This window comes from Pagrus pagrus, assembly GCF_965226575.1.
Source record: "Pagrus pagrus genome assembly, chromosome: 5".
Taxonomy (NCBI): Eukaryota; Metazoa; Chordata; class Actinopteri; order Spariformes; family Sparidae; genus Pagrus; species Pagrus pagrus.
The window spans coordinates 20,136,267-20,279,956 of record NC_140189.1 but is presented as its reverse complement, the minus strand read 5'-3'; the positions used below and the strand labels follow the sequence as shown (position 1 = coordinate 20,279,956).

Below are 143,690 nucleotides of genomic sequence, written 5' to 3'. Positions count from 1 at the left end.
TAAAGCACATTTTAATGACTGCAAACACAACAGAGATGTAGAGAGATGACACATGGAGCTCATATTCAGAGCCTTGAGGGCACGACTGGAACAATGAGATATGAAGGAAACAAATATTAGCACAGCAACTCCATTAGCATTCTGCTCTGAGTAAGAGATCTACATGAACCGTGGCCCACAACTCATTCTTTAGCATCGCAACGGTGACATGAATGATGCACATTTGCCATGTTTTTTTTAGTCATGTCTCCCGTTTATGCAAAACCCAGCTTCTCCAGACGGTGAGTAATGCAAGTGTGACTCACAGACAGCGTGCAGATAGCGAAGAGGAGATCCTGTTACAGTTTGACTAAACCTGAATGGGCATGGCTCACGATTCGACTTTGAACACAGTGTGATCGCTGGCGATAGATGTGCCAGCATCTGCAGAGACGGCTGTCCTCATGGGAGATTTGTGCACCACAGATTCAGGGTCGAGAGTTAATAGACAATGAATGCTGCAATATATACAAAACACATACGGCCTGACACCAAAAAAGCCTCAAAGAGAGAGGTCAGGTGAGAATCATGAGGGTCGTTTGAGCTCAAAAAACAGCTTGTCCTGCTTTCTGCTGCTTCATGCTGAATGTAAAGCATGTGCACATGAGCAGTACTTGTGATTAAAATCTATTGTTCTGCAGGTGGATCTCTTCACGGCCTCAGTCTGTCTTTGTCACACATTTTAAAATAAGGTCCCACGTCACAAAGCACGCTGTCTCTCCAATTTCACGAATGTTGCAGTCGATTAAAGAAAAAGTCAATTTTGAGACCCTCCAGCACCGTAACATATCGTCAGTGTTGTTTTCATTTTCTTTAAACCTGCCTCAGTCATACCCCAGGTCATGATTTCCTACATTTCTCTCATTTCCATCCCCAAAAAAACAGTGAAAGCTGTGCTCAGGGAGGCTTTGAGGATGTTGAACCTCTTGCTCAAAACACAACATATCTTGCGGCTGCATTACATTATTGATCGTTTGGGCTCTGTGGAGAAGTTGGTATCTCCTTCTCTACAACGATCATTTCTCCCAGGAGTACTGAATTCTCGGTCCTTTGGCGCTGAAGGAACAGACAATAAAACCCGCTGGTTAAACATCGCCGTCTCATTAAAGGCTATCGAGGCTGCGCATTGAGCTCACCTACATTTGACACTTATTCTCTACTTAAAAATTAAAAAACACTGGTAACACTTGTAAGTCCATCCACAGTCAACACACTGATGCAGTTCTAAGTAGATTAGATTAGATTTACTAAGTGAGTAACTAGTAGATAATTGACTGATAATGTTAGAATGTGTGTTTTATATTTGATTAATTTGTATTTAATGGCATGAAACATTTATTAGCACTCTTAACAGGCACACAACTGTTTCACCGTTAAAAATAATCCCTAAATGTGCTTTTAAAGTTCTTAATTTAAGGTCCACTGACTAGATGTCCTCGAGAGCTTTCACCCACGTCTGAGTTTGCTCAGCTGTTATTAAGAGTTATAAGGGATTTTTCAAGTGAAGGTGTTAGCTATGCACTCAGGGCTGCAAATTAAATTGCCCTTAGCTGTTCCAACATAAAAAAAAGGGAGCAATACTCTTCTCTGCTCTCTGGCAGCGAGTTTGATGACAAGACTGATACTATTCTCATATCTGCACATTGAATATAAAGCTACTGTCAGCAGCTGGTTAGCTTAGCACAAAGACTACAAACAGGGCAAACAGCTGTCAGAGGGTAATAAAATCTGCCCTCTAACGCTCGCTAATTCAACGTTATATCTTGTTTGTTTTAAGGTCTCACAATGTAGAAAGTTAATTATAAAGCAGTTCTAGGTGCTGCAGTTTATTTACACTGGAAGCATCAACACTCACACACGCAGCCCGTATTCAGAAACTGTGCCTTCAAACGAGCCGAGGTAACATTGTGATGTCACAGTTATGCATTTCATATAATAGTTACATAATTAAATAACATTATACTTTCATATACATTCCACTGCCTCCAGCCATAGTTGCAAAAACCCTGGCAGAGCTGATGCGGAAACATGGTGGACGGTGCCTGTTCAGGCCTGTGAGAGCTGAACACCAGAGCATTCAGACCAAGGGTAAATAGAGGTGCTGCAACCAGAGATGTATGAGAAAACTAATGTTTTCTTTTGAACGCTGAAGCATGGGAAATTTTTTAGTAGACGCTTTAAATAAGATATAAGCCTGATGTGCTTATTATGGGACCTTTAATCCTCACAAAACCAAAACTGGAAATGATACGCTGATGGTTTCACAGGGGGTTAAGAGGGGGATCATTTTTTTGTCAAACAACTTCCAGTTTTTGCACATATTCAACAGGACCAGGCTCGCTGTTTGCCTGAAGAAGACGGACACTTTTCCCAAAACGTTTGCGGTGGACTCTGCATTAAGTCTACCCCGATGGTGCCAAGATCGTAACCAAATAAAGAACCTCTGGGATGAGATGAAGGATGTTCAAAACATAGTTGGAGAAAATCTGCAGTTACTGTATGACAGCCGCAAGTCAGCATGGACCAACATCCCTGTGGAGCGCTTCCTGCGTCTCGCTGAATAAATGCTTTGATGACTTTCTCCCCTCTTGAAGTAAAATGAAGTCTTGCGTGTCAACAAAAGTGCATATGAGTGAATGTAAGTGATTTATGGCAGCTTTGATTGTTCTTCTATGTACTTTTACTAAACATGTGGAGGACAGAGGACCATACTTAAAGGTCTTGCAGAGTCGGATGAAAAAGAAATAGAGAAAGTAGCAGGGGTTGAAGTCCTGCAGAGCTTCATTAATACGCCCCATTAGAACCGACAAGTAGCTCAGTGTGACTTCACATCTGGACGTTGCGCCTCTTCCTTATAGCTCAGGGGAGCGGGCTTTTTTTACGGTAATAGATTCAGCATACGGCTGGCTGAAACAGTATTCCCTTTGAAACAGAATTCATGTTGACCCAAATATATTGCACAGCTCAGAAGTGGAGTAGCCATCAGTCATCAGCTGCCACCATGCAGCAAGTTGTTTTATTTCTCACAAAAGGAAATTGCTTTGGTAACTGTTTGTTTGGGTCACCGGTCTTCAGCTCAGGCTTTTACAGTCTAATGTGCAGTCCAAACATCATAACAGTTTTTCTATGATGTTATAATTGCTCCCCACAATAACAAAATGGAAATATGAGTCAGCTGTGGTCCATCCCTCCAGAAACCACTGATTGGCTTTTGATGAAAGTTCAAGTGTATGTTGTTGCTCAACTGCAGCCTTTTCTAAATCACACTGTTTGTCCTACAGGGGGGCTCTGTGTAATGGATTTTTACTAAACTGTGGGGAATGATAACGCTCTCACATTTTCATAAATAAACAAATCAGCACATAGCGAGGTCACTACATAGTTTGTTGACTCACCCGTGAGTCAAATGCAATAATATCTGCGACTGATCTGGGCCATGTTTCCCAAAAGCGTCTTGAAGCTTAGACGACTGTCACACATAGACTTACAATCGTACTGAGATGATCTTAGCCCTGAAGGAGAAGTTTGACATTTTGGAAGATAAGCTTATTTGCTTTCATGTTGCGAGATGAAGCCATTTTAAATGGATAGTGATTTGCGGGGCCAGTAATTCATAATATTTAAAAACGTATCATTGAGAGTTACAGCTCATGCACAAGCAGACTTTTGCTCTCATGAAATGCCGCATTTGTGTTATTCACTCCAAGGTCGATTCTCTGCTGCTTTCGCCTTCGGTTAGATCGCCAATCGCGTTAAAGTGATGTAACACATAGCAACGATGTAGCCTTGCACCATTGCACTCTTGGAAAAAGTCCAGAGAATAAAAATAATTATAATAACAGGCTATATATAAGAGGGTGTTTCAGTGAGAGGGTTGAGACCACTCTCATGGAGCCAACAGGCGGTTAGCCTAGCCTAGCCTAGCCTAAAGACCGACACCGAGAGGAAGCAGCTAGATTGGCTACCTCCAAAGTCAAATACGAACATGTTGAATGTTTGTTTGAGGACATGCTAGGGATTTAATATTTTGGAGAGTCTCAACATTTTAGCCTGGGGGCAATCAGTTAATGTTTTGTGGCTCCGGGTGTGGCCAGCAGGTATCCAGAAAACCGATATCTGGCCTTGACTTTTACCCCTCTCATGCTCCAGTCATTGTTTACAGTCTGAGCGTAACAATCTAGCAGCTGTTACCTTTTTTTGAGGGAATTTAGTCATTTTAATGCAAGGGTTCACCTCCCTTTTAATTGTTAGACCCATGTCGCCTCCCCACATGCAAACCGAAGTCTCCCCCAACACCATTCTGCAGGGGCACGCTCGCTGCATCCAAGGTTAAGTGCCGTCCAAGATGATTGTGATTGTTTCAAAGACATGCAAGCAAGCAGTCTTTTTTTTTTCTTACACCAGAATGAGAATTGGTGCAGCCAGACCTCTGACACAACTTGGGCTATAAATGCAAACCAGAAGACACTTAATGCCAAAATTTAGTCTCCTTGCCTGCAGATATCTGTTTATAGAGATTAGGTTAGCTTTTTCCCCTGTTTCCACTATTTATGCTAAGCTAAATTAGCTCCATATTTAGCGTGAGAGTGGTATGAAGCTTCTTATCAAAGCTTTTTGGCAAATTCGGGGGGAAAAAAAACGTCCATGCTGCTCCCGCATGTTTCACCTTGAACCTTTTCAAAATTACACGAGTAACCCAAGGCAGAAATTACAATTACTCCTGTTTACTGTAACAGTTTGCTTTTGAAATTAGATTACATTTAATAAAATGACACTTTAAGCAATCACTTCAAGTTGTATAATTTACAGTGTCCTTCTTGAGCCCTCTTTTTGAAATTTTCCAATACGGTCCCCGCAGGAGAAAGTATTGATATAGTAATTTAATGAGTTAGTAAGAACTCATTAAATAAACATTAACGTGACAGGAGATCAAAGCACATTTTCACACACTTAGACTCCTCTCTTAGTATTCAAGTTGTTGCCAGTCCATTAGAAGCTCAGTGTATCAGAAGCAAAAGGCTCTGTCAGCACCCATCATCGTTGCAAAACACCAGGCTTTTACTACAACTCCTGCAACAAAGTCGAACAAGCTACAGGCCCAGACATTGCCTGAATAACAAGAATGAGAATTCATTCATTCACATCAGAAGTGAAGTGTGTTTCTGTGAGCGAGCGTGAGAGGAAGAGGATAAGAGTCTCCTGTTATTTGATGTTTCTATTCATAAATGACAGCAGTTACAAGATAATGGCGGCGCTTTTCAAATTTGACAAGCTTCCGAGCAAATAAATAAGTTGTACCGTCTGAAGGTGTGATTGTAAAAAAACAAAACCTGCTTGAGTCAAATGGAAAAGGACGTGCCCATCTCATTACTGCTGGGGGGAAAAAAAGCGTGTGTGTAGAGTAGATGAGCAGCGTAGCCCGCGTCTTTGAACAGGAAGTGATGTTCCTGTCACAGTCGCTCCTCTAGAACCTAATTAGAGCTTTAAAGGCGGAGCGGCTCTTTCTTGTCGTCCAGGTATGTAGTGTGGGTGTACCTCCAAACACCTCCGAGCAATCATCAAAAGTTCAGTCAAAGCTGCAATTTGAATTGCATTTCGACACTCCCTTTAATGACGCACTCTAGGTTACAGTGGATGACATGTGAAGTGCAAATGGCATGCGTGTTTTGCATACAAAGGAGCCGCTTATGAATCTCATGCACAAGCACACACGGAAGAAATGAAAGAATTTCTACATGTTTTTAAAATGTGCTACCTTATTCAAATAAACTGGCACTGCAAGGATGTCACTGATCTTTTAATGAGATATTTTAGCCTCTGCATGAATGTTGATGTTGCCTTATGCAAAAATGCCTTTGCTTTTGAATGAAGAATTAATGAGGTGCTGTTTTATGCTCACATTTTAGTAAGTCAAGTGGCTTTTAACCCAAAATAGAAGCTTTACAGTGTGATTCCTCAAAAGAGGCATAAAGTCAGGTCAGGGTAACACCATTCATGCCAGAAAATGTGCATGAGTTGATTTTCTTTCAGCCTCTGAATTGGTTGAGTTTGTACAGGAACGTGGTGTTTTTGCTCTATAAAATGTTTACATCCAAATATTTATGTGTTCCCACGTTGTGCCGCGGAGTGACTGGAATAAACAAAACAAAAAAAAAAAGTCCAGCCCTGTTTGAAAAACACAGCCTGTCGTGTGGTCTCAGGCACACATTGTATCCATTGCCCTGGACAATATAATTTCACATCATCTCCAAGGTGAAATCCCTTCCAACATCACGGGAAACCCTGCGAAGGAGGCGGGAGGGTGGGGAGGGCTGAGTCGGGGCTGTGATAGAAACACTGCCTCTTTTAAATTCAGTGGAATTGCTGTTTCAAGTGGAGTCATCAGCATATTTTCAAATTCACTGTCATTTCCTTCATTGACCATAGCGGCAAAAACACTTCATCTGCTCCGCCGCTTGACGGCCGCTATTCAACGGGGACCGGCTGAATAGAAGCGCCGAGCCTGCAGGAAGGCTTCGACCAATCAGAGGACGCGGACAGGCGTACCCAGCCTGAGAGAGAGCCGGAGAGACATTCTTGTTCAGAAATTGCATTACAGGAATACGTGATATAACAATAGGAACGGGGTCTGGCTAATGTATTCTCCCTAAATGTCAGAGAGGCATTCTTGGTTACCTCATGCAAAGTTGAGAGCGTAAAGAGTTTTGAAGAAATGAGGATTCGGCTGCTTCATGGGGTAAACTGCCTGCACATTAAAAATGCATCCAGCTACAGTAACCTTACATTCTGTGGACCGAACTGCACTCAGAAGGTGATGATGACGAGAGAGGAAAACCTCAAAGAAAGAATCCTTTAGGACAAACGTTTTACGGTGCCCAATTTATAGGCTTTTTCAATTGTCTGCGCATAACACCCATGTCTTATGTGGAAGGCTATATTTGAGCCATCTCCCTCAGCAATAGCTCAATTTAATAGAACAGTAACGGGATACTAGCCTCCAACACTGTTCAATTTGATTACGCAGTTCATGGGGACTGCGGACTTTGATAAAGGATTGATTTATTTTGCAGGGAGCTTGAAATAATAATCCTCTGCTAAACCTTCATGGCCTCCAGGCTCAAACTTTTAATAACGTTATGAGAGAGATGAGAATAGTGCATCACTCCAGGCCCGGCGCGGCTCCGCTCAGCCGTTCTGTACAATAGGCCCTTCCCGTAGCTGTTGGTGCCTCTGCATGATGGGTTGTTTGTTTTTGTTTGTTGGTAGGCTTCTAAGCCGTCCAGGAATTTGCCCTTGGGTTTATCTTAAAAGTCATATGTGCACTTATATAACCTGTGCCATGAATCAGAGCGGTGTGGTGTGTTTACAGAGACAGTAGTTCTTTGTTAGGGCTACAGAACCCTTATAATGGTGCTGGTGCTTGTTATTAAAAAGCAGGGGGAGAACAAAGAGGTTATAAGCTGCGCGGGCTGCAACCAAATGCAAAATTAAGAAAGGCTGGGATGAGGGCACATAAGGGAGATTGTGAAATAAACAGGCTGAAACTGCCTTGAACTGCCACTGGGGGCTCATAAAAACTGAATGGAGACTGTGCTTTGTGTGAATTATTTAAATCTGGAGGGCAAAGACCACAGACGGTGCATCCTCAATGAGTATGTGTGGAACATCACTGCTGACATGACAAGCACATTACAGACGTGATCAGCAGAAACCAAGTCAGGTGTGGGTGATTTGAAGGTAAAAAGATGTTTAGATATATAAGTTAAACTAATGTGGTAGTGTATTTTCAGACATTTTACGTATTTAAGGTATGTTCACCAGGTTCTGTGTCGTATGCTCATAGTTTGGTTTGGTTTAGACATTAAAACTACTCGATTAGGTTTAGGAAAACACATTAAAATCACTACATTACTTCCTTAACTTTTCGTTACCTATTTTGTTATGTTATGTCGGTGACGTCGTTATGTTAGTAAGCTAAAGGAGCTCACCGTTGACACAAAAAGCAGTCTCCTGAATGAAAGTCCTATGCATGCTAACCCGACGTCCATCCCAGCCCTTCTCCCTTTACAGACTTTTTACTCTTATACTACTTTTCTTCACTTCCTCTAGCCGCTAGACGTCGCCACGTAACAACAAATGTAAATATGGGTCGTAATAAGCTGCTTTCATTTACATTTCCAAACATGGTTGTCTTTCTGATTTGGACAGGCTCGTTTTCAGGCCTTATTACAAAATATGGCAGCCTGCTGTAGCCAAAAAAACAACTGTGGCCTATGAGAAGTGAACCAAGACAGTAAAGTTCTGTGTAAAACAATTATTTTCATTCTGATGTCATTTTGTTATTCTAAAAATAGCCACTTTTAACCTGCATTAACAGATTGTTGTCCTCTTGTGCCGGCAGAAACAAGCTGTGAACACAACACTGGCATATTAACACGCTAACGACAAGTTAATATGGCGAATGTGTTAGGGAACGTGTTAGCAAACAGTTGCTTATATTCACATCGAGGTCAATAACAGAATAGCAAAATGTCTCCTTTTTTGCTCTGTTTTGGTCCCTTAAACTGTTAAACGCTCCACAACAGAGTTAGCGACCAGCTAGTCGCTGCTGTTCATTTTCAGTGACTATTTAGAGCTTTTTTGCTGAAAGTTACCTGCAGCTTCTGTAAGTGACACTCATGAAAGCAGTGTACCAAAACAATTGTGAGTTGTAACACCAACACAATGAGCTGAGAGATGCTAATGTTTGGATGAGCTGAGGGGAACTGCAGAGTAGGGTGATAATTCTCTGAGGCTCTGTCAGTATGAGCGATCCCTCTCATTACACAGAGCCATTTGATCCGTTGTTAATATAAAAATATTTGTGATTGAATTAACTTCCGCAAGAGAGACTGTCAAATGTAATATGATAACCACAATACAAGAGGCATCGGTGCGCTGATGTTTCCATCTGACCAGTACTGAGCTATGAGATATCACATGTACATACTCCCTCCCACATGTCATCATCATATCATTACATCGGGATGAGATAGGTGTCTGGCCTTAGCCGCTATCATCAGACCAAGATGTTATTATTTCACCAGCCGGCGCCCGTCTCCCACAGCCACAAAAGCTCATTACGATTGATAACTGATAGCATCGCTTAATCATGACTGGACAAAGGCCATGGCCATCCAAACAAGTCCCCCGATTGAATTAATGGTATTCATTAGGCCCCAATGAGAGCCTTTACAGATGCCGCGACCTTATCCTGCCACTTCATCTTCCTGGGGATTGACTGGGGTAAAATACAAGCTCAGGGTGGGAAAGAAAGAGAGAGGAGATTGAGATTATGGGAAGATGAGAGAATGAGCCCCTGGAGGAGAGGAGTGTAAAGTATGAGAGGTGTTCATTTCACTGCAGGTAGATTGACACATTCCCACTCAGGGGAATGGTGCCAGTGCAGATGGTCCCACAGCAGATTACCATCAGCTTTGCAGTGACTTGGAGCATGCCTGGACTAATGGCCCTCCAATGCCACATTTCATCAAAAGTCTCCTGAAACATATGTGAACGACATTACAGAGAAGGGGGAAATCACCTCTTCCTCGTTAATAGGACTAACCTGGGGCGTAATATCTGCTCTGGGACCCAAGACTTTGAGTTAGAGGACATCGTTCAGCCGCTACTTTAAAATCACCACAAGCATGAACGTGCCTGCCTGTACAATATGAATCATTTACAGCCGTGCTCTAACGGCTTGCTAACACGCTGCTGTGCTCTCGGACTCCCCCAAGCAATCCTGAACTACTAGCTCAGGAATACACAATGATTTTGACCCCAGAGGTCCATGCAGAGAAGCGATGTTATGTAGTTAAGGCAGCATTGCACACAGTTCGCCCCACTGGGAGGGCTTAGTGTTAGGTCGGGGCTGACTGCACTCTTCTTCTCTCCCGATGGTGCTCTGGACCTGGTTTAGGCTCAGCAGGATAGGACAGACACACGGCAAGTTCTTCAGTGGTCTTGTCACACATGTGCTTTGTGATCCCGGGAAATGGACTGAGACCTTCTGGGAGCTCAAGGTAAAAGGAAAGACGTGTTAGTCTGTTGGACAATTCACTCCCAGAAACATGAAATCTAAATAGTTCTACAAAGTCTAATATTTGCATCATAGCGGATTTTCACATTTCACCACTTCTCATATGTATCTCTCAGTTCCGTTACGTATACGTAAACTGCATTTTCCACATCATTCAGATGTAGGTGACACTTACATAAATGTTCCTTACCATGACAACGTTGCTGCGTAATGAGCCGCGGTACTCGTGCAATATGTATGTGTAGGCCTGACTTTGTTTACTGCAACATGGCACATGAGACAAACCCGGTAGTAAATAAGTAATCATGCAAGAAATGTACATAAAACAAGACTAATGTATTAAAATGAAGGTTGAAACAAATGACGGATCGGAATCAAAGCTGAGCATGGACGTGTGGTTTAAGGTTTGCAAATCAAAAGGACTGTAATGTCAAGGTGGATGTCAGCTGAAGAAAGGGAGAGAGTGAGCAAACCAAAGTTCAGCTTCATAGCCCATAACACCCAGGTGAACTGAATCAGCTGACGACTGGTCACCATAATGGTACGTGTCCACAGGGGGCGTCGTTTGACTACTCTACTTAATATGTCCGACCTAATATGATCGTTGTCAACACTTCGTGGCGGTGACATGTGGCAGACGTGTTAAACTATGAATTACTGTTTCTGAAGTGCGATTTAGTGCTTTGGCCTTTGAAAAAAAAGTGTAATGATCCACCCCCACAAAAAAAAAATAATTAAAAAATGAAATGATTCGATTTTAGTCGGACGAGGTTCTGAACAAAGAGAAGGCTTTTGGATCTGACAGGAATGAAGAGGATTGGATTTAAAACATTGATGCCTCTTTATGATCACAGCTAGCAGTAAAACAAGTGAGGCAGCCGGGTGAGTAATCATTTATGACCAGCTTCATTAAAAGTCCTGTGGCTCTACACGTAGTGATACAAGCTAGGACCTCCTTAAATGAGTGCAGTGTGTCAGGTTAAAACAGCCCTGCTTACCAAAACAACCTACAAACACCCACGCACACTTGCTACCATCGCCGGCCACTGCAGAGAGACACATGTCTCGTGAGTGAGGGTTAAATTGAATACATCTGCTCTTGCATTGTCGCACGTTGTCCCCATGCACTAAACTGGGTTCATCGCACACATTTGAGGACCTGTCGTATATCTTTTATGTCTTGTCTGTCACCCTCTGTTAAAACAGTGTCACTCCGCTGCTGGCTTTGTTTAAATAATAATTCTTTGAAGTGAATACATTTCTTTTTTATTAAGCACTCGATGTTCAGAGCGTCACATATGAGAGCAGACAGGGAGCATGTGTGACAAACAAGTGCAAGTCTATTGAGTTTGTAAGTGCTCTGTAAAGAGTGTATATACTTACGAGTTAGGCTGACACTTTAATTTCAAGATTTAATACTTTTTGGGGACAAATTGCCCAACTGTTGTACACTGCAGTCATTCATCATTGTCAGCATTCAGGTCTGTGCAGACAGCCCAGTTGCCAGAATAAAATATTGGTAGTTTACGTGTCTGCAAACCACAGATACGTTAAATTTGTAAGTGTCATACATACTATATTGACATTTCTAGTCATCGTGTCAGCTTGTTCTCACTCGTAACGCCTCAAATACGGAAGTATTGTTTAAGTTTGACGCTGTAGATGCAACATCTTGGAGTGCCCCTATAATGTAGTAGTATAAAGAGTGAGAAAGTTTAAATAAGGGGATGGTCGGGTTTGTCATTCACAGGGCTTTCCCTCCATTGACCAGTGTTTGTGTCCCTTTTGTGACCAAGATCGTAAAGTATGTAAATAACGTTACTTAAGTTTACAAGACTGAATGTAGTTATTTTAACCCAAAGAATGATCTTTTCCTAAACCTACCCAAGACGCTTTTGAGCCTAAACCTAATCCACGACCATTTCACAACATTAATAACATTTCAAAAGACATATTCTGTCATAATATGTGAACCTAACTGTTTGTCAGCAAACTGCTTTTGAAAGTCTAACCTTGTATAACTTTGTATATTATGTATTATTACTAACTTGACCATGGAGCCTTTATTTTGAAAGTCCAGCTGGTTCAGAGCCCTTCACATGTAAAACTGACCCTGGAGGGGAATGAAGAGCGTCACTGATTGAAGCTTAAAGCCCCCCTCCAGTGTATTTTGGCATTTTTATGATATTTCAGAGTCCTTTGCTGATCAAGTTTATGGCCCACACTGTTCGGCAAATATTTTTTGACAAATACCACTGAGCAGCTTCCATAGGAATGAACGGGGCTCCACCTCCAGTAATAAAACGTCCTTCGATAGTAGCATCCCAAATTTCTTCCTTCTTTACTCGCCACCATCATCATTTTCACCATCATCGAATTTAGCTTTTTCACCCGGGTTTTAGTTTTAGATCAAAGCTGAGCTGAGCTGAGGTGATAAAAAACCTGTGTCTACCGCAGAGTCAATTGACCCGGGTGTAAATTCCAAGTTAACACATTCCCATTGCACATAAAAGCCTAATCTTAGCGGGTTTAAGTGGGATTTTTGACCAGTGGAAAAGGGGTATTAGACAGGAAGCTATAAGCTAAACATATAGATTAACATATCTGCGGTTTGTAGAAACATACATTGCCAATATTCATTCTGGCGACTGGGTCGGTGCACAGTACTCCCCCCTTTTAATACATATAGTTGACTAATGCATGTGTGGTAAACACACCATTTCCTTCATTTTAATCACAGCTCAGTGTGTAATTACACAGAGGGATGGCTATCAGACTAGCACTCATTGTGTAAAGCTTTAGTGGGTCATCTGCAGTGAGACAGAGAAGGAGAGAAAGTCCTGTATAAACCTTTCAGGGTATCACATTTGTAGGCAGCAGCAGGGAGTACGGAGGGGGAAATGAAAAAGTGTGCGAGCGCTGTGGAAGAGGTGCTAAATGTGTTTGTAATTATCCACCGAGTTGACAAAATGCTGTCATTAATAAATAAACATGCTCAGAAAAATTGCAGCCACCTGTGAGTGCCGTATTCTGGCATTTTATAGCTTACGTCTTTTTTCTCGCGCCCGTGAAAGTTAATGAGTGAACCTGAAGAGCTCTGAAGTTCACCGGTCAAGCTACTTTTTTTTGCCCTCTCCTTTCTTCTCTCTCCCTTTTCCACCGTCCACCGCTGCGACTGGCTGAGACAGCCGCGAATCATCCGTGAGCCTATTAATTAGTCCAATCACTGGCAAACAGGCCTGCGTTATCACTGCTGCACGACAGTCTTTCAGAGCTGAAATTAAACCATGCACACTACTGTTTCGGTGCCAAGGGGAGTAGAGATTTAGCTCCACTGGCTCCGTGCATGGATAAATCACCCGCACTAAGCAGCCTGTAGCACTGCCGTAGCAAAAAGAGAAAGAAAGGAGAGGGCAAATAAAATGTGCTGCTGTTTATGACAAAAAGACCATTATATATGAAGACAAACTAGTGATGAGCACTTTGGTTCAAAGAGAAACCGCTCGGCAGCTTCAAAAAGAGGGAACGTCTGTCAGAATAGGAGGTGAAAGACAAAAGAAAAGGTGCCAAAAAGAGCTTCAGCAAACCAAGGTCTCCTTTTATTGAAGGAGAAAGATGAATGGCGAAAGATGTGAGATTTAAATGACAGAGAGAATGAAGGACAGCGAACGGGGAAAAGGCGGTGATTGGAAGTGTGTGCATCCGTGTGTGCGTGTAAAAGGCATGTAAGTGTACGTGCACAGCTGTGTGCGTGCCCCAATGTTTCTGGCACCGACTTTGGATTGTGGGAGTTTCATGAAACTGTGTTTCCCAGCTTAGGCCCTGTTTACTCCCCTTAAAATGCAGATGTTGGTAATAAATCCTGCGTTTGCTCATTTATTTGGGGGGACTGCACCTTGCTTTATTAAACCCATCTATCACTCACGGCTCCTGAATCAATGGGATGCAGTGGAAAGCAGTGTCAGCACAGAGGCACGCAGGGAGAATACCAGCAGCCTGCACGAGTCGGAGGAGAGAGGAGCACTGAAGCAGGAGCAGATCAAAGCATCTGTCACACATTGCGGATGCGTGGTGACAGAGGTCAGGTTTCTTGAGTGCATTAATATAAAAAAACATACTCATAAGCTACTTTGTGGGATGCGTGTGCCATCCACTTCAGTGTAGATGAGAAATGTAGTTCAAGCACTGTACACTAAAGAAGAAGTATCAGGTGCACTATGTAAATACAGACCTAAATGCAGTCAGGTAATTAATTACACTCAATCTGCACTTAGTATTCAGATATGCGGTGTTATCCCGTATGGAGCTCATCTAGGGGAACCAGGGGTGAACTGCTTCAAACCGAGCCCATCTGGAGACTCCCTCCCTGGGATTCACTCTCCTGTGGTAGAGAGGGCCACATCAACCCCTTTTCCACAGCTGCCACATCCACCGCCCAGCCTGCCAGGCCTTGTTAAATAAGTCTGTATCAGCCTGCGGACTCGAGCAAAAGGAATATGGAAGAGATCTGGCTCAGCAGAGGGAGATGAGAGAGTGAGGAGAGAAGAAAGTTGGAGAGCAAAGTGAGAGTGGGAGGGGATGAATGGGCGGGAGGGAAGATACCAGTCTGCAGCGAGAGGCGAGAGAAAGAGAGTTGCTATGCAAACGGACATCAAAGGCTCAAGATTGGTTCGTACTTTTTAAGTGTTGCTGCTAAACTGCTAACGGAGTGATGCAGCCTCCGCTTCGACTGGAGGGAAACGCTACCTGAGAGGCAGAATTTTCTCAAAGCTGTCGAGAAAGCCACGTCGCATCATTCATCCTGAGCTGGGACGAGCTGTCAATCGCTTCAGTCTATGTTCAGTAATCTGTCAGTGACTTATGTGTCTGTCTAAATGAGTCTGTTTGTTTATTTATCCACAGCGCGTGGACAGAGAGAATGAAGTGTATGCTTTTTCCAGGAAATGAGCACCAATTCCAGCAGACACAGAGCACTGTAAACATTCATTCGGATCATGTTTTTGGTCAACTGAAGAGTGTAAGTCCAATATTTACTTATTATTACTTTATTATCGCTTATTTATATTTATATTATTAGCTTATTTATAGCTCCTGTCTCTTTAAGCCCCCCCCCTCCTGAATATCCAGTCTGCTCTGATTGGTCAGCTCACACACGCCTGAGCCAGCACAGCTAACAACAACAGAGCAGCTGTGCTAATTCGATTCTTCCATGCAAACTTAGCTGCCAGGCATAAATTATGCAAATGTGTGACATGGTGATGTAGTGTGATGTCACAAAGTCACAGAATTAAAAAGCGGGACTACTGACGAGGCGTTTCAGGAGCAGTGTTTTCTGTGGGAGAGAGGAGCTACTGTTAGTGCAGGCTTTTTTAACTTTCTTTTCCACGTGCAGAAGAACTTGAATTTAAATTGAGATTATATTTAATTGAAAGAAGAGCAAAGAGCAGCACTGCCGGCTTTTCTTTGGCTTCTCTCTTAACTGGCTTCGGTAAGAGTTTGATTTACCAAACGGCTCCACGGCGCTCACCTACTGTTGTTCTGATCTGATATGGTTCAAGTTAGCCCATGTTAGACTGTGACAGACAGATGGTTCATCACATCACCTGCCAAGTATTTTTTGGAAGCTCCTGCCCTTTTCCAAACGGTCTCTAAGTGCAACTTCCCAAATGGTTCTGTACAGAAAACCATCTGGGGCGTCAAGGGACCAGCATGTAGCGATTAAGCCCACGGTTGATATGAAAATATTGACTGGTGCAGCTTTAAGTCACAAACCTTGAGTCCTTGGCTAACTTTACTAACTGAAGAATTGCTTCCATCAGATCTTGACTTAATTTGTGTCATTTATAAAAATCAATACAAATAAACAAGTTGGTGAAAGCAGGCTGTGCACAACTTGCTTGGCCAATTGCTTTGAAAGGACTTGGTCTCAGTTATGTAAAAACACTACTAACACAGCTGTAGGAACATGTTCAAATGCCATGTCAAGTCATTTAGTGGTTGGCATTCAGACCTGAACGATCTGAGTCATGACTGGCGATTTGCCTATGAAGACACAAGACTTCAGCTCCGGCTCTCAAACATCCAGTGGTTTAAAAGTGCATACGCTGAAGTAGTGTGCTCAAGAGCAATTTTGAGGTACTTGCAGTTTACTTCACTACTTTCATTTTATGCTACTTCATACTTCTACTCTACCACATTTCAGAGGGAAATATTACATTTGATCCACTACAATTCTTACAGCAATTCAGCACTTGAGCATTTTGTCATTGGGATATAACTACTTTAAAGTACCCCTCCAGCCCCACTGTGTAGAATGATGTATGTGCAGAGTTTGACACTAGAAGGCCAGACACACATAGACTTTACTTGAGTGTGGCACCCATGTATATTACGGTCTCTGAAGTACATTATTATTATTATTATTATTATTATTATTATTATTATCATTATTATTTATTTGCATATTGATATATTCTGGAATTTGTGGTAGTAGGTGTCATTTTAAAGGTGCAATATGTCAGAAATATTGCCACCTCTTCAATTCATGCTCCAAAAAATAGGGAGCAGTGTATCACCAAAGTAACTGCTAACTGTAGCCGCCATTAGCTAGTTAACTCAGTTAGCCGTACGGTAAGCGGTCTGGAATCGGAGCTCGGAGTGGTTTTACAGGGAAGGACAGGCTGCGGCCGGTTAGCATGATAACTTCAGCTGATATCTCTGCAATACAATAAAAAGAAGTCTTGGACTTAGCGTCAACACTCTTATTTCTTCACATTCTGATCATTTTAGTACATTTTTACTACATATTGCAAATAATAAAGCTTTTAATATCATGCAAAAACCATGTCAGATACACATTGTTGACAATTTTATAAATGTGATCATTTGTATCAGATATTCTGTCAATGCAACTTGTAAACTGTGATTTTGTTGTTCTTTTCTGCACATGTGACATCTATTGCATGTCTGTCTGTCTGTCCTGGCAGAGGGATCCCTCCTCTGTGGCTCTGAGGTTTCTTTTTTTTCCACAACATTGCAAGTTTTTCCTCACTCGAATCGAGGGTATAAGGACAGAGGATGTCGTTCACTGTACAGATTGTAAAGCCCATTGACGCAATGTGATTGTGATTTTGGGCTATATAAATAAAATTGATTTGATTTGATTTAAGGGGGGGATCTTTAAAGTGAAGGTCTGAATAGCTCATACAAGACTGCTCACATCAGAGTCAGGTGCACCTGACCTTTGTTAGCGAGAGGCAGAAAGTGTGGAGAAAACTTGGGAGGGGGAGTAAACAGACGAGTGCATCATCATCTATCAGAGCTAACAGGAAAACTCTAGGGCACGTCGCAGCAGCCTCACACACTCGGTCTGTCTGGGAGGCCTTGTCTGTGTTTATCGAAGGGTCAACACCCTCATGAGATGAGCTCACTGGAAGGTCAATGCACGCATCACTCCTGTGACTCATATAATCATCAATCACCATCCTCATTCAGGTCTATTGCTGTATAGTCAGGCAATTATGACAGCCTAATTGCAGGTAATGTCAGTGAAAGCCCAAAGTCAAACAGAGACATGCAACAAACTGAATACTGAATGTAGTCTGAACTCAACATGACAGCTTACAACGTGTTTCCTAATGGCTTTGTACAAGCATTTGGTAAATATTCAAACAAACAAGCCACTGTTATCTTATACTTCCACGTTAAACACTTATTCAGTTGCGTTCCGATACATTCAATAATGACGCTGTGAGTGATGTCGTCGAGTGCCTAAACAAACATTTTGAGAAAAGCGACAAAAGCCCTAATTTCTGGATTTCAAGCACTTCTATTGGGTGCGCCGGTCTTAAGGTGCCATGACGCTCATGCATAAATCATGCAATCATCATCAATGCATATTCAGAGAGGCTGTATCGCTCTGCTTCTCTATGGGAGATTAGAGGGAGCCCGGACGGTGACAAAACCCAGCTGATTGTAATGAGCTTTTTTTTAGGCTTCCTGCGCTGACAAAACAAGCCTAAATTAATCATGATACCACCCTCCTACTGCGGCAAGGAAGCTTTAAGCTTCCATCGCCACTCCCTTTCGTAAATTGGACCCTGAGACAGAAATTTCTATGATGCAGAGTGAATTAGGCTCGAAAAACGCTTTAATTTAAGTCATTCATAGCAAATGGGTGAAAGAATATGTTTTCAATAATTGGCTTGCCTTTATGAAACATGACTCAAATGCTTACAGTCTGTTTGTTGCACCATCTGCAGTGAAAGACGTTAGATAAGCGAGAGGGACGAGGGATATACACAGAAGCAGAAATACACACTGAAACCTACAGCTGGCGTCACAGGAAGCAAAATGTGAGTGTGTGTGAGAGTCGGTGCGTGCGTGCCCTGAAATGTGCAGAAAGAGATGTTATTTTTAGATTTTTTTGCACATCTTTATTAGCCTGCATTGATTTTCCATCTCCCTCTGACAACTTAAGCTACTTCCATTACTTCAGCATAAATGTTGGATTCTCTGCAGATAATTGGAAATCGCACCAGAGTAAACCTCACTTCTCAGGTAGAACTTGTCATCGTTTGAAAACTTGTTTGGCACATAATATTTTGTGTATTAAAATGAATGCAGTTACTGTTTGTTATCTCCGTCCTCCTCAGTTACGGCTGCGAGGCTAATTTCTGCTCTCACATGCAGTTCACAGTGACAGACTACCACTTGAAAGTCTTAGCAATTTTTGAAACAGTTCACAAAGAGGTAGGTGAAAGCAGGTTTTTACATGTCTAACAATGGGTCATCGATTTTGACAGCTGAAGTTGTGCCGGCAGATTTTACTGGCTGCAGCTAATAAGCTACTCAAGTTAATGTTAGCTGTACATGATGGTTGAGAACTTTCTCTTGTTGGATTGTTTTTAACACCTGTTTATAGGGTCTTAAATTCCCCATGGTCACATATATGATATCCTGCTAAAACACTGAAGCTAAAGCTCCATGCCCCAGACAGTAACCAGCATCCTCGCTATTTGATGATCCATGTAGAAGACGCAGAAATAACAAAAAAAAAAGATTGTCAGTGTATTGTAGTTTTGAGCTAATTAGTTAGTATCAAAAGTAGTAGTGTGTTGGCTATTCAGCACAGATTATCTGGAAAAGTGTAGTGTTTAATCATCCAGTCAAAGGCTAGCTAGTATACTACTGTTGCCAGATACTTAAAATCTCACCTCCAGTTCTTGCTGAAGAACACAAAACCCGTGTTGAGCATGTCTCCCCACTCATCCAATCAACCTTCTGCTTTTGTTTCTTTTAGACTGCAACACATTGCTACAGCGAGTTGTAGCGCTTAGGCCCCATCCCCGCTGCTGTGCAGAGGGGTGTTTGCTGTTTATTCAAAATGTAGTCACTTTGAACGTGTCCAAATTTCACAAAATTCGACACTGCACTTCCTTGGGTCCTCAGCAACAAACCTGCCAAGTTTGAAGTAGATCAGACGAACAGTTCTCGAGATATGTGAATTACAGACAGACAGACAGAGATTCCTTGCTTTGTAGTTAGATGGAGTAAGAAAATGTAGGGTCACACTCTTGATTCATTCTAAAATGACTCTATTTAGAGGGTATTTTCAAGCATTGTTTCACTTTTAACTTTACTGGAATAAAGGCTTTTAAGATAAGAATGAACCAGTGTATTTGCAAACATAAGGCTAAGGAATATAGTTGGCAACACAGTCGATGTGCCAGTTTGTTTTTTTTACTTAAATATAATCGGCAACCCTACACAATGTTAAAAATGCTCTTGCTTTTAAAAGTAGCACAGGGTTAGGCCACTGCACTAAGCTATTTAGCTGCACATGCTTTAGTTGGATGATAATCCATTGCTTAGCATACATGTTTGCTCATGTTTCTGGTGTCGGTTTAGCTAAGACAAACAAAAAGTCACCACCCTCTAAGTTCTTTAGATGCCCAGTAGACTATCTCTTTTAGTACAAGTCCCATTCACGCTGCTTCAGCATGGAGAAATCCAACGACTGACAAACCTGCCCGATGGTTGCTGAGCTATGACACGACAATCACTGTTCAGGGAAGTGGTCAATTCACCACCATTTGATTTGACGCCAGTTTTGCCCATCTGTGCAACAGCAGGATCTCATCCCAAATAAGCACTGGCTGCCTTTTAGGCTGCCAATAACAGAATTCAAATGCAAACACAACTGAAAACCCTTGACAGTATTTTAATTGCACTATTAAATCCATCCTAATTGTACTACAGGCAGACAGTGAGAACTGATAGTTCTACATTTAAAAAGCTGCCAGCTGCTTTAAATTTGTAAAGAGTGTCTCTCCGAACATTATCATACAGGTAATGACATTACCTTATCAGCTCATCCACCAGCTGAGGGTGTCCTCCTGGTCAGGGATGATGACACTGTGGGGGTTATGATTTGACAGGAGGCCGAGGACACGTCTCATCAGACTCTTTAGTCACGCTGAGAAGAGACGCTCACATCCTCTATGTCTAACTGATACTTGCCTCATGATTCCATTACCTGGAGTGCCAGAGGGCCCGTGGGACTGGAGCCATCCACACAGGAAGCCAAGAAGCAAGTGAAGGCAGGGATGAGGTGAAGGCAGGTGCTCAGTGGACGAGTTCAACACGAATATATCAAAAAGGCTTGAATGTCTCCCTCCCTGGCAAACAGATTGCCTGGGCTGGGTAGATTTCATTCCAGCCATATGCCTCGAGGATATACTGGGTCTTCTCATTTTAAGGCTCATCTTCCCATTTTTGCATGTTCAACATTTTGTGATAATGGAGAAACTGGGTCAAACTCGCTCTCACATTCCAGTCACATAACTTCAATGGAGGAGAACTTTTGAGCATTTGCATTGTACTCGGGCTGCTGGAAAGAAGAGAGCGAGTTTTTTTTTTAATTCAGCCAGTGAACTTTAGTGACTTGTGTTTTCCAGCGGGATGTGGAAGGAGTTAGTGTCTGCCCGCTTACACAACAGCAGTGTGGGAATAGAAGACAGGGAAAACAGTTGAAAGAATTACTTCTGCCCCAAGACTCATTGCCTCAAGGACAGGTTATCGAAGCTGAAATCTCACAGTTGCAACAAAACTTATAGTGCTGTGCTCATCATAGAACAAAAATATAAGAAATTTACACATCCTGCAGGTTTAATATGAGAACTGGGATGCCCCAAAGTAATTTACCCAGAATGACCCGCCCTCACATGAATAATTTACAAGGGCTATAAAATGGCAAAAAATAATTTTACCTCGCCTTGTACAAACTATCCCAAGAGATGTGACATTACAAAAAAAAAATCTTTGGAAACTGCAGCTACCAAAGCAATATAAGCCATAATAAACTTGCTGACCACAGTAAATATGACTCCCATCTCGGCGTACAGTTTAACTGGTTCTGAAAGAGACTGAGCTGAAGACTATACAGGCTGGAGCGACTTTGTCAAGGTTTATCAATGCAGAATCTTATATCATTCTTTAAAGAAGGCTTAACAAAGATTTCAGCCGGCGTCGGGGAAATGAGTGCATGTGAGAAAGAGGGAGTAAGAGTGTGAATGGGGGGTGGGGGGTGGTGGAAACATGGGCACTGGGACTGAGCCATTCTATGAGTGAAGACTATAGGCAGCTATTTGGACGCCGTCCAGACACCTGGAGCTGTTATCAGGTTGCGGTGAGTGGGGCTTTCAGAGGGCTGTGAATGGGAAGCTGGAGCTCAGCACTAACAGGCATTTCAAGGCTCTTTTTCCTCTGATGATGGTGGCGTTGTAAAGCAGGTCAAGCTGACAGGGCAGCAGCCGGGACCCCTGCGCCCCGCTCCGCTGCGAGGAAGTCTGACAGAAGGAGGGAACGACTGGACAGTATAACCGCCAGATCAGCTCCTGGAGCCACATTACACACACGCCAGGGAACAGAACAGCATGTTCAGCCAGTGATACATCTGCACATGTGCATATGATGTATACACTGTACAGAGATGTAAACACCTACAGTAAATAGCTGCACGGACGAACATAGAAATTCTCTCTCACGTGTCTTTTTGGTGTATAAGGGATAAGTACATGAAACCGGTTGATATGGCAACGTAAATTATTGCCATAGAAGAAAATGAAAACAGCATTTTCAAACACAAGCCTTTCAGGAACAAAGATTTACGTTGTATGATTGGGAATGGTGGAAAAAAAGTACTTGGATCTGTCATGCAAGTCATTTTTCAGTTAATATGAATTCGATGGCAGCTCCAAAACCAAAGGGGCACCATAAACACTTACTGCTGCTCAAGATAGGCCTTTTCTTTGCTGTGGCTATCATTGGCTGTCGCAACTAGCTGCTGTTAGCAAGTAGCTCAGTTGTGTGTGGCCTTATTAGCTGATGGAGTCACTGCGGGCAACGGGGCTCCCAGGAATCAAGGCTGGACACCAGACTGGGATTGACACAACCTCGGAGACCGACAGGTGCCAGTTTGAAGGCAGGGAATACAATACAGAGGTGAGTTACAGCAACTTTGACCGAGACTATGATTGGACAGGTGGGCACAAGAGAGGCATGTAGATTTTCACATCTTATAGTCTGAGTTTTATTTAGTTTATGTCAAGTTTGTAAGTATGACAATGAGTTGACAAAGAGAAACTTGATTTCAGACATGGTACAGCTGTATTTTTCTGTTGCGTAAGGAAAAAAGTGTAAAAATAGATCCTTTCTTGACATTTTCCGAGTGTGTTTTATTTACTTATCTGAAACTACGGGGGTATTATGAGACAGGATGAGCCAGGGCTAGCTGTTTAGCATGCTAACTTCAGTAGACATCTCTGCAACATTGTATGTTCACGTCTTTGATATAATGTCAACACTGTTTCTTCACACTCTATTGATAATCTTGATTCTTGTTTTCTTTTTTTTTAAAAATGTTTTAAACAAACAAATCTGGGCATATCTTACACATTTCCCTTTTAACAAGGAGGAAGTATTTTAATGTTTGAAATGGGTGAGGTGGAGCTCATGTTAACAGTTAACAACTTCTTGTCAGCTAAATGTAAAGAGTACAGTATTTTCCCCTGAAATGTACCTCCAATTATACTAAGTACAGCGCTGGAGTATTCGTACTTTTTACCTGATAATTGGTCACGACCTTTTCATGCCCACTGAGGACACAAAAATCAAGAAAAACATAATTTCTTTTATAACAACATTGATGATGAAAGTGTGGAAATATGAAGTCTCTGCACCAGCAGGCACAATGAAAGCCCGACAGCCATTCATCCTGAGCTGGAGTTCTGGCTGAGTGGAGCGGGAAGGAAAAGCAAAATGAGGAAGAGAAGAAGGAGGAGGTTTTTTTTTTTTCTCCACTGAACATTAGTCCTAGGCTCTGTCAGTCAGTGCTGAACCAGCCTTTTTGTTTCCTAGCTGATTCCTCTACTATTCCCTCTGAAATGCTAATATGGCAACTTAGTGCGCCAGCGTCAGCCTTTCCCAGCTATCGCCTTGCATGTTTATATCTCCTCTATGAGATCTCTCTGTCTTTCTGTCCCTGTCTCCTCTTCTAGTCTTGCACAAAAGCAGAGCTTTGTTCCTTATTTAAAATATCTACAAAAACTTAGGAGAAGGTCAGCGGTCATGTATATTTTGCATCCTCCAAGACGAGACGAAAAAAAAAAAAACATGCCACATACTATTAAACACTACCCCTCGCCACAATTCGCCAACGCAGTGACCTTTCTTTGTACTGCTCTGAAAAGAACCAATTTCAGGCACCTTTATCCGCTTTGTGTGTGCATGAAAGCTATAATTTCTCAAAACTTCCTTTGACAGTTCCTTCAGTGTACCTGAATCCCCAGGGTGCTCGGCAGAATACAAGAGAGAGCAGCATTTTCAGTCTAAACACACGGTGCCAAATTCTTCCCGATGCAGATGCACGCAGGCTTTTACATCCCCCGTGACAGACCAGACGTACTGCTCATTCATCCAGGCAAAATGAATGTGATGACAATTAAAAAGGCTCTTCTGTGCATCAGTCAAAGCCGATGCGTGAGGAGTTCAAACGTGGGTGTAATCAAAGAATCGGCTGAATCTAAACCTCAGATCTGTCTTGCAGAGGAACTCTCAAAATTACACTTCACGTTATGATTACAGTGTGCCACGTCTGCACTCTATCGGATCTGCTCTCTGGTTGGCTGAGTCCTTTCCCAGTATCTATTCTAATAAGCGGCAGAGTTAATCGAGAGCATAGACCAACACAGCTTCCCCCTGGGAGCAGCCAGGCAGTGCTGCTGACTGTGGCGCTGACAGCCAGAGAGCATTAAGCACAGGGGTACTGCCGCCCAGTGCAGGCGCTCAGTGAACCATGACGGTGTCATTTCTTTTAATAGGGCTTCTTTCTTTCTCTTTCTCTCATAGTCTGTTTCCTCGTCTCCCTCCTTTTCCCTCTGCCTCAGTTTCTTTCTCCTCTCTTGTATACTGCCAACCGTGAACCCTTCCCAGCCTCCACCTAAACATCCTCATTCCTAGCTCTCACTTCCTTTCTGTCTTTAATCCCAGCCCTCGCCTGCCTATTTAAAATGCAAGACGTGGGGATGCGGTTGTTGCCGAGAACCCCAACGGCGTGTGGGGAACTCTAATTGGTTTGCTTAACCTTCAGAGCACAATGAGCAGGCTGTAATGAAGGCTCATGATTCATGGCCAGGTAATAAAGCTGAAGAGGGCCGTTTACCCAACACCACACACACACACACACACACACACACACACACACACACACATACCTTGAGACGCTCTGAATAACACGCAGCTGCATATGGGATTTAACACAACATCAGGACTGTGTTGTCAGACAGGCGTATGGTCCCTAATAAAGCCCTAAGCTGTTCTACTGAGAGACTATTGAAAGGCATTCCTTCTTGGCAAGTAATTTTCATCAAAAACATGCAACCAACATGGCAACCAGGTGCAGGTAATTTCAACGCTGGGTGCCAGAAGAGAAAATTATCGAAGTATGTGACAGTTGATGACATAATGTAAATGTTTTCATGTCAGCAGCTCGACCAAAGCTGCGCAGGTTGCTCACAGGTTGTGGGCTCTCTCCAAACGTCTATTAAATTTGTTCACACAAAGTCTTTTCAGAGGGGACAGCGTCTACATCTTGCAGCCTGATAAGGCCAAATATGAGAGCTAAAAGAAACTTGTTAGCACCACAGGGCAACGCTTCTCAGAAAGCTGAATTAGCTGCAGTGTGTATTTCGGCGTGAGCGTGTGTGTCTCCGTGTGTTTGTGTTGTGCATGTTTGATGAGGATTTTTAATGAAGCGGCGGACTCCTGGTGGATATTGCTGTGTCAGGGTATAGTCTGCCTTTTAAGGGCTTCTGAATAAGTTATGATATTTGGAGAGATAATGAGATGGAGGGAAGAAGATAGAGGGCGTGAAGGAGCTGAGATCATCAGCAGAAAAGTCTTAACGCAAACTGACAGTTGGGGCTTTGAGGCACTTTTTCAAGGTCAAACTGAGATAGTCAGAGCAGAAACTTGCACTCTTTCAATGCCCTTTCCGCATTTTGAACAAATATATAAACTGACTTAAGGGTGAAAGTAAAATTTCAAGATTTACCTTCATGTAAAAATACACATAAGGTTTTAGGGGATGCTGATTGGGAGATTTATTTTACTTTGTCCTTCTTATGTGAACATCAAACCTGTCTGTTAACAGTAAAAATGCCTCAAAAAAGTAACTTAGAAGAAAGTGTGTTGAGGTTATGTCAATGACGTCTGTGTATTGTGTTGCAGAGATCGCTCCTGAAGTAAGCATGCTAACCAGCGACCCCCCGCCCATCCTGTCTCGTAATACCACTTTGGACCTCAAGATAGTCCAGCTGCTATCTGCGTGTTACTGTTTCCAAATCCCTGTAGCTACGTGAAACAACAACAACTTCCATACTGTATCCCCTGTCTTCAAACTGGTTTCCATTGGTCTGTGTCTGGTTCCAGTCTGGTTTACAGTCATGTTCACTGGGTGGCTGCTGGGCCCCGTTAAGTTGAGCACCATTACTCGCGGTGAACCCCCCCTGATCCAGGGTCGCAGTCCCGGCAGACTCCAGTCAGCTAATAGGGTCACTAGCTCCACAGGTAATTGAGCTAACTAGTTAAGGGCAGCCAGTAGCTACAGCCAAAGAGTATAGCGGGCAGCAGTTGGCGGTTACTGTATGACCTGCTACCTCCATTTGTTTCAAGCAACCTTTGAAAGGTGGCCAATCTTTACACTTTGCCCCTTTAAAGCATGTGAGCGTATAACTAGAAGAACAAGTCAGTCAGTAAGATATTGTTAGACCAAACAAATGGGGATGGACAAAGTGCAAGGCCTGCATGACATAATTTTTACTGATGCCCACTTGTATGAGCTAATGACAGTGCAACACCAGCTGACTCCTGTGCTTCCAGCTGAGCATCGAGGCCACATTTCAAATTTACTTTCCTTTCAGTCTGTGTTGCCAAAGACACACTGCAAATCAAAGGAGCACTGATGCTCAGATGCACAGATGCACTGTGTCATTTAGGTGCAATGAATTATGGTCATTGTGGTTTACTAACAGGCTTTCTCGGGGCTTGGCAGCATTAAATCTTAGTATAGTTTGAAGACGACATCATTGAGAACCTCAGGCTTTATGCGTCATGGCACCTGCAATAAATCCGAAACAAAGGTTTACTTCTTTTTTCCAATTTTACTGGATTGTTAATTTATCTGGAAATACATCCTGTGATGTCGTCTATAAATAACCACTGCCTTTGCTTAGTCAGATTTAACAGAATACCAGTTTCCACTTATCAATGCCAGCAAAGAAAAATGTAGAAGTTGCTTTACCTACAGAGTGTGTGATGGTAGTCGTTTAAATTCATGTTGATTTAAGCCATTAAAATTTAATCTACATTTTAAACCAAAACCTTCAAAAATCTAATTCAATCTGTCTCAAACATGAAGACAAAGATAACCAGATCTGAAACAACCAGTAAAGCCTATCTCCTGAAGCCTTTTTTCTCCTGTCAAACCAAAATATATTGTCTGAAAATTGCTCCAGTAAAGCATAATCTTTACGCACTGCACTCGAAAGCGTGCTTGGACCCAAAGGTGAGTTTTATGCCTTATTTGAAATGTCCTTGAACATTACTTTATCATTAAGTGGCTGAGAGAAAAGACCTCAAGGATGCAGAGTAAGTGGTTAGTTTAGAAAATGTACATCCTGTTCTGGACCTGCGATAAAGAGCCAAACACAGATGCGTGCGGGCCTTTTTATGGGAAACATCCAGGAATGTCACCCACGCAGTAGCTGAGGGTTGAGGTTAGGGTTTGACAGCCCCTAGCAATGCTAAATGGCTCTGTTCTTGCTATTGTGAACTTCAACTACAAAAGTCAAAGGGAGATGTAGCTGGCCTGTTCTTACAGCCTGGTCAATGCGAGGATTGGAGAGAAAAACAGGCACCTGCAGAGGTGACTGTTGATCTGTCTGTCCTCTCTCTCCACAAAGTACCAGAGGGGATCCTTTAATACTAAAGTCAAAGATTATTTTACAACCTTTCTGCACTCTTAATAGCGTAATAACATAAATCATGACAGTAGGGCGTTATATCCAAGTGTTGATCACAGAGGAGGTATTTTATTGATTGGAGATGATGAGATGACTTCAAACTGATGACCTGTTGAAAAAGGTTAATTTCCCATTAGCAACTTTATTTCTGGGCCTTTAACCTACCATGTCATACCGAAAGCATGCACCTTGCTTCTTCACAGGATGTATTACTCACTCTAAATCATCTGCTCGTTGGCTGAGTTGAATTTGTTGAGCCCCAGACTCCATTCATTGACACCACATTTCTTCCCAGACGCTGCAATTTTGAGTTTCTTAGTCATTCATATAAACAACACAGGAGGATTGTGGAGATGGCACTTTGATGAGGTTGTGAGGCCAGTGGTTTTGAATTTTTAACTTGATGCTTCTGGAATAACTTGGGATTTTTCCAAGAAAAGTAATATTCTATTTTTAGCCGGTTTCAGCAGTGTGGTGTAGTCAGTCCACCGCCGTCATCCAGCCTGAACGATATCAAAGACTGTTTGATGGATTCTAGACAGACAGTCATGGTCCCCAGAAGATGAATCATACTGACATTCATGATCTCTAGCAAAACCAGCAGGCAACATTTGTGGTTTTGAGTTAAATGTCTTGACAACTTTTGGATGGATTACCATGACATTTGATACAGACATTCACGCAGGCCCCCAGTAACAACGCCAGGCTTTGAAGCAAATTTGACATGGTGGCCAAACCCTGTAATTACAACCTCACGTGACGCACACTGGGCTCAAAAAGACATTTCCACACAAGCTTACATTGTTAAAGAAGCAAAGGGTGGACACATTTTTTAGCATCACAACCCACAGAAAATGACTCATTTTACTATCAGAATTTGAACCATACGGTTGGATAACATTTGGAAAGTCCAGACAATTTGTAAATCATTTTTATCCCCATTCAAGACAGGGGAGGGCTTAACCAGAAGATAGTTGGGTCTCTGGTGTGGCCACTGAAGCCACAAGAGCATGCCCAGTATGCATTTTATCCAGGAAATTTCTTTACAGCTGGAAGTGGCTTTTTTGGCTTCATGCACCGCTGAGCAATGACCGTCCCCCCGCCACTGACAATCCAGATTCTCCTTAATACATCGAGGCATTCATGTCCCCCTTTAGGATACTAACTTTTGTTATCCTTTGACTTTTAATCTAGAAGTAGCTGTTCATGGTGAGATAGCAGAACTGTATCAGACACCTTCATGTGGCCCACATACCGCATGGAATGACGGCACTTGGGCAGTCCACTCCTGTTTGCCAGATCTGAGCCACAAGCAGGCCATATCAGCCAAGAGATAACCAAATAAACCAGAACCAACCCAAATCTGGGCCACAGTTTATTATATTGTGAAGGGCTGGATCTGTTCCAGACTTGGGCCAGTTCTGGTTTACTGGCAAACAGGAGTGGACCACCCAGGTGCCGTCATTCCACGCAGTATGTGCGCCACATGACCGTATGTGGTGTGGGCCAGATCTGAGCAGATTTTAAACCCACCATATCTCTTATATGATTGCATTTGCCGTTATAAAGCCTAAAGTTATAAATGTCTGGATGAGTCATCTCCTCTTCTTATCTCACTATCTAGTTGATATGATAACTGAGAGAAATAAAGTTACAATATGAACTATAAAAATAAGACCTGAGTTATAAAAACAAAATGAAAAAGTTATTTTATGTGAATCTGATTCACAACCACTGCTTTATTTTTTAACACAGCATGTAAAACAGAGTATAGGATAATATAAGCCCTAGACGGAGAGAGTTTTACATAGAAAATATTATTTTATCACTAACTGAGAGCCTCTAAAATTAATATGTGGGTGTAGGCCTCAAAACAAGTGACAAAAAACTTGAAGGTGAAACACGGGCCCTCTACAAGAGCTTTGACCAGGAAAAGCCGGTGTTCCCCGCCTTGGCGCTCTGGTAGCCTTTGGTATTTCATCACAGGTAAGCCAGGTTTGTAGACGTGAGAGCGCTGTGTGTAGTTCACTGACACAACATTGCATGATGTCTGGGTATCAGTCGCCTCGTGCTGCCTTTTGAAGCCACCAATGTGTGACGGCGCCTGGAGCAGCAGCATTAATACTTGTCTTTGTGTTGAGGGCGTTTGTTGGAAATAGACTCAAAGTAGTGGAGAATTCATGCTTTAAAATGAATTAGTTCATTTCGGGTGATGGAGGTTGTGTCACTCCTGCATGGGCAATTTGATATGTTGGTCTCACGGTGTGCTGCAAACAACTTCTTTGTAAGTTGTTTTCTCTCTCTCTGGTGAACACAACAGCAATTACTTTCGGTGCTTGGCCTTTTCACACCTCCCATTGACATTTTTTTGCGCCTGTCCATTCAGCTGTTTAGAGGACGGGGAGATTGTATTGTTTAACTACAGCCATTTCCCAGTGAGATTGCTCGAGTCATTCATCTTGTGGCATACAGGTGAATTCACCCCATAAGGAAGAAAAATATGAACACTGACCCGGGCAAATGGATATTTTTCTTCCCAAGAATGGCTGTGCTGGGGAGCGAGGGCTCTAAGTTGAGAGTAAGAGAGAGATTTAGGTAGACAGGAAAAAAGGATTTGTGACAAAGTGCATGGTCGGCAATATATGGAGTGGACTAAGGTCATTGGGTCCTGACTAGAAAACACTGGCACATGAGAGTGATGGATTATCATGACACGATATCTTTAAGAATCAAGGAGGTGACACTGCAAAATATTGTCCCCCTTAAAACCAGGAGGAAATAAAAGCAAGTAAAACACAGAAGACAGAGAGAAATGAACGAAGAGCGTCACAGAGAGAGGGAGGCTGAAGGGTAGATTACCTCTGGGTTCACCTCAGGTGTGCCTCTTGATCACGCTGTTGGTCTGGCTTAGAGGTTGTGATATGGGGAGTGACTGTTTATTGAAGCTGGCAGAGGTTGTGCTCTCGGAGGTGGCAGCTTCACATGAGCCTCAGATACAAGCAGCGTGGAAAACTTCCAGGGAACGGAGAGGCCATAAACCATCATCCTGGCACATATAAAGGCTCATATAAACGTGCATCTCGCTCATATTTCACCTCTTTATTGGACTAAGCTCCGTGGCACATCCAAGATATACAAGTGTCTACAAGAAGATAGTCTAAATTATCTCTCTATCAGTGTACCTGCTCCGGGTTACTGAGCAATTTGATGCCTAAAACCCCAAAGTGTAAACATTCCTCCGATGATGGAGTTGGCAGCAAAGCATGAAAAGTCTGAGTGGGATAAGGGCTCAAAGTATTCTGATTCGTATCTTATGAATTCTCTCCGGTGACATAGTTTTCACTGTCATACTCTAAAGTTAAACATGACAGGAAGAGCCGGAGAAACTCTCTCAATATATAAGGTTTTAATGAAGCTGAAGATTTGTATTATCTCGGCGGCTACATTGTTGTTTATCATGATTTAACTAACGTTAGCTATTTAATAAACTTTTTAATAAGCTTATATGCTGATTAATTTTTAAAGTGACTTTAATCAATGTTTTTATATAAACCGTGGATCACATGTCCATGTATCAGGGTTATTCAGCTGTAGAAAGCGTTTTAGCTTCTTTCAGCTCAGTGTCTGGGTTTTGGTTCACTCTCACAGCTCTCATATACTGTTTTTTACACCAAAATTAGCACATACATGCAGGTTTTTCAACACGGGTAAACCCGCTAAACATTGACAATTGCAATTGACTCCTTTTTCATTAACAGTAGACAAGTTTTCCTTTGCTTTTTTTATGGTGTGTCGTGTTCCACGTCATGAACAAGACGGAGGCCAGTGACACTGTTATGGTGGTTAATTTTTCTTCATCTTTAAAAGTTTGATCTGTTGTCATGTTTCCATCATAAATAAATGCCGCTCGGAGCTGGAGCCGATATATACCCATGACAAGTGCAGAGTCATTTAACCTGGAAATAAATGTTTTGTGGCCAGGCTCGTTTCTGCTGCCCCCAACCTTTAAAGAAGCAATTATTGATTTTTGGCAACTTGGGGGCAGCAGAAACATCCTGTAAACACAACACTGACAAACTATCTCCTCTATCATGCTTCATCAGCTTGTCTGTTTATTGCTAGACAGGTAGCACATTGCAAAAGATGTAGAAAGGATTCAGGGGGAACTGAATGACAATTGTCAATGAAGTTGACACACTATGAGAGAGCTGTCAAATGATCACAAAATATTAATTAGCACAGCTACAGTCTTACAGTACACCATTTTATTAGTATAGGATTAGTGACCTGTTGTTATATAAATAAGTCTAATGCTGATGATATTATTTATTCTTTGAGCCCCTTTGTAACCCTGCTCTGTAATAAATAACTACATTGGCTGAGCATGAATAATGCATTTCAATACTAACATTTAAAACATGTGAATACTAATTAATTAATGCTTAATCATTGTTTTAGCATTAATAAGTGAACACTCATGTGTTGCTCAGGATTCTGTTGATATCCATTATGTATCGTTGGCACGGTTGTATCCCTCTGGGGTTTCCTCAGTTCTTTACTGTGTCATGTGAGTGTGATGTACGTCTCTGAGGTCGTCTGCGTTTCATTAATAAACACAATTACAGAGTCATGTCTCTGCTGATGGTGCTGCAGTGTAGCCAACAAGGTTACTCACAGAGGAGTACTGCTGAGCTTGAGGCGAGGCAGAAAAATTACAGCTCTTACAGCAAAACATCACTGTTTAATAAACTGCCTGAAAGTGTGAAAACTTGGCACAGGAAAAAAATGCTTTTAGGGACAGGAACTTTTATGAAAGTGAGCAAAAACTTCTGGTACTAAAAGAAAGTTCAAATGTCAAACGTATGCCATTTCACTTTAAACTAGCAGTGTTAGGTACTATCTTGAGATGCAGAAATCCTTACCAATCAAGAGAGGAAGCTAGTTTTCTTGCACAGTTCTTAAAGCTAAAAATGGGTCAAATGACTGCATAATGTGAGATGAAAATACACAGAAAATTATCACCAGAATCTGCAGTTCCCCTCAACTCTTTAACACATATTTAATGTTTCGAGCAGGCAGCTGTATTCAATAAATAAAAGCCACAGAAACCGACAGTACACCACCTGCCCAGCACCGAACAGCAGCCGGTGAATGTAGTGGAGCGTTTAGCAGATATTTCCATCAGGAGTTGGTGGAGACCAAAATAGAACTAAAAGGCAAATAGATATTAGATTTACTTTCATCAGGTGACAAAATGATTTTAACTAAATGCTGTCTGCTCACATATTAGTGTCCAAAGACATAAACAAATACCCCTTTAAGTACAATTTTGAGGTACTTGTCGTATTTGGTTTGTTTGTCAGCAGGATTACAAAAAACTACTGAATGGATTTCCACGAAACTTGGATGGAGGATGGGTCTAGGCCCAGAAAAGACACCATTAACTTTTGGTGTGGATGTTAATAACAGGGCCAGATCCAGGAAGAAGGCTTTTTTTTCCATTAATTTCTCTGGGAATAATGCATGGATCTTGATGTCACAAAACAGGTGTATTTAGTTGGCTGGTATCTATAAGTGAGTACAGTTTGATGCAGATCCAAATGAAAATCTGGATCTAGCTGATTTGAAAATGTTTTGAGGGCAGTCTTTTTTTTTTCTAGTTGCTATACGGTAACAAATAGGATATTACCAGATTACGCTTAAACTCAGTTTAATTAATATTTTAACTACTGACCTTTTTTACATGTGAGTATTTCTTAAACTGTAGTATTATTACTTGTCCTTCCACAGTTACTGAATGACTGTGGTTAAGATGGATACCATATAACCACAACATTACAGGTTAAGCTCTTCTTTCCAGGTTAGGTTGTTCTTAGGGTCTTTCCCTCTCTCACCCGAGGTTTCCTGCCTGTATTTATACTGTCCCCATTCAAAAAATACAAAATACCCCCCAAAATAATATGCGAACAAAAACAGTAAATGAAGAAGTGCAACTCTTAAAAGGTATTGTCATCGATTCCCCTGAACATGGCTGCCTTGAGAGAACACACAAAAAACCCTTTGCATGCTAAAAAGGCCACTTAACTGCACCAATTCTGTGTGGAATCAAAAAATCAATTAAGTTTACCCAAAGAGGTCCATACAGCCATCAGCAAATAGATGGAAGCAGAGAGAGAGAGAGAGTGAGGCCGGGGCACAGTGCAGACGGAAAAGCAGAGAGAGAGGGAGAGCTCTCCCGTCCTGATAAGGACTCTTAAGACAGACACCCTCAATGAGAGTGAATTAATCATTGTTCGGGGAAATGGGAGACGTGGTCCAATTTACAGGAGATTTATAGGTGGGAAATCAAATGCCACAGTATATCAATTAGCCAAGGTTACACCTCCGCAATTCCACGTGCAGAAACAATGACTCCTGAGAAGGTATTGTATGGAGTGAAGAGGTCTGAAACCATATGCTGCAATATGTATTGCTGTTTTTTCTAGCAGCTATGAATCACTTTAGCTCAAATGATTCCTTATGATGGCAAATGAAAGTCGATTTTAATCAATGGGTGGGTGAGATTTACAGGCGGCACCTTGAGATCCTCATCTTCCACCAGCTTGTTGACTCTCACCCCTCCGTGGTTAAATATAAGGCTGCCTATTCCTCCTGCAAAACTCCATCATCTGGCAGGGAAAGCCTCTAAATCTTGTTATAAGCTCAGAGAGGATTGAGTGGCACACCATTTATGAACGCTGCATTGATGCCCGGGGGATGTTATAAGAATTATTCCTCCTCTTTTTGGTGCCAAAAAAACAATCACGGCAAAAACTGGTTTTAATTGTCACAGGCTTTAAAGCTGTGTTGTCTGAAACAAGACAACAGCGGTGACTCAGACAGTGGCCTTCACCTCGAGACCTTCTCTTTCTGCAAAGACAAACAAATCACTTAGGAGAAAAAAAAGATCAAATAAATAGCTCAAAGCAGCAACTCATATATAAACTATCCTAAAAGACTGTTTAAAAAAATGGGTTGAAATCTTAAGAGATGCATGTGCCTAACTATTCCAGTCCTGAATTATCTGCTTCTCAAAGTCATTGTGCCTGCTGCTCGGATGAAAAGCGTGGCAAACATGCTTAGGCTTAGCCCTCAGTCACAGGCCCTATGAGAGATACTTTGAATGTCTTTCCCTCTTCGATTTCACTATGTTATATTCGAACAATGGAGAAACGATTTCCCCTCGAGAGAAAGAGGGAGAAGGAGGATGCTTCATATGTGATCAATAGTCCACAGAGAAGCTGTGTAAAGATATGCATACAGAATATTTAAATTTCATTACTCACCCAATATGTTTTAAGTTCAAGTTCATCAGGACGCTGACACGCAGTGTTATTGATTTATGGCTTGGCAATGCTGCCCTTCAGTGGCAGCTGACTAGAATCACTTTTTTTTTTCCTGCAGATGAGCAGGAGGACTGAAACAGATGGCGGTGAGGAGAAATCCACCCCGAGAAAAAATAGCAATTCTCATGAGTTCTCTTATAGTAATCAACTTCATGCTGAAAACATTTCATAGTGATGAAACACCCGTATTCTGATCTCCAAAAGTCATTCTTCTCCATTACTTTTCCTCCACAATGCCAAGCGAAAACCAGCGATTACTCAGTGTCTGTCGGTGTGGGCTCATATTATGAAGGAGTGCGCCCCTCTGTAGGTCAAGTGCGTTCAAATGTCAGGTTTTGTCCCAAAGAAATCAAGACAGATGTTTTGTGGCACTTGCCTGAAAACTAATCTAAGCTGGTGATCCATCAAGATCCCCAAGTTTCAGCCCCGCTCAGTGCACTGGTTTCATCATCTCGAGGCTCAAGGACAGGGCGATCCACAGGCTACCTCTGGTTCCTTTCTTCGGAGATCAAAGTGTCTACATCTGAAAGAGAACAAAAGTAAGGTCTGCTTTGGATGTTGGGAGTGGAGAAAACCGCAGTGCCACATTCAATCTCGTTACAGCGTTGTCCTCAGCTGGCTTTTTGGTAACATAAATGTCAAACTATTCCCCGAGTCCGGCTGAGTGACACGTGTTTAGAGTATTTGATGGTGTTGTACACAGAGTGGTGCTGACCTCACTGTGACATTGACTCTCCTCCAGGCCCGCTATCGTACCGTTCAGCCTGACAGGGTCCAGACGCAATTAAACATAATTGTATAATGTGTATTCTGTTTAAGGATATAATTTGCAATACTTTTCCACTCTTTGATGATATGATGAAATCATCAACCGCTTGTCCTGTTTCAATAACAACACTGGGCAATATTTACCAGGGCCTCGAATCAATTCTTCACACAGGACCACCACTCCATGTGCCACCCACAAAACAAAACAAAGTGCCAAACAAAGTACACCAATGAAAAATAGCTTGTAACACAAGCATAAACAATGTGCATTGCCTCAGTGACCGACCCTTCCCATTCACACTCGCGCAGAACTGGAAATAAATCACAGAGGAAGGTTAGAAAGGTGTTTTCCTGCCTCAGAGTGCTGAGTAACAATCACACAACAAAACATATAGATTCAGATAAAGAGGGGGAACAATCTCACATCTTCTCATCCCATCGAGAGGAGCTGCAGCTGCTCGGTTCGTCCTGTAGGTGTCGCTCCACTACTGCACCTGGCGCATCCAGCCGTCCAACCTCTGGCCCGGATTGTCTGGGTTCGTAATTGTCAGCGACCAATCACAGCCGAGGTGGGCGGGTCTCCATTGTTACTACAGATAGTGGAAGGAGTTTGCACCGACCTGCCGCTGCTGCACCTATGAGTCTCCACGTTAATGAGTAGCCGCGGCCCGCGCCAGACAAACGAGACCGATTATGCGGAGATAAAGAGCGTCTGTCCGATAATGGCATGCGGTGGTTCCCCCGCGGAGGACTTCCCGGACAAAGTGATGCCCAGAGCTGCTCCCTGCACGTGCAGCAAGAAGTGCAGGGGTCGGAGCGGCAGTGTCGTCTTCCTGGGATTATTCCTGCTGTCGCTGTGTCTCCACGCTGTCACCCTCGTCTGCTATTTGGACCTGCGCTCCGAAGTCAAAAGGGAAATTATCCACCAGAAGCGGGACTCCATGTTGACACTAGCGGGGAGTGACCTGGCTGACCCGGCGGCGGTGCTCTCGCCCGGACACCCGCGACTGGACCCCGGCAGCAGCAGCCGCGGCGGAGAGGGTCATGAGGTAAAAATAGAGAGGAGAAGAAAAAAAAAAAAAAGAAGATGAAGGAGAGGAAAAAAAAAAAAAAAGCATTGTTTTCATTCCTCACACGGAGGCTGTTCGTGTTCATTCACCTCCGTGCAGTCCTCCTGTTCCCGTATCACGGTGTCAGGTTTTGTGTCTGTGCTCTGTTAAGGCATGTTTCTGGGCAACTTCTTCCACAGTAGCCTGTCACGAAGTTTTGCCAGCTCATTTTCCAGACAAATATGTTTTGAATTAGCGCTCCCGTGTGTGCGTGATTCAGACTCCTCTCGGAGAGGGATGCACTAAAGGTATAAGCTTCATGTCTGTCACCTGGCCAAAGTCTGCCTGCTCAGGTAAACACATCCAGTGGGAGGGCAGGCATACCAGAGGTAGCTATGGTGCAGATGTGTGCCTAAAGAAAACAAGAAACAGCTTATGAAAATTAACCTCAGTTTTTTTTTTTATATTTAATATATTTTCCACAGTCAAACCACATTTAACCCAATTTGTCTTCCTCCCTAAACAGACTAGAGGTGGATGCTCAAAACTTTAGGCAGCCTGCCCAGCTGGAGTCACAGAGGCTGGGGTCAGTCAGTGTGCTGGAGCAGGTGGACGGAAAATTAACTGGATCATCAGCAGGTGCAAAGCCCAAGGGCTGATGTAAATTCATCAGGACTTAGATGGGGCAGTTGGTACTTGGAGCTGAGCCAGCCTCGTCTCACATGTGTTTTCTTTTCTGGCAGCGGGCTGATTGAATGTTCATTGTGTTGTCTGTGGCTTTGGCAACAGCCAACCCTCCCTTCCCCTCCTCCACCACCAGCACCACCACCAAATCACCTCCACACACTCCCTGATTTCATCAGTACAAAGGGGCCGAGTATAGCTCTCTCTGCTGGCTCAATTAGCTCACGTGTCACCAGTTGTGTAACCTTTTATTTCAGAGAAAATGATCCTCTCTGTGTGGGGCATTGGCTGGACACAGGGCCGTCAACTTGATAGCGACACGGAGGAATTCATGTTATTCAGGATGGAGGCATTTATTCCTCTGTAGCAAAGATTATCGAGATCAGTGGCTGCTGTTGGCGTTTGATCTGCAACATGGGGGAAGCTCAGCCTATTCATTTAGTCCTCTGCTAAGCTTATTTTAGTTTGGTTTCCCTGGTTAGAGCCGAGCGAGATGGGCCTGGTATTCAGCCCAGATGGTGACGCTTCATGAGGTGAAAGACTGTGGCCCAGCTGTAAATATTTAACAGCGCTGTGATGCTGTCCTTGCCAGATGTCTGCATTAAACAACTCTGATTACACATCCCACAGTTTACATAGTTGGAGAAACAGGAGCATGTGGCATTTGGACGCCGCGGCCGCACTTGTTTCCTTTGAAGAGTCTTTTTTTTTTTGTAGAGCTAAAAATTGTTTATTGCATTTTTCGCAGAAGTCCTCATCAAAGGCACTTCAGCAGCATCAGTTAATCTGATGTGATCGGCAGGTTTACAGACAAGTGTAACATAACATGGAAAGTCCTCGTAGAAAGCAGTCACGTATAGGACCGACCATACGGACCTACATCAGGCCTGAAGAACAGAGGTGTCTTCATCGTGTAGTATCAGTGTTTAACCTCTGTTCAGGTGAACGTAGTGAGCTTTGCAGCTGAGATGTGTTCTGATAAAGTGTTGTGGCTTCTCGTGCGTGTCAGTTTTCAACCAGGCTGATCGGTGTCGGAACAACCTTGGTAAAACGTGCGCACAATAGAAAATCCAGACACTTTTTTGGCACAATTACAATGGAAAAGAACTTTTCTTCATTTGATATCTTGGTGTTAAGAAAAAAAAAATTCTGAAAAAAGTGGAAAACAATGTCGACATGAGTTTTAAGTGGAAAATATCTATTTTAAAGTCAGTACTCGTGGAAAAAACGCGCATCTTTTCTTTGCACAAGGCTCAAATTGTAAGTGTTAAAATGCTTAAATGTTCAACCTGGCAGCAAATTCTCTTAATCCAGTAAAATTAAATGTATTTTTTTCACCCAGTTTTAAGTTTGGTCACATTTTCCCATTTCTGTCTTGCTCTACTTTAGCCACCACTTGTTTTACAGCCTTTCACTGGGGGGAAAAACTCAAGTCTGAAGTCTGAAATTGGCAGAATCTATAGACGTATAGATGTCTATAAACACCTGATCTGAAAATTGTGTAAGCTGTAACGCTACTAGTCTCTGATCAGTTTTCAGACTGTCTGTGAACAGAGGAGTGACTGCTTGTAACTGGGGTGTTGGGGTGATAAGAAGCAAGATAGACAGAGAATTTGATCAAGCTAAAGGTTTTACAATGTAACACAATTTGAACCTGTCAGAATGTCTATAAAAATGAGATTTTAAGTCTTTCCCCAGACGTCTGCGCAGGAATAGAGACAATAACGTTTTGTAGTTTAAACTGACACTTGAAAGGTTTATAGATCTTCGGAGATTTTCCAAGTAATAAATCTCACCGCATTAGGAGAGCATACAATAAAATCATCGGGAAAAGCAGAAACATTTCTGGCACGCACTCAAAAGGTGACATACCACTCAACATCTCACACTTTTTCCAGGTCCGTCAGGTTGCTTCTTAACGAGAGCCGGTGATCTGCTCATTATTGAAGTGAACAAACAGTCTTCCTCTTAACAGTCACAGTTGGTATGCCCTTGAGCAAGGCAGTAAATCCCAGCTGTCCAGCAGATCTGTGCAGTTCCCGACAGTAAAAAAGCCCCTCCCAGGTGTGTGTGTACCAAGAGTGTGATGCTGGGCATTACTGAGGAGCAAGTGTCGCCCACACTCAGCCCGACCCTCGTTCACCTGACCTCCGTGTGCAAAATGTAATAAAAAGTCAATTCGTGGAAGAGTTAATTGTGTTAGCTCAGATAGCGTTTTATTCTTGAAAACATTTTTCTTGTAACCATTATATGAAATAATTTTCTCCTCTGATGTATGCCTTCAAAGTCTCACAGAGAACAGATGCTGAAACATCTGGAGCCTAGTTAACGGCTATTAAAAAAGTCAGTTTGATGGGACACAAAGTCCTCGGCAGCATACAAGCTTTGGGCGCTCCAGAGCTCGAGACCAGAGCATGATTAGTGAAAAACAGCAGGATCAACTGCACAGATAGCCTTCATATCAAGAACTGATCAGGGTGGACACAAGTGTCTCAAAAGCACAAGGCGGAGGAGGTCGAAACATCAGAGATGTGAGGCTGCAACCTTTTCCATACTAGACTGAATTGTCTTGACAGACGGATGGCGTGGACGCCCAGTAAAGATTAAGTCCAGAGTCACAAACGTCTACCAAAATAATAAATTCTTGAGATATTCACACAGTGTTCAGATCGAAGTCTCTTTGCCAGCAGTGTTGCAACAATCTGAAGTGTGATTGGCTGCTGACAGGCAACATTTCCCTTAGGTTGAGCTCCACGGCTTTCTTAAATGACAACCTATGGATGCCTTTATTAAATTACCCAAGTTATGGTTTGAAACACATGTCCTTCCAGAGAGCGTTTTGGCTGAGGTTAGGACACTCCTTTCTGTGTGATATTCAAGACGAGAACACGCTGTCATTGTTCTATCCAGAAGTGTGAATCACTGGAGTATTATGAAGCCTCAAATCTCAGCGGCATGCCTGCTGTTAAAGTTAGTTACCGCCTGCATTAACAGTGATGGGCACCCAGTCTGCATCTGGCAACCACGGCCACCAGACCTGAGTTTCACCTCCTCAACCTCACATTCTCAACCGCAATTTAGTGACTAATTGTCAGTGCTCATCCAAGATTTAGAGGCTTTATTGAAGCCAGAATGTCTGTAAATGGTGAACACGCCAGCTGTAGAGTCTTTATCTTCATCAGAAGTTCTGAATGTCAGGGAATTTCGGTAGTTTGAGTTCAGAAATGGGTAAAAATACAAGCTGTTGTTATAGCAAGTGTTTATAGGGCAAAAAGAAGTCTTGTGATCACGAAATTACACGTCCCCGGGGTGACTGAATTTTAGTCATATCCTCGCGGAGCAACAGGGTATCGCGTACTCTGCGCTCAACAACACCCCCCCCACGCTTTGAAGATTTGAAAGCCCTCTAATTAATAGCATTTTTTCCCTTGTGCTGAAAAAGAATGGTTTACTCAATAGTTGGCACTTGGCATACATACCAACACGTTGTCATCCTGATTTACTGTAACTCTGCGTGCCTTTGAAGGGTATGAAGGCTGTAAATGTTGTAATGAAGTGAAATGAAGCAAACAAGGGCGCAAAACTATTTCTCATAGTCGTATAACGGTATATCTTTTTTTTTTTTATTACTTTGTTGCCTGCATCTTGAACAACACCAGCCGCATCAGTCTGGTAGTAGCCTAGCAGATCGCTTGTTTGTTTTTTGTCATTCTGCCGGGGCTTAATCTCAGGCCAGAAATTGGCTGTTGACTCATGTTTGGCTGTCAGAACAGACGAAAGTGTAATGCCATATGCCCGAACATACACCCAGAATCCTTTGAGAAGTAAAAGCCCCCTATATGCCAACAGCTGGAGAGGAGATGTGGAGACACCTGCACACCAAATGAACAGCAAACGTCGCTGCTCGCGGGAACATCTGGAGTTGTGTGTGTGTCGATAAACCATTCCAACACATACTCCTCCTCCGTCAGGCTGGAATTCCCGTGCTTATAAGGTCAGACATGGCTGGCAGCTGGTCAGGGAAGTAGACTTTAACTACTTTGAGCTTGCCCAACACAGCCGGCTGAGGGTGTTTGACATGATACAGCTCATCCCTCACCGCAGGGGGTGGGTTCCCACATCTGAGACGAGGTATAGAAGAAACTCAAAACATAACTTTTTCTTGTCTGTCTCCTTATGGTCTTTTCAGTGGCTCTGCTCGAGAAACCACACAAAGAGGCACCGAGAGTTCACACTGCTTTCAAGAGAAGGAGATTTCTCGCCTTCGGGGGGGTTTAACAACTATGTTTACTTGAGCGTCATGGATAGAGACGTGGAGTACCCAACTGGGATAGGCCCCCACATGGAAAAGAAAGAGGTCAAAGTGTCTGTCAGTAAGCTTGTCTGATCCATTCCCAGCAGTGCGAAGAAATGATACATCATTATTTATTATCTTTTGATCCATTGCTAAGGTGCTGCACGTGTCACTGCTTTGGAGATGTCAGTTATCCAAACTCCAAGCAGATGTCCAGCGCAAGCACAAGTTGGCTGGTCGTCTGTCCTCAGCCATCGAGAGCCTTTATCTCGCACTCTTACCATTATTTATGCTGACACTCCAAAGTGGGACCCAAAGCGCTCTCGTGTATAGGCAAAAAAGAAGGCTTTGGGTGGTCTTGTTGTGTTTCCAGTGCCAGAGTTTCTTTGTCTATCGAATCCTGGGAACCCTCCAAAGATGTGATCACGAGCTGGCTGCTCTAACTGAAGACGACTTTGAACAATTTTAAACCCCGAATCTTTAGCACGAAACATTTTTCTTGTTGTTATTGTCAGAGCCGGTCACGTCTCGAAGGTGTTACGGTCGGGTCAGCATGTCCTACAGAGTTCATGTGAATGTAGGTCGGCAAAACCCATAAGACAGACATGCGGTTTGTCCCGACACTCACTCGCCCATGGGAACACCCCAACGCGGCAGCATAGCGTTTCCTGTTTTGGGGGGATGAGCTCAGAGCAGCTACATCAGATCCTTTTCTTTGGCTCCGGTTTTTTTTTTTGGCTTATTCATGCTACCTCTGAATAGGGCTGGGACCAGGTGCCATATGAATGGGTATTGCTCTCAGATTAACCGCAATTCATGTCCTCCTTTTGTATAAAAAGGTGAATTTTAGAGCAGTCTGTCCAGGTGACTGTCTCAAACGGCAGAGACACAGACAAAAGTGAATTGGGTTACAGGATGGGTTACAGCCCCAATGGGACAGACAATGACTTGGCCGCAAATGAATGCGCTGGCTGACAGTGTCTCACATCTTTTCAAATGCCCCAAGTTGCCTCTGTGCAAACATTATACCCCCAAGAATAGAAAGGCCACTTGTAACATGGGTTTCGCTCTTGTATCGCTCACCTCTTTTGTTTGCCTCACGGAAATCATATGAGGTGATCTCAGCTGGTTTCAATATACTGACTCTTGGCTTTTCTGCTATATTAACTCATTAATGTTTTCTTTTGTTTTTCACCAGGAGAAGTTACTGCACAGAAATGGCGACTTCCACGCCACAGAGGACAGCAGGGGCATAACTCAGCGAGCGAAAAGGAGTCCCGGCAAGCAGCCAGAAACAGGCATGTTCTCATCTTTTACTACTGCTGTGTCTTCTGTCTTAACACCTCGACACAGAAGCTGACACTTTAGCTTTATTGTGTGTATTTTTCAGGCTCAAACTCCAGATTCAGTCCATTTTTTGACAGGAAAAACTCAACAAACCATTGCTCTGCAGTGCACCTGCATCAGTCTATTCTCTGGATATATACTTGGCAGCGGCCCGGTGGACTGTTGAGCAATGGTTTCTGTAACTCATGTTTGTTTGGAGGGGATTCAGTACAGTGTAAATAACAGGCTTTTGGTGGGCTTAAGGCTCTTAAATTTTGAAAACAGTTTGTTAATGGTTTCTCACTTTTTTTTGTGGAATTGATTTTTTACTGCTCTGCGCTCACTTAACAAAGCGGCTCCACCACATCATGTTGCCGAGTTTATAGAGCGAGAGATTAAACGGAATGGGATTGATTATTACTTGGACAGCAAACAAGGACAACAAGGAGTTTGGGAGGGTTTCACCAATTTGAAACAGACAGCAACAGACCGCGTTGATTTCCCCCGTCTCGAAATAATAACAGGTCCCCCGAAATATCTTTTGCATCAGATCTGGACATTAGAAGCCAGCTGTGGTCCAACGGTCAGGTCCGAACTGAACTCAGAAAATAAGATTAAAAAAAATTGTAGAACATGCATTCGTTTTGAGGAATCAAGGGCCAATTTCTGAGAGAGACTTTGATGGCTTTCATTAAGTCCGCCAAATTGATTTATCGTAATCAATAGCTCCGCAGACGGCCACATGGCTGATATGTCTGAATTTGCTTTTGTAGTTTTTGTTTAGAATGTGAGCTATGCAAATAAAAAAAGCGAAGCCTTTGAAGTTTCATGTCTGAGAGCAACAAGTGCAGCATGATCACAAGGCATTCCAACGTCTGTGGCGTGACACTGAATACTTGGGGGGAAGTTTAGTGATTGTGTTTAAATTAGAAGAAAAAACTCACCTTTGAGACTTTCTACATAAATCAGTAAAGTCCCGAGCCTCTAAACACTAATCATTCCCAGGTCTCTCCCCTGCTCTCAGCGCACACAGACAAAGGCTTTTGTAATCTCAGCCTTAGATGTGTGTTTTTGCGTGTGTGCGTGCTGTGTTTGCACGTGTGCGTGTGTGTGTGCGTTCTGGGCACTCCTAACGGGCACCAGATTCCAGATAGGGCTGCTCGTTAAGAGAAATCTCCGCGGATGCATCCAGTCATTTAGCCAGAGGAGAAACACTGGCCATATGTTTGAGGGGGACTCAAACTGTGAGGTTTTAAGGTTAAATGGCCTTTGTAGTTGTAATGACATGGTAAACACAAGAGCAGCGAGACGGCTTTTTGAAAAGGATTCTTCAGCACACACACGCAGATGCACACTAAGTGCATTTTGTCTTTCAAGCGCTGACATCGATGCCCCACCAACATGCATGCACGCACACACACACACATGGTTATAAAGGGGAGACACACTCACACAAACACATGCACACACACATAGACACACTTTAATCTGCATTCTCCATCTGGGCTTAATTCAAAGAAAAGGATTTTGGCAGGATAAAGTATCTCTCTAATGATCTTCTCCAGTTCCACTGCCTGTGAATGCTTAAGGCACTTGTTCATACAGAGGAGGTGAAACCACACTTACAAATTACTACACTAGAAGATACCACAGACTGACATACCTCCACTCCAGTGTTCAGTGCCGAACATCTGAATCTGTTATTTTAGCCCGTTCAGGATACCTTCGCGGAATGAGCGGGATACTCGAGATGTTATCCGAGATGATAATTGTTCGGGAGACCATTTCAAGCTTAATCACACTGTTTTTGTTTCTTACAGAATCGACTGGAAGGGAAAGAGGAAGGAAAGATAAGAAAAAAGGTAATGCATAATTCAGCCTCAAATTCAGTTATCCAGGTCATTGATTAAACTCATGCCTACTTTCTGGAAGTATCCTCGAGAGGTCGTCCAGAGTCCAATAACAGTGTTGGCTTAAAGTGAATGACAAACTCTCAATGCTTGATTCTGTCCATCAGGGATGTTACTCCTGCCTCTTGGCCTTACAGCTGGCACAGATGCTGTGCATACTATAAAAAGCTTGGAGATAAATTTGTGATTTCAAGCTATATAAATAAAATTGAACCGACTGTCAGAAGATTAACTGCTCAGTTTTTTAGTTTGTATGCCAACCATTTTGCTTTCTCTCTTCCCAGGGGGGAAAAAACGTTCTGTGCCAGGCCCCCCCGGGCCCCCTGGGCCCCCGGGTCCACAGGGGCCACCGGGTATCCCTGGAATCCCTGGTATTCCAGGAAGCAATGCTGTGGGGCCTGCAGGACCCCCTGGACCCCCTGGGCCACAGGGACCTCCAGGCAGTCAAGGTCCAGCAGGTATAAAACCTAAAATAGTAATGACACGATAACACGCTGAGACAGCCAAGACTCAGGCCGGAGTACTTGGAAACACCACCCGAGTTGAGAGATTTCTTCTTAGATTACAGTATTTTCCTGCATGTAGAGCCGTTCCCACACTCGAAGGGGGCTCAAGTTGACAAAAATCGATGAACTCATTGCCTTCGCAGTGAGAGTTTCTGATGCAGGATGTCAAACATAGTGTGGGATCGCAATGATATATCTTTAAACTATGTCTGTGTTTGTTTTCCTTGAATCATCGACTCTTCTCTGTTCCTCAGCGGAGTTGAAGGCCATTTGATCATGTCTCTCTCTTATTGTTGCAGGGGTTCCAGATAAGACAAAAACAAAGGAATTCCAGGTAGAGTGTGTCACCTATTGGAAATTAAATTTTGTCCCACACAAATTCCCTGATGAAGCAGCTGTTCTGTTGTTTTACTGCATATCCAGATTGCTCACCACAGATCTTTTTTTGTTTTACAGCCTGCAGTGGTTCATTTGCAAGGGCAGGAGACAACCATCCAAGTGAGAGAAGGTGAGTCTTCTGTCTGCTCTTACTCGTAGTCGCACCACTGTGTTTGACACAAAACGATAAACACGCTTAATCCCTGTGTATGTCCTTCATCAGAGACATGAATCTGCAACTTTTCTACTAAACACATCCCTGCCAAGCCGGCGGTTTGCACCAGAATAAATAGAAATACTGTAAACTATCAACATTCGGTTGATTCAAAAACGTTTCAACATGCCACATTTAGCCACTTTATTCGGTCACCTTACGGAAAGGTAACACAATCACCTTCAAAAATCAGATTTTGGGGTTTTGAGGGCTAAATGTTGCTACCAATATTTACTATACGATTATAGTAACCCTAACGTAATCCCAAAGTTATTATAGGATTAGTTTAAAGGCTTATGTTACAAGTCAAACCGTGTCAACTCAGGTCAGGAGCAGAAGCCTCACGTGCTAGCAGATGCAAGTTATCCTGCATCAATTTGTCAGGATAAATCGAGTGTAAGCATCATTAGCAGGTTTATATTTTCTGTCTGTCCCGAGCTCTGGTTGTAGTTAAACAAAGCTGATGGATGTTTATGTTGACTGTTTGCCTCTTGTTTGTTTGTTGTGACATGTTTAGATCTGTCTGAAGGCATCCTTAGGAACTGGAAGATGGTGTCCATCCATCACCGCGTGTTTAAAATGCACTCTCGCTCTGGAGAGCTGGAGGTGCTGCTGGACGGTGTCTACTTCATATATAGTCAGGTAGAAGTGAGTACGGTCCTTGACGTAACTCTTATGATTTACAGTTCAAAGCCAAAGTACTGGCAGCGCTGTAGTTAAGCTTAAAAGCCTGCTTGCTCTGCTTGTCCATAAATGTTTGATTTATGTTATGAGACATATTTCTTTTACCTCTCGCTGTGGCTACAATTGAAAATCTGTAATTTCCATGTTGACTACTTTGATACTCCAGTGTGGGTTTCAGCTTTAAAATAAAACTTGAAATATCACGTGGAATTTTTTTGACTACCCCTCTCAGTCTTCTGTGAATTTTCTCTCCCCTTCCCCACCAGGTGTACTACCTCAACTTCACCGACATTGCCAGCTATGAGGTGATGGTGGACTCCAACCCGTTCCTCCGCTGCACCTGCAGCATCGAGACGGGCCAGCGCAAGTTCAACACCTGCTACACGGCTGGGGTGAGCCTGCTGCGCGCCGGCCAGAGGATCTCCATACGTATAGTATATGAGGACACACTCATAAGCATGACCAACCACACCACCTTCCTGGGAAGTGTCAGACTTGGAGAGGCTCCATCTGCTGGACAGAACTGATAACTGCACAACACGGCAGCCCCTCTGCAGAAAGGAGAAGTCGGATCAGTAGCAACCAACTTGTAGCCCCAGTCTTGCCCCTGTTTAAAGGAAACCCTCTGGATTATTAAAGTTGAGGGAGCCCCCTAGTGACTTTGGTTCACTTTCACAGCTCTGTATTAAAAAGGACAATGTGGACTGTTAATGCTTCCCCCTCACATTGATTGTGTGCAACGAGATCAGCCTTGATGAGCCTCATCGAACAAAAGTTTCTATTTATAGTCACCATTTTGTGTCAACACAGACGGCATCTCTCTTTATAACAAGGAAGGACACTGCGCTGACATATACTTAATAGTTACATATTTTGAAGTGCTGTTGAATGATAATCTTGTATCTCCAAAAACTCCAGCCATTCACAATGTTTCCTTTGCAGCTGTTGGCCTTTTTTAATTAATTTAATTATATTAACAGTTATTAGTAAGTGGTTTAAAGCTCCTTATGCCCCTGGGTCATAAAAGATCATATAAATGTTCAAAGCAAGTATAAAGTTATCTATGCAAAGCAAAATCCACTAAAACTGGAGTTATAAGGTATTCACAGAGCGACAGCACTATATATTTTGCGCACATTTGCACTACAGCATCCCTGCAGAATACCAGTGATATGTTTTGTTACAGTGCTATTGTTTAGTTACCGTATGAATGAATCCATGTGGAAAAATGATAGTTGTTTATACGTCTATGTACATATTGTATATAAAATGGGATATACTTTTGTAAATGGAGTTGATTGATGGATTAAAATGTTTCATTTTCTGTCTAAACCCATTTGTCTGTCCTTTGTGTTTGTGGTGCGGGTGGTATTGATTTAAAAGGTTAAAACTTTCTCTTTCAGATTTGGACTCTGCTGGCACAAGTACTGACAAGAAACAAATGATGTTCTCTGAGCGAAGCCTTTTGTCTTTATTAAAACGTGGCTTTTTGCTTTGACTGCGAGTTTCACAAGACGCTGCAAATTTGGCTGTAATCTTCATGCAATCTAAATGAGTTCCATCTTGAGAAGGCAGAGAGGAGATAGTTCCTCATTTAGAAAGTCATTTTGTAACTCAACATGTAGGTTTCCGGGGGTTAACTCATGTGTGACCTCACCCATTTGAGTAACTTGAGGACATACGGTCCGTGTCACTCGTCTCACAATGCTTTACAATGCTTTATTATCACTAACGGCGTTTATGTTTTGTCTTAGTCTTTTCCTGGTGCACAGAGCCAGCGTTTTAGAGAAAGATTTTCGCAAACTCCAAGGGAACATAATTCTACAATTAAATCAGCCACGTTCTGAGGGAGTCAATGGGAAAATGGCCAAGATGTCTAAAACAAGGGAGGTATGTCACTGATTATGTAGGATGGAGTCATCTTGGACAATGTACTACTGAGATTTATGCCATTAGTGAGTGTTCAGATAGCGCTGCAATAATAAATTTTCTCCTAATGCTTTGTTTTCTCTTAGGACATAAAGCCAAGTGCTTTGCAAAACGCTCACAGTTCTGTGAACATCTCTTCTAGGAGAGTAAAACGGGAACAGAGCAGCTGCAGAGGTGGGTTTGAGCCGAGAACTGAGAATGTGTCCATTAGTTACGCTTTAATCTGGTAGTGAGACCATAAACAGTACATGCTAAGTTAATAAAATTAAGTATTATGTTTATTTCTCGCTCTTGCCAGGTCCAACATCATTCCTGCAGTTAACGGCTAACACTAACAAACAGCCAGACATAAGAGGTAAAACTAAATTCGAGTCTTTGGCTAAAGCAGCGCACTCTATGTCATTATTTTGAATAAGTGTTTCTTGCCTTCTCCCATAGGAAATATAGCAGTGATCCCTTGGACTGTTTCTGCGCAACAAGGAAATACAATTTCTCAAAAGGAAAACAGAATTGTTGTCCAAGAAGATGGTTATTACTTGGTGTTTGGACAAGTATTGTGTCACTGTAACTCAAGCATGACTAAGTTGCTATTACATCAGATTTGTTCCAACTATTCAGCTAATGTTCTGCTTAATTCACAGGTTTGGTTCGAAAGCCCAGGCAAGGTTATGGGTCATGTCATTCGAAGCTGGGGTTCTGCGGAAACAGCAACGACACCAACAGAGCACTTGCGTTGCCTGCAAGAGATGCCTGATGATACTCGACATCATGCGAATACATGCTACACTGCAGGTCAGTGAGGCTGCACAAGAAATGCTTTGACACATTTTGAGAAACAGGCTTGTTCGCTTTCACGTCCAAACACCGAGTAATAACCGTGTTCTTGGACAACAATTCTGTTTTCCTTTTGAGGACTTGTAGTTCCTGGTTGCGCAGAAACAGTCCAAGGGATCACTGCTATATTTCCTATGGGAGAAGGCAAGAAACACTTACTCAAAATAATGGCTTTAGCCAAAGACTTGAATTTAGTTTTACCTCTTATGTCTGGCTGTTTGTTAGTGTTAGCTGTTAACTGCAGGAATGATGTTGGAGCTGGCAAGAGCGAGAAATAAACATAAAGCTTTAATTTTATTATTAATTTAGCATGTACTGCTTATGGCCTCTCTACCAGATTAAACCCTGACTAATGGACACATTTTAAGTTCTCAGCAATGAGACGCTTCAAAGTCAACCCCACCCAAGTAGTCTGGCACATAACCAACTGTACAACCGCAATTTTTCCTTTTTGTATGAATGAAACAAACATGGGATGTGCTTGTAGGCAAATTTTTGTTTATGCTTTGGATCCAGGTTAGTTAGTCTGTGCGCTAAGCCAAGCGAATCATCTGTTGGCTATAGCCATGTTTACAGTGCAAACATGAGAGAGGTATCAATCTTCTTATGACGTCTCATCGTCATTTTGAAGTTTTCCGCGCTGCTTCGGGCAAGACTAGCTGTTTCCTCTCTTTGTGATAAATCAAGATAACCGTGCCATACCAATAATCCACTGGCCCATAATTCATATTCAATGTTATTTGATTTCCCACCTGTAATTCTCGAAAACCTGCCACTACTCTGCCTCTGATTTACATCTTGTTTCTAACTCTAACCATCTAACCGACTGTCTAATCCTAACCCTGACCAAGCAACTATCAGAGGGGACAATGGGCGGGTACTTTTGGACAATTGAGCTTTTGAGATAATAGACTGCTGGAACAACTGGGGAGTCCCAAAGATATCAAGATGATAATGTTTACTGGCATCGATCTCCTCATCTAACTCCAGGCAAGAAAGTGTATTTCTGCACAGTTCCTGAAATGTAAAGCTGTACCTTTAATTTTAGCTGCCTCTCCACCAATTTCTCAAAACGCCAAATGAGGAAATCTTTTGTGAGAATGGTTCATCCCTGGAGTACAGCTCCAGAAACTATAACGTATATAGAGAGCGCTCAATTTGCTTATGGTGGCCTAATTACAGGGTGTCAGACCTGCTCTTTACACTGGTTGTTCTGGTGCGCCAAACTATTTCATTTAGGTGCACCCAATAGGAGCCGACATTTTAATTTGATCTCTAAAGACATTATGTAAATGATTGCAAACAGGAATAAAGGTGCAGGCGATGTTTTAAATGCTTGACCAACGCAAATAAATACATCAAACTCAGATAACACTTATTGGGTTCACTGGTGCACCTAAATCTAATCCAAGTAGTTTTAGGTACTTGGGTGCCCCACCGCATACAACTGGTGCCCTTTTTATTTGTTTCGCCTCTGCCCCTAAAAACATCATCAGTCCACCACTGATTGGCTTATAGAAACCATTAATTGACTGATAAAAAGTGTAAACTTAGTGATAATACTGTGTTTTCCCCCGTCTTACTGATATACTGGCTACACGTGCAGAACTTGTGGAATTTTTGTGGATTTGCTTTTATTTTTTGCTGTTTTGCGACTAATGAAAATGTTGAGTCGTACATGATCGATTTTTGGGCGCCTGTGCGAGCAAAACAGTCACCGCCTGGAGCTCTGTATTAGGACAATTACAGTGACACTATCATTTTACCACCTTGTATCTCCTCTGATGCCTTCTTCTTGTATGTGTCCTCCGTCACAGGCATAGTGCAGCTGCATCAGGACGATGAGCTAGAGTTGGTGATACCAGACAGGACCCTCATGGACACAGTCCTCATCTCCATGGATGCGGACTCAACCTTTTTTGGTGTCATACAGCTGAACTGAAACAAGACAGTATGAAGATGATAACGTTGTTGCAGGATGTAGGCAACTGGCACTGAACTGTGTGGGGGGATGCTGATAAAGGGATGTGTCACAGCAGCAGGAAAACTGTCAGTACACATCATTAATCTCGTGAAAATACATCCATGAACTTTTCGCCTCATCTCATCTGTCAGCTCTTTGAGGACAGCTACTTTTAAAATCCTGTAGCTATAAAGCATCAAAGTGTATCTTTCAGGTAGTCCACCTGGGCCTGTCCTGTTGCATTGTTTATGTGTGCTGCCACCTCCTTTCATCAGTCTATTTTAGCATGTCTCTTTATACCTTGCTGGGGGCTTCCCTCCAGCTCCAGCCTCCACGCTGTCTGTTTATTTGTTCCTCTCGTCTATTTTAGAATGGCTTCCGTTTTCCTGAGACTATGTCAGGAACAAACAAAGGTATAAATTTATATCGCTCGGTAAGTGATTTCCTGGTTGACACGAACTCCTCAACACTGTAAATACTTTCATGTGTCATGATAAGATAAAAGCTCTTGCAAATGGTATTGTAAAAATGAATTCTCAATTGTGCATGTCTGTTCATAACTGATTTTTGAATGTATGCTTCTGTATAATTACTTAAGTTAAACTCAGAAATAGGACCATCTTTGTCTTAAAAAAACATTTTCTCCAAATTAAGCCTTCCTTACTCTGATGGTTTTTTTTTAATTAAAAGTGATAAATCATCGACCAAGCCTTTATTGTCTAAATATAGTATCCACAATGCCTATCTGGTGTCTGCAGCTGTTTTCTGTCTCCCCTTTTTTTTTTTATGAAGCATGGCTATAAGAGGGTGTGTGTGAGTGTGTATATGAGCTCTGACAACAGTTAGTGGTACAGCAGCAGGAGCAGCAGCAGAGGGAGGATGGTCGGACATATGTTCTCTCATCTCCTACTGCTCTGGTCACTCAGCCATGACCTCTTTATAACTGGGCTGACACATCATGAGCCAAAGGTAGGCTAACAAATCATTTAAATGCTAATTCTTTGTTCTTAAAGTTGCACATTTTACTGGTATGAGATCTTCAGACTGCTCGTGTTGTTTGACTTCGGTTTCCATGATTCACTCTTTGATTATGATTAATGTTCCTTTCATTTCAAGGAGCAGTCCTGGAACAACCAGAATCTCTCCTCTGTCCCTCTGGATTTGGATGCAAGGCTCAAAAGACTAGACCTGTCCAATAACTTCATCAGACAGTTGCACACACTTGCTTTGCCATACTTGAAGCAGCTGGACCTGAGCTCCAACCAGCTGGATCTCATCTCCGAAGGGGCTTTTGAAAACCTGGCTCAACTTGAGGAGTTGAATTTGTCCAGAAATGTGCTGAACAACAACCTTGGCAGTAACAGCAAAGCCCTCCAATCCATCAGTGGACTGAAGATTTTGGATTTATCAATGAACGGTTTGAGGGATGAGGCAGCGGGACGCTACCTTCAGAACAAACTTTTTCTTGATCAACTTAAGATGACTGGTAATGCATTAACAAGACTTTCGTACAGAATGTTTAAGGAGAGTAAACGTTTGAGGTCCATTACTATTGAAGACAATCAGATATCAGTGATAGAACAGGGGACATTTGAACTATTGAGACACTTAGAGATGCTAAACCTGGCCAGAAATAACCTGGCACATATCTGTGATTTTAAATTACCTCAAGTCAAATATTTGAATCTCAGCTGGAATTCAGTTGAGTTCTTTGTTACGCAAGAAGACAATCTGTATTACAGGCTTGAAATTCTTGACCTCAGTCACAACAAACTCCTTTATTTCCCAATTGTTCCGAAAATGAACCGTTTGAAGTATCTTCACTTGCAGAATAATATGGTTGGTGCCTTAAATTCAGAGGCTGAAATGGTATCAGAGGCCAATGCTCTTTACAGTGAGATTATAAAGGAAAGGATACCTAGAAAAAACAACCTTCACTCAAACTGGAGGCTGATGCCACTGATTAATATCGACCTGAGCTATAACCACTTCAAGGCTTTCCCACTGGAGACTTTGAGCCTTCTCTCATCTTTAGAAACTCTGAATTTCAGTCACAACTGTCTGCAAAACATCATCTGGAAAGTTAGAAAAGTTAATGCATCAGGATACCATCGGCAGCTTCTCTTTCCTTCCTTAAAGCACCTCGACATGCAAAGCAACGGACTTGTATATATTTCGCCGCTCTTTCTCAAAGCGCTCACGCAAATAGAAACGTTAAATCTACAAGACAATTCTGTGCAACCTTGTGCATCTATGGATCATTTGCAAAGCCCTCAATCGACACAGCGGATGAATCCCAACACATCCTGTGTTATATTCGGGCAGTTAAGCACTCTTAAACACCTCAATCTTAAAGAAAACAACATAGAAGTGCTTCACCCAAACACATTTCAAAAGAACTCTTTGATTTCTCTGAACCTTGCAAGAAATCCACACATGGTGATGCAAATGGGTGCTTTCGAAGGTGTGCCGAAGACTCTTCAATCTTTGATTATCAGTGAAATAAACATGACCAGCTCAAATATTTCTTTACCCTGCATGCCGATGTTAACTCAGCTGAACATATCTAACAACCGTCTAGATATGATCCCCAGCAGTTTCAGCTGCTCTCCTCTGAGAGAAATTGACATAAGAAATAATCGTTTTGTGTCTCTAAACCATTCTCTGATCCTTGCTTTATCTGAACACCTCAATCTCATATATGTTAGTGGAAATTATTTCAACTGCTGTGACAGTAAATGGCTGACAGCCCTGAATGAGTTGGAGATAGAGCTGCCTGATATCAATGACACTGTATGCTTCACAAGCAACGAAAACGTTGCGATGACGGGATTTCTGAATAAAACTTCAGTGGATTGTTTGTTTCATCCAAAAGCACAGGAAATTCACTTTGGACAAATGATCATAATTGTTTTATTTGTAGCTGTGATATTAACAGTGCTGATCATATTCACCAGGAAGGTGTGTTGCACACAGATATCATTGATAGTGTAATGTCTAAGATCTGTTGCCAGTCTTTTTACACATGGTTCTATTTATGCAAACAAAATGCACCGGGGAGCAAAGTGTAGTAACTGAAGCATGATTCCTGTTAGATTCAGTACGCATGACCTATTTTACTATAAACAGAAGTGGGGCTTCATGGCCGCTTAGAAACTAACAGACTTAAATAAATAAAATGCAATAAAATCTTCATCATCTGACACAGTGATTCTTTTCTCATCTTCATTCAGGCTCTCTCTTATGACTCCCCTGCAAATTACTTGTCTGCAGGACTGTGTGACACATGCAGCCAAAATGTTGTAACTGAAATTGGCTTTATCGACTTCCAAGCTGTTATGGTTAAAGTGCGAGCCAAATTAACTAATCAGGCGGAGAATTTTTGCCCATCCTTCATTGTGAAATGTTTGTTCTTGACAAAAGGTTTAACCTTGGCTCAAATTTTTATGACGTCTGCGAGGCCTTGCACAACATTCCTAGAATTTGGACCGGCCAACGGCAATGGGAGACCCAGCACGAGCTTTTGTACAAACCTATGTATACTTAATGAAATGAGCTTATTTGACAGTGTGTGTATACAAATCCATTTTAATATATGTCTCTATCTCCATCTGCTTGTGTTATAACTTATGCGGCTCTGACCCTGGGAGACTGTTAACAATACAGTGGTAAATGTGGCAACAGTACGTAATAAACATGCTGTACTAATAACCAGAACATGTTTGCGGTCTTCATTTAACAATATGAAGGGAAGAATTTCAGTTCCTGTGAATTTCTGTTTTTCGGTTGAGCAACTTGAATTCCACCGAGTCATAATATGTTGACATGGGGAGCTACTTTCACTCAGAGGTGGCGAAAGTAAACACATTCTTTACTCAACTAGAAGTACAGAAACTAAACATAGAAGTACTGATTCAACTTCTTTATTCAAGTAAAAGAAAATACAGGATCTGATACTCGAGGTATCAAAGTGACAAGTATCCCTCTGAAGGACGTTTCTTATGGCAATTTCTGTGCAAAGTTAACTGAACTTCACAACATATTAATATACTTTAAAAGACTTCTGAACTTAAAAGTGCAATATGTAAGAATTTTAGTATAAAACATTTAAAAATGAACTAAAATTATTAACAGAATGTGAAGAAAAAACAGTTCTGACGTTTTATATTAAAGACACCGAGTAGTCTTGCTAGCTGCATGGCTAATTGAGCTAACAAGCTAACAGTAGCTAAAGTCATGGATGGATAAAGGGAATACAGTTTGCAGCAATTAGCAGTTACTCTGGTAATATGCTGCCCCAATGTGTTGGCAGTATAAATTCAAGGTGACCAATTCTTACGTATTGCAACTTTAAAGGTCAAATCTGTAGGATTTGTTGAGTCTCATTCCCAGGACATCAAATGCCAACATTTTGGGCTGGTAAAGCACTTGAAGGTTAAAAACCAGTCTTGTGATGTTGGGAAGGCGGTCTCAAATACATTCAAATTAAAGTAATGAACCTGTTTTTAAAATGTAAGGAGTAAAAACTACAGATAAGTGTGAGAGTAAAAGTAAAAAGTTTTCAGATAAATAAATACTCATGTAAAGGACAGATACCTGAAAATCTACTAGTAGGCCTACACCCATCTCTGCTATTACTGTATTCAATGTGAGGAACATTCTCACTTGAATCTACTATTCTTAAGAAAATAAGGACATAATCATTAAAATTAACAAAACATAAAAATAACAAAACATGAACAAACTTTGAATCTTTTTTACCACACTGCTGATCCACAGTTGATGTTGTATAAAATGCATCCGAAATGAAAAGATATCAAAGATTTTATTACAATGTCAACAAGTAGCTGAGAATACACTGACAAGAATCTCCTGTTGCAGGAGGATATCCTGTTGAGCATTCCTCTCATTGTCTTCTTATTGACACATCCTTCTCCTTTATACTGATGCAAAGTGTCTTTTTGCAATTCTTATGCCCATTAGAAATTTGTCCGCTGCGAAGAGCCAGGGCTGATGCCAGCAATAGCACCAAAAGAGCCAGGAGGACGCCTATCAATCTTGCTCTTGAGCAATATAACTGTAGGAAATGTTGCCCCACCCACAAGATTTAGGTACTAGATCAAGTAGCAGCTTGACAAGTTCAAGCAAAGAGCACTCAAAGAAAAGAACACTGTGTGGGGAGTATTAGGTGTAAAACCATAGGAATGCAAGGAGCAAATTGTACTCATTCTTCTGCTTGGTGATTAATGTTTGATGGCATTTAGACATTAGCAGCAGCTTGTTTGTAAGCACAATAGAGCGAGTAATGGAAGGTTGTATCATTGTCAGGATCTCCCTCTAGGCTAACTGTATTTCCAGTAAAGCCCATGTTTACAAGTACAAGATTAAACTGTGGAAATCTCTCTTAATGAGGATAATTTTATCTTACATCAGTGATATCCGCTTCCTCAAATCAAGCACAAGTTACTGACGCTGCCATTAAAGTTTCACATATCTTGTTTAAAATTCCGGTAAAATCTGTTTTATCAGTTCTCTCTTGTAAAAACTTGCTATCTCAGCATGCAGCCAAGTTGTCTGTTCTGCTCTCGTTTTCTATTCTCTCTCCTCTGTGTTCTATTTAGAAATATGCTGACCTGGAGTTGTAGTTTTCGAAAACGAATGCATCCTGCTCCTTCTCTCAATAGCACTAAAGAAAATACAAAAATTCACCTTGTGATATAATTTACAGTGTCTTGCCAATACATATTTTCTTCTAATTCTCTTAAGTGGACACAAGACATTCAGGACAGGACACATCAGGATCTGACATAACAAAAGCTGTATTATGTAAGAGCAAAATATGAAAATTAATATCAGATTGTTCTCCGTATGGGCAGATACTCAATGTCCAAAAAAATCAAGAGCGCAAAGTATGATCAGAACAGTCTCTGAGCTCTTTCAGTCTTCTGGTTTAGGGGCCCCTTGTCCATATGGGCCCCTGTGCCTGTAACCAGTGGGCCAGTTCAGCTGTCCCTTCATGACCACGTGGGTGCCTCAGAACGGAGCTCTCCATAATCTATCGCTGTAGAAAGTGGTCTTAATTACAGCCCATTACCAGATTGAATAATCTGTGGTGATTCTGGATTGTTTGCTTTGAGTAAGTACGTATTTAGGGAGGCACTGACACTGATAACTGATGATTAGTTGCTACTCACGGCCATTACTGATAAGATAACCGATCGTTTAAGTTGTAGTTTATGCACACCTGGGGGCTAAGAAAGGCAAAAATGTAGTGAGTAAAAATGGTGGATTTAACATTAGTTGTCTCTGCCATTGGTGGCCTGCAAACAAGCTTTAAAGCTGCATACAGCCACCTACTGTAATGGAGTTTGTAAAAGTCATTATAGCCTACTACATACATACATACATTATACTACTGGTATAAAATAGCTGATAATATACATTTCCCAATATAATTTATGATGATTATGATCATTTATCAGTCATACATCCATTATTTATTCCATCCCAGCAGTGATGATCTGTATCCAGGGGATATCTAGGTTGTTTCCTTGTGGTCCATAGTCAAAGTCTCCTGGCACACGGTTGTGACAGTCCAGGAACCCACTTCATCGGGAAGAGGTCACCTGTTAAGAGCCTTGTCAAGGTAACTGCTGGATTATCTAATCTACGGAAGCCCTAAAGGGCCATGCATTCATACGTTTCATTTCCTCCTTTTTCCCGTGATAACAAGTTAATTTCATTTGTTTTCTCGAGATCTCGAATTATTATCTCGAAATAACAACTGCTGTTTTCCCGCGATAACAGGATAATTTTCTCGAGATAACAAAACTTTGTTTTCCCGAGATAATGATATAATTAATTCAAGATCTTGAGAAAACAAAACGGAGCCTCTCCGTACTCTCCGGGCGCATGAAATATTTTTTAAATGTCCGTCACTCCGTTGAGGGGAAACGGAGATGGCAAGGGCTGTGATTGGTCCTCTAAAAACATAATTTCCGGAATTACTTTCGCAAGAGTTTGACCGGTTCGCAATCAAGACGAGAATGAATCCGATCGAAGAACGCCTAGACGAAGAAATTAGAAAATATGAGAACCTTTATGTAACCTCCTTAAAGACATACAAGGACGCTTGTATCGGGAGGGAAATTGCATCGCGTATCCGGCAGCACGACAGAGAACTGCAAAGGCTCAAGGGGTCTCCGTGGTTACGGAGTCGGATTACGTAGGAGTAGTAGGAGTAGTAGTATATTCGACCCTTAAGTGAGCCTGATGTCGTATTTAACTACATATGGCATCTCCATAATCTCAGGCCTATCATATCACAGTCATTATCTCCAGATCTCGAATTAATTTTCTCGTTATCTCGGGAAAACAAAGTTTCGTTATCTCGAGATCTCAAGAAAATTATCCCGTTATCTCGAGAAAACGGCAGTTGTTATTTCGAGATAATAGCTCGAGATCACGGGAAAACGGAGGAAATAAAATGCATGAATGCATGGCCCTTAAGGGCTTCCGTACGAATCCACACATGAGAAATCTTTTTTTAAAGTCAGCTATGGTGACAGAGAAGCTGAAGAAAGAGCAGGACACCCACAAACACTGAGGTTACACCACACATTTTCTTCAAATGAGTCAACTATATCGACTGCAAACACAAAAACGACGTTTTCACCATGGCGTACACTGACTTCTCGTTGTCAACACTGGAGGAAGACATCAGCAGCTCCAAGAAGGAGACGAAAGTAAGAATTTCGCACTTTGGTATGCCCCGGGACCAGAAAACTACGGCTGTGGACAAAGAGTGCCATCAAAACTGGTAATAGCCAACAACTTTAACGTTTTATTGAGTTTCTATGAATCGTTCTAGTTAGCTAGCTAAGCCAAACCAACGAAGAAGAAGTTAGCTAGCAAAGCCAAACCAACGAAGAAGAAGCTAGCGAGCTAACGTTAGCCACTCGGCGCGCCGGCAGAGCCCGGGGCTTCAGCAGCGGCAGCACAGACACAGTCCCGCCCCACAGGACGACCATGACTCCCCCTCAGCAGACTATCCACCGCCAGCCGCTCCCAGACACAATCATCCAGAAAGTGCAGTTAACTTACAAACTGTTTCTGCTGGAAAGTGTCCGAAATACACTTGAACAAGAGCTTCTCAACTTCACCAACAAGGTAATGGTAACGCCAGTTCAAAATCCACACATCTTTGCATTGTTGCTGCTGTCATTAGCTGTAAATTAATGTAGCTAGAGCAAAGTTCAGCTGAGCAAAGCAAATTGCATGAAATTGTTATCAGAGCTGCAATGAATGCATCTTTTTTTCTTTCTTTTTTTGTTTGTTTTATCGTTGCTGAATATTTTCTAACTGTGTGGTCTGTAATATGGCAGAAAGTAGTGAATTCCCTCCTTTTTTGAGCTAGGTTAACCAGCACTAAACCCCAAAGATATTCATTGTGCAACTATTTAAAAAAACAAACACCACTATCTCTTGTGTTGTTTTCCTTAATTGTTTTATTTGAAAGATTTGAAAGTAGAATGGTGTACTTGTACATTCACTAATAACTTCTGTCAATGATTTGTCTACCAAAATATCACATTTTAGGAGCATTAAAATAGTGGATGTTGAGCAAATGATCTGATTAATTATTAAATCACTAGTATAGTTGTGGATTAGTTTTCTAAAAAGCACATTACAAGCCGTTACTTGTATTTTTGTATAACTGAAAAAAAATCCTTCCTTCTTTCAATGTGACTTTCAGGCCTATGAAGAGGTTCAAGGTTTCTTCCATTCATCTTCTCCCACCAGTGTGTTCAGTGACCTTACAAAAGCTTTGGACTCAAAATGTCAAGCAGTTGAAAAGCTCTCTGCTTTATTAAAGGACCTCACGGTCGGTAAGTCAAGAAGTAATCATCCGATTTTAGCTTCTGACGTGATATTGCAGATATTCATGTGTCACTGTTTGATCTTAGCTCCCACCAGCATTACACAGGTATGGTCTAATGTGTGACGTCGGAAAGATGTTCCTCTCTCTCTCTTTCTGCTTTTCTCATCTTCACAGAGCCTCACATTTACATTGAATATGGAATGAGAACAAACCAACTTCAGCCACTTGGAAACAAAGGGAACCAAATAACAGATGTTCTCAAGTTTGGGCCCATGTTGCAGAACTCGCTGATGGCGAGCTCCATAGCCAAAGCAGTCCAGGTGCTTGGAGCCACACTGCCCCTTCAACAGTTGAAACATTTCCTCATCTCCCAGCCCGCAGCCGTCCAGCAGGATGACATGATATGCAGCAGCGCGTCCAGCTGCAACAGCGCCTCTGTGAGTACTAGCTCATCTTCTCACTCAAAGGCTGAAGAACAAGAACATGCTGTTGTTTTTGAAGAGGAACGCCCACCAGATGCTGTGATTCTTCCACCTGTCATTATTCAGAGTCCTGAGATTAGCGCAGAGAGGCCACCAGTGCTGCTACCTCCCATACAGGCTATATTCCCAGAGATCAGTAACCCTAAACCAATGAAAATAACACCACTAATTAGCTGGGGATGTGAGGATGATGTCCACATGCAATACCAAAAACAAACATCCTCACAGCTGCTTCACTTCCTCAGAGTACAAGCTAAAAACATGGGGGCACTAGAGGTCGCCGTCATGGAGTGGAGCAATAGTACATACACTCCAAGTTCACCACAGTCGATGTCGCCTACCACCAAAACCCAAAGCTGCCAATTCAGACAAGTTGTGACGGATGATCAGATCAACACACGTACTCCAAAAACATTGAGCGCAGACATTGAAAACCAAGCCGCACTGTTCAGAGTAAAAAGAGTGGAATCAAGTGGCTCTCTAACCTACACTTGTGTGATTGCAACAAAGACTGAATTGTGGGATATTGGAGACATCTTTACAGAGGCTGGACCAGGGGCTTCTGAAACTAACCCCTTGGAAAATGAAGAAAAAAGCTGCAATATAGCAGCTCAGGTGGAGAACTCCTGTGTAAACATGCAGTGCACAGAACCGGAACATGCGGGCAATTCTGCTAGTACAAAATCGCAAGGAATCAACAGTATCACCATTCCCGAGTTCCAGATTAAGAGGTTTGATGAGACTGAAGTTGTGGTGTCACATATTGTCAGCCCAGGCAACTTCTACATCCAACAGGCCGGCTCCATCATGAAGCTGCAGGCCCTTGTCACAGAGTAAGTCATTCAGCATGGATTCTAATCTCTTGTCTGCTTTTTCTCAGCTTTTCTAAACCCTCCCTGATCACATTAACAGAACTTAAAGAGCCACTTATCCTTTTTGTTCAATACTGCTTTCTTTGTAGATTTCCCCCCCCACCCACCCTCTTTTTAATAATCCACATGTTTCTGGTTGTCATTATTTTTTCTCATTTGCAGCAGCTGGAAAGCTACGACATCATACGCGGAGCAGAACTGCATTCCAGACATTGGAACCAAAGTAATGGGTTGGTTCCCTAAGCAAGAACAATGGTGCAGGGCTCAGGTGACAAAGATATGTGGAATAAGTGGAGGTGGGTTCAGTTTTGTGTATTGGGATGGTTTTGCAGATGCATACCTCTAGATGGTAGCAGTGTCACTTTGCTTGCATGTAGCCTCTTGGGAATTCCTTACTGATTTTTTTCTTTTTGCCATGCTCGCTGTTTTTTGGATGTCAGATGATAATGCCACTGATGATGCTGGGAGTGGGACATCCATCAAAGTGGAGGTGAAGAGGCTGGACTACGGTGACACTGCCTGCCTGTCACTGTTAAAAATCAAGGAGCTGACCCCGGAAATGGCTGCCCTACCGCTTCAGGCTGTACAGGTCTCACTGGCAAATGTGAGTGGTTCCCTGCCGATAGTGATTTTACCACTTAAAGCGTCTACTCATGTACACGTTAAGATTTCCAGCAAAAGGCGTGCAGATTATCCCTTTGAGGATTTGCATACATGGAAATGGTTAATATACTGTGCTCTGCTGTGAGTGTAGACTCAGTTACAGTATTGGCGTTTTTCCACGTGATTAGTCACAGCCTTATCACTGCTCAGTGATAAAGGAAATGAATTATCTCAGTTCATGGTATTTTGTCTGTTTCCTCCTCCCCCCAAGGTGACGCCTGTGAATGGGAGTGATTGGTCTAAGCAGGCCGTGGGCTGGTTCCAAACTATGGTGCACAACAGGACTCTCTATGCCAGACTTTACCCACAGGGGCCTAACGTAACAGTTGAGCTGTTCTTGGAAAAGGGAAAGCTTGGAGCGATGAGGTACTTCAGAATTAAAAACAGGCAGTAATATCCAGTTGTTATGTGGAATTAACAGATATGTAAGAATTCATGACACACTTAAGGTTGTTTCTGCCAGCAAGTGCCCTTTTGATTTATTTTACCAGCTGTCATCATACAAAGTAAATTTGCCTGTATGTTTGTTTGTTTTTTATCCAATTGGCAAAAAAACGTAATTAAATAAGAAGTTATCCACTGGCTTTGATGCACTCGCCTCTCTGTGTGTAGTCATTATTCTGTCGCGTGTCCACAACACTGATTAGTTACATGTGACAAGTAATAGTCTATAAAAACTTAATAATCTGAATCTGCAAAGCAACTGGTAACTAAAGTAAACAAATAAATGTGGCGTAACAAGTACAATATTTCCTGCCAAACTTTCATGGAGTGGACGTATAACGTTGCAGAAAATTAGATATTCAAGTACCTTTTAAATTTTTACTCACGTACAGCACAAAGTAAAGTACAGTAAATTGTAATTCGTCACATTCCATCGCTTGTTATTCTAGATTTTGACACAAAGATTTACATTTTTACTGCAGATGTATATCAGTTCCAAATATCAGTTTTTGGCCCACGTGATTAGTAATAATTGGTATTAGCCCTGGCAAAAGATATAGGTAGATAAATATAGTGTAGTATTAGTAGTATAGTGGCTGAATATATGCTTATAATGTGTAGGGCTGCAATGATAATTTCAGTCATTTTTCAAGCAAGAATGTTTTTTTATTGGCTCCAGCTTCATAAATAGAAGTTGCTGCTTTTCTTTGTCATTTGTGATCTTAAGTGAAGTGTGTCTGGGTTTTGGACTGTTTGTTGGACAATTTGAAGACGTAATTTTGGGCTGTCGGAAATTGTGATGAGCATCTTTCACAATGTTTTGACATTTTATGGACTTAACAATCAATCGTAAAAATATTCGTCAGATAACTTGACAATGAAAAAGTCATAAGTTGCATCCCTAATAATGAGTTTATATACTGTATGGCTTTAAATCCAGTCACTGCCCAATATCACGACTGTACAATGCTATTCTCTTTATTTCAGGAGGGGAGCGTCCCTGTCTGTGAGACTGACCCAGAACGGACACGCAAAACACAGCAAACTGAGGAATTCTGGTGTCAAAAAAATAAGTAAGTAAAGCTTCAGTTTGGAAAATTGTTTACCCCAAATTGTGCATCTACAGTAGGTGGCAGTGCAGCCTGTTTGTTACCAGAGCAGCAGCCATCTGCATTCAAAATCTTCCTACAGTGCTACCACTCTCATTCTTACTCCAATTGTGTTGTGTTTTTTTTTTGCCTTTTAGGCGCCGTTCAAGTTAAAATGAGACAACAGGACTCTGAGTGGGAAAAATACCTCATCTCCTGCTATATTCAGAGCAAGAAGTAGTTCAGAAAGCAGGGAGTGTGAGTAGTTTTGTTGGTGTCATTTTTTTGTCTGCCTTGTCTGACATTCAACCAGAGATTCACTGAGATTAAACGTTTAATGATTCTTAAATGTTAGATAAGTCATCCAGTTTTGATTGAGCGTCTATGTAGATGTGAACATACAGGGGACTGACACATTGACAAACTGCTGTGATTGGCACTTTGCAGTACAAGGATAAATCAAAGATATTTAAATAAGGAAATAAATGTCAAAGTTTTGAAGTAAAACTGAAGGCATTGACTGGATTAGCACCATTAAGTGAATCAGCTTTCTTGTGTATTTTTATTTTTATATTGCAGTCAAAGCTATGTCTAGTGAATGAGTGTAACGCTCATGTTTTCTTAAACACAATTGGAACTTTTGTGTCTGTGTTGTATTGTACTGATGGAAAAGTGTGAAACGAGAGAATATTTTTATGACTTTATATGTATGTATGTATGATGTAGGGGACATGAATACCAAATTATGGAGCATGTTGTTTTGTTTTGAAAATATTTCATAGACATGTATGTCTGCGTTCTGTACATTATACTTTTGTGCACAATTGTTGTGTTTATTCCAGCGATTAGACTGTGCCAGTTCAGTTACATTACCTGCCCATTATCAAGTACTACTTGATTTGTCTGTATGCCATGTTGCCTGAGTTAATATTGAGTTCTTGTACAATGGCAGATCTATTATTTTGAATTTTTTAGCACATATATCTCTGCTTTAGTAATAAAACTGCATTATCTACAGTTGTATGTCCCATGTATCTGTATTGTAGACTATTGTATCTTCCATAGAGAGAATATTAATGAGGTGAAGTTCATTCAAAGAATTACCCGGCCACCCAAACCCTCCCACTACATCTGTCGTAAGTGACGCAGATATGCGTATGCCACAGTGAACTGCTGTAGGTCATCTGATAGCACATGACAAACGACCACATTGTGTTTTCACTTGTGTTCAGTTTGTTGCTACTGTAAATTATTGTTTCTACTGTTACAGGGAGGAGTTTGACCAGAACAAACTGTGAAATCTCAGTTCATAATGACGCAGTGTTCCCCCGGTCCTTGAAATCCTTTAAAGTTTGTGAATCAATGTCTTGATGTCGGACATGAACCATTGAAAGTACATACATTTATACATTTTCCGCAAGAATATAAATTACAGTTCTTTTGACATTTCAAAAAAAAGATTGTTGTCTTTGAGCTTCTGTAAAGCCTGCTAGTTCTCATTATAAAATTTCTGATCCGTATCGCAAACCATTAAGTCTTTTTAGGGAATTGGGCCTGGAAGTCATTAAATTTGATCTTTTAATAAGGTGTGAGAAGCATGATAAAATAAATTATAAAGACACATAATCCTCTGATTTGAAATGACAATTGTGTGGATCGAGTTTTATCTCTCATTATTTAATAGTTTGTCCTAAGCACACTGTGCTTTATAGCAGAGACATAACTGTGAAGTAAGCGTTAACACAAATGACAATTTAAATGCTGTATGATTAACTATGTCATGCGCTCACAAACAGATGTCAAAACAATGAATGGATGAACCAAATTTTATAGAAAAGTAGTTTTGTGGATAATTAGTTCCCTGGTAAAAACATTAGCAGGAGCAGCATCTGGCACACAGCAGTTTAATTGAATTTCACGTTCGTGACTACAATATATTTGCCCAATTTACGGTATTAAAGCATTTAAATTTGTGGCATGGTTGCAATACAAAAATCAGCATGAACAAATGAGAGGACTGGTCTTAATTAAATCTTGTGTATAAAGTTAAAACTGGCTCTGATTTTCCACTACTTATGTGTTTACATTAGTTGACCAGCTCAAGTATTTGCTGGATGAATCTGCAAACCCAGTTCGTGACTCTGTGCTCTTCAATGACAGTGGCTCAGGTCAAAAGCTGCCTTCACTCGCCTGCCCTGCCAAGCACAATAAATAATGTGGCAGGCTGAGGCCTTTTGTGTCCACACAGATTCCTTCTTTTGCCCGGGGTAGGCGGAAATCGAGGCGTTTGATCTGAATTCTAAAGAGTCTTGTTGCAGCCCAATAAAGGCCGCCATTGTATGTAAATAGTTTATATAAGAGCATATGACTGCTACGGTGCAGGGCAGTGGCTAGTGGCGGAGGAATGATTAGCATTTTCCAAACGCATGGTGTTCTCAATCCAGCCTTTTGGCTTGCTAAAAAACACAATATTTTAATTCATTTCTTCCCGATTTGTACACATTTTTGTGTACCACCACAGCTGAAGGTAAAATACATGTTCTATTGTTTAATTCTGTTGTATACTAACACTCAGTGTGCAGTGAGGTCAGACTTTATGTGACTGATGACTGACATGCCCCATTGCCTCGACTTGACAAATATACGATGTTGTTGAAATACTCATGACCCTTTTTATGGTAGAAATATTTGGATGAATCAGCTTTTGTGTAATAGTGTAATAATTTTTCTCAGGCTAATCTGGTCTGGTGCCTTTCGTACAAACAATAGAGGGCTCTCAGTCGTCTTAAAAAAAAATCTCATAATGAGATGGATGTCTTGCTGGTTACTTGGAGAAATGCGTTGGCAGTCTGTCAGTCTGTCACTCTGTCTGCAACTGGGCTGTAGGTCAGTTTGGGAGTACAGTATTAATACGGGGTGAGCCAATCACGTGGCTCGGCGAATGTTTCGCAATTGGTCTCGTCCCGTTGCGTCTTGTGACGGTGCACGACGGTAGGCCATCACCCCTGCTTTTATACGGCCAACGGGCTACTTGGCAATTCTTTTCTGTTGTTCCTTGCTCTGCCAAATCCAGCTTGATGCTCAGGCCACACCTCAAGATGGTCATCTTTGGACCCGGCGCTGCTTACGCCGCTTGCACCGCTGGCTGAGCCTGGTAAACCTCTAAAAACTACTGATACAGCAGTTAGACTTTTACTAAATTACAAAATCTTGTGGACGACAGTAACGATAAGCTTTTTAAACTGATAATCCATTGTTACAAATGTGACTTTTTTTCAGTACAAAAAACTGAATATTTATTATTTTTTTAAGAAATTTGGTTATTTTATTTTTCCTGAGAGGCATTTTAATGAATTTTTATATGATTTCCTAACTTTGTATTGTTAAACGTTAATAATATGGTTGATCTCAAGCTAGAGATGTAGCTTCGCCTACAGCCTACAACCTTAACTTGACTATACTCTTTATTTTTGCAGACCTGGAGTCGAAAATGAACTGGGGGTCCTTTTATGCCGTGATCAGCGGCGTAAACAGGCACTCTACTGGCATCGGACGCGTTTGGCTGTCTGTCATCTTCATCTTCCGTATCCTGGTCTTGGTGGTTGCTGCTGAGAGTGTTTGGGGAGATGAGAAGTCCGGCTTCACCTGCAACACCCAACAGCCAGGATGCAACAGCGTCTGCTACGACCAGTTCTTCCCCATCTCACACATTCGCCTGTGGGCTCTCCAGCTCATCCTGGTGTCCACCCCCGCCCTGCTGGTGGCCATGCATGTGGCCCACCGGCGCCACATCGACAAGAAGATCCTGAAGAGGGCGGGCCGCAGCAGCCCCAAGGAACTGGAACACATCAAGAACCAGAAGTTTCAGATCACTGGAGCTCTGTGGTGGACTTACATGATCAGCATCATCTTCAGAATCATCTTCGAGGTGGCTTTTCTCTACATCTTCTACATGATCTATCCTGACTTTAAGATGGTGCGTTTGGTAAAGTGTGACTCGTACCCATGCCCCAACACGGTGGACTGTTTTGTGTCCAGACCGACTGAAAAGACCATATTCACTGTGTTCATGCTGGCAGTGTCTGGGGTATGTGTGCTGCTTAACTTGGCCGAGGTGGTATACCTCGTAGGCAGGGCCTGCAAACGGTGCTTGCGAGGCTCTGACGAAGAGTCCAAAGCAGCTTGGATCAGTCAAAGATTGTCTTCTTACAGGCAAAATGAAATCAATCAGCTGATAGCAGACCATTCGCTCAAGTCTAAGTTCACTGTGACCAAAAAGAGCCCGACTGAGAAGGGTGAAAGGTGTTCTGCTTTCTGAGACTGCCCCGCTCCCTTTATACTAATCAACAGTAATCACACTTGATGGAGCATGTTGCTCTTTATTGTCACACGATAAACTGTATGCTTGATCATTGTCGGCATACACATTTAGACCGTTTATTTATGTTTCATTTAGTCAATTGCTTATTGAGTCATCTTTTATTTTCTTTACCAGTTTTACTGACACAAGTAGATGCTGCTGTTGCAACTTTTCTAAACTATTCGGAGCCAGTCGTGAAGGTTAAAGGACCATAGCAATGTTTTTGCATGTTTGTGCATAAGATTTACATGTAGAAATTTATAAATCCTGAAGGAAATTCTTGTGCCAGAGATCCAAAAGGATTATAGTATTGAGCATTACTCAAAGGTTGTTGACGCTGACTTTGGTGTCAACAGTTTGCCGAAGCTGATTGATTTGTTAGATTTAAGCGGTTTAATTTGAATGTGTGAGAAGCAACTTGCCAACTTCCAAAGTTTAATGAGCTGTAGAAACCATCCCTGTGTGCATCAGCCTTCATTCCTTTTTGTCAAACTTTTGCCATTGTCGCCTGATAATACAGATCAAATGATCTTGTATCCTACAACCCCGATTTCTAAAAAAAAGCTGCAAAGCTGTGTAAAACACAAGTTAAACATAATGTAATAATTATAATGCTAATCCTTTGACAAAAAACTCAATTGAAAACTAAAAATAGACAATATATTTAATGTTTTACCTCATCACCTTCCTAGATATTTGTAAATATATGCTTATTGTGAATTTATTTTATTTTGAAATCAGGGTTGTGTGTTTGAGGTGTGGCAGGTTGGTGTGCCAGTTAGAAACCATCAAAACTTGATGATAAATGAAAATCATGCCTAACGAGCAAATTTGAAAATAACGAGCTGATTTGAAAAAGATCACATTAACATTTACGATTTCACATTATAGAGGTTTCTGTGTGGAAATGAATCAAATGCACCAACAAGCAGATGATAGCCACATTTGAGCTGCTTTATCAGGCAACAATAATGTAGCTTTGACACAAAAAGGGATGGTTCAGGGCGCCCTGGTAGCTCAGATGGTAGAGTTTGTACAGAGGCTGTGTCGTCGCCACAGCGGCCCAGGGTTTCGAATCCAACCTGTGGCCCTTTGCTGCATGTCATCCCCCTCTCTCATATCTTTTCCTGTCAGCTCTTTAAACTGTCCTGTTGAATAAAGCCATAAAAGCCGAATAAAAAAAAAAAGGACGGTTCACCTATTGAAGAGTGCTCCATGAATTCTTAACAAGTAGATTTATATAATACCAAATAAGGGAAACAGGCAGCTGTTCGGATCGCACAAAAACATTAAAAAAAATAAATTTGGAAGCCTCATAGCATGCTCAAGAGCGCTATAAAATACATATATAATTTCTTGTAAATCTGCCGAATGTGCTAAAGCACTGGTATGGCCCTTTAGATATACAAAGATTGCCGTAAAGATTAAAATGCTGGATAGAAAGTGAACTTTCTATTTACATCAAAAGTATTGTTCATATGTACCATATTTAATTCCAGTATGAGTCATAGCCAGGTAATGGAGGAGAAGCTAATTTATGTGAGTAAAAGCCATTAAATGTCAGTAACAGCCCTTTAAGCCAATAATGGTATGCTTAGATTTTATTAGACACTTGTAGTTATTTGATTTTGTTAAACTTTGTGCAGACAGCTGTAACGATTACGTGACTTGGCAAACTGCTCTGGAAATACAGTTGGTGCTAGAAAACCAAAGAAAGTTTAAAAAACACTGTCCAGATAAGGTTAACGTGATTGAAAAATAAAATGTCATAGCATTTTTTCACAGACGTGTCTTCACTACCACTATTAATAACATTTGTTATCTTGACACAGTAGTCGGAGCAACTGTGTGACATTTCAGTAAACCTTTGGAAACCTCCGAACACGGACGAACTGGTGCAGATACCACACGATACTCAACGGGTGATTTTGGCAAAATTACAATAATTCATTTTTACTTGTGTGTCACTTGTCTGCTGGGTCACTTTTAGAGTATTGCAAATCCCAGTACTGTACATATGTCTTTGGATTTGTATATTTTTGATTTCAATTGTGAACACCGCCTACTGACTTCAGTGTAGCTTCTGTTTGAGGTGCTGTTTTCTTTTCCTTTCGGAAAAATGTTTGAGGTTGACCTACTTTTTAACAGAGACCCATCACTGTCTGACTTTTACACTTGCTTTCCTTAATATTACCCTTCGTGGCATATTATTCAGTATCTCTGTGGTCCTGAAATACGCTGGTATCTGTTTATACAACTGTTTTATCATACTGTAGTGCATACAAAAACCCTGATGTTGACCTTTATGCCTAAATGTACATATTTATCAATTGACATCCGGGTAAACAATCCAGTTAATACTGTATATAATATGGGTTGAAACTATATGTGTACATTCTGTAATATAAAATAAACTGCCTGATAATTTGAAATCTTTGAATTTATTTAGCAAAACTTTGATTCTTTTCAGAAAGTTGCACGAAATGGGTAAAATAATTAAACCTTTCTCACAGACTTTCCTCCTTCATGTCGCTGTGATTTGTAACTTGAGGATGCAAATGGCCACTCATCTCCAAATCATGCTCCCCCATGATAGGAGAGCTATATTTAGGCCCCAGAAGCACTTGTGGCCAGACAGACTTAGCGGACAACATCATTGGCCAGCTGCCGTGTCACTCACTGTAACAAGAGAGTAGAGGGGCTTTAATAGTTTACATTAGAGAGTGTACCCTGTGCCAAATTTAACCTCACGGGGGGAGGGTGGGTTTGTGGGGAGGGCAGGCTGGACATGGTTGAGTGTGTGTCCAGCAGCAGGTTACGTGTGTGTGTGTGTGTGTGTGTGTGTGTGTTGTGGTGGTCAGTGGAAGACCCCGGGGCCTGGATCTTGAGCAGTATTTGAAAACAGAAAAGAGTTGGTGGGTTTGTCGGTGTGGAACAGAGGTTGTGGCGAGCAGGAGTCCACTTTTCCTGTCCATTCAAGGGCATTGCTGGGGGCCCGAAGATCAGCTCTGGACTGAGGCCTGTCAGCGAAGCAGGCGGCCTCATGGACCCGCGGAGACGTGCAGGGCTTCAACACAGGGGATGTATAAGCTGACAAGGTAGGTTTATCGAGGAAATGTGACTTTTTCGTGATCATTTGTGTATTCAAGTACTTTTAGGAGTTATTCAGCCATAAATCTTAGAGAGGTTACATTCACGTTGTGGTCAAAGGCTGTTGTATGTTTACAGGAGATGCAGGTGTGCACACTCTTAAGAAAACGGATTTATTTTTCTATTAAATTCATCATATTATCTTATGTGCTAGGAGCATACGTAGTCTGAGGGTCAGATATTGAGATCCTGCACTTGTTTGAAGTTGCAATCCAGTCTGCAGTTGTAAAACCACCCGAGAAATGTGTTCCTGGTGACTCCCTAAACATCGTTTCAGCAGTTATCTCCCTCACAGTGGCATGCCGTGAACTTGCTGCCCTGCTACTGTACAGCCCATCCATCACAAGCGGAATATATTTATAACATAATGTGTTACAGGAACTGACAGTGCCCATGTTACTCAACTGTTTGTAATTCGCACTTCCACCACGTCTACCCGGTGTTTGATTTCACCTCGTGTAGATCATGTTGCTGTGACTCGGGGGGCCATGAAGGCCAGGAGCCGCAGAACCATGACTGGAACCTGCCTTCCCTCCTGTCCGCACTTGCCAAATATATACCCTCCTAAAGTAAATATAATCCTGTCTGCGTCCACGTGGAAACAGCCACTACCTGCTCAGCAGCAGAGTAGCCCAGTTGTGCACTCGGTTAGCAGCTCGGCTCCCAAGAGACTCATTTGGTCTGAGCTGTGCTGAACTTGGTAAGATGTCCTCAGAGAATGTGTTGTCTCTAGATTTGTTTTTATGAGTCTTTTCAGATATTTGCTTTGTCTCTACATCAAATTGAGAACCTGTTTTTGACTGTTTTCAGTCCCAGATCTGCGCTCACACAGCCATGGGGGACTGGAACCTGCTGGGAAAGCTTCTAGAAAAAGCCCAGGAGCACTCCACCGTGGTGGGCAAGGTGTGGCTCACTGTCCTCTTTATCTTCCGCATCCTGATCCTGAGCGCCGCCACAGAGAAGGTGTGGGGCGACGAGCTGTCGGGCTTCACCTGCGACACCAAGCAGCCCGGTTGCGAGAACGTCTGCTACGACATCACATTCCCCATCTCCCACGTCCGCTTCTGGGTGCTGCAGATCATCTTTGTGTCCACGCCCACGTTGATCTACCTGGGACACATCCTCCATCTGGTGCGGATGGAGGATAAGCATAGGGAGAAGGAGAAGGAACATGCACAACATCCAGACAAGCATGTCCTTATTGGGGATCATAAGCACAAAAAGGCTCTAGTGAGGGACGAGAAGGGACGAGTGCGCCTGCGGGGGGAGCTCTTGCGCACATATGTCTTTAATGTGATCTTTAAGACCCTGTTTGAGGTGGGCTTTATTGTGGCTCAATACCTTTTGTACGGCTTTGAGCTGAAGCCCATGTACACATGTGACAGACCACCCTGCCCCAACGTGGTGAACTGCTACATATCCCGTCCCACAGAGAAAACCATTTTCATCATCTTCATGCTGGGAGTTGCCAGCGTGTCTCTGTTCCTAAACCTTGTAGAGATCTACCACCTGGGCTTCACCAAGTGCAGCCAGGGCCTCACCTTCAGGAGACGTCTACATGGCTCTGGGGTTATCCCCAAGGAGCCAAGTGAGGCCTCGGTGCCGTTTGCACCAAGCTACGACGACTACTTCCACCAAGTCCAGCCGACCTACCCGCCTGTCCCCGGCTACAACCTCTCCCCTCTGTCTGACGGCACAGACTCGTCCTTCCACCCGTACCACAGCAAGGCGGCCTACAAACAGAATAAAGACAACTTGGCGGTGGAAAGGAGCAGCAGCAAGCCAGAGGAATGTGACCTGAAAGGAAAGACGGGAGCAGGATCAGCCCCTGGGTCACCTACGCAGGCCAGGCCCGGCCGCAGTGCCAAACACAGCAACAACAAGACTAGAATAGACGATCTGAAGATATGAGGAGGTTTATGTTTCTGTGAGGGGTTTTAAATTGCTGTGAGGGGATCGGATGTTGTTTGGAAGCATTCACACATGCTGAACTGACCCCCCCCTCTTTGAGATGGCACAGATTTGACTCATTCCAGCTTCGAAGGGAGTGACATTATTAGGGCACACAGAAAAGCTGCAGTTGTACAGTAATGTGAGAAGACTGATGTGGTTCAGTAATGAACGTAGAGCTCTTCAAGGTGTCCCACAGCTGGGTAGTTGTTCTTCTTTTGAAAAACTTAATTGGGTTTCACATTAGACTGTAGCATTAATGGTTCACCATGTTTTCAGTCAATGTTGATTTGTATCGGTTTGTTTTTTTAATTGATTCGTGTTTCCACTATTCACTTTTGTCACTGAGATTCACAAACAAAAAGTACTGTCTGCTCAGGTTTTACTTTTCCCCTTTTTTTTTTTTTTTTTCAATGTGTGTCGAATGTGAATGAACTCAAAACAATGCAACTCCGTGTACAAAGTTGCCTGAACTTTGGGAACAGAATCCAGGGCAGAAACTTTGTTCAGCAGCGGCCTGATCTCATTGGAGGGAAGTCAGATAGGGCGAATAGTTAAATTTAACTTCCTTTAACTGTTTTGAGGTCACCATCTAGCATAGTTCACTTGCTTCGACTTGAAGAGTTATGCAATGCCTGACAACACGTTGGACTCTGGAAATTCTGTACGTAATTCCAGGACGCGCCTCAAAAAGAAATTGCACTGGTCTCAGGAGCTCTCACATTTGTGCTCTCTGTTTTTATCATGACAGCAAGAAAGTACATAATTATAAGCACATTGATTTGTTTATCCGTGTTTGTATCTCTGTTTGTGTCGTTTGTTTTCTGTAAAGCACTTGGTGACAACCATATTTGTAAAACCGCTTGAAATAAATCTGTCTTAAATTTGCAACGCTAGCGGTGCGTTTGTGATCGAGGTCTTTATCGGGAAAAAGGGGAACTATTTCAATGGAGAATCATGTTGCAACTCATTTTTATATTTCTGCAATGGATAAATCAAGATCATCTGAGGATTAGAAATGATGACATTCATGATATTCCGTTTCCGTGCGCCGAGCCTATTCAATTAAATCCGGCCCAGCAACCATAAATCTGATACAGGCAGTGTTGTTGAATCACCCAAAAGTCATACTTGAGTAAAAGTAAAGATATCACGTTAAAATATTACTTTAATAAAAGTGGAAGTCACCTATACAAAAAGTACTTGAGTAAAAGTTTTAAAGTATCTGATGAACTTAAGAATCAAAAGTAATTTTCTGACAAAAAGTGAACTGAAGTATCAAATGCAAAAGTAAATTATACGTGTATTAATATGTATGCATATACTGTATACTATGGATTAATTGATTATCAGCCTGGCCAATCATCTGATCCGATATTCAGCATTTTTCTGATTATTAGAAACAATGTTGTTGTTTTTTATCTGATTGCCCTCTATCCATCACTGGATATATATGACGATGTAAACAACATATATAGTACATATTTCTACGCATGTCTCACACACACCTATAGATGTGATATACATATAAATCACCATATAACATCATTGCTTTTTTTTTTACTGCATTCATTTGCATTTGTTTAAAATGTGTCATGTCTTAAACAGGCTGCTGAAAAGGTTTGACCCGTCCACGTTCCCTGATGGTAAAAGGTTCTCCTGAAAAGTTTTACATGGAGTTAGGTCAAGTACAAGAACATTTCAAAACAACAACAGATAATAGGGAGAAGAAATGAGCTGGTTGATCAAGATCATTACATCTGTCCATGTCCTGAAACACAAAACAAATAAGAAAACAAATAATGGAGAAAAGGAAAAGAAAAAAGCAATTGTACTAAAGGCTGCATTATTGATACTGACGCTTGGTAAAATCTTACACAACAGCTCTAACATGGGTCGGTGTAACTCTGCAGCCAACAGATACACTTTGAAACGCCGTATCTCTGAAATTAGAATCGGGTGTAATTTGAGTCATTAGTATCTCCACAGAAACATTTCAACAGTTAAAAACCGACGGGCTCGAGCGGGAATAAACATGTCATGTGTAAAGCCTTTGCTGTCTGCATGTCCCACACATGCACATCTTACTCTTGTCCGTGCCAGGAAAGCACAGCACACACATGCAGCCCTGGTATGGAAACCTTGAAATTAATGACATAGCGCGCTCATGACGAGGAAACGCTCTCATACCTTTGGACTGATGTGATTTTCTGTCAGTGCTGGATGCGTCAAGGGAAGAACAAATAGACTTTTAACTTAAAAGTATTAAAAACAAAGGAGTCAAGTTTCTGAAACTTAAGTTTCTGTAAGTGTGAAGAAATGATTGAGTATAGTCTTGGCATACTGTTCTTTCCTCTGGAGTGTTGCAATGCCAGAAACAATAGTCTATGTTTCAGATCTCCCAGACGAAACAGTCAGGAGTATTATTGGTAACGTATAGCTCCATAAATCAGTAAGTGAACCAGAACAGTCTCATTCTAAAAAATGTCACATCTATTTTTCCAAATGAAAATAAAACATGAAGGTTACTCAAAGAGGCGTACATCATCTTAAAATATAATAAAGTGATCATCTGTGAGACGAGGCTTATATGTGTTTTTGAGACGCTGACGGATGAATCGATGTGAGTTATGGGTGTAGATGGACATCCAGCACTTTGAAATGAAATCCTTTTAGTGTTAAGGCCAACACTTCAAATTGTAGTCGCATCAGAGAGTCAGCTCATTAAAGAAGACAAACAGCGTAGCGCATTTTTGAAGTTATAGAGCATGTTACAATAAATTATATGTAGCTACAAAAGTTAATATCAGACTGCCACACCATGCAGAACGTTGTATTTTTAAGGCTTGGAGCTTAATCTGAATCACACGATAAAACTGTGATTTGTTAACATCAGACGACATGAAGCAGTTTTCTTTTTTTTGCCTCATCTTTGATCAGTGCTAGCTTTTGTATTTTGTAGCTCTGTGAAGTGAAGAGTGCTGATTTCATTGCAGTTTATTTGAGGGGGAGGGAGAGGGTCTGAACATTGTGTTTCACTTTTTAAAAGGCCCTCTCCAGTGCTATCAGTGTTTTCTTTGGATCCTCTCCGTAACTATGAGGGAAATTGCAACACTCTCCACGCAAGATAGAAAAGTAATATAACTGAATTTGTAAAATTAAATTAGCCTTTAAAAACTAAACATGCACATTACAAAGAATTTTAGATGCTGATATGATTGTTATGCTCCCCCCTTCACCTTGTTCTCAGTAATGCGTACTGCATGCAAAATATGCTTTGGCAAATAACATGATTATTCCAGTCATATTTTTTTTATTGCTAATGACAATATCAGCTTAACAATTTGAGTGAAAAGTTGAATCTTTAATAATGTCCGGGGGTTTCAGAATATCTTAGTATTGCGCATTTCCCTTTGTTTTAATGGCCAGTAATCGAGCTGGCAAGGACTCCACAAGTTTGCGATCCCAGCATGATCTGACTGTGTTCCAAAGAGCTTCTTGTGATGTCATAAAATACTTGGCTTACTCAGTCTGCGAGTGCCCCCCATAAATGTTCAGTGTTGTAAAATCATGCTGGGATAACATGATTCATCAGGTTTAACACGAACTTGTGGAGTCCGTCAAGTGCATGCTGCCATTAAAGCAAAAGGGGGACATACTTATAATAACTTACAAGTTATTATGACATTGAGGGACATTTTTAAAAGCTTCAACTTTTCCCCTTCAATTGTTAAGCTGATATTCATTTGTACTTTTAAAAAAAAGTGTTACATTTGAAACAAATGCACAATAAAAGCATCTTAACTACTAGTTTTGACCCAACTATATAACCACCACTCTTTCCTTCTTCTGACTGTACAAGAATTGTTGTACAGTCCCTAAAAACTTGAGTTTTAGTGCCTCTTAAACATTGTCTAGTGGGTTCTTATGTTGATTAACTTAATCATTAGTGATGAGGAGCCAATTTTTGAATTCTCAGATACAAAAAGAAGCTAGGAGCGGATGTAAAAAATGCTCTGAAGGGGCCAATAGTCGTCCGATTACTTTCAGTTGAATCAAAACTCTGATGGCGTAATCCAACATCTATATTTATAAAAACACGATCTACACTTGAATGCAGCAAAACACCCCCGCAAACAAAACACAGTGAAATGTAATAAATGTCAGCAATGCGTTTGGAGTCTATGAGGGTTAACTAAAGACATATTTGATTATGTCATAGAGTATTTTTAATTGTAGGGCACGGCCAAACAAGAGTGTCAAGACTGAGGATATTTCTACAGATCTTCATAAAATCTGTATTTACATAACCTTTATTTACTGGGTTTTATGTTTGGGATGAATGAATAATAAATAAGATAAAACAATAATCCCCCAGTGTTCGTGTTTTAGACCTGTAATTATCTTCTCAGAAGCACCTGAGCAGAGTTTCTTGGGAAATAACAGCACAGACCAACACAATAAAGCGCTGCCTTGGTTATGCTTAATGGTGGATATAATTTTATGTGTCCAGATGAGTTATTCTATCACTTTATTCTTTTTGTACCCTGTGGTGTGTTCACATAATTTTCCACCAGCTGCAGCACGGTACTCTACTGCCCTCTCCCTTCACTTTTACTCAAACACTGTGGAGCTGCTCTCTGAGCGTTGTGTCTGCTCGGCATGCCATCTGCTGGGCAAAGGAAATTCAAGTCACAGAGACGCAGTCACTTTTAATTTCCATCTTGCTGGTAGATAACTGAGTAGTTATTATGATGTATATTCATATATCTGTCTAATTTGTTAAATTCTGTCATATGTACCCAAGACTGTGTATTTTGGGACAGGCAGGACGAATAATAAAGTCGTCAAGGAGTGTTGTTGTGGTGTTTATTTAATCCCTGACCCAGTGCAGTGTTCTGTGCTCTCCGGCCTGTTGTTTTGTTTTTTTCATCACACTGACACTATGCACCCAACCTGCTAATGCGCGATAAATGACAAAGAGCCAGAAGCAAAGCCTGCCCTTGCATCAACTTTGTGTCACCGCGAGTGTAAGCTTATGAAATATCAGCCAGATGAAGGCGAGGCTTGTGATGTTTGCTGACTGAATCAGTCTGATTGCTTGCAGGCCTGTCACCTCATCATCACCAAACACCAGCCTCGTTAAACTAAATACAGACTTGCACAGCTCCAGCACCCAAACTCTGCAGAATACAGTGTGCGAGCTACACTGAGAGAGAGAGAGGGGGGCACACGGCACAGAGGAAAATGAACAGAACTCAGCTGCTGACATGGTTTCTGAGGCAGAAAACGTCATTATGGCTTGGCATCTGTCAGTTCTTGTCTTGGCTTCCATGTTGTGTTGTTTGTGGGAAGTGGCTGACTGTTTGCTGCCACCAAGTGACAGCTGAGACACTCTGCAGAAGTCAATAAGGTAGCTCATGAGCTGTTGTCTCAGCAGACTGGAGAGAAAGCTTGAGTTGCTGTGGCCACATGATTGATCCTTTTCACTATAATCTCTACCAGGCCCGGACCAATCAGGGTAATCAATTTAGAAACGTGATCTTTTTCCCGTGCACATCTCAGTAAAATGTCTTTAGGTGCATTCAGCTTTGAAAGTGAATGATTCAGGGAATCAATTTTAACAGTTCTCACTACAGAAATGTGTTTTTTGCATCTCAGGCTTGTCTAATTTGTCACTGTCTACCTGCCTCATCCAGGTGCATTTATTAATTTATTTAATCATTTATATTGGATTTATTTTGCTCATTTCAGTGTATAATTTCCAAAAAAAACAGTAGAGGACACATTATACACTTTTACCAACTATACATAGAGACATCCCGTGGATAAAACAGGAGCAGGAGGAAGAGAAACCTATAATAGCTGCCCATTTCTTAGTCCGGCTTTTAATTCCGTGACTTTGTGACATCACACTACATCACCATGTTAAACATTTGCCTATTTTATACCTAGCTGTTAATTTGGCATGTACGAATTGAATTAGCGCAGCTGCTTTGTTGTTGTTAGCTGTGCTGGGTCAGGCGTGTGTGAGCTGACCAATCAGAGCAGACTGGGTATTCAGGAGGGGGCGGGCCTTAAAGAGACAGGAGCTACAGTAAAACAGAGCGCTCCAGACAGATGGCTGCAGCACTGGACAGTATGAGGAAACTGATTAGTTTTATGAGCACTAAAGCATGTAAGCCTGTTCTAGTAGTAACCCAAAATAAAATTATGAACCTGAAAATGAGCAGAATATGTCTCCTTTAATGCAAACAAGCTCATGCCAGGCAGGTTTTCACACATAGAATTTGCCCTGGTATATCGGTTATACATGTGAAAAAATATAACATGAAGATAAAAGCAAGTAGTGCCAGTGAAGAAGCATATACTGGCAATCAAATATGAGAAAAATATTATAAAAACAATGAAAACACGTAGCGTAAGCTAGAGTTCAAGAGATGTGCGTTAATATTTATATTGTTTTTATCTTACTTCTCTTGCTGCTGGTCTCCAAGAGTCACAAAACATAATGTCGTTGCATGCCTGCCTACAAAAACAACTAAACTGTCTGTTCTGTTGTGACAGTTGAATTTGCCTCTGGGACAAATACTATAACAAATCTGTCTATGACAAAGACAGAAACACAGTGCCTCCACTCACTTCCACATCCATTTGTTTTCAGCTGATTTTGACTTTGCACGAATAAAACTAAGCTGACATCCTTCGGAAAGAAAGTCTCTAGGTAAATAAATGCATGCACACACACGTTCATCTCGGTGCGCACGTTCTGCTTTGGTGTGGCTCACACAGCAGATGGTAGGGAAAGTCAAAGCCTCTTGTGTGATACAGCCTGTTAATCACACGCAGACCTCATTTTAAAAGGTTTATCCTAGATTTTATCGCATCTTAAAGTTAGAAATCTAATTTTATTAAGACACTGATGCATTTTATGTGTTGGAAAGCTGAAGCTACACATTTTCGACCCCAAACTTTTTCAACGTAAGACGGCTTATTTTACTGGTATTATAAATTTACAAAGATAGCATATACAGTAGGACGCCTGAAGAGAATGACATCAACCTGTTTTTGTCCGTATCATGGACAATATAGTCCACAATCTTAGAAAAAATAAATACCACTGCATTTTCATTAAATAACAAAGATAAAGCCTCTGAAAAGATTTTAGACAACTATAAAGTTTGAATTTTCAAGTTTATTAAAGTAACTCAACATTCTCGTCTGCATCACACCAACTTCACATACATCTGTATCCTCAAACCCACCAAACATCTTCAATACAAAACACTCCTTTAAATACAATTTAATCTTGCAACAATTTCACTAATTTAAAGATCAAAAAGTATCACTGAGCTACACTTCACAAACTCTTAAAAACAGAAAGAAAAACACTTGTTTACGAGGACAAACGGATGAATCTGATTATTTTAGGGACATCACAATGATTTTGATCTGAAATACAGCATGAAAGGCAAGCACACTACGGGGTTATAATGAAGTTAAGAGTCATCTTTAAATTGTATGCAGATAAGAACTGAAATTTGAGGACAGATTAATTTATTCACGAGCATGAACTCTCACAGAATGGATGGAGAACGAATCAAATCCTTCGTACCCACAAAATTCAGCGTGTGTGTGTGTGAGCACCCAAGATGTTTTCCTACATGACAAACTCTTCACTGTGACGGGACTTATAGCCTTTAGCCAAATGGCAGCTTATAACAAAGCCTCTTAAAAATAGGGGCCGTCCTATGTCAACAAAAGTAACATTTTCAGAGAACAAAAAAGTCGAAATAGCGGGCCTGCTGAGGCTGGTGAAAAAACACACCCAGCAGCCTCCACTCCCCCATGCCAGGGAATAATAAAACAGTTTCCCGCTTTAACCTCGGGTTAAAGCCTAAGAGCAAACCAGATCCCCTAACAGTCTGGTTGGTAGATGGTGCTGAGTTTAGTGCTGGAGCCCATGGTGGGGGGGCTGTGGATCCATGCCCGCGTCTGTCCATCTCCCGCGGTCTTATGAGCCGATAAGGACATGCCTTAATCGTCTTTGCCCTTCCCTTTAGGCGTGCCCTCGTTCCAGGCCACGTAAACAAACAAAGCCAAAACCACATGCACGGCGAGCACTGCGACAATGGCTGCATAGAAGTAGCTGTCAGAGCTCGACATCTTCATCGAACCTGCAAGAGGAGGTGGAGAGGAGTTAACCGTGATCAGAAAATGCATTACACTGCAAAAAAAACACACACAAACAAACAGGAGTGTCTGTCATTTTTCATGTGAAGCTTAAACATCTGCATCTTTCATTCACTTCAATTTAACACTTCGGTAGTTTCGGGCAACATGATGATTATCATGAGATGATTAATTCGATATATGCATTAGGCCATTGAGGGCAATTTAATAAACCAATTAGCAGGACAGCTTCATGACAAAATCAGATTTACAGACCAGTAAATGTAATAAAGTACCCACAATTATTTTTATGTATATGTGAGTCTTTGCAAAAGAATTCACCACCCACTAGGGCTTCTCCACATTATGTCCTAACTTTACAAATGGCAAATTAAAATGTTTCACTGTGGTTGTTTGTGATGGATCAAGATGAAATCATTAATAATAATTGTGAGTTATTAAGTTTTGAGTGCACACGTATTCACTGCCTTTGCTTTGAAACCCTGAACTAAAATCAAGTGCAACTATTTGCCTTCAGAAGTCACAGAATTAGATAAAAAAAACAATAATTAGTCAACATGTGTGCAGTTTAATTTCACTATAAATACACCAGTTCTGAAGGCCCCAGTCTGTTAAGGAACATTACCAAACAAACAGAATCATGACGACCAAGGAGCTCATCAAACAGGACAGGCAGGGATGTTATTGTGGTGAAGTACAAAGTGGGGTTGGGTTGTGCAAAAGGAATAACCCAAGCTTTGAATATCTCAGAGAGCGCTGTTAAATCCATCAGTAGAGGATGGAAAGAATACGGCACAACAGCAAAACTACCAAGAGAAAGTCTGCCTGAAGTAAGTGGATATTTATCAAAGAAGCAACCGAGAGGCTGATGGAAACATCACTTAGCCTAAAAATTCCTATCAGGGAGTCCCAGCCTGAAGAGTGACTCAGGAAACCTCTTAGAGCAACTGAGTGAGGACGAGACAGAAACTTTTATCTCTTTGAGGAGGCGTGGTTGACCCAGTTGCTATGTGAGACACATTCTTTTAAAAGCTGTGATTGGCTGATCAACAACAAAATCCCTGCACGACCTAAACTGAAGCGTTTCATTAACTAATTCTCATTCAGCATTTGGAGAATATTTCTCCTTTTTGTCTTGTCACTATTTTCTCCTCTGCGTAAGAAACTCCTAAGGCTCTTAAAAGGCCTCCTCCCTACTTCTGACCGATGTTCACCTTACAAGCTCTTTTAAGAGCTAAGATGCTTTGTGAATAGCTTTTTTATTTTACCGGGATCTAGTTTTTATTTTAAGGAAAACTTCTTACAAAACATTATAATTCTCAGAGCTTTCTTAGAGTTTTGTCACTAGGATCAACTCTTAGTACAAGAAAGCTTTATGAATGTGGCCCCTGGCCTTTACGCAAGTGTGTGGAGAAGAAAGCGGTTATTTAAAAAATAAAAAAACAACACGAGAAGATCCTTTTGGAGTTTGTCACAAGCCATGAGGGAGACACAGCAGACATGTTAAAAAGGAGGCCTGGTCAGATGAGACCAGACTTGAACTTTTTGGCCTTGGTGCAGAGAACTATGTTTTAGCAGAAACCCAACCGTGCACATCATCCTGAGCACACCAACCCCACAGTGAAACATGGTGGTGGCAGCATCATGCTGTGGAGATGATTTCATCAGCAGTTCCTGGGAAACTGGTCAAGATGGAGGACAAGATAGATGAAGCTGAAGTGGGGCTGTGCAATATAAAGATAGATTGACGATAGACAAAATAAATTGTTGATTTATTGTTGATTCTGTTGTTCTGCTTCTCTGGGAAGGAGAACTGAAGCGGGCAGATTTAAGTAGTTTGTGAATAAACCTCCCTTGTCCCTGCCACAGTAACATCACTTGACTCTTTTAACAGTGTTTTCTATTAACCTTTTTATATTTTGCACATTGATATTTCATATTTTGTACACAGGTTGTAAATACGAGGAACAAAATACTCAAAGCAAGAGTTTATTTGTTGAGATATGAGAAATCATCTTTTTTCATGTTGTGATTTTATTTAAATTATTAATTGAATCTACAGAACATGTGTGTGGGAGAAATTTAGGATCATATGGGACTGTTTGAGTCTGTGTCTCATAAACATGTTTGTGTGTTAATATGGTTACACACTGTACTTCACACGTGGCATACTTATGTAACCTGGAAGTACAGATGAGACGTGCCTGGAAGAGATTGCTCAGCTTTATACACACTGTATAAAGCTGAGCAAATGTTGTGGTGTTGCTGTGTCTATGTATACAAAGATCTTCTCTGTCGACAGATGTCCATTTGTATGAAACTCATATCGAGTTCACTCTTTTCTTCATCAAGTGAAGACCGACCTGAACTGCCAATATTCCACATCACTGTGCTCTATCATAATGATCATATTGCACAGCCATGGTGCAAAATCGCCACGGCCAAATGTCTAGTGAATGCTCGAATGTCCCCAGCCCCTCAATAGATTACCTTTGTTTTAGTGCCTGATGAGTGAAGCAAATCTAGGAGCCAATTGCATATTTTACCAGTATTTGGCTGGTGCTGCTGATATGGAGCCCTGGACAAAGCCCTTAGCCAAATACATGGCAATTCTGGAAGAAAACCTGTTTTGAGACTGGAGCGAAGTTTAACCTTCCAGCAGGACAGTGACACTAAGCATACGGCCAGAGTTACACTGGAATGGTTTGAGGCACACAATGTTAAAGTCTTACGATGGCTGAGTCAAACAGCACATCACGCATCAATCAAACTGAGAATCAGTGGCAAGCCTCGGCTGTTCACAGACCGTCTCCATCAAGTCTAACCGAGTTTGGGCTAATTTGCCGAGAAAAATGGGCAAATATTTTAGTGTACAGATGCGCAAAGCTGGTACAGACATACCACTAGAGACTTGCTGCTGTAATTGCAGCTAAATTATTGACTTAAAGGGGTGAATACTTCATCCAGCAGATGTTTTTGTCTTAATTATTGTTGGTGTGCTATGCATGTTGTTTTAATCAAATGGCAAAAAGCCCCCCAAAAAATCAATTTGAATTTCAGGTTGTAACACTGCAAATTGTGTAAAAGTCCAAGGGGGCTCAATACTTATGTCAATCCCTGTAATCCCCCTTAGAAGAATCTAAGCATGAAATTACATCTAAATAAAGGCTTTCAAACCTTTATTTGCCAGATGAGTGCCTTGGATTTTTCTCTTCCTCACCAAGGAGCACCTTCATCACATTTTGATTGAACTTCCTGAGCGTTTTAGACTTTATCTATCTACTATATCTTTTTGAACTAACAATGTATACCATGAAAGGATTATTTTCCTCTATCACCTACATAACCTCTATATAATCAATGCCATCATCAGAAATAAAGTTAGGAATGAAAGCCACTTTTTGAGCCATTGGGGGATACATTTCTGTGTATAAATGTATTGATTCTTGAATATTACAAAGACTATTACAAAGCGAGAGGTAAGACTTGTACTTTGCGATTGATAAGTCATAACCTAAAATTACATGGCACACTGCTTTGCAAAAATTAAAAATTCATAAATAGGCTTAGCACCTGCACAGTTCAACTCAGGGTCTTTATTCGGGTTGGGAATCACAGACTAACTCACAATACAATATGATTCACGATACAATGCCTGTGATATCTATAGTATCACAATATGAGCGATTCTGTGATAATGGATACAATGCAAGACAATCATCTAATGATATATGACGATATCTGTCTCAATGAAGAATACTAAATACCACTAAAAAGGAAAGGTGCAGGAAATATGTATTTATTCGCTGTATTGTGGTGTCGGCTTCAAAGAAGACACTAAGAGATGAAGCACTGACAAAAAGTACACCGAGTCTTAGCTTAGTGCCTCTTTATCACAAACACTGACTGCAACTTGTCCATGGTCCATGTTTATCAACATTCATGTGCCACATATTTTATTAAAAATAAAGATATTTGGCGCCAGTGCATCGATAATCGCATCTGAAGAGGAAGTATTGTGATATATTGCTGTATTGATATTTTGTCCGACCGCCACCCCTAGTCTTCATCAGGGCCTGACAAGCCCATTTATTTAATGGTGACTTGTTATTTTATGACTTAATGATCACAAAGCAAGTATAAGTATAACCTCTCTCTTTTTTTGGCTTCATGATATGTCCTTGGATCCAAAGAGAACCTATTTATTGATACCTGCATCTGTGAAGTAACATTTGCTGTTTTTTTAATGAAATTGGGAAACTGTGATGAGCATGTTTCACTTTTTTCCCCATTTTATATACCAAGCGATTCACTGATTAAAGAGGAAAATAATCTGCAGATTAATCAATAAGCATAACAATCATTAGTTGCAGCCCTGTGTTTATTTATTGATCATACTTGTACCTTCTACTGGTTTGAACAGCAGCTTCTTCACATCTCTTTCCCAAGGGATAAATAAAGTGCAATCTTATCTATCTCTAGATGCAAAGGGCAGTTGGAGCTCAACATCCCTCTTTCATCCAAGTTTCTGTCATCAGGCTGCGAAGTGCAAACACAAACAAGGTAGTGTTGTGTACCGTACCCTCAAAGACGTACGCCTTCGTGGCGAAGTAGAGGCCAATGGGCAGCGTGACCATGAGGACGGTGAAGAACAGCAGTGTCTTGAGGGCTGAAACCAGGGATCCTTCGTTCCTGCAGGAGCACAGAAGTCAGTGAGTCAGCAGAGTCGAGACAGCGACCTTACTGTTGAGGAGCAACACGACTGTTAACATGCAGACGCCTGATGTGCGGATATCCCTTGGCGGTGATTAATGTTGTGTTCACGCATTACGCCGCACTCAATAAACGCTTTTTATAAACTCTGGCACATGGTAAGCATCAAGGAGCACAGGGAGGACGGGGGTGTCTGAGGCCATGCATCTCTCCTCAGACACAAGCTAGTGCGTCAAGCTTGCTAGCAAGCTAGCTAGCTAAGGTTAGCCGTTGGTTTAAAGTAGCTGATTTATGTCTCACCCTCTGTAATAAGGCGGCGGTCCGGCTGCGGCGTCTGAAGCTGCTCTGACAGATCCGTCCATTGCTGGGCTGATGGGAGGCGAGATAAAGATATAAAGGGTAAATTGAATCGGTTTAGGTCAGCGCTTCCCCGTCTGTGTTATGTTGTCGCTGCTGAAATCCCCTCTTCCGCGTTGGGTCATGGGGTCGTCACATGACAACGTTCGACGCCAATTAGTCTCGCGAGGCTACACTTTAAGGCGAGAGTGGGAGCCTGGTTCATGTCCTGCAGAGATAAAATGTATTTTTAAGATGATGTTGTTGATTTATGTAGAATTATCAACACTCAAGCAATGTGTGTCCTTTGTTTTTAGAGTTTCCTGGCAGGGTCAGTGATAGAGGAAGTGTTCAGATCCCCTGCTCAAGTAAAAGAACAATCAAAATACCCCATTACAAGTAAAGGTGCCGCATTCAATGTCTTACCTGAGTGCAAGTACATAAGTATTATTATGATCATCATTAATGTATGTATTCAAAAGTACAAACATACACATCACATGTTGTAGAAGCCTATATATTGTTAGATTAGTGTTAACAACCAACAATAGGCTATGTGAGAAGTATTTCATTATTGTAAGGAAGGGTACAGCTTAATAAACTTTTGATAATTTTTATTTTATAACAATAGGTTTTGGATGCAAAATCTTAGAGACCTCTAAGTTTTGTGTTGCATAGCATGTTTAGCATGCTAACCTGCTAGTTAAAACTCCTGCACTAGCAGTGTAAACACCAACATTTTCCCTGTGCTGTAAGCTAACTAGCTAGCAGCAGCTTTAGTTAGCAGCTATAGTTAGCAGCAGTTAGCGGTTGCTCTGCTGCTGCCCCTATTTTTTGAGTATGAATTCAATTGTGCCCAATTCTTACATATCGCATCGTATGTTAATTTAATTCTAACTTCTTCTTATGAAATGGCAAAGAAAAAGAAAAAAAGCTGACATTTTAACACATTATCATAATAAAAGTGTTTATAGCAAGGATCTTAAACATTTTTATTCAACTTGGGGCTGCGGCTTCATAAAGTAACGCTTAACGTTCTTTTATACAACTCGATTGTATTAACCAATCTCCATATTTAAGGCTTTTAATTCAATATAAAATATTATTTAAGTAAACACTTGTGAAATGTTATAATAATATGCCAATAACATACGGTCATCAAATACAGAAATTAAACTCTTGTCATCTGAAATGAATACAAATGTCGCCTTTGTTTTTTAAATAGGCCAAATTAAAAAAAAAAGAAAAACATGTGCCAATTAAAATATGTTAGTTGAGCAAACTCTGTACACGCCTACAAGTCCCAAGTGAACATGACTGTGGGTAAAGCAAATGTGTGCAGTGCCTTCAGCCTGTTTTCTTTTTGTCCTGCAGATTTTCCATAGATGTAGGAAGATTGCATTACAATATAACCTCTTTTGTCCAAGGTGACCCACAGTACAATCGAAGTGTCTAAATCAGCATGATAAAATGTCTTCTTTGTCCTTGACAGATACAATTTGAATCCTCTTTGGGCTATTTATTTAGAATATTTGCTCTCAGGAGCACTTTAGGCTTTTTTATGGATTGATCACTGCCTTTCTTTTTTCACTAAATAAACAATGTAATGGGTAAAAATAGCCACAAAAACAAGCCTGTCATGTTCGGGAAAGCAGATTTTTCAATAAGTTTGAGTCAGCTCGGCCTCTTTCTTTGGTGCAGAAGCACTCTGATATACCAGGGAATGGTCAAATTGGCCCCACATAATATTTTAATAGTTTAGTTAACTTTGTCAAGTTTTCAGAAAAGCAACCTGAACTCCACAATTTAATATATTAAAATGTGGAGTCCCACTGCATATGTGAAAACAGTAGTTTAAGCCATTTTTTTTGCTCCAGAGAAAAGCTGCATGTAATCTGCTAAATTGCCTTCAGTGATGTCACTCAGTGGCTACGTTGCATTGTGGGTAATATAGGCAGCAATTAAAAGGGGGATATTTCTGGTTCTGCTGCATCAATTCTGATCATTTGTTTCTAAACTGTAATGAGTCCAGCAGTGTAATAGGAGTGCAATGAAGACTAGTGGACTGCTTTTTGATACCAAGCCTACATTACCCACAATGCAACACACCCACTGAGTGACATCACTGGAGACAATTTATCATATTAGATGCAGCTTCCTCTGGAGCCACAAAACTTTAAATTACTTTCTCATATATGAAGTAGCACTCCCCTTAAATGTTTAAAATTGGGGGAATTACCCTTTAATGATAAGAAGTAAATGGCTTTTACAAATTAAATCAGGAGCTGTGTAATGTACGGGTGCATGTATAATCATTACCCTTGAACTCAAACACACCATAGAAAGCTTTTTCAACAGTTAATATATAATCCTCCCATTGTCTAAAAAATGTCTCGCTCATCAGTCTCCATTATTTTACGCTCCCATATCTAGGCTGTAAAATGATGGATTTAAACATGTGAGTTCATTATTCAAGGGTCATTTATTGCAGTTTTAAGTTACATCTTTGGTGATATAACATGACATGACATGACCTCAGTGTCCCTAGCGGCTGTACTCGCACAAATAACATGTGCAGTGTGTGCTCGAACACCCAACCTTCCTGAATAATGTAACACTGTAGACTATTTCATATTAAACTGCAGATGTAACAGAGAGCCATTTCGTCCATTTCGTGCCAACTATATACATTTAGTGTCGTGCTCTGACTGTGTTTTCTGGTTGAAGTCTCCCCGGCTGAGTGTCAAGGAGTGGCACTTTCTGCTCCAGTTGGCTTTGTTCTCACCGGTTCCACGCTCAGCAGGTTCCCCCCAAAAAACACATTTCATTTGAAAGGACTCTCAGAAGGGACCAGCCAGATCCAGTAAGAACAATTCAGTGATGTGTGTTCAAAATAATCATTTTTGCTTTCTGTGGCAATTTCACTCCCGAGTAGTTACTCCTACAAAAAGCCCCATACGTCAGCTGCTCTGCAGAGGCAGAGGATCGTCACGCTGAATCATTTTAATCTTAAATATGTTGCTGGATGATCCGCCAAGAACAATTGTAAAAAAAACATGTTTTTGCCTTTTTTGTTTTGTTGGACGTTGCACACTGGAGACAGACAGGAAGCACGGGAGAGAGGTTTCTGCACCTTGCTTCACTTACACACAAATAATGTGTTCACGTCTTTTCTTTCAACAGAACCACATGTAGACATCGTGAGTACAGATGTTAACAAAACATCTGTCAATATCAAAAATTTGCAGAGGCATGGTTTATACACAGTATTAGGAATGTTGTTATTATTAACAGGCTTTGGTGCCAAAGCCTTGAACATAACGGTACCTAAAAACAATATATTCAGATTATGTAATAGGCCACTCATTTTATTTATTTATTTTGTGGTCAAAGCATCCAATTCGATGCTGATTTGAAGGGACTGCATGTGAATTTTACACTGTTTTATGAATGATAAAATGCACTTCACCTCCAAATATTTTTCCTCTTACCTGAAGTGCTTTTTATCCATCCAGCTTATTTTGGTGTGAGTTGATGAGTTCTTAAAGTAGCGACCTCAGAGATGTCTGCCGTCTCCAAAATATAATGGTGCTTAAAGTGCCCAAAAATACAGCAACGTCTCTAGAAAGCGTGACCCGGTGACTCGAGATAATCTACGGACCTTGTTGTGAGCAGTTTCGCGCCGTTGATGTTTACTGTCACATGTTACAAAAGAGGAACCAGATGCAGAAGTCAGAGAGGCAAGCAGGTCGAAAAACAAAAAGCAAGCTTTCATGAGCTGATGTCTGCACGGGCAAAGGAAAGTCCAAGAAAAAAAAAAAAAAACGAAGAGAAATACGTAACTAAAAACAAACCAGAAAAAACATGAGGAACAAATCAGGAACACAGGGAGCAGTCACAGGCAACGTGTGGATGGAAACAGACAAACCAGCAAAGAGTGAGGGAGCAACATGGGCTCACAGTATGTACAAGCTAAACGAACAAGGGGATGAGGTGCCGATGGAGAGACAGTGGAAACAGGGCAGAGCTAACAGGGCTGATGTGAGACAGGTGCGGAGAAGTCAGGAGGGAAGCAGAACACTGGGAACACAGGTGAGCAGGAAGCGTGAGGACAAGACACAAGCGGATATAACTACAAAATAAAACAGGAAATAACTAACCAAGAGCCAAAACTATGACGATTACATCAGTCCCATAACGAGCACAAGCCCTCCGTCCATGAGTAGATTGCACGTGTCTTTCTGCACTGTGATACGGTCGTAGAGTTCAGTTTGTTTGTTTTAAAAATGTATCCGTCCTACAAGTAATTACAACCCTTTCTTCAAGCTGTACAGAAAAACATCTGATCATTAGAGGTAGAAATACTTCTAAAATAAACAGCAACCTCTTTTCATAAACAAGTCATCAGTAATTACTCAGGGTCAAAATGACATCCTCTCCGTACACTTGCATATACACAGCGCTTTATTTTCTCTGGATACAGATGCAAAACTAAAAATTAATTTAAAAACTTTATTGCATTGAGCTTTGGGAATAAACCATAAACCACAGAGGACGAAGTCGGTACAGAAACAGGACGCACGTGTTCACCCCATCATGGTGGGATTGTGAATTTTAACAAAACAACCGCCTCTAAAATCGAAGCCTGACAACAGTCGTGTTCTCAATGGAATAACAGTGTAGACCTGGTCAAGAGGTCTTCTATCGCAAGTTCAATATTAGCTTCTCTTTCCTCATGGATCTTGACCTCTGACCTCCTGGAAGTTTTTCCCATGGCTGGCTCTGTCTGGGCTCCCCGAGCTATGTCTTCTGCATTCCAAGTGTCACCAGCACTGCTTGTCAAACACGAGGCGCCCCCCACTCCACACCTGTTGTTTTGATCGGGCGGCGCGGTGTCCTTCGGGAGACATTCAAGGCGGTATGGCAGGGAACTATTACTGTCAATGAGGTTTCCATTTGAAATCAGAGTAAGCATAAAACAGCACTTTAAAAATAGTCACGCGCTATTTATAGTTCTGTCAGTCGCTGCTAACGGTGAGAGGATTCATGTCGACAAGTTTTATGTGCCAGTGTTTTCCTCTTGTGCCATGCAGAGGGGGGAATACAGCATGTACCTCAATGCAAGTGCTGCACGTATCCACAATATTAAGGTACTTGTACTTGACTTTTACCTTCAACTCCATTACATTTCACAGGTGCTATATTTAGGCTATTTAATCCACTGCATCTATTTAACAAATAGGGTTATAACTTTCTTTTCAGATTACAGCTTTACATTAAACAAGCAAAAATACTCTTGTTAACTTTCTTGCTGAGAGTTTGATGACCAGATATCACCCTCTCGTCTGTATGCTAAATATGGCTAATTGAGCTCATTACAAAGACTGAAGCCAGCGGTAAACAGCAAGCCTGGCTCTTTCCTGGTAACAAAATACGCCTACTGACACCTCTAAAGGTCATTAATTAACACCGTCAATCTCGTGTATGAAGAGTTATGAGCCAGACTGGCAGAGACTTCGGGAAGTTACTGGTCCCGACCGAGAAATAGTTCAGCATAACCAGTGGCAGACTCAGGATGTTTAAGGGGAAGGGGTGAAAAAATAAAAGGGCACCAGTGGTAAGAAAGTCGTGATACATTTTTACCCCAGAGAGCACTTTAACATATTTTACGTACCACAGGGGACAGAGCCAGGCTTGCTGTTTCTCATGCAACTCTCTGCGAGGAAGCAAATAAGCTTATTAAAGTGTCGATGCTTTCCCGTGAATGTAAAACCAGAAGTTTCCAGCCTTCTTTGATTGTGACCCAGCGGTGCAGTTGTTTCAGATGTCTGTGAGTTACACAGTTCCACCAAAAAGAGATTTCCCCTCTAATCTTCTCACATGGTTTCATTTAAATTAATATTTAAGTCACAAAAAGATTAAATTATCCAACATTTCATAATTCAAGCCAATATTAGAGAAAATCCCCCCCAAACATAATACAAATTTCAATAGAAGAACTGTTTCCTTTTTCTTTCCAGCCTTGTTAATCTTCTTACAACCGCCCAGATTAATCTCATAACCCCTGACACCAAGGTTGGGAACCACTGAACTAAACGGCCAAACTGGACATAAAGTATTTAAACAGGCTCCACCTCCAGCAGCAACAGCAAGAGATTGTACTCACTGTATTGTTGCATCAGTATTAACAATTTGATGATATGTTATCTAAAGAAAATATTTTTCACATGTGCTATTTTTCTGTGGAGCTGGTGCTTTTTAAAAAAACAATACATTTTTGGTAGGGGAGACCAGGAACAGTTGTCAAAGTAACGTCTGTCTTATGTGTCCTCCTCTTTCTGATATATACATAATTCATGCAAGCACGTTTCCACTGACTATTGGAATGCAATTATCATTAAAAACGATAATTTTTCATTTTATTACTTTATTTGACAGAGACAGTGCATAATAATAACATTCCTGAAAATATGCCAGTGTTATCCTGAAAGGCTAATTTTGCTAGTTAGCTAGCTAAAGGCCTCATCAAGCCCCCAGGAAGACTGCCAGGCGTTGAAGACAACTTCCGTAGTGGCCAAACAGTGTAATTACATCGTCAGGGGATGCACTGGGGCCCAAAAATACTTGTTTTCATAAGCTGACATTGTGAAAGAAGTGGCTGTAACCCCCGCAAAATTACTGGTGACTATCGTAAGTTTTCCATTTGGTCCAATAAAAGTTGGACTTTTATCCCCATTCAAGTTAGCCAGATGCTAAACCGGAAGTTAGCTTGCTCTGTCGGCGGAAGTCTCTAGTGTGCACCCTTTATGGGTTCGCACAACACCGAAGGTCATTTTATAACCGGGAGGTCAAACTATTTTGGCTTCATGCGCCACTGAGCAGCTGTCATAGGAATTAATGGGGCTCCGCCACCAACACTGTCAAGTTTGAATATAACACCTTTAGGTTTCTAAAATATCGATGAAACTTGATTCAAAGTGTTACAACCATCTCAGCATCACCACCCAATAATTTCACCTCAAATGAACTAGCTTGACTGCTAGTTTGACACATGTTAACCTTTTCTAACAAAACTTCATTCTAATAAAACCTGTTTGAATTTTTAGACATCTGATCTCAGGACAGCATCCAAAAAGTAGTACTTTAAGTACTGCTATACAGCTGACAATAGCCCACCTCTACACTTTTTGAATTCAGTCACTGTCAACATTCAAGGAGCATGGGACGATATTGAAGCAAAGGAGAAATAATTCAACACTGACAAATGAATCTATAATCCTTCTTCTGTGTGTAAAGACACTGACGCAAATAATCTCAATCATCCACATTCCCTGCTCTCATTGGCCTCCTTGGACCCACAACACCTCAAACCTCCTGGTAGTATTGTGACCCACAGCCCATTGGGACATGTAGGAACACATCATATGCATGAGAACACAGGCAGTGCTGAACCCAATGCACAAATCCATTAGAAGACTTGCTATTGGGGCAGCAGACCCACTGTGAGACCCCACCGCTGTAAAATGCAGTGATGTGCAAAAGCTGTAGAAATTCCTCTGTGCAGAGGGGAGTTATGTCTGGCTTCATCCAGCGGGCGATAAACCATTATGTCATGCCAGCGCTATATAATGCCTCATTCCTCATCTATTTTGTAGAACCACGTTAGTGGCAGTGGGCTACTGTTGTGGAAATAATCTTTATCTCCCACAAATGAGAATTTGTTTCTTTGAGGCTTCTCCTACTCAGGAGGAGGGGGAAATAAGCAAGAAAAAACATGGCTGTTGTGGGAGTAGTAGAGTATCATGTCCTGAAAGAAATTTAAGTTAATGCCTCGCTCCCTTTGTTCTCGATCCAGTCTGGGAAATAAATTCTGCAGAAGCTGCAAAGAGCACTACAGATCTCAGATAGATTTACAAAAAAAATAAGACGAGGATACCCGCCATGAATCTGATATATGACGACAGATATGATATAACTTATGATACTTGTGATTTATCCCTACATGACAGCGCATATGGATTTATGGTTTGGCTTGGCTGAAGCTTACCTGAGGCACAAAGTAGCAGCCAAAGCGAAAAGATGGAGCGAATGTTACAGAGAAACCAGAGTGGGACTGTAAACATTTCTCATAAAGAGGAAACAGAGCCACACATGTATCTGGAATTTGCTAAATAAAATCACGACTTGTGATTGATATCACAACATGTATAGATCACGTCGTCCTTGAACATACTGAGAGAAAAATGTCTCCACAAGCTACTGCCCTTCATATTAAATCACAGGCAGAATGACAGACAGCGTGGTGGGTGGGTAGACCAGTCATTTCAACTATCCATCCTCGACTCTCTGTTGTTTTTTTGATTTATCTACCGAGCAATATGAGTTGTGTCACAGTCTTTTCTATTTTTACAAATGGCAGCTATTATTTTACAAAGACACTACATATCTTAATCTAGTGTCACGAGTTATCCAACACTTTAATGCTAAACCATGTTTGGGTTTTTATACTGTGGATCAGAAATCATTTGTTTATTTTAGAGTGGATATTTTCAGTTGCATGAAAATGTACAGATAGACCTCTAAAGGAAAAGTTTGACATTTGTTTAGATAAGATCAATATAATACAACATCAGCTGCTTAGCATAGCTTAAATTAGTTTAAAGACTGGAAGCACAGGGAAACAGCAGCTCTTTCCACTTAAGACTCACTAATTAACATTAACACAATGTAATAATAATCTGATGGTTTTCTGAGGTGTGTGCAATATCTTTCTCTTGGTTTTACTTTAGGCTACCACAACTTATTTTTTGTAATGAGCTCATTAGTGAGTGATCCCGGCTGGCTGTTTCCCCCTCTGTCTCGCAAGCCCCCAGCAAGTGTACAAGTCAATTTGACATACTGGCCAAACCACATATTTACAACGCACACTGGCACCAAAAACACTTTCCCCCATGAGCTTACATTGTGAATTAAAGGTCATATTGATAACATTTTTATGTATACAAATAATTTTTAAAAAATTGGCTAATACATCTAAAGAGCTTGTAGAAAAGTGTCGAACAAAAGTGCCTAAATTCCTTTAAAAAACATTATTATGATTGTGAATCAATAATTTAAAACACTTTGTCAGGTCCAAATTATTTTACATTTTTTTTAATCTGTGCAAGAGTTCTGAGAGTTGGTTCCAGCTTCTAACAAGCTTTGTGAGCAACCGCTTGAGGTGGCAGATGATTCGAACAACGGCGTTGTTGTGACGTGAATGCAGTAGAAGGAGGGAGATGAAATGCCACATGTAGTGGCTGACTGTTAATCAATAACACCTTTAAGCTGATGTAAAACGATGGACAGATGTTTTTGAGCATCACAACCCCCCAAAATGACTTGTTTCACACCCAGAATTTGATCCAGTTGACCTAGTAACATTTGGAAAGTCTCTGAGAAACGCACAGTTAAATCGTTTTAACCCAATTCAAGTAAGTGGTGGGCTGAGCCAGAAGTAGCCCACCCACAAAGTCATGTATGCTAAGCTTAGCTATACTATACTAAGCTAATCATCTTTTGGCTGTAGCGTCATACTTCATGTACTGATGTATGTGGTACTGATCTTTATATATTACTCTCAGCAGGGAAGCAAAAGAATTATATTTCCAAATATGTGAAACTATTCGATACTTTAGGAGCAGGTGAAAATATTCACATTATTTTGAATTTTTGGGTGAAGAAAGGAAACATGGTGAAATGCAAGACGTGCCTGGAGGATGAGTGCTTGTGAGAGAGCCCTGTAAAAGCCTGCGTTGTATTGTTATTCATTGAAACAGCTGTGCCTAACACTGTATGCCTCTGCCCAGTTTGCTGTCAGATTGTTATATTATCATTTTGTAGAGCTGTAAATGTTATATTGTGTCTGTCATTCCTATTATCAGGCTGCAGAGTTATCGATTGTGGGCTGTAAAGAAGGCTACAAAAAGATGGTAGAGTCAATACATTCAAAGGTACAGTTGGCTGCACGCCGTCCGGACAATAAAGCCGATATGTACAAGTCGGAAAGGGGTTTTACCGTAACATTACCCAACACTGTTCAGCAGAGAGCGAGAATAATAAATGAAGGTCAAAAGAGCAGGAAAAAGAGAAAATAAAGAATGGAAGGCGAGGAGGGAGGAGCACGACCATTACTCTGTGAAGCTTTGGTGTGGTAGAGTCAACACTGTCATCTTCCCTCGAGCCCCTTTAGCCACTCATCTGTAGCTGACCTTGCACTGGCATGTGGGCTGCTTCTTTCTTCCACATCAGAGACACTGCCTTGTACGATCGCAAGGAGAATTGAACAGTTTTTGCCGTTTTGCTGCGCTGCAACTTGATGGCACCTGGCTCTACGAAACAGCTTGAGTTTCTGGTACTGATCCAAGATCCATGGTGGATTCAGATTTCTGTTCCAGCATCTTTTATCATCCACTGAGGGTTTCATTTAGTCAGACGCCTGCAGCCTTTCCAAGCTTATAGCTGCAGTGAAGCACAACAGAATACAAAAATCAGAAAATGGATCTGAAAGCAAAAACTTAAATTATTCTGATAATATTTATAAATTCTTCGAATTAGACACCAGGAATGTGTAATCTCTTTAATATACCAGTAACAGTGCATCGTATCAAGAATGTGTCACACTGACATCTTGGAGCCTCCCTGTGAGGTTTGTTCGCCGGGTGAAAGTTATGCTGGAAGCCTGTCAGAGCTCATCTCGGCTAGGGTGACATGTGCTCAGGCACACTTGCACTATCACGAAATTACATCTCTGGCTCCTGATGCGTATCATCTCCCTCAGGCATTTAATGAACAAGAACTTGCTTTGTTTGTCATCTGTTGTCCCCCTTTTCAGGATTTTTGCAATTTCAAAATAATCAAGATCTGAAAGGGCATTTGAACCTTTTAGTCTGATACAAACTATAGTTGACACAGTTAAAAGACCGTTTTACAAACAAACCACTCATTTTTTTCCCATTACACACACCAGTGTTCTTTCCTGGTATTTGTTGCTTCTATCTTGAATTAAAACCGGAGCGAAAGCTTCTACAGTCTCCCCAGTGTGTGTTATGAGGGCGTCATTGCTCGGAAGACAAGCCTGCGGGTAAAACAGCATCATGGTGAATTAATACAGCTTACAGTCCAAGTGAGGAGGAGACTGAGATATTCATACATGCTGAGGATGAAACGTGGCATGGAAACTTCTGAATAGCTTCAACAGAAGCTGAAATGCGTCTCCAGATTGGCACCTGCCCCAATTTACATAAGATAGAGAAAATCCAAACAATACCGTTAAATCCTTGATAATTAAACCAAACATTCAATAAAAAGGTTCTGGATGATTGCATTGAAGGAAAAACAAACAAACCATGAGACTTTTTCATCATTAAAGGATAAGTACCGTTTTTTACAACCTGGACCTTATTTCTGGCAAAACACATGGTCATTTACTCACCCAGATAACTTTGGTGTCATTCGGCGTCGTTCGGACGAAATTAGATCCAGTGTAGCGGCGATATATCCATATAATGGGAGAGACGGGGCAGCGACACACAGCCTCTATATAACGCATTATCTGCCACGAAACTAGTTCATTTCATCAACATTTTGTTATGAAATGCTAGCGCTATTAGCCTCTGAGTCCGGGCTCGTCTATTGTCAACATCCGGGGTCTGTAGGCTGATCTACTACCTCTGACCTGGAAGATGTCGTCTCTGAGCTGCGCGCGCACCGCGACAGCGTGGCTTGTTTACCTGTAGCTGCTACTGCTAGTTTGACCCCGGATGTTGATAACGGACGAGCCCGGACTCAGAGGCTAATAGCGCTAGCATTTCATAACAAAATATTGATGAAATTAACTAGTTTCGTGGCAGATAATGCGTTATATAGAGGCTGTGTGTCGCTGCCCCGTCTCTCCCATTATATGGATATATCGCCGCTACACTGGATCTAATTTCGTCCGAACGACGCCGAATGACACCAAAGTTATCTGGGTGAGTAAATGATCATATGTTTTGCCAGAAATAAGGTCCAGGTTGTAAAAAACGGTACTTATCCTTTAAATGAGGCTTATTATGCTTTTTCATTTTTTTTCCCTCTCCCACTGAACACACCGTTCAAAAGTGCTTGAAACGCCTCGTGAGTAGCCCCGCCTTTAATTCTGTGACTTCCTGACATCACACTATGTCACCATGTCACACATGTCCATATTCTTTGCTTATATTCACGGTAGAAGTGAAGCTGACTGGAAGCTGAAAATACGACAGAGCCGAACGGAGACACGGTGAGCAGGGCAGGCTCGGGCGTGTGTGAGCTGACCAATCAGAGCAGACTGGATACTTGGGAGGGGGGCCTTAAAGAGACAGGAGCTAAAACAGAGCGTTTCAGACAGAGGGGGAATACAGAGCTGCAGCACTGGACAGTATGAGAAAACTGATGTGTTTTTTGAGCATTACAGCATGTAAAGCTATTCTAGTAGTAACCCAAAATAAAATTATGAACCTGAAAATGAGCAGAATATGTCTCCTAATGCTGCATTTAAGAGCCAAGAGACACAGCCGGAATAGAAAATACATTTATTTAGTTTCCACTATGTTGCTGACATACTCATAATAGATCTGTGCCAATAGGCAGTGAGTCATTCTCGTGCACATGAACTCATGCTGGGATGTGGCTCGAAAAGTGAAGTCTCCCATCCAGACAATAGGCTATACGGTATGTACTGACTCACTGTATTTAAGAATTTAGGAAAGTAATTCTCAATGCCGTCTACGATTCGTGGTCACAATGTTTTTTGGTGAATACTGGACAAGTTGTCTGGATGTTTTTTCCCCTTACCTTGTTAACCTGACATAAATAGAGTCTGCCTTGAGGTCGACACAAAACGAGCACAATGTACCTGTGATACAATTGATCATTTTCAGTGTCTGACATGGCTGAATGGACTGTGATGGCAACAGCGTCCTCTCCAAACATTTACACCTTTACAACTGGACAATGATACACGTCATGTGAAAAGGCACAGGGTAAAGTAAGTCACACACCCGCAATGAGGCTCCAGAGAAACTTCATCTTAAGTTTCCCAGAGACAACATTGGTTTATACATGAATCTCTGCTACATTATTGTTTGTCACAGCCGGCGAAGGCTTACTCTTCAGCCCCTCCGTGGCGCACCTGGACGTCTCCATGAGGAGCAAACGCGGGATGCAAAGAGCAAGAAGGATCGTCTTGTATTCTTTGCGGAAGTTTTGGTTTAGTAGTCCGTATATGATGGCGTTGAGGCAGCTGTTGAAGTACGCCATAAAGTAGCTTGTGACAAATAGCCACTCAGGTATGTTGGGCGCAACTTTCACAGGATTTATAGCAACAGCCAGGCCTATGAGGTTCAGTGGAGCCCAGCATACTGCAAACAACACAAACACCATGAACATAGTCAGGAAGTTCCTCACGTCACTGGGTTTCAGCTTGGTCCCTTGCTCTGGTTTAACCCGATGTTTCACTTGAATCACCAGCACCCATATCCTCATGTAGCAGTAGGACACCACCAGCAGCGGGATCAGAAAGTGAATAACCACCACTGAGATGGTGTAGTAAGAGCTGACCGTCTGGGCGAAGGTGCAGGAATAGATGCGTGGATCGTACTGCAGCGAGCCCACGAAGAAGTTGGGCACTGTGGCGATGGCGGTGAGCAGCCAGGTGAGGCCCAGGTAGCAGCAGGTGTTCCTCAGGCTGTACAGGCGGTCGTAGTGGAGGCTGTGGCAGATGTAGCAGTAGCGGTTGATGGCGATGGCTGTGATGTTGAAGATGGAGCCGATGACGCTGAGGCCCATGATGAAGCCGCTGGCCTGGCAGTGCAGGTCCCCCATGATCCAGTCATTGTGAAAGATGGCTGTCAGGACTAGCGGGTACGGGTACAATGCCACCACCAGGTCTGCTACAGACAAGCTCACCACGAAGATGTTCCCTGGGGACACATGGGAGGTTTAGATGACAGACAAAACATGACCCACACTGGTGTATAATTAAAGAATACAGCACTCCTTTCTCACTCGCTCCTTCGGGTTAAATTCCTTAAAATAAACTGGGTCACTGGAGGTAAGACATAAAAGAGCAGCTTCTTTGTGCCCTCTGTGGCTCACTTTGATGAGGCTTTTACCATGTAGCCTACTCTCCACTGCACTGATATGGTTCCAGGCACATGCTTTTTGATACAGCGCTCCCTGTTGTAAACTGATAACATTTTAGCCATGCTAGTGGCGTAGGTCTGTGACACATGATGTGTCAGATCACAACTTGGTTCCGATGGAAATATCTCAATGATTGAATGGATAAAGATTTGGTACAGATGTCCCAAATCTTGTGGTAGAGTTAATAGTCTGAGTGCCAAACCAGGTGAATAGGGCAGGTGTTGGACGATAGGGACAAATATGCATTCCTGGATGGTAGCCATTGCCACTGTGGGCACAAAAATAAGTAACTTCAAACTTTCTGCATAATCACTGGAAGAGTTGCCGTTTCACTCATCTTCTTGTAGCTTTGTCAATTAACTTATCAGTCACTGCTCGTATGTCGTAACACAGCAAAACTATACTGATCTTCCCATCAGCCTCAGCTACAGAATGTATTAAGTGCTAATGAGCAAAAGTTAGCATGCTAACATGATATACTAAAATGGTGAGAATGGTAAGTATTAAACCTCTACATGTAACATGTTAGTATTGTCATAGTGAGCATGTTAACATGCTGATGTTAGCAGTTAGTGAAAAGTTCCTCCGTCCTAAAACCGGAAATGGGTTTGCATTTTTGGACTTCTGATTCCCTTGTCTTGGATTTATGAATCGGTTTTTGGTTAGATGCCTGAAATAAAGTCTGTGATTAACACAAGCTTAAGATATTTTCACGTTTTGTTCTACGAGAAGTCAGTAGGTACCCCACATTTGAATAAAAAATGTGTTCTTGGGGACGTTAAATGTCATCACTCAGAACACAGACACTTATCTACTCACTAGTCCATCTTTAAAGGTGGACTTTAGTTGCAAACTATTGTAACTTTAACTTTACAACTTGTAGGTTGATCAACTTATAGTAAGGTGTGTATAGTAGTCATAGGACTATAGTTGAAGTCATACGACCGCAACCTTAGTTTGTAGTAGCCTAGCGTTAGCTTTTTACATCGGGCGGTTGCATTTACCCTAGCCACAGAGCTTATTTTTTGCAATCATCCAAAATCCAAAGAAAACTTTCCATAGGCTTTTTGTTAAGGGATCCAGGGCGATGCTAACTTCCGGGTTAGCCTACAAAAAAGCCCATCATCCCTGCAGCACTCTTTGCTGCAATCCATTGTACTCGGAAGAGAAAAACTACATCCGACACAGAAGAGTGCAACGAAACAGTCATTCACGTCTGAATTTCAAGTTGGAATCTCGGACAAGATTCAGCCCAAGTTTGCCGACATCAAGACACCTGACGTCTCAGCAATATGGAGCTGCACACAGTGATTACCTTTTCATCCCTTCAGTTTGTAGTTGCCATGTTCATTCATTTAATTTGTGCTTTGTGCCGACTACTTCGGGAGTACCAGAGTACTCAGAACTCCCAACTTGCAATGAGTCACAGCACAACTGTAGCCTGGCAGAGCTGTTAGCTGTCTCTTTATTTATTGCAATGTTTTATTTGGCAAGTGCATCCCACAAAAGGCTCAAATCAGTCTGTCTGTTTTTGTTTTAAAGCTTCTTTGCCTCCGGGAACAGACATTCAGACACTTAGTTTAAGTGCATAAAAACCAGGATATGGGCGATTTTAATGTCAGATTACATCCAAACAAGTTCCTGTCCTCCTGAGGTCTGAGCTGATGGTAGTGTGACACTGGATCTCCTCAGAAGACATGAATCATAGAAGATGACGTCTGATATTGTTACAGTGCAGCTGTTCTGGGTGGGGGAGAATAAAGCAATAAATCAAACTGTAATGTTGGGTTAGATAAGAAGAGCGATAACAAGAACATAGAGTGGAGTCACTATGCGAGTGAGGCAGTGTTTCGCAAAAGAAGCATTTGCTTCCCATAAGTTTTGAGTAGATGTTGTGCAATGAAGGGTCTATTGTGTGTGTGAGCTACACATTGTAGAAGACAAGATCAGTGTTGAAGTGGAGATTTTGCCCAAATAAACCCAGTGTTTGCTGCCATTAAAGACAGCTCTACCCAGCTTTTAGAGAAAAACTCATAATCGCAAAATTAGTAGCGAGTGAACTACGGCGTAAAAAAAAAACGACAGCAAAACCAAACCAGTCCGAAAGTGTAACCACATACTGCTTGTCATGACCAACATTTAGCCAGACATTACATCACTGGTTGGAATATCAACATTTATGTTTTCTGTAAATAATCTGTGAAGGATTATATATAATGTGCCTCATTTTAACAACCCTTTGTGTCAGACGTTGGGGTGATTCCAGGGTTGATATAACATAAACCACCTTCTGAAGTTCTCGCTCCCTCAGTCAACAGCTGAAACAACAGCGCTGATTGGCAGATGTGATGGGAGTGGATTTAAAACACATGTTGGCCATCAATCCTCCGCGTTCAAAGCTTGTTATAATCCCTGCACCCCGGGGATAACGCGGTTGCACTGTGTTGTTTAGCAACCGGTCTAATTTTAATGTATTCTTCTGAACTTGAATCACTGGATGTGGTAATAAAAGACAATAACAGAAAACATGCGGTGTTATAAAACATTGCAAAACTATGTAAATTTGTTCCCAACTTGGGGACTTTCTGATATTTTTCTGATGTTGGTTTCACATTTTTCCACAGGTATTCAGAGACAGCTGATATCCAAGTTACTCATACGGCACGAGCGCTCTCTCCAGCCTGCTGGGATAAAAATAAAATCATTTGTTCCTCATCCTCGAGTCAGCTCAGTGGGCAAATCTGTCAGATTGTATTTGTGACGCTCACAGTCCTCGCTGTACGCATTTGTCATTGTGCAGAGGTTTGATTCCTCGCTGACATCATGCGGCTCAGTGTTATCATGTGCACCGGCAGGACGGGGCACGCTGCAGCCTTATAGCTCTCTCTGGCTGAACCCTCTTTCCCCCTTTTATTGTCAAGAGGATGAGGTAAGTGCTAAAACGCAGCTGAGAGGTTTGCTGTGAAGCGGCCAGATGATTGTCTTTTGTTTTGTTGGCATCCACTATTAAAACACTGGCTGAGCCATTACCTCTCACTGTTTAATTAACCGACTTGGCCGGCCTGATGCTCATCACACCCAAACTCAAAACACTCAACGTGATTTGTTGTTTTAGTGTACAACAAAGACATTCTCACTCCTGGATACCATAATTGTCGTGCCCGCTGACATCTTTGGGAGCTATTATTAACAACGAGTGTGAGTTGGATAGAGCTTAACCTGAATGCTGATTGGTTGTAGGCCATCTGGGAGCGCTGACTTGAGGCCTTTGAGTTCTCCGACACCACCGGCTCCGTAATTATCTGATCGTACCGAATACTCTCACAGAACTGTCAACTGTCAAGTGAGAAGTTGCTTCAAATTAACTCGTTCTTGCTTAAAAGTGACTCCCGAGAGCTCGGCGACCACCCCACGAGCTCCCCGCTCTCTTTGTCTGTCACACACAGCTGTTTTTTGGCGAATGAAACATAAATCAAAACAATACAGCAGAGACCTCTTCAGCCATGCATGAGTGAAACAAGATATTTGTCATCGGAATCACCCAGCACACACCAGGCTGCAGCGTATCAAAAGTATATTAGACAGAAACTGCCTCACACCCGCCCCTCCCGGGATATAAACCCACATATGTTTTAAAATAGGCTCTGTGTACAATGTGGGCATATTTACGGCAGATTGCTTTTTTCCAGCTGAATAGTTGTGAATGTAGGAAATAAAAAAAGGAGTTACGCCAGAGAAAGAGTGGGTACATAATGAAGGTGAAAGTACGGGAGATGAACAAACTAAAAGACAAAACAAAAGGCTGCCAGCTGACTTGCATGGCTGTGTACAAGTGTGACTCTCGAGGGCTTATGTTCTCCTGTCAAACCCACCGTCTGTATTGCATCACTCTCACCGCTCATACAGGAAACGTGATCCACTACGCTTTGATTCACCCGGCTATATTTATACACCTTTGAAGGAAAGAGACAAATTCATAAAAAAAAATGTGTAGGAGGGCTGGCTATGCTTGAATCGGGCTGAATGTCAGCAGGGCTTAATACTACAAGTGCATATCCAAAATGAGATTAGTTTTGATTTACTCAGCATGTTATCATAAATAAGCAAGAATAACCTTTCGGCAAGGGCATTAAAGCGCTGATGAATTAGTGGTGACTACTTCATGAACAAGGGGCCAGAGAATTTTTTCGAAGAAGTTCAACATTAAGCTGACACAAGCTGCCTTTCGGTGATGCAGCCCGCTACGAGGCCCCCCGCCAAAAACATCATCGTCATCATCAAAGGCCATCCACCAATCAGACCGCCTATGTCTGAAGAAATAAGACTCACAGGCCCTGAGAGGAATCAGACGGTCGGGACACAAGCAGCGGCTGGTGTTTCACTCATTAGGCGCAATCCTGGAAACTGCCACAGTAGAAGGCGTGCTTGGATGTAACGTTAACAATCGCCTTATCTAGGTGTGACTTGGTGTGATATTCCCAATCTGATAAACCTGTGCGCTAGTAAGAAAAGCAAATGTCATCTGCAAAGTTGTTGTCGGGAAAAGAAGATATGTTTAATGTAGTGTGCTAAGTGATATTCCCTGTGGATCCGTGCTGTCAATTTAAATCGGCTTCTGCTTTGACTCACTTAGTCCTCTGACTCAATTAACCGCCCCTCTGGACACTCCGGTTTTTAGGTTTTATTCATGACTGTGCAGTGACTGAGGGGATGCCGTGCATGATTTAGCAAGATTTCCGAGTCCATTCTCAACCTGAGAGGTGCAAGCTGAGAACACACGTGCATGCACACACACACACACACACGCAGAATCAAGCTCATCCTTTCGTTATTTCCCCCATCTGCTCCCCTTCATCGTTTCTGTGTGTCTCTCTCTCTATCACGGGTGCTTTTTTTTGCAGTTTATTTTTAGTATGGTTAACCCCAGTGGGAAAGTCTAGTGTTAACACCCCATTGGCAGTCCTATAGTGCCATGCTCCAGCTCCAGCCTCTGAGGAGTCGCTGGATAGATCCTAATACTTCTGCACACTTGAGAGAACCTGCGAAAATGGAACACACGCCACCTATTCCCCTCAAATACCTCAAGATATACATCGCTCAAAGGGTGTACCAGCGCCTACCAAATGTGTGCACGTACATGTGTTGTCAGCGGAGGGATATATGGAGGCAGCGTGTGAAGCAAGTGTGTTGAAGTGAAGCAGAGCGGAAAGTCCTGCTGGCTGCTGTGTGTGAGGAGGCAAACCAGCAGTCTAAATAGTGTGTAACAGGGAGAGGGGATGTGAGTCCACATAAATATATGCCTGAGTGCAGTCTTTACCCACTGTTAATCATAAATCCTCAGCATATCACTCACAAGTCCGTTTGGGAAGCCAGAGGATGTTATTGTATTATACCGCACCTATCAGCCCCTCACAAAACAGCCATCTATCAGATTTTATGGCATACAGATCATCTACAGCTGTTTGCCGTTCTTCAGCTGTGTCCGTGCTTCCCTTCCCGAAAAACTCTGTCCAATTAAACATTCATACAAAGTGAGCGAAAACTATAAATAGCTTGTTAGGAGCAGAGAGGAGATTGATGGTAGGCTAACAGCAGTAACAATTTCAGTCACTTAAGGACACACCAACCAAAAAAAAAACAACCAAACAGAAAAAGACAGCGGAGATGGAGGCCCGAGGCTTCAAGTGGAGTTTCAGGTTCCTACTCTCACATGCTGAGCTGCAGTGATCAGACTATTACTCAGTCCAGTCGCCAGAATAAATACTGGTTGAGTACGTTTCTGCAAAACCACAGATTAGTTAAATCTTCAAGTTTCTTTATGTTGGAACTTGAATTTTCTATTTCTGTCTTTCCACAACACTTTGCTTATGCTCTGACTAAGTTTAGGCACAAATTCCACTTGGTTATGTGTAGGAAGACATCGTGGTTTTGCATAAAAGTACCATTTTGTTGCCACAAACATGGCTGGAGATGGCCTGACTTCTCGTCAAAAATGTAAGCCACAAAAACAGCTGAAAATTCTCCAACGTCTCCTTAAAAATACCCAGTCGTGTCACCTTTACAAATTCCGAAACGCGGACTGAAACTGCGCTCGCCAACTTGGCAGCCTTGTCGTTTGTAACTCCACCACCATCCCTTGGTATGAAAGCCAGGCAATAAACATATAATTTAAACATGATATGACATGTCCGTGCAGAGACCTTTAGAGGGGCAGGTGCTCAAAGGGAAAAAGAGGCCCATTGAACTAGAGCTGCAGCAAAGAAAATTAAATTGAACTTTTTTGATAATCGATTGTTCGCTTGAGTCTTCTTTCAAACAAAAAATGTGAAACATTTGACTGATATATGATAAATACAGGAAAATGTGATAAATAAGATACACACTATTAAAACTGTGTTAAATGCAAAGGGAACTAATAATGACACAATAATCTGGCAGCTTCAAATCCAACTTTTAGATTTAGCAACAGCTGTTTGATATTGCATGCTTTTAGAGTATTGAAAATTGTTCGCCCTTTTTTCTCAAATATAATGCTTTCCTCTACTAAAAGACCAATGAGAAAGGTACAGATAGAACAACGCCTTGGAACACAAAAGTAATTTACCAGCCATTTTCATTTTTGATTAACTGTTGAAGTAATTTTTCAAGCAAATCTGTCAAACATTTGCTTGTTCCAGCTTCTTAAATGGGAGGATTAATTGCTTTTTATGACATCTGTGACAATAAATAAAGAGTCTCTGGGTTTTGGATTGTTGGCTGAACAAAAGAAGCAACTTGAAGACATCACTTTGGGTTCTGAGAAATTGCAATGAGCAGTTTTTCGCACATTTTTTGGACAATTTAAGCCTGAATGATTCATTAATGATGACGGATTGGCACATCTGATGGGAGTGGATTAAAAACAGCACATGTTGGCCATCAATCGTCCGTGTTCAAAGCTTGTTATATAATCCCTGCACCCCAGTGATACATGTTGTTTCACAACTAGTCTAATTTTAAATCTATTCCTTTGAACTTCATTTATTGAATGTGGTCATAAATAAAGCAATAAAAAACACACAACATTATAAAACATTACAAAAACTTTGTAAATGTGTTTCTAATGTGGGGACTTTTCTGATACTATTTGAATCTTAAATCAGGCTTGGCGCAGATATTCAGAGACAGTTGATTAAACAATAACTAACTAATGAACTACGAACTACTAAAGGTAATCACTAGTTGCAGCCCTAATGCAGACCAACACTGGTGAGGCCTCTCGTGTGACTGGACCAGTCAGTCAGTCCAATTAAGTATGTAATCAGTGCAGTGTCCGTGGTTGACCAGCATGGTGAGGACTTTTGAACAGGCCATTTACTCCTGCACTCTTGTTTGAGACCAGCCGACTGCGACATTTTTGCAAACTGGATCAAATTATTCTTCGGGGTCCTAAACTTCTTGCCAAACTGCATTTGGCTGTTGCACACGGGAACATGTTGGAAGCGTTATGTAATGTATTTGAAATTGTAATTAAAAGCTCATTATTCCAACCGCTCGCTGACCTAATCCCGCTGCCCTATTCAAATGTTCTCATTAGCATCATGTTGTGATTACTGAGTTTAGTCTTTCGCCTCGGCAGAAGGCTTTCCTGACTTTACTTTTATGCACGGCCCTGCTGGGTATAATGATGCTTGATCTTCAGGACTTTTAAGTTCAAAGTAGTTCAACATCAAAAATAGTTTTTGTTCGTTTTTTAGCCTCTGGATAGATTTTCTGATAACATGTCTCACTGTTCAGATTTGTTTCCGAAAGACCAAACCACGAGTTTGATCCTACAATTAACACAATATATGATTTATCATTCGTACGACTGGAGATGAAATATGGATTGTTTTCCAAGACTGCATCTTAGGTGGTATACCCTGTAGGGCGTCGTTACATGTCTATTGCTGAGCCTGTCCTGTGACTGGTCTCTTGATTTGTTTTAATATTTTTTTGTCACTTCTGCAGTTTTCCCATGCCAGACAACAAACAGGCTCTTAGTATCAGGATGTTATAAGTTTTTTATTGAAGGAAATGGAAACCAACATGCGCAATTTGCAACCCAAGATAAGAATGATAATCGCATTTGTTCAGGGGCTGTAAGAAAGATGACTAGGATGGGAGGGGGGAGGTGAACCTTAGTTTTACCATTTAAAAGAGCGAGACCCTCCCTGAATTATCGATAACGTTCCCCCGGCTCATATCTCAAAAATAATATAACTATTAGATTGGTACAAGAGACATTTATGATATTTTAAAGGGGCACTATGTAGTTTTGGAAAATAAATTTGGAAACTCAGAAAGGTGATATTTACAACATCAATGAGGTAATAAGACAAACTCAGAAATATCTATGTTTTCCATAACTGAATAAACAAGCTGTTCTCAGACGAAAATAATGTCCCCAGAACACTGTTTGAAGCTAGAAAGGTGGCAGGGTCCGCCACATGTAAACAAAGTAAAACAGAATGAAACTGGGTTGTCCTTTAAGGTCAGTTTGTTTATTCAGTCACAAAAACGAAGAAAGTTTGTTTATTTAGTTTGTTTACTCATGAAAATCAATCAATGAACTTTTAATTTTTCTTCCTAAAACCTTCAGAGTGCACCTTTAAGGCTTGTTTTACGTTTGCTAAAATCGTTGAAAGGTTTATCTGTCACAACACAAGAAGAGTTATACTGAACTGACTCAGTACTCGCTGACCCGCCCCATCTGTCTCCCGCTGGGGCTTCTGGTTGTGATGCTGGGGGTTGATTGCTCACCTCTGAGTCCGTCCTCACAGCTCATTGCTTTATAAATGTGTACAAATTATTATAATGGTTAATGTTATATTCTACTGCGTAAGTTGATTATCATACTGTTATTATATTACCTCCATATTACCTTACTATGTTGGTATTATAATGATATTGCTGTTACATCATATAATTATGATCAACAACATGATGTCTCCTTCTTTCTCCCTGACTCCACACACCAACATGTCTAGGGTCACTAAACACAGACACATATCACTGCCTCTCATACACACATCCAAACACACACACGCACGCACACACACACACACACACACCCCGCTTGGCCTGGTCTAATCTCTACGTCCGGACTGTAATCGCATCATCACATGTATGGTTGCAGCTGCTTTGTGTTGCTGTCTGTACATTATGTCTTTCTTATTTGTCTTCTGTGTCACTCTGGCTCTGTCAGACTCTTTCACCAATCATTAAAAACATTTTCTGACAATAGCCAGCAAAGAGCTTCTGATCATACTGCAACAAATAAACTGAATAAAAGTGGACTTTTTAAAAACCACACGCTACTGGGAAGAATATCTTCAATCAATCAGACCCAAAGTGTATTCTGTGCCTCCTAAATCTGATATACACAGGGAGTTTGCTGCTTACATAGGTTTTATTTACACCGGGGTCACTTCCTGAAATGACCAATTTTGTCCCCATGTCTTTTTAAAAGCATAATTAGATCATAGAAATGTGCTTAAAAATAGTTTTCACTAAGAAATGTTGACTAACAAATAAGATTTAATTCATTTTGATGCATCGTAATGCAATTTCATTCACGCCGTAATTATCAGTGGTGTAACGATACATCGAATTAAGGATTATTGATTCAATATCATCGATGCAGAGTGAAAACATCGATCCGTATCATAATCTTTAGCTATTATAGAGCCTCACACACAAGTTTCCACTCTTAAATCATGTTTTTATGTGGGTTAGTGGAGTCAATGTAAAGTAACTATTTTCTTTTATTGCCAAAAGCAGAAAAGAAAGGGGTGACTGCTTCGTCTGTAACTTATTGTGTTAAATGGGCAGATAATATCAGTTCTCTGGATGAAACCAGCTGTAATTCACAGCAGGAAAAAGATGTTTATTACAGATATTACTCCCAAAGAAAGCAAGTACAATAAGACGGCTTGAAAAGGAAATCCCTCGATATAGTAATGTTTTGTGTTGAAACTAGTGGTTTACACTCCTAGTAATTACACTGACCTCATACTATTGCCTGAAACTGCAAATATAAAAGATTGTTTTTTTCATCCAAGCCCTTGTGTCTCCACCACTTTTCAACACAAAGTGACGCCCTTGGCTACTCAACAGTAGCTACTAGTTCATTATGAGGGGGAAACTAAAACCCTGATGGACGAGGCAGGATCATGCCGGGGGCCTTAAAGTCACGAGGCGGCAGAGACAGAGAAGAAAAGAACTGCCTACTTTACATAACGTTTAACATACATTTCAAAATATTCCTTAATGTAAAAATCTAAAAGAAACTCTGGTCTAAAAACTTTATTTCAATGTTTATATAATCAACGTTTGTTTACTTTTCTTTAAACTGTGACTAACCCATATGGTATGAATACCAAAATATACAAACAGTTAAGCTAAAATATATACTTAACTAAATTAATGAGTTTAAAAGTTAAAAGTATAGAGATATTTAAATATCAAAATGTGCGTTTAGCGGGGCCCAAAAAATACAGTCCGCCCAGAGAAGTCTGTCCATTTAATCCGGCCCTGCTGACAGACAGGACTGTGTACATCCTGTGCACATGAAACTATCTTTTTGATGTAATCAAAGCAAGCAAGGAAATATAAAATATAAATCCAGGGTGAGAAAAATAAAGACGCAACAGATCAGACTTCCTTCATCCAAAAGAAAAACAGCAACGCAGTCACACATTGCTGCCCCTGTAATCATCTCCTACAGTCCCTTAGTTCACAAAAATAATTAAGCGAACAATTTACAGACTCATTTTATTTTTGCAGTGTGCTGAATAATGTCGTGAACGGCCTCAGTGGCCATCTGAGACGACTCCGGAGCTACAGAGAGCGAAGAGCGGGGTTGAATGATGATGGCATATTTGCCAGGGGAAAAAAAACTGGCATCAGAGTGACCATTATAAATATCTTCTTCACCTTCACACCGCCGCCAGGACGCTTGAAATGTAAGACAACAAAATATGAGGTTGTGTTCAACATAAAACCTGACCAAAGGGACACAGGAGCTATACAATAGCGTGTCTCACCTTGGCTGCTCGTGGGACACTAGAGGGGTCCTGCTATAAGGAAGGGATGTGATTTATCTGAGCTGGAGAATCAAGGATAAAGCCAGATGGGGTGGAAGAGAGTGTTATTATTTATGAAGAGATATGAAGGCAGACAGGCAAGGCTGTGGTAGCTCCATCATCACACTGTGGCTGGAGGCTCACATGAAATAGCAGGCTGATTGTCAAACACAGAGGTCACACGCTGCATGTTATATTACATAATTTCAGTCATGAATGAAGAGAGCAGGGCGATGTTTCCTTTTGGCTCTGACCTTCTGTGAATAATCAAAGAATCTGATTTCTGAAATACTTAAATTATTTTCATGATTTTTTGTTTTTTTATCGAATTAAAAATAAAACTTTCCCCTGCTTTTACTTGAGTGACTGCTTGTCCCTAATCTAGCCACAATTCACATGTTTCTGATCACCACATTTCTGTCATCCATTGACATCTACCGACACTTTCGCGCCTGTTTATCTCTCACCTGGATTCCTCAGCTTTTTGTTCCTGTACACGGACAGGATGACGAGGACATTGCCCAGGATGTCTACCACGATGGTGAAGATCAGCACGCTGGCCAGCGCAGTGGACACTCCAGAGGAAGAAGAAGAAGTAGTAGAAGAAGAAGAAGAAGAAGTGGAAGAAGATGCGCTCAGTCCTCCGTCGCTCTCATTCCGGGACAAACAGTTCGACCCGTTCACATTCCTCACCTCTAAATCCATCTCCCCTCAGGGCGCAGTGGCCATGGTGCCACTACTTCAGTGTTCAGAGAGGAAAAAATAATGATTACAGACCGGACAAATTCAAAACGCACCGACTAGAGGGAGTGTTGAACTTTTTGATAGTCCCTCTCCTCCGCCTGTGGAGCAGCAGGAGCGAGGCGCGAACCACGACATGACCACCGGAGCACTAATAGATGTTTGGCGCGCAGGGAAATCCAAGAAGTTAATTTTCAAGGTGATGAAGATGCCAGCAGCTCCCGTTTCAGCGCCGTCCTTATGAGTCACCGCGGCTCTTCGTGCGCGCTGCTCCATTCTGCCATGAGGGCTCGCTCAGGAAGGCATGTGAGCGCTCTCCTGTGCGTAATGGAAATGCGAGGATGCGAAGCTCACTCACACACGAGGCAACCCAGAGAGACCCGCGTTGGCTTTTGAGGGGAACTAATAATAAAGGGACTATATTTATGTTCGAGACTCTCTGCGGACATATCAGAGGAGTGTTCAGCTGAGATTATGAGCGTTTCGAAACTATAAATCTGTCATATTTGCGTCACGACCCTCTTCTCTTCGTACTTGTCTAATTAAACACCGAGCTGGATGTGGAATCACACCAAGAATGCTGTATCTTAATGAAATGATGAGATTTACAACAGAGGCCATTAACGACTTGTCATGTTTCTTACTGCTCTTCATTAAGACTGAGAGCCTCTCTATTCATTGACATGGAAATGGCGCCTTCACGTGTCCAACAGAGACTTTACAAACAGTGACGTTTGACAATTATATTTAAAGAAATGGATTGTGAATTGTGCATCACTGCTGTTACATAAAGCACTTCTGAAATAATACACCAATACTGTGTAAAACATGTTGAACTAAAGAATGGCACTCAGTAGAGAGCATACCTTCACCAATCAAGCCTAATCCAGTATAGAAACAATAAATTAAGTTGAAATCTGCTTTTTTTTTCCTTTTTCGATTCGCATCAAATTGTGCTCGCTCATAGATACCCGCCACATACATACGCCAGATTTTTTTGTCATCGAGTTCCAGCATTATTCCTGAAAATTTAACGAAAATGTTGAAAAACGCTCCATCTTGCGATGTTAAAGAAGGTGAGGCAAATTTTCATGGATCTCCACCAAAAGTTGATGGGGTCTATTCTGGGCTGGGACACATCCTCCATCCAAGTTTCGTGGAAATCCTTTGAGTATTTTTTGTGTATTCCTGCTGACAAACCAACAAACAAACAAACAAACGGACACATGTGAAAACATAACCTCCTTGGCGGATGTGATAATCGAAAAGAATAAAGTCCTTCATTCTAAACGAGGATGCTTATCAATTGATTGAGCTGTTGCTGAGCGGTATGTTGTCAGGGGAGATTGATAGCCTCACTTTGAGGTCATGTTCCTGGAATTTTGTCTGAAATAGATTGGTTAATCTGCCGTTTTATTTTCACAATTAATCGTTAGTCTGTGACGAAGTTGGGCTTTCTGGCACGACTTCACTTCCAAGAAGCATGAAGATTAAAAGTCTAAATCAGAATCAGAATCAGAAATACTTTATTATCCCCGAGGGGAAATTGTTTAAAGAGGTCAAAACTCCAGCAACACTTGTAGTTTTCAGTATGTAATAACTTTAATGTTATACTAATGCAATATCAAACATGATAGTCCTGTATCAGTCTAAACTTTAAACCACCCATAACTGCTGAACCATAATTTAAACTATAGCCAACCATTCAGACAACAAAACAGTGCAGATGGAGTCATGATCTCCACTGTGGAAGAATAACAGATTAATAAAAAAGAAAAACAACGTAAAAGTCGAGCAGAAATGAGAAATGGGTTAAGGCAGTCAGCGAGTGGCTCAGAGCGAAGATTTAATGTCAGAGAGGACATGGAGCTGAGTGTTTCCGAGGAATGGGCCTCACTGTTAACTGTACAAAAACACAGATTATAACTTGATTCACTGATTTGGTTGAAACTGGATCATATTTTATGGAGACAATATTTTCTGTTTTTCCCTCTCAAGTCTTCTGGCGGAGTCTATAAAATGCCAGAAGATGAAGAAACGTCTTCAAATTCTTTCCGAGCCATAGACTCTAGCCAATGAGACCGAGCGGTTGCCCAGGTTACCAACTAATACCAAGTATTAGTTGCTCTTTGGTAATTTAATTTGTTACAGATTTGTGCACCGCAGTATAATATGAATGTGTTCTTTATTATTACATAATCTGGTTTCATTATGTTGGTTTTTGTTGTGCTTAATTTTTCCTAAATATAATTATGTTTTTTTTTTAACAAAATTACAACAAATCATCTGAACAAACAGAAATCCTGATGCAGCGGAAAGTTGGTCACTGTGCAGACTTTAAGTAAGATGACATCTGTGATCTCTGCGATTTGGACCACAAACAGTACAAAACACAAATTAATTCAGTCTACAATCATAGAAGGCCAGAAAATATTACCCTTGAGTTGACCTGGGAAATGCATTTTACTAAATGAACATAACGTAGCAGAGAGGAGAGGGGGAAAAGAAGACAGTCGTTTGACCAGAATTTAAAAAAACACTCACACCCTTTTGTTGCATGCTGATGCTCACTACCTTGCGGCTAATGTACTGTATAGTAATCTGGCTGCTGGGGGCGGAAAAAGAAAAACAATCCTGCGGTCAAACTCGCGCAAGTAAATGTTTAGGGATGCGGTGGTGTTTTAGTTTGTTCACGTTACATTTAGTCTCATTTGCCAGCTTTCCTTCCTCACTCTCAAGTTATAGTGACAGGCGACTAAATGAAATTGGATTTGGGTTAGAACAATGTTGGAAACACTGAGGACAATTTGTGCACGCAGCTCAACAAAATATACGACAAAGGTCTGGTCGTTCTGGGACAATTTAATGCTGAATTCTTGCATATCATGTCTTCATGTCATCACGCAGCTCAGAAAATAAAAGTGCTGTCACAGTGACTGTCTGCTGCATGTCTGCATGAAGCCTGCCTGGGATGGGTTTGCTATGGTGATTAATTGGCTTGTTAATCAGCACCCTGCCTGAGACTCTTGCATGTCGTTTTCACACATAAACAAGATTTCAGACAGAACTGTCAGGAGCCAGTGTGCTGTCATTTATATGTGTTTTATGCGTTTTCTGTGTTATGTGGTGTCTTCGGCCCTGTTCCCAGTGTTCCCAGTGCTCCCAGTGCTCCTCCCCAGTCTGCTTTCCCTCCACACCTGCACTGCATCTCCTTCATCAGCCCAGCTCCGACTCTGCTCTGCTGTTTCCCCTACTCATTACCCTCACTTCCTCTGCCTCACTCCATCTGCGCCGGATCCCGTCATTAGTTCGGTTTGTGTTTAAGTCCAGTTTTGAGTTCAGTCTTTGTTGAGTCATCTGTTGTGTTTGCCTGGAGCTGCTGTTCTGTTATCCTGTTCCAGTGGTTTATTTTGAAACAAACATTCAACTGATCTGATCAAATAGCACAAAAACATTCATTGTCGTGTGAAATGCTCTTTATTGTTGATGCCACAGCTTACAGGGTTTTTATGGGGCTTTTTTTTTTTCACTTGCCAGTTTACTGTTTGGTTGAGCCTGAGCTGCTCTCTTTAACTCAACACAAGCAAAAAGACAAAAAACAAAAACATCCTGAATGCTATTTACCCAGCAGCAAACAGCTTCCAGAAAGCAAACATTACCAAGCATTGAGGACTGAAGACTTGATAGGTGTTACCATGACAGAAGAGTGGATATTGGACTTGTGCATTTAAATGGCAATGAATTTGCAAAAACTGAGTGAACTGCACAGTCGGCGCCTACAAATCTTTATAGTTTTGGGGAGCGAGAGCTGACTCTTCCTCTGACGATGAGGTAAAGCATATGTTTTCACATGTAGACATGTTTAAATAAGCCCAAAGTCTTGATTTCTACCAGCCAAAATGCCATGTGAGTGGGTTCATTTTTGTCTCTGCACATATTATGATATATTGGAATTCATTCTACAGAAAGGGATGAAACACTCTAGCAGGATGAAACGGGGGAATCAGACTACTGATGCCTCCTTATTGCAAAATCAAGAACGTGTCTCTTTGAGGCAGAAAAGCTTCAGCAAAGGCTAAATAACGTGATCGTGATGGACTCTGATGTGTCTGGCCTGCAGGAGTTGTTTATTGGATCATAAAATGCTTAAACTGAAGGTCATTTAAAGAGTGAGTAGCAGTTAGCTCGTTTTAGCCTTGAAGGATTTTTCATTTTAAACTTTATTTAGTCTAAAACAAGTTCGATTCCTGCTGTTTATACAAGAACAGGGAGTGTGTTGACGATGCTGAGCCTTTTCCAAAAAACAGACTGGCATGTCACCTCATTAATTATACATGACTATTTACAAGGAATTATAAAGCGGTGACTTCCTCGAACGATGGAATCTAAATTACAGTCGTGACACAACGTGTTGTTTAATCAACTTTGTTACGACGAACGTGTTCCTACCTGTCAGTCAGTGAGAGTGAGTCTCGAGTAAACTGATATAAAGCTGCACAGTCACATACGCTGAGAGCTGCAGGGGTACACTTTGCATAACTCAACAAAAAGTTACAAACAAAAGTCACTTCAAGCAATGTAGACATGAACAGGCTCGTGATTATAGCAGAGTCCAGTCCGGTCACACTACCAGTGGATGTTACACCCTCGTCATAAGAGTTGCTAAGTGTAATCTACTTTTTGTGAGTGGTGCCATGTTGTCCCTCAGGGCGTCACACAGCCCAACATGAAGCCTTGGCACTCTGCACACTCTGCAACTCGGTCAAACAGGATCTAAGAGCAAAACCCTGTGGGGCAAATATAAACGTTTCTTCTTCTTTTTTTTTTACCTGTTCTCTGGCAGCGTTTTGCATCTTCCAAGGCTTACACAGGTGTTTACTGTCTGCACAGGATGAGAACATCTTTGCCCGAGGCAAAACCAACAAATCCAGTGTTTCCACTAACAGTGCCCAGCTTTTACAGAGTGTGATGATAAGCTGATCATTTGAATCAGGTGTGTCAGAGCAGGGAAACATCTGATACATGCAGGACGATGGGCCCCCAGGAGCAGAGGTGAAAACCACTGGTTTGGGACTATTATTCCCAAATTCACAACATTTAAAAGACAGGAGTTTTCCTCAGTGTGACACATTAGCAAGCATTAAAGATATCAGTGAGACAAAGTTTTACCCATCCACCAACCTGACAGCCATGGCCATGCACTGGAAGATCACGGTGCTGTTTCTGGATACTGCAGGCACCAATTATTTATGGTTTTGCTGATCTTTTCTCAGAACTTGACTACTCGGGGGCAGCAGATGCTGTGCCTTCAGTAGTGCGGGTCAAAAAATAAAAGCAATTCTTTCAATGTGCACCGTCTACTGTCTCCGGGAAATATCCATGCGCTTGCACTCTAGAGTCTTGATAAAAAGGATCTCACCTTTTCCCATCTACTCTGCTTTCAAAGTACCAGTAATATGAATGGAAGCGTCACAACCTTTTGCCTCAGGGTTGTCATAGCTGTGTGTGTCCGCTGCTGAGGCCGTTCACTTCTAAAAACCCACATAGTCGACCTGACTCGACCCCGGCCTCTGCTGATACCAGCTTTTGTACGCACGCACCCTTGACACTTACGCCGAACTGCAACCTGGTTTCCATAAAACGCTGAGGAGACTCCTCAGAGAGCTCCAGGGCTCGCCAGATTTGTTCACGTGGCGGAGTCAGACCGTTAACTCTGTGCCTGTTCAGATTCCAGGTTTAAAAAAAAAACAACACAATATTTTTCTCTGTTGTGATGGTCGCTGTGTCAGCTCAGGCAATTATAGAGCTATAAATTCTTGCACTGATTTGGTAACTGCACGTTGTTCCGTGACCAATCGTAGCGTGCCGTCTTTTACAACATCTGTAATGTCCCCAGGAGGTGCTGGGGGCCAATTTCCAGGAACAAGAATGTTGTCAATGGCTTTCTTGTGTTTATAAAAGCCTCAGGAATTATTATCATTACTTTTTTTGTTTTTTTTAACCTTATTTTTATATTATTCTATCTACCATTCAGCCAGTTTTCTCTCTGCGTGTGACTCTTGAGATGCTGTAACAAGTCAGTCTTATCTTATCTAATCTTAGACAGTGACCTTTCACCTTTCCTTTTGTTCCTGCCGCCCTACGTCTGTCTTTACGTACATAACCAAACGATGACATCCTTTGTTTCATCAATTCAGAGGGTTTGGGTATAGATTCAGACACCTAGTATTACATGTGCTCAGACATGGTATGTGCTTCTTTCACAATTTCGCTGGATGCTGTTTATTATTTTTTGTCACAAGAGCTAACAGGTCAACCAAGAATGGCTGACAGTTAGTCAGTTTAAACAGCAAACCGGCAGCATTAGCATCATGTTTTCTGGTCACCAAAAGTGTGCAGCATCATGCAGCTCCGTTTGGTCTCCACCAACTTCTTGAGGAAAACATCTGTCTCTTTATAAATGATAATTAGGGACGTTTCAGCCAAAAGGTGGTGGGAACAAACATTCAAAACAAACTTAAGCCCTGACATACGGACTAACAAGTTCGCAAAAAACAACAAGAAACAAAATCCTTCTCAGTGGAGGCGAAGACACATTAACATCCCATTGAGGTCATCCACCTGATAAATGTTAGCACGTACTTACCTTTCACCCTCTGCAGCCTCATTACAACCGCTGTGTCATATCAGGAAAGTGGTAAGTGTAATCAATTACATTAAAAACAGCTGTGTATCATTGAGGTGAGCTTCTTCCAGCGTCCTCATGTTGTAAACAGCGGCTCATTGTCACGGCTTTGTGGGACACTCAGGGAAATTGTATTCATATGTATAAAATATAAAACAAATGGATATGAGGTCCATTAAGTAGATGTTCTGGAGCTTTTATCATATCACATGATCTTCATCAGATGAGCAAAATTAATCCAAAACAAAAAAAATATGAAAATATTTCAGACTAACACAACTACAGCACCTTTTATGTGAAGATTATTGTATCACTAACAGATTTTTTTTTTTTAATGTCATAAATAAAAACAGCTGAATCATATTTTATGAGGTGGTGGAGTGCTCGAGGAATGCCTTTATATTATCAAACTCAATAAAAACGCAGGGGCTGTCCAAGAAAAAGGGTTTATAAAATGTTTGCTTGATCTTTGTCCACCACTTTGCACCCTGTTTTAATCTAATCAAGTATTTTTTTTGTTCCTGCTCCACATGAGTGCCTGAAATTTGTTTTCTCCTCTCAAAGAATTTAAGTGTGATCAGCACTGCTTAATTATTTCTCTAAGAAGATTGTCTCTACGCTCAAAGGAGGTGTTACATTTACTGATTACAGTGACGCATACGACCGATATCAGCCTTTTTTTCTTAAAATCCTGATTACAAAAACAATAAATGTAACATTGGTGCATATTTTTAGGTACACAATGTAAACCTGATTACTTGTTATTAGAGATCAGGAGTGTGATTGTGAGGAGGAAAACTTTTTTAATTTTCATGTCATAAAGTGAACCTTCAGAGTTGAACGCTGAATCAGTCTTATCATGAGACTACACACATTTTAATCACACTTAGTCCACTTTTATTAATCTCTCAATGTGCAAAAACAGAATCTTCATCTTTCTTTCCAAACATACAAAAAGAAACACTTTTCATGAAGCACGCCACCAAACACACTTACCGTACTTACATTTACTTCTTTCCACTTACCACTACACCTTTGTGTGTGTGCCTTTTCACCACAAGCCTTCAGTACTGTACAGTGAAAATATGGCTAGGATTGTTAGCATAATTACTTGGACACACAATGTGACGAATCTAAGGCACTAGAAGTCATAGACTACGGTCCGCATATTCTGCTGAAGCACACTTAAATCTAGGACGACGAGGGTAAAGACAAAATATTCACAACAGGCTTTTCTGTTCGGCAAATACATGTGACATAAGAGACATCACATGGAAATACAAAACGGGAGCACATGATTAATCTCTTCTGTCTTAGCCAAAATATAGGAGCACATGTATGCAGTCTTTGTATTAAGATCATCACAGTTCTGCGTATAAAGAGCCTTGTCTTGATTTACCCATATAAAATGTAAATATAGGCACAATTATGTCCGGTTTTGGCTAATCTCCAGTCAAGATCCGTGTCCAGCCAAGCCTGAGAAGGGGACACAGGTGGCATCCAGCAGTGGAAGTCACAGCACCTGTTTAAACATCTGGACCATCACGGCCGATATGTTTTGATAACATCTTTGATGGCCCTCCTGCATATCGGACAGCACGCGTTGATCTGTCTCTTCAGCTTCAGGCCGCAGTCGTTGCACAGACACATGTGTCCGCAGGTGTAGATGACAGTGTCCACCTCCTGGTCGAAGCAAATGGTGCATTCTCCGTTTTTTCCAGCAGGGGGCAGCTCCGAGGCGGTGAGAGTGGGAGAGACGGGAGGACTGAGGGGGGAGCTGGGAGCCGTCACTGGAGGAGAGAGGAGATGTGTGAGGGTTCGGGCCATGGATGCACACACATGGATTACTGACCCTCTCAGATCCTCAATACTGATGTTTTATTTTTCTATATTTATTCATTGTTTGTGATAAGAAGTGTAATATAATCAGGCTGCATTAGTTATTTTCACAACATCTAAAACATCCGAAAACCATCAAAAATGCACATAGCTATTTCTAAGAGCCCAAAGTGATGTCATTAAATGTCTTGTTTTGTTCAACCCACAAAATATTAAATTTGCTAAAATTTAAAAGTGAATAAACATGAAAATGTTGGGGTCGGGCTGTAGCTAATCAATTCAGCCGATTAATAAGATCATTTTATTCTTGATTGATCTGTCAATTAGTTTTTTAATTGATCGATTTGTTGTTTACTCTAGAACGTCAGGGTCAGAAAATGGGGGAAAATGTCAATTAGAGTTTCCCAAAGCCCAATATGTTGTCCTGTCATATATAACCGTCACAGAGGAGACTTTTTTTTAATCAAATTATTATCAAAAAAATCCCTCAAAGCAATCAAATGATTATCAGAATTTCAATGAATAATAAATTATCTGAAAGGTCCAATTTGTAAGAAACGTTGATTTTGAGTCTCATTCCAAATTCGTCAAAAACTGACGGCGTGGGATGGAGGCTGATCTGACTACAGTCCCAAAGCGACAAGTTGGGAACGAGACTCAAAGATAAACCTTTCTTACAAATAGGACTTTTAATAGTTGACAGCTAATTGATTAGTTGCTGCTGCTCTTCATGGAGGTCTTGTATAAAAAAAACAATGTATAAATGTCATGTAAGAAAGGGAAGCAACATTTTTTCCCCATGGCTACAGTGGCCGCACCTCTTAACCATACAAGTCTTCCTGCTGTGACCTTGTGAGGGTTTCTACATGCGCTGTAGCATCAGACATGCTGTCAACATGCGGTAACCTACCCAGAGACGATTCAGATGCAGAGGAGGATCTGTTGACACTGAAGGCCAGGTCTGAGTCACTGTCATCTGGACTGCTGCTCTGAGAAGTGCTGGGGGATGTGGAGGGAGGACTGGACTGCAGTGTTCCTGTCACACAGAGATAAATACACATGCACAAACCCAGATAATTAGACTTCATGTAGAGCCTTTTCAGGTGGCATTCAGAGAACAAGTATAACTTAGTTGGTATCTTTTCCATACAATATCCTTGAACTGTTTGAGTGTACACTGAACGGCCCTAAGCAGTCAGATTAGATGTGCATATTTGTGTCACTTGATTTTCTTTGAGTTGTTTCTCTTTGAGCATAATATTGTTGGATCAGAAACAGTTGCATAAGGGGTCTGAGCTGATGGGAGTTTATGTGGGAGTAGTGGGACCAGGACAGATAGGTCACAGCTCTAAACTGAACAGACACATGCAGACATAAACTACTCAGCAGCATTCCTGTAGCCTGGGAAAAAAAAAACATTGCAATGGCTGCCGAGACTCAATAACAGACTGATGGTAATTGAAGAGTATGTGATTTTGGGGCATGTATCAGTTTGATGGTTTGGGAAATACGCTTGTTTGCATTCTTGCAGGGAGCTAAATGAGAAGCTTGTTATCACTCCCTTCTCTTCCATTAAATATGAAGCCAGTTAGCTTAGCTTAGCACAAGACTGGAAACAGCCATGTGACAAAATGGGTATTTTAAGCCAAAACTTGATGTTCTCCTATATCTATAGCTATAGTTAGCAGCAGTTAGCGGTTAACTTTGTGATATACAGCCTCGAATTCGAATTCGAAAGGTGGCCATTTCTTACATATTGCACCTTTAACCAACCATCCCTTGAGAATATCATTGACTTCATAAGACTTCATAATAATGTTTTGGTGATCTCGCCTCTGTGTCACACTTAGCTTACCCAGTATCCTGAGTCTGTTGACAGCTCCATGCAGGGTGAAAAAGGCCCACAGGACCTGAGAGGAATCCACGCAGAGCAGCCGACCACGTCCCACTCCGTTCACCCCGTGGTGCACCTCTCCGCTGGGCAGCAGACTGAAGCTGAGCACGTCTCCAGAGCAAGGCATGGGGAAGCCCCGGTGGACCACCCAATACTCTTTCCGGTCCAGGAGAACCTCTGGGTCAGCCGGCAAGTCCCCGGCTTGTAGACTAGCTGGATCGCAGGATGTTAAACCAAACAGCAGCGCCCCAAAGTAGGGCAGGCCCAGGTGGCCGACCTCCACGTACAAAGTCTCACCCACATGCAACGGCCGGTCACTGAACACCAGAGTCCGACTACTGTCCAGAAAGTGGATGCAGGCGGCTGAGCGGTCTGCGGAGAGAATTACATCGGAGCCACGGATCGGGTGAAAGTGCAAGTCATTGTCCAGTGGGGAAGGAAGGCCCCGGACCACCCTGGGGACGCTGAATCCAGTGGAGGCAGATGAGGATGGAGTGGAGGAGGAAGAGGTGGAGGAGCAGCAGGGGATGAGCTGTGTGTAGTTATTGAGCTGGAGGTTGGCCATCTTGGCAGCAGCAGCCTGGTTGTTCTCCAGTTGATTGTTGCTGTAATTGGCCGAGTCGTGGCTACTCTGGGGCAGATAGGCACTCAGACGGGCCGCACTCAGGCAGCTGGATCCCACGCTCTCAGCAAATGTGCTTTCTGTGGCGGAGAATATAGACAAACAATTACATGATTTGGACATAGTATCATATGATCTGTCTCAAGTCAGCTCAGGTCAAATCCTTTGTTCATGCTCATTTTTTTTCTTTTTCTAGAGTCTTTTTCTTCTACGATGATGCTCAGCACTGAGGGCTGAAATGCTATCTGCATGAGTTGCTGCAGCCTCTGCGTGCTTTTGTTCATATGGGCCCATTATGAGGCTGCGATTCATTTTATTATTGATTAATCTGCTGATTATTTTCTCAGTTTATTGATGTTCAATTCAATGACCTAAAGCTTAAAGTGACGTCTTTAAAGTGGCTCTTTGTAACAATTTGTAGCAATTTACATGTATTAATCTTTTTTATCGGCCGTACTGTAAAGTGAGCGTAACAAAATGAAACCTTCCTGTCTCTCCCAGTTGCCTATACAAGCTTGTGGACGATTTGTTCTTTAATGCAGCTCGACTGTGGATTTCTCTGTGAAGGACTTGGGTCGGACTGTCAGTGATGTCCAAAGGATGTTAATTTATGCACGTTCCGCTCCGCTAACAGTGAGCAACAGTATCTAGCGTTAGTTTAGAAATGTAGTCCACTAACATAAACTAATGACTGGATTCCAGCACAGCGCAGAAGATCCACCGAGCCCCTTTAAATGTTTTGTCTTATCCAACAAACAGTCCCAACCCCAAAGATATTCAGTTTACTGTCATGGATGACTAAGAGAACTCACAAATATGTGGCATTTTTGCTTGAAAAAGTTTTAAACAATTGATGATTAATCATAGTGGTTGCCACTTAATTTTCTTTTGATCAATGAATTGATTAATTGACTAAGTGTTGCAGCTCTGGCACGTTAGCATCTGAAATAAATTATTTCATTTTTGCACGCAAGACAATAATAAGAAAAATGTTGACTCTTGAAATTTATGGCATGACATTTCTAGAGATTGTTGCACATATTTTGATTAAATACATATTTACTGTTTATCCACTATTACTGTGATATTAATACTTTTCTCCTCTTGTGACTGACAGCAAGCTGATTATTAATACAAGATAAAACATGTCTTTCACACAGTGAGCCACTTTTCACTGTCAAGGTAGAGGATAAGTGTGTTCTTGTGGTGTTGAAATAATCGGGGAAAAACACCCCGGTGAAGTGGGAACATCATGTGATGCTGACATATGGCGGACGAAGGTAAACATTGATTTGATGGTTGATGAAGTCATGTTTTGCATATCAAGTTTTGGTTCACATGTAATCTGTAATATGGTATTTTTGGGGGGTATTTCTATCTAAGCGATAAAATGCAACTTTCTTTTTTTTCCATGGTGCTCCCACATTCCAACTTGACATACATGACAACATCCCGAGTGCAGAAGAACGACTGCCCTACTAGGGACATGGGACCATCTGAGGAGCATCCTGAATGCAGCATAGCCATATATGCTGAGATCCCTTTGTATGCTTCTCTTGCTCTGATGTTTGAGTGCAAATAAGCAGTTTATTTACCCGCAGTTTATTTAACAGTCACCAGTATATTTACCCCCTATTTCACTTCCATTCCTCATGAACGTGAGCTCTCTGAACTGCCACGCTTCATGCACGGAGTTCGTAGTAGAGTTGAATTTCTCGATGTATGAGGGGCTGATATAAACAAGTCTGGCGTTCGTGGCCCCCCTTTGACTTATGATGCATTCCTTTATTACTATTTCTAGTGATGCTGGAGCAGTTGAGTGCACTGGCCCCTCACCAAAGCTCCTGGGATCTGCCGCATTGACCAAACATGGCCATAGCTCCTGTCAGACTGAAGATAAACACACCCAGTGAGTACGAGAGGGAACCACTGGGGAGAGCGTGATGGAGGAGGGAGAAAGTGACAAAGCGCGAGAAAGTGACAGTAACAGAGCCTTAAAGGAGAGGCAGGGAGAGCGGTTAGGGATGAATTGAGACCTGTGCTCCAGATCCTGTTTATCTCGGTATGTTATGCTTCTGGTTTTCTAGACACTCGCAGATAGTGGATCATTGAGTCATTGAGCCGGCCCAGACACTTCTACCTACTCCTCCCACTACACCGGCCTCCGCTGCTGTAGAGCTTCATTGCACAGCTGCTCTCTGAACTCTCAGGAAGCTGCTTAAATTAGCTGTGAATGTGTTGACATTATAAAAATAAGTTGGTGAGGTTTCAGGGATGTCAAAGCCACGGTCAGAATACACGGCCTCCAGTCGGAAAATAGCCATTACTTTATACTTTATTGGATGTATATAAATTCTGGACTGTGTGCAGACTCGTGACCAGCCAGTTGTGAAATGCGTTCCTCTCACTTCCCTTTTGAATATGAGTCAGCTTCTGCTTGCCTCTCTTGGCTGTAATCATAAAAAAAACAACAACGTAATAAAATGCTTACCAAGCATTGTGACCTCCTGAGTGATGCCATAGATATCTATGATGGCCCAGAGTGGACAGCCGATGCTGAGCCCACAGTGGAAGAGGATTGGCTCTCCATCATTGATGCTGTAGAAAACTCTTCCATGGCGGTCGGCCCAGAATGACAACACGTTGTCCTTCAGGGCCAGCCTCTCGGGTAGAGCTTTGGCCCAGTAGCCAGGCCGTGTCACCAGGTCTGGGCAGGCGTACTTGGGGATGTCCGTGGTGAGCAGCTCGCTGGGGTCCAAACTGGTGAAACCGAAGCGTAGAGCTCCACTCCAGCCAGTGTGCACGCCACTCAGGCGTAGGCGCACCTGAAGAAAAGGCATGAATTAAAACGGTTTATCTGTTAGATGTCTAGCTGTTAAAAAGAGAGTTGAAAACAAACCTTCTCGTAGAGGTGGACAGGCCTGTGGCTGAACGTGATGCCGTTACAGAAGCTGTTCTTGCGTGTGGCGCGGCGAAGCTGCCCATCCAGCCTGATGTTCTTGCCTTTGGCGTGGGGGTGAAAGCGGGGTGACTCCACGCTGACGCTGACCGGTGGGGCGGACGTTCTTCTCTCCACACCTGCCCCATTGTTAGGTAGGGTGTAGTACTGCCTGTTGGCCACAGGGCGTGGTTGCAGAGTCGCATCTGCGGGCAGAAGAATATCAGACGGACTTCGTTGATTTAACCTGATCGAACAGTGTGGTATGGGAAGAGCAGGGATGCCTTTGTGTGAGGTCAAGACAGTAATGTTAGTGACACCAGCTGTTGGAAAAAGAGGCGTACATATCAGCACACAATAACTCGTCTGCAAGCGGTCCGTGGCAGTTGGTTTAGAGGGCAGAGGCCAGTTATGTAAAGGAGCCCACAGTCTCACACACTTCCTTTCCCACACTGACACTCTGAAGGCTCTCCGCTCCTCTCGACAAGTACATTAAATATACTCTTTTAGCATGTAACCCACATTTACAGTATAAAAAGGCAAACTGTCCCAAATCAGTCCCCCTGCCACATCCGTATGGGACGTTTATATCACAGAAATAAAACGAGGTATATTTAGACAACACCCCTGTGCATATATCACTGAGAAACATAAAAAGGACATCTGGCTAATGTAAAATCAACACATTTGAGCAGTGCTAATATTAGTTGCATCACGGGGAGAGAGAAAACACAACAAAAACGATATTAAAAAAAATCCACAGAAAGCCGACAACAGACGCGATAAGTCTTCCTCTTATTTATGGGCTACACACCCTTGGCCTACAGCATAAACAAACCCTGAATAGCCCCTTTCATTCCTCCACAGTTATCTTCAGAAGTGGAGAATGAATCACACAGTGCCGCCTAGTCAGTAAAGAAGTATCCAAATAAAAGGATTAATTTTTGATCTCATCTCCACAGGAGTCAATGTCCTACTTGGGAATGTATTCATGATTATCAAACAACAAATTAGCGAGGATAAGAAACTGAAATTGTTTGGGTTTAATGGTGAATAAAATGAAAGCTGCTGTGTAAAAGTGTTTATGGTATAGACTGGCTGAGATCCAATATTCAAAGGGAGGTGGTGTGTCTACTCTCCTCCAGGGCCACAGAGTGATTATATTTCCGTTTAATTCACTGTGAGCTGGTGTAAAGACAATAACTCAGTGAAATGTTCCACAGTACATTTCCTAAATGAGACATTATCACTGATTATATTCTAAACTGTGAAGCAGCAGCAAGAACATCTGTAACATCTCAAATGATGTGCGGCTGCCCCCTTTCCAATTCAGGAATTCAGCTTATGAGGTATTAAAATATACTTTGGTAGAAGTTTATTTAGAAAAACATGTTGAGGGTTAGCCTATAGGTCTGAGGCTCAACCGCCTCGCTGACAGAGCGACGCTCCGGGACTCTGCAGTTAAACGGCCTACGATGAAGACTGATATAGACACTAGCCATTATTAGATGAAAGGCATAGCACAACGGGTCATACGGAGACAGCGTACTGTCAGTGTTAGCCCCAGTTCGTGCCTCTAGTGTATTAACATTGCATTCGAGCCACAGAGCGAAGCATTTGGTTTCATGAAAAGTAAATGCCCAGCAATCACTGAAAATCCCATTTCCCAGTCATTTATGAATACTTACCTCCTTAAAAACTCTTATAACCATCTGGACCAAAAACATTTTAACCTGCAGCACGACGAAGAAAGATTTTCAAACTGTTTCCCAACTTTCAGCTTGGGAAACCGTTTTCTGATCCTGATAAGGATGGTAAACTTTGCTTATGTATACAATGTGAACCTAACTTAAATATACCCTGTGCAGATTTTCGCCTCTAGCAGCACTATGGGGGCAGTTTTTATATGAGTGGGTCATCAGTTTTTAATTTGTCTTGCGAACGCACAAAAGAAGTGGATGTAGCCAGCATGACATCACCGATTGGTTTGTAGACTACCGTTATGAAACCTCTGATTCAACATTTTTGCCTTCAGCATCTTGGTTTTTTGGAACAAGACGTGACCATATTTGGACGGGAGGGTTGAGCTCGGGAGGAGTGAGAGGTGGATACTGCTGATGTGACTGCACCTCACTCCTGGCTTTGCCATGGTAGCAACTTGTCAGTCACTAGCCATGCTCTAAAGCGCACACCCTGCTTCATCATCTATCTCACTCTAAATGTGATCATGATTTACAAAATGAACATCACGCTGTATTGAAGAAGACTTGAAACTAGCCATTGAGACCATAAACTCTCCTGAGGTAATCAATCAAGTGAGAAGTAGGGTCATTTTCTCATAGACCTCTATGCAGTCTGACTTCTTTTTGAAGCCGGTGGAGTGGCCCCCTGCTGGCCATTAAAACCTATTCAGGTTAAAGGCACTCCCGTGTTGGTTTCACAAACAAGGCAGGTGACAAAAATGAACTCTGCGAGTATTTTATAAGGAAGAAAATACATTCTACAAGTTTGTTAGACCTCGAGGAAACAACTTTAAAGACACTTTCTATCTCTATATTTGTCTATATTGATTGCTTTCTCTTCAAAATAAAAAAACAATCCTTTAATATTCTGCCTCAGTTGCACAAAAGAACGAGGACTTACGTCATTTCCAGTTTCCTGGATAGGAAAATTACTCATAGCTTTATAAACTGGTTAAACATCGTTTTTATGGAGCAGCGGCGGAAATACCAGATGGTTAAAAGAGTGTTGGGAGATTTTTGGAAATACCTCCAGAACAGTGGTAAGTGTTGTTTAATGACCTTTTAGGGTTCTTCAGAGATTAGCGGGTGTTTAGTTAATGCTAAATTGTACGCCTAACTTGACTCAAAGGTAACTTCAATGCATGCCTGACACGGGCTTTTCGGTCCATGTCATGACTGTATTTTCCTCATCATGAGGCCCGGGGGTTGATGCAACTATTGACACCCTGTATGTGTGTGTTTCCTAAAAGCATCATGTATCATCAAGCAATTATGTGATCTTGTGTTGTCAGTTTTAGCTTGATGCACCCCTAAATCACGAGACCAGCGAAAGGCAGGAGAGAGCTCGAAATGCATGTCCAGATTTAGGACTGTAAAGGGATGAGACAGGCTGAAAATACAGTGGGAGAGGTCACGTAAAGGAACAGGCATCACCACATAACCATCTCTGGTCATCTGCCTGAACCAGGATGATCAGAGATGGTTATCATGCACAGCTCAGTCACAGTACGTCTCTGCTCCCACTGAGAAACCATCAGCTAACGGGTATGGTGTCTTTCTCCTAGTGAAAGAGAAAAGCACAAATAAATAAAAATCATAAGACTCCACAAGACGCGCTGACGTGCCAAGAGAAGCTTTTTAAAATGTAAAACTGATTATGCGCATTCGTCAGAGTTATCTTTGGCCACAAGATGATCAGGCTCTTTATTCTCTCATATCTCAAGGCTGTGTGTGTTCATCATAACTCATTCACCGAGCAAAACATGATTCTCTGCGGATCTTGAAGGAATTTCAGCCCCTGCTTCCGAAGCCGAACACCTCACTTGATCCTACAGACCTTGACAACACAGATATCCTCTTAATTCTAATGGAAATCATACTGTGCAAGCAATAGGACCCGAGCTGCTCCTGCTCGTCTGTGACTAACTGTTCTCAGTCCAAACCCTGCGTCAGCTGGCTCCGGTGGCAGCAACCACATCGTTTAGCCACTGAGTGGGTCTGTTGGGGGCGTGGGAGTGTGACAGACATTAAATCAAAGTGATATGGGGAACTGATTATCAAGTAATGTGCTCGAGGTGTCATGACAAAGTGGTTCGGAAAGTGATCGTCTGAGAGCTTGTGATGACAGCTTTATGCAAAGACATCAAGTGTCTTACAGGAATAATTTACTGGCAATCACTTGAGATCGAAATTTATATAAGACAGCGTTGATACCTCTGATAACTACAGAGTGTTGCCAGGCCATATAGTTGTATATTTGGGACAGTGTGGTCCTATTTTTTAAGTGCTTGTCTGGCTTCTACTGGATATTAAGACAGTTATGAATGTTTTTCTTATTCTAGTTTATTATTACGCTCTTATTTGATGTTTTATTGTTATTCTATCTGTCTATCTATCTATCTATCTATCTATATCGTTCCTGTCTGAAATATATACCAAGTGGGACAAAAGGGGAAACCAGGAGGCAGTAAATGAAGACAAAACAACGTGCACCACAGTATGGTGGCACTCAAAAAGCAGATACTGATTAAGCCATTTCATGCACAATGCGGTCATTTGGAGTAATTTGGAAATTGGGATGCAATGGAGGAGTGAGGGTTTTATTGCTGAAACAATAATAACTCTCAGACTAAACTCGTGTGATTATTAGGATGATGGGATCTTTGGGAACAGTTGAGCCTTTCTGAAAATATGAATAACTTCAGTTTGTGATATGATGATCATCCACGCGTCGTACTGTCGCCCTTCATTCCTCCCCTCCCCACCCTTTGCGTTGAATATAAGGCTACATCACTGATTATAACACCGGGTATAGGCAGACAGTGCGTGTACAGAGAGGAGCGCTCGCTCGCTCCTCGCTCCCTGGGAATCACGCTCAGCTCCCCCGTGATGAGAAGGAGCGCGTCTCTACGCAAGTGGAGGAATCAGGACTAGCCATGTGTATCTGTGGCTATCGCTGTTCCCACACGCATACACACACACACACGCACATACATTACGTTACCTCGTGAATGACACATGAACGGCAAGCCTCACCTATTAAAGGTTTAGGTGTGGTATTCCCCATAATATCCAGAAATTCCTCGCACCGGCGGCTCACAAGTTAATTCCGATTGCAGTATTTCTCTGTCCATCCGTGTGCCCTCGGTCTGATGGGTATCTGCCTGGAACCAGTTCGATCTGAGGATCGGCGCCTTGAAACCTCCACACTGAAGCATGGACACACGCTCCTCTCCTCTAATGTCAACCCCGAGCCGCTGCGACAGGCAGACACCTCCAACTGGCGCACAGCAGCCCCCTCCTTTCTCTAGTACGGGCTCCCCTCTGCACGACTTTAAAGACACAGTAAGCGAGAGATCCCCCTCCACCCCCACCCCCCCTCAAGAGCATCACAGAGCCTCTGAATAATTCATTTAATTATTCACTCAAAGCCTCTGATGAAGCCTAATGACTGTGTAGCCTATAGGGCGAGCATGGCGCTTGCAGCTGGGTGTGTGATCCACGGGAAGGCATGTTTGCCATTTGCACACAGAGGAGGTCAGGGAAGACAAAACTTGTGATAACATTTAAAGATGATTTGCAAGATCTTTTGAGCTTCTCCCTGAAGGGGTTAAACTGATCTGATCACAGGGGAAAGAGATTCACAAGATTCTTGATCCCCCCCCTCGTCACAAGGAGGATGTCGACCCTTCATCAACCACGTATTCTTCTGTTGGACAAACAGATAAGTGCTGGACACTTCTGATGAAAGTCCAAGCGCCATATGAGGAAATCCCCTTTTCTCCCACCCTATCCTCTGCCCTCCCACAGCCTTGACTGCTGGGCTTCTCTCAAGCTGTTTCCTGTCTTCTGGACCACAGCGCTCTCTGAGGAGTCATGGCCTGCAGGGTTTGCAGGACCGAGATCATGAGTGAAGGGAGTGCCGGAACAGAGAATCTCCCATAGTTGCGAATTAGACAGGCCTGGAGCTACAACAGCTGTGTGTCATCTATTCTGGACAAAGCCGGCTGCTTAAGAAATTAAAACGTAGATGTCGATGTAACGTTGGAGTTAATTGGAAAACACGCGGCAGAACTGAGGGTTTACATTCTTCTTTGTGTACGCTGGTTGACCATACTGACATGATCCATATTCTGGGTTTTCGCAGCTGCCAACATTGTCAAACACGAGCTTCAGTTTGAGGAAACAAGTCTCATGGCGTTTGGGTGAAGGCATGCTGCAACTAAATATAACTCAAAGACAAAAGCATTTGTTTCTACCGCCTCAATGCTGTTTGTTTTAGCAGGATATGGTGGCTCCTTATACGAGCCTTGGGTGAATGGTGTTTGGGGTGAAGCGAAGCAGAAGTAAAATCCCCCTCCTCCACAGCCTTAGAAAGAAAGATCTGCTACGGCAAAGGGGATTAACACAGGAAGTGAATATGAGGCTGCGATGGAGTCTGCAATCAAGCTCTCCCTGTAAACACAGCAGAGCTGCAGTAACAAGTGCTGCTTCCCCTGATGCTTGCTCTGCTGCCTGAGTGCGGACTATGGGATGTTAATCAAAGCGTAATGATTGCTGGGAATTTATTCCAAAGGAAAGGAACTGTACTTTTCAGCACGATCACTTAAGACTTTGTTGGATGTCTGCAGAAATATTAAACAGCTCACAGAAACGTTAAATGAACGGTTGAACATTTTGAGAAACAAGCCTGTTCGACACTAGCCCGCCAAGAACGACGGCATGTATTGTCTCAGCGATCGCCCTGACTTGTTTATGTTAGTGTGACTAAGCCCTCTAGTGGCTGGAAGGAAGTCAGGTGATGCAGCGTGACAAAGTCCTAATAAAGAGGAGGTCAGGGTGGATGAGCAAAATATCTATAAGTAATAACCCTAACCCAAGATTTATATTATATTGAGTGTTTCTCTGTGGTATTACAGGTGGTGCTGCTGTCGCAAAGAATGCGTTAGCAACATGGCTACCATTAGCAGCCTGGCTACAGATCAAAGCAAAAAAACAGCCGTAAGAATCCCAATTTGACCAAAAAACCCTGATCTTAGTGTTATGAAAAGGCAGAGTAAACTCTTGGTTGTATTAAAGGGGGCAGGTTTTGTTTTCTCACTGATCCCACAGAAAGAAATCAGTTTCGAACCATCCTGAGTCCCGGTGGTTAGGGGAAACTTGCCCATCCATTCACCCTTGTTTAACCTTGGCTTCTTTCACTCTCCCACTTCACCTTCTTTGCCTCCTCCATCAGCGAGATTAGTTATTCCAGTTGTTCCACCATTACCTGGGGATTGTGACCGGGGAAAACAACGCCGCTTCCTGTTTTTGTTGAGCAATGGCAGACATGCTTCCTTTATGCCGTGATTTGACCTTAATTTTCTTCCATTTTTTGAAAAAAAGAAGGGATTGATGTCGACAGATGATGAAATTGCCAACTGACTGACGTCACACAGGCGATACTGCTCGGATCTCTGGGAACTGAGGTCCAGAAACACACCTGCAATAACAGCTGTTCGCCATAGGTGCCGCCAAAGAGAACAAAATGGAAATTGTTACTTAACACGACTGCTTTTCGTTTCCGGTTTCCAACCAACAGTCAATGATGTCTTTTTTTCTTAAAGCGTGACCACGATCGTAATCTTATCTGACGGTAAATCTATTACTTTAGCTTATTATAGAATAGATTATCATTTCAATCCAAACTATGATCCTCCCTTAATCATGTTGCCTAAGGACTTTCAAAGGTGTCTGGGATTAAATCAACAAGATATTACATGTTAATTGGCGATCTTGAGAGTCCGTGGCAGCCTTATTTTGTTAGCTTTGGACAGAGCCAAGCTAGCTTTATCTTCATTTCCAGTCATTGTGCTAAGCTAAGCTAACTGGCTGCTGGCTCTAGCTTCATATACCGAACACACATGAGAGGACTGACCTTCTCTCGGCAAAAAAGTAGCTGAGCCTATCCACAAATGTCAACCTATCCCTTTAGGATTGCTGTTTTCCTTTCTGTCTGCGTTTTTGCTTGCTTGTTATACTGCAGCACGCAGAGATTAGCTGATGAAGCTTTCACCCTTGATCGTCTGTATACGTCCCTGAGATGCAGTGACAACTCACTCAGTGGTTCCAGATAGTGTGTGGACACTGGAATGTCAAACAAAACACATTAGTTTAGAGTGCGTGTTGGTGGTCCCCTTCATACTCAGCCAAAGCCTAAATTACAACCCGGCATCTCCCTCAGCCCTGACCTCTGGACACTGTTAACACAGATATGTCAGTCTGATTGCTCTGACAGTATGACAGAAGCAAAGACGCCTCTGGAGGTTTGTGAAGGGACTGACAGAAAAAGAGCCGAAATTGTTGGTTTGACCACCCATGTACAAACAGATTTAAGACACAACTTTATTTCAAATCTGGGCTTTACACTTTCCCACTGTAGCGGAGAGCCGTAAATCCAAGCAAGCTTTGGAGATTTCGGTGTGATTAGTTGGTTTGATGTGTGAAACTGATCCAGAGTCGTGATTTACGCCAACAAATCTGGGTGAAGGACGCAGAGTCCTGCACACTGTACTGTAAGAAAGCTGCATCTATTTTTATGTGATTGGATGCAAACGGTAATGCTTTGCTCTAAAGTGAACCATAATGCATACTGTCCCCCTTTTGGGTATCAAGCATCTGTGATGCGGCGATCTCACGAGGGCCCCTACAGAGAATAGAGTTATTTCCAGAGAAGGAGGGCAGACATGCCTCGTTTGCTCAAGGAAACTTGGCCCACAGCAGTGTGACTGCTGCCATGCAGAGCAGCGCAGTGACTGGTCCTTGGACAGCAAAGTGTTACATTTGCAGTATTTTAATTCTTAAGACTCAAAAGCAGTGTAGAAATGCTGAGCAGATGGCTGTTTGGGAAGGTTTGTATGCGGTGGTCTCAGTATCAGGGGAGGGCTGCTGTCCAAACCCCAGCCACTGATCTAATGGATGAAGTGAGTCATACCCACCTTCAATGCGAACACAACCATCTCCATCAAACACACATGGGCAAGCACAATGAGCCACATTCATACAACAATGTTTTTTCTGGTCACCTCTTGTTCGTGCGCTGTTTTCTACTACAGCGCATTCACATCTGTTCTCAATCTGCGCTCCTGTCTTTTCATTAGGTCAACTCTTAACAGGCCATCAGAGTGAAGCACCTGCTTTTCAAAAACGCAGTAAGAGTTCAACTATTACCGTAGACATTGTATCAGTAAAAAAAATTCCCTCACGACATAACGTACTGGAGTTTCAAACGTTTTTTTTTTTTGTTTTTTTTATTAATCAAAGCAGCAGTGCAGCATTTGCCTTTAATTGGAGCCATTTTAGGGGGAGTTCTTGCCATGTGCTCGGTACCCTCACAGATTGTTCTAATTTCCCAAATCCTCAGATCATGGGACTGAATGCTGTGGCGGTCTTGAGCAGACAAAGTGCATGCATGCTTGGTTTCACTTCTGCAATTTCAGATTTCAGTAAATTAAAAACACCACTGTGAAGTGAATCACTGGCAAGTGGGAAAACAAAGCCCTGCCGCTGGTATGAACACTGCACAGTAATGCAGTAAATTGACAATTTGTGTGTAACTTTTTACTCATGTTCAGTCTAACATTAATTTTCGTTCTTTCCTCTCCTTCTTCCTCGTGTTGTTATGGATCCCACCAGACTCTTAACTCACCCAGTAGCTCTGGTTGTTTTGCTCTTGGGGTTCTGATATAATGGTTTATGAGCTGTAGTTTCCCAGGTAAATTCACCGACCTCTTCACCCTCTCTCTCAATCATCTGCTCCCCTTCTCGGAGTCACTCACACTCCGGAGCCGATCTTCGCTGAAAGTATGTCCGGGCTTTTTAGGTAGAGCGGACCACGAAAATCTCTGTCAGATTTTGTTAGTTCTTTTCGACTGGAAGAAACGTGCTTAGTGGAAACAGTCCGCTTTTCTTACCTTGTCCCATCAAAACACTGAATGGATTTAATTAGTACGGATCACCTGGTCCATCAAGCTGTCAAGGCTTTCGTCAAACGATGGATGCAAGCCAATCAAAGGACGAGTAGGGTGGGTCTTACAAGATGTGCGGTTGGATCCATAATGATGCCTCTTCTACTTCTGTTTTAAACATGACAGCCTTGAAAAGAGGTTCTCATATTAGAGCTAAACGGTACACTAAAATATGGTTCTGAAGACATTTTAAGCAAGAAATAAGGTATTAGTGAACAGAAGATTGTGAGCAGTGGTTGTTCAAATGCCATAATATTTTGTTTCCAACTTTATCAAGTGAACGAGCGCATATTTGTTCCGGTCTGAAATGCTGGCGCTCTGGTGCGATATCTAGTGCCAGTACGTCATATATTTAACCTTTAACTCAAGGTTCACTTACTTTTTCTTCAGCTTTCAACCGCATCACATAGTTTTCCTCAGTGGAAAGACTTTACTTGTTTGCCATTTCGGGTTGCTCGGTACCACAGAGCAAACTTCCATCCACTGTCCAAGTGAAAATATTGTCAATAATAAACTTTATTGCTTTCTGTAACTTTTTGTTTTACTTACACCTAAAAAGCTCAAGTGAAGTGAAGATCACAGAAGTTGTCTTTCTGCTCATCCTTCAAGAATTAGTTTGAATGGTTTAACAAAATATTTTTTTATCTCAGACAAATCGATTTTTCTGTCAGTATTCATCTGAAAGCCATACATGACTGGTTGCACCACCATTTGCAATGGACTACCACTTAAAGTAGTGGTAGTCCATTGCAAATGGTGGTGCAACCACTTAATTTTAGGTCTTGTGCTTTGTGAGTTATTGTCCAGATTGTGAGGCTACACAAAATAGGGTCACTAACTTCTACTTTTACTAGAGTTTGACTCCCAGGTCATGCAGCTGTCTAATTAGTTTCATTCCTGTTTTATTTGTCTTTTAATTATAAAACCCTCAAGCATGAGCTTTGCAGCATATTGTAGCCATACCATGCTTTTAAAGTGCCAGGAAACTTGTATGTGGTCAACGCACGACAAAAATCCCCAGCAGGAATGGAAGAGTGGCAGATGAGTCCACGTGGCACACGTCCATGTGCCGTGGTGTTAATAGTGGTGATGATAATGGACAGAGATATAGACTGTGATATGAGGAACTTCCTGCTTCTTTTTCCATTAAAGGAGTCTAAATCACGACATTACATAACATGTCATCCCCTGACATTTAATGACCCCCACCACTCTAACACAATGGAAGCAGTCAGGCGATGGCATTGAAAAATGTTTTATCCGAGCGCCTTTACTGCGGTTATCGAGCATTTAAAATACAGTAAACTGTCAGTAAATCAATGTTGCACTTTGCTACAAAGAACTAGAATTTTAGTTTGGAACATGAAACAGTGGCACGGCTCCACTAAAATGTTGTTTTAGGCCCCTCTGTCAGTGGGAGACGTGCTAAAAATGGCCTTTCAATGCATTTAACCAGATGCACGGACAGTGTTCTTCCTCCATCTGTTCTATTGTCTTGGTGTTCTCTGGGATGAGGAGCGGATGCACCACCGAAGGAGACGCAGGAAATGCTCTTGGCCCAGAACAACACCGCCAACTTCTTCTAGCCTTTTGCATAGTGCCTCCAAATTCAAGTGCAGCTTAAGACTCGGGCAAACTGCAGGAATTTCCTGATGCATAAGCCGTAATTTTTCTGTTGTTTTATGACACAGCGCAATCAGTCTTCCTATTGTGCGATCCAGGACGACAAACATCGCTCCACACAAGAAGTCAGTCTCCATTTGGTCGTTTATCTTTCATCTTTTTTCAACAGTGACTAAACAGTAGCATGCTTGATGCAGGCTAGTGGAACATTCATGGAGTTATAGTTGTCAGAGGGCTAATCAGGAACAGGAAGGTGTCCGTGTCAAGGTCTTTGTCATCTTTAACATGACTCCACACAAACAGTGGCCGGCTCGTTCAAGACGGACTGTCAGACACACTCCAGAAATAGACTCTCTGGTTGAGCATTAAAATTTACAAGGTAAAGCCATATATTTTTAATCACTCTTCGAAAACGGATAAAAATAAAAGTGAGTCTTGTAAAGACGAGAGGTATATAATGCTAAATAGAGAGATGTGTTTAAATATGGAGGGAGTTAAAGGTTGGTGTGTGTTTAACAGTATAAATGTGTGTTTTGTGGGATAATATCATAAAAAGGGATGGATGTTGTTGACCCACAGCGTTTCACTGCCGCACCGCAGTTGTAAAGCAGTCTTGTGCCATATTCACATTAATCCTGTCACGGGGAGAAAAGCAGTGAATTCTTGCGGTATATGTATTAAAAACAAACCTATAGTTAAGAAGATCCCAATTAAACCTGTTAACATCATTAGAATTTATGGCGCAGTTCAAAAGGAAATCGCTTCCCAAGCAATTTAAGGCTTGTCAGGATTTGCCTTCAGGCTCCCAAAATCTAACCTCTAAATTGCTTCACTCTCAAATATTCGGCAGAAAAGAATCCAAGATCTCATTAGAGAAACGCAAGTGGTTATGGGGAACTGCTGAGCAGCCCAGTTTGGGGCTTTTCAGCTACAACTGTTTTAACATTTTAATCAATTTCTTTCTGTTGCTCCCCTTTCATGTGTTGATCGTGTAATATAATTTCTCACTCGAGCGGTTTCTCAAAGTTAACGTTCCTGAGAGGTGGGAATGAGCTTTCTGTCCTTACCGTACTGTGAACTGCACTGTAAGGTTGAGAAGTGCCATTTAAATACACACGCTGCTAAAACACACAGAAGCAATTAAGAAGCAGTAAACACTCAACCAACATACACGATCATTTTTTTATTTTTTTTTAGAAAGTATTTCCTCTGTAAAGCTCAAATTACATCTCAAACAATAAAAATAGATGAAATATAAACAGGATGTAAAGCCTCATTTGGTACTTTACCAAAGTCAAATATTAACAGATTTGAATATGTTGCTCGAGGTAACAATGTTTACACACGGCTGGCGCCCGTGGTGATGTAAACCTTGACCACAAAGGGGCTCAGCCACCCAGTGAAGGCCCTGGGGTTATGACACAAAATACTTCTGCTATTATTACCCCGTGCAGTCACTCAGTAAGCTAAAAAAGACATCTAAGCCCACTTTCGACAACAAGCTTGGACAAACTGAGCTCCAGAATAGATTCCAGTGTTTCCACGAAGTGAAAGAACTTCAAGAACAACGGCCAGCAGCTGTCAGATTATATACCGACCATTAGCGTGTGCTCGTTTTGTCTCACAGTCCCAAAGGAAGGGCATATAGGGATAGCAGAGAGCTCCAGGTACTATGTTACATAATAGCATATTTCCTTCCAAACCTCTTTCCATTCCTCTGCAGTTGGTAGCCGGAGACAGTAAGACGGACCTGAACTGCATGTAGGCTGCTGCTCCAGCTTTCCTGTCAAATGTTTTTCTACCAGTTGTCCCTTTTTTTCTGCAGACACACACAAAAATCAAGCAGCACAGGTCTCCACACGTCAAAGGTCGTGGAAGTTACTTTGTTGTTCTTGTCGATGCAGACTTTATTGGCGTCTAAGCACTCTTCTGACAAAAACAAAGTGTACCTCCCTTTGGTTTCCCTTTATGGCTGATGATAGATGATTATTATTTTCATTATATCATCACAGTCTCTGTACTGTAACCATGGCGCACCTCCAAAAACAGATCCTCAGATCGAAAACAAATGAACTTGTGAGCAAACTAAAACAGAGGCAGGAACACAAGGAAGTTTTTGTACTCCACTGGACTGTGCATCACATGAAGGACATATAATTGACACACCGGGGGATAAAAGTCAAGCCTCTCCCACCAGAGCTCGGGGTGTATGAGTCACTCATGTCGACTGTCATAAAAGATTTCCAGGCCAATAGCAGCTCTCTACTTGTAGTGTGATGTACTTTTGGTGTCAAGGACGATTTCAAGGCCTGCAACTCTCTTTGCTTTAATGACGACGTTGTCTGACTTCATGCATGTCAACAATCATGCCTTTCAACTTGAACAGGGGCGCCACGCTGGGGTTTAATTAGCTGACATGATGTCATTCGTGTTTGTTGTTGCTCATCCAAGATCTATTCTCAGGGAAGAGGACTCTCCTCCTACAAAGTGTCTTCAGCAAAAGAGAAATTTCAGCACCTCTTTTAAACATTTTTTTAATTTACCTGTTAGCTTAGCTCTACAGTCATGCCAACACTGCATCCAGGGTGCCTGTGTTGTTTCTTTCCCAGCCGTCATGTCCTTAGCTGCTGTTCTTTTGCCTTTAAGCAACAACTCTTTCAGAACAAAGTGGCAACATGAAGTCAAAGAGAAATTAGTTGTCTCTGCGCTAAGGGTGTTGAACTGAGGCAGGCACCCTGCCTCGCTGCTGACTCAGGTGGGCGTTGGTAATTAGAGAGCAGGTCCTGTTAGTCTTGGTCTCCAGGGAAACAGCTGCCATCCATCCCTGGTTCCCATGGAGCGGCTTGAAGCTGAGGTGTGCGCCGACTTCTAACCACCACTCTGTTCTGGACGGATGCCCTTCACTGAGCACATCAAGACATCTTTCTCTCCTGCTACCTGAGATATCACTTCAGGATCACTGATTACCGTCACACATTATGACAGTATGAGAGTGAGACGGAAAGGACGAGCCGACCATCATTCATTTTCAAATGACACAAGATCATATGCATTTCTTTTCTCTATTCCAAAGATTCAGGTCACATAAAAATGGTCCGTAAAAAGGCTTCTCTTCTTTATTCCCTGATCTTATTAGTGTCACTGATATAAAGATTGATGTTCAAATAGAGGACATTTTCAGAAAAATGAGAGGACAGACGGAGAAAATTAGATGTGTTCCCGTCTTATCATTAGATTTCCAGACCATGAATCAGGAAAATAAATGAGGTACATGGAGAATAAGCCCTTCTTCATGACAGGCTTGCCGGCCCCGAGGCTGCAACTGAACCGGGAAGGAGAAACAGATCGGCAGCAAAGGACCAGGCTCCCTCTGTTTTCCCATGATCCAGATCAGCTTGTTTTGGCTGACCCAGTTCAGTTGGAGCCCAACACCAAAATAAACAAAATTGTATAGTTTATTAAATAGAAGTTAAGAGACAAATACAATTTTTAAGAATGACTAAATTATTGTTTTCCTTCTACTACCAAGATGAGCCAGAGGAGGCTGATGAGCTTGAGTGATCACACGGCGTCATCTGTTCATTTAAAGTAAAGTCATGTGTTTGACTAAAAACATGCAGGGCTAGAAGGGCACTGTGAGAGCACAGACCTCCACTGAGGCCAATAGTAGACTCCTTTATGAAACTGGTATGTAAATCTGCCAGGATAACCATTATTTATGTCTGGAAATACTGTAAGTCTGGATATATTTACAATTGTTTGGATGTTACTGTTGTACCATTCCTCCCATGAAACCACTGTCCTCGAGAACTCCATAACAAATGTCTTCTGTATAAAGTCTGAGCAACTACATGTGTCGGCTGCCTACCCCACAGGATTATTTGAACCGTAGTCGTAGCTGAGCCAATCAGTGTCCTATGAGGAACTAATGACAGCTAACAGCCTGGTTCAGGTGTGATGACCAGCGAGAGAAGAAAACAACAATGTTGGCTCCTGAAGAGGTTAGCGTAGCTGCTACAGCATTAGTTACATCAGAACTGGAGAGTTTGTTTGACTGAAGGAAGACCAAAGAATGGCACTGAAGGCTTTTCTCGGTTGAAAAGTTGTTCTCTCAACCGGCCTCACTGTCCTACTGTTGATCTGATTGGTTGAAGTTAGCCCGACAGATGGTTCATCCAATAACCTGCCAAGTATTTTCTGTTTCTGTTTCTGTGTAACAAACGATCTGGCGCATCAGCTGGACCATCTGCTAGGTTTTAAGATGTATGGCATTTATTCCACCCAGGCCAAATAAATGAACTACTGATATATCCAACACGACAAAAAGCAAGTTTTCCTTGACTTGAAGTTTGAAATGTGACAACACCAGTGGGCATATCGTATTCTACAGGTTAGAGAGAGGACGGAGAAATAGTCTTCAACGTTTTCTCATCATTAATAGTCGATCCACGCTTGTCCTGTGGATAGAAACAGATACTTAAAATCACAGAACTTGTGTTCGCAGGTAATCAGTGTGATCCGCCATCTTGCCACTACTGTTTGCCTCTGTTGTACATCGATCAATGGCCTACGTTGGTGATGCATCCTTGCCTTGACAGCACCCAAGGTTTACAGGAATCCTAAACATAAGATAATCCCTGTAGACACGTTTTAATACATTATCTTAAAAAAGTTCTGCCTGAAATATTAATTGCTACCTTGCTAGATTACAAGGGCTTCTTCTCCATCCAGTCTATGACTATGCAAGTTCAATACTGGACGGGGATTGGCTTCCAAACTAACAAAATCATGATCGTACATGTAGACATCTTAAATTCAGAGAAACTTTCCCCTCGCTCAGCAGATGAATGTCAAAAAACAGTCCTCTAGATCTGCTCATGCATTATTCCGCACAGTGAAGCTCAAACACCAAAGCATTTTACTGAGCAAAACACATTTCTGAGTTGATGCAGACTTTAATCTAAGGCCTTAGATGAGGGCTTTGCCAGTAAGTGACATCAAATATAACTGATAATTCCTGTGCTGCCAGAATCTAGCAAACTTGGAATGTGTTGGATTGGACACTACCCGCTATCTGGAGGCTCACTCCACAGACGGACTGCATACCAGACATCAAAGACAACTGTCGTGGAAGGGCATGAGCCAAAGGGAACTCTGTAAGCTGATCTCATGGCCAGGACACTTTGAGATGTTACAATGTACAGTATGCAGCCAATATGTTCAAACAGGTAAACAACTAGGGACCAGCAACAGGTAGCGATTACAGCTCTGAAATCCTTCATCAATGAGATGAAAGACAAAGCTGTGGGTGCCATAAACACCCTGTTACGTAACCATCGTGTTTGACTTGAAGGGGGGGGAAACATCGGGGTCAGTTTCACAGACACTCGGTTCACCTTTAGCACTTTTACACCGCTGAGTGCTTCCGCCCATCTGTGCCCCTTTTCCCGTCCTGCACGTCCCTCGGCTGCCATCGAGTCAAGCACCATCCAAGCCCTTTGTCTTAACCCCTGTCTCTTTCGGACATGAGTC

The 143,690-nt window shown here is 41.9% G+C and overlaps 9 protein-coding genes across 13 annotated transcripts; 6 read left to right on the top strand and 3 right to left on the bottom strand.

Moving 5' to 3' along the window:
- Positions 1–36,440: 36,440 nt before the first annotated feature.
- Positions 36,441–48,236, top strand: eda (ectodysplasin A). Of its 2 annotated transcripts, none has more exons than XM_084353334.1 (8): positions 36,441–36,904; positions 43,081–43,180; positions 45,029–45,070; positions 45,403–45,576; positions 45,924–45,958; positions 46,081–46,132; positions 46,734–46,858; positions 47,167–48,236. In XM_084353334.1, exons 1-8 carry the CDS (start codon positions 36,509–36,511, stop codon positions 47,425–47,427), a joined length of 1,185 nt encoding a protein of 394 aa, XP_084209460.1. In that variant the 5' UTR covers positions 36,441–36,508; the 3' UTR covers positions 47,428–48,236. The 2 variants fall into 2 exon arrangements, with proteins under 2 accessions (XP_084209460.1, XP_084209459.1); XM_084353333.1 differs by having other exon boundaries at positions 46,734–46,864.
- Positions 48,237–48,602: 366 nt separating this feature from the next.
- Positions 48,603–51,605, top strand: LOC311257355 (tumor necrosis factor ligand superfamily member 13B-like; the record flags this gene model as incomplete). 2 transcript variants are annotated; one of them, XM_084352947.1, is made up of 6 exons in its annotated part: positions 48,603–48,790; positions 48,916–49,003; positions 49,128–49,184; positions 49,268–49,380; positions 49,471–49,621; positions 51,481–51,605. In XM_084352947.1, the coding sequence occupies exons 1-6, from the start codon at positions 48,605–48,607 to the stop codon at positions 51,603–51,605; spliced, it is 720 nt and encodes a 239-aa protein (XP_084209073.1). In that variant the 5' UTR covers positions 48,603–48,604. The 2 variants fall into 2 exon arrangements, with proteins under 2 accessions (XP_084209073.1, XP_084209072.1); XM_084352946.1 differs by having other exon boundaries at positions 49,268–49,621.
- An 888-nt stretch (positions 51,606–52,493) lies between these two features.
- LOC311257354 (transforming growth factor beta activator LRRC32-like) lies at positions 52,494–55,325 on the top strand. Its single transcript, XM_084352945.1, has 2 exons — positions 52,494–52,595; positions 52,743–55,325. The coding sequence occupies exons 1-2, from the start codon at positions 52,506–52,508 to the stop codon at positions 54,618–54,620; spliced, it is 1,968 nt and encodes a 655-aa protein (XP_084209071.1). The 5' UTR covers positions 52,494–52,505; the 3' UTR covers positions 54,621–55,325.
- A 3,761-nt stretch (positions 55,326–59,086) lies between these two features.
- On the top strand, positions 59,087–65,073 carry LOC311257285 (uncharacterized protein). Its single transcript, XM_084352826.1, has 8 exons — positions 59,087–59,795; positions 60,382–60,514; positions 60,682–61,822; positions 62,024–62,157; positions 62,302–62,465; positions 62,736–62,890; positions 63,956–64,041; positions 64,215–65,073. Exons 1-8 carry the CDS (start codon positions 59,655–59,657, stop codon positions 64,295–64,297), a joined length of 2,037 nt encoding a protein of 678 aa, XP_084208952.1. The 5' UTR covers positions 59,087–59,654; the 3' UTR covers positions 64,298–65,073.
- A 1,393-nt stretch (positions 65,074–66,466) lies between these two features.
- LOC311257450 (gap junction beta-1 protein-like) lies at positions 66,467–69,248 on the top strand. Of its 2 annotated transcripts, none has more exons than XM_084353090.1 (2): positions 66,467–66,583; positions 67,533–69,248. In XM_084353090.1, the coding sequence occupies exon 2, from the start codon at positions 67,547–67,549 to the stop codon at positions 68,372–68,374; it is 828 nt and encodes a 275-aa protein (XP_084209216.1). In that variant the 5' UTR covers positions 66,467–66,583; positions 67,533–67,546; the 3' UTR covers positions 68,375–69,248. The 2 variants fall into 2 exon arrangements, with proteins under 2 accessions (XP_084209216.1, XP_084209215.1); XM_084353089.1 differs by lacking the exon at positions 66,467–66,583 and adding an exon at positions 66,981–67,210.
- Positions 69,249–71,235: 1,987 nt separating this feature from the next.
- Positions 71,236–74,405, top strand: LOC311257342 (gap junction alpha-3 protein-like). Of its 2 annotated transcripts, XM_084352930.1 has the most exons (3): positions 71,236–71,514; positions 72,029–72,266; positions 72,377–74,405. In XM_084352930.1, exon 3 carries the CDS (start codon positions 72,401–72,403, stop codon positions 73,475–73,477), a length of 1,077 nt encoding a protein of 358 aa, XP_084209056.1. In that variant the 5' UTR covers positions 71,236–71,514; positions 72,029–72,266; positions 72,377–72,400; the 3' UTR covers positions 73,478–74,405. The 2 variants fall into 2 exon arrangements, with proteins under 2 accessions (XP_084209056.1, XP_084209057.1); XM_084352931.1 differs by lacking the exon at positions 72,029–72,266.
- Positions 74,406–80,691: 6,286 nt separating this feature from the next.
- vma21 (vacuolar ATPase assembly factor VMA21) lies at positions 80,692–86,904 on the bottom strand. Its single transcript, XM_084352780.1, has 3 exons — positions 86,723–86,904; positions 86,292–86,401; positions 80,692–81,693 (listed from the first exon to the last, which is right to left on the bottom strand). Exons 1-3 carry the CDS (start codon positions 86,782–86,784, stop codon positions 81,554–81,556), a joined length of 312 nt encoding a protein of 103 aa, XP_084208906.1. The 5' UTR covers positions 86,785–86,904; the 3' UTR covers positions 80,692–81,553.
- Positions 86,905–99,403: 12,499 nt separating this feature from the next.
- Positions 99,404–112,885, bottom strand: mtnr1c (melatonin receptor 1C). Its single transcript, XM_084352388.1, has 2 exons — positions 112,536–112,885; positions 99,404–100,740 (listed from the first exon to the last, which is right to left on the bottom strand). Exons 1-2 carry the CDS (start codon positions 112,771–112,773, stop codon positions 99,875–99,877), a joined length of 1,104 nt encoding a protein of 367 aa, XP_084208514.1. The 5' UTR covers positions 112,774–112,885; the 3' UTR covers positions 99,404–99,874.
- A 7,489-nt stretch (positions 112,886–120,374) lies between these two features.
- On the bottom strand, positions 120,375–131,808 carry neurl1b (neuralized E3 ubiquitin protein ligase 1B). Its single transcript, XM_084352788.1, has 6 exons — positions 131,566–131,808; positions 126,749–126,993; positions 126,341–126,674; positions 123,189–123,929; positions 122,244–122,369; positions 120,375–121,284 (listed from the first exon to the last, which is right to left on the bottom strand). The coding sequence occupies exons 1-6, from the start codon at positions 131,594–131,596 to the stop codon at positions 121,037–121,039; spliced, it is 1,725 nt and encodes a 574-aa protein (XP_084208914.1). The 5' UTR covers positions 131,597–131,808; the 3' UTR covers positions 120,375–121,036.
- Between the last annotated feature and the right edge of the window lie 11,882 nt (positions 131,809–143,690).

Coding starts and splice junctions, on each gene's coding strand:
- eda (XM_084353333.1), top strand. CDS start 36,509: ATGAGTAGCCGCGGCCCGCGCCAGACAAACGAGACCGATTATGCGGAG. Junction 36,905..43,080: donor GCGGCGGAGAGGGTCATGAG/GTAAAAATAGAG, acceptor GTTTTTCACCAG/GAGAAGTTACTGCACAGAAA. Junction 43,181..45,028: donor CGGCAAGCAGCCAGAAACAG/GCATGTTCTCAT, acceptor TGTTTCTTACAG/AATCGACTGGAAGGGAAAGA.
- LOC311257354 (XM_084352945.1), top strand. CDS start 52,506: ATGGTCGGACATATGTTCTCTCATCTCCTACTGCTCTGGTCACTCAGC. Junction 52,596..52,742: donor TGACACATCATGAGCCAAAG/GTAGGCTAACAA, acceptor TTTCATTTCAAG/GAGCAGTCCTGGAACAACCA.
- LOC311257285 (XM_084352826.1), top strand. CDS start 59,655: ATGACTCCCCCTCAGCAGACTATCCACCGCCAGCCGCTCCCAGACACA. Junction 59,796..60,381: donor TTCTCAACTTCACCAACAAG/GTAATGGTAACG, acceptor TGTGACTTTCAG/GCCTATGAAGAGGTTCAAGG. Junction 61,823..62,023: donor CTGCAGGCCCTTGTCACAGA/GTAAGTCATTCA, acceptor TCTCATTTGCAG/CAGCTGGAAAGCTACGACAT.
- LOC311257450 (XM_084353090.1), top strand. CDS start 67,547: ATGAACTGGGGGTCCTTTTATGCCGTGATCAGCGGCGTAAACAGGCAC.
- LOC311257342 (XM_084352931.1), top strand. CDS start 72,401: ATGGGGGACTGGAACCTGCTGGGAAAGCTTCTAGAAAAAGCCCAGGAG.
- vma21 (XM_084352780.1), bottom strand. CDS start 86,784: ATGGACGGATCTGTCAGAGCAGCTTCAGACGCCGCAGCCGGACCGCCG. Junction 86,402..86,722: donor CCGCCGCCTTATTACAGAGG/GTGAGACATAAA, acceptor GTGCTCCTGCAG/GAACGAAGGATCCCTGGTTT. Junction 81,694..86,291: donor GAAGGCGTACGTCTTTGAGG/GTACGGTACACA, acceptor CTCCTCTTGCAG/GTTCGATGAAGATGTCGAGC.
- mtnr1c (XM_084352388.1), bottom strand. CDS start 112,773: ATGGATTTAGAGGTGAGGAATGTGAACGGGTCGAACTGTTTGTCCCGG. Junction 100,741..112,535: donor CAAAAAGCTGAGGAATCCAG/GTGAGAGATAAA, acceptor ATGTGTCCCCAG/GGAACATCTTCGTGGTGAGC.
- neurl1b (XM_084352788.1), bottom strand. CDS start 131,596: ATGGGGAATACCACACCTAAACCTTTAATAG. Junction 126,994..131,565: donor CACACCTAAACCTTTAATAG/GTGAGGCTTGCC, acceptor TTCTGCCCGCAG/ATGCGACTCTGCAACCACGC. Junction 122,370..123,188: donor CAACAGACTCAGGATACTGG/GTAAGCTAAGTG, acceptor TCTGTGTGACAG/GAACACTGCAGTCCAGTCCT.